Consider the following 144179-nt stretch of genomic DNA (forward strand, 5'->3'; position numbering starts at 1 on the left):
TAAGCTTTTTCTCTCTGTATTTTTTCAATGCCATGTGATCTGCCTTCTGTCCCTGCCAATTCTTGGGTTTATCTAGGGGTAAGGTTCGAGTTCCTAATTGCTGGATCCAATGGGCAGGTTTTGGTCTTTACTGCACTTGTGTTGGCCATTCCCTATTTCTTCAGTTATATCCTTGACAGAATTATCTTTCCTGGTTTTCCTCCTCCAGCTTTGCTTGTTCTTTCCTGGTCTTCACCCCTTAGTAAGCAGGTGTTCCCTGGGACTCATCTTGGCCCTTTCTTACTCTGGCACACAGTGGTTCCTTTGGTAATCTCAACTGCTGTGATAAGTACTCTAGTGTGTAGTCTTTTAATACTTTGGACTTCTTTAGATGTCTACAAGTGGAATTACTGGGAAGAGGAGACAAACATTTTTATGATTTTTTGAAAGGGCTGTCCAATTTACAGTGTCCATATAAATGATCAGAATTGCTTGCTTTCCATCCTAAGAATAACAAACTTGGAATAGGCAAAATAGGTAAAAACAAAGGAGTAGAGAATTCCAGAGTTCCAATTAAGAGGCAGGGCAGAGACAAAGTTATACTGAGCAGAAGCTTCAAGAGTGGAGATATGAGAACATACCTGGTTGTAGGCCTTGAATATTTGACAAGCAGTAAGCCACCCAGACACACTGAAGGATTCCAGCAGTTAAAGCACAGGATTTGAGGGGACAGGATGGAGCCAGCCGGAAACATGAACACCCACTATGTGATGGATCACTCCTGCTCTTCTCAAGAAGCTACATTTGGGCAGAAAATTACCAAGAATGGGAACTTTGTGAACCATATATGTGAAGTCTTGCAATCAATAAACTGCCTGATAAATGAAACTAAAAATGCCTGGTAGGTTCTGTAATTTCCCCGTAACACAGGACAAGGGGCCCAGGAAGTCCTGCTTACTTCCCAACTCTCCCATAAGAAATAAAACTAATGGAAAGCACCCTTATCTATTGGGTGACTGTTGTTCGCCTAAGCCCATTGGACTGGTATTCCTCCTGTCTGCACCGAAGGCCAGCCTTCCCCCAAAAAGAAAGCCCATCTTCTTCCCTTGGGTTGGGCTGAGTATCAGCAGAGTCAGCTATCAGGTAGTGTAGACTGGGCTGTAATCTGGGATGATAGCAATAAAAATCTGCACTGAATGTCTATTTGTGACCTGTGAGACCAAGGCTGTTTTGTGCTGTGGGTTGATCTCAAGGGGTGACACATTCCATTAATCTGACCTCCTGTCCTTAGGTATAAATTCCTGTTTTTAAACTTATGTCTCAATTCAAGTTCCCAAGTCAAATTCCCACCCCCAGATTACTTCCCTGGGTAGAATGTCTAAAAAGGGGAGTTATTGGATTAGGGGTGGACTCTAGAGATTCTATGGCCAGTTTTCATCCAAAACAGCTATACTGGTTTATACTCATCTTAGCTTTAGATAAGCAACCAAACTTTGTGTACTCTTGACCATACTGGTACATACACATATGCTACTTTATAAACAACGACATTCTATACTCTATTGTACAGCAGAGTGCTTAAGAGTAGACCAACAACCAGACCATAGTAGCTCTGGGTGTCAACTCAAGTGGAGTTGATAAAGATTATATTGGGAGAGAGATCCAAGATGGCCGACTAGCAGCAGCTCAGGATTGCAGCTCCCAGTGAAAGCACAGAGAGTGAGTGGATGCCACACTCCCAGACGAATTTTTGTTGCCCACGGACCAGGAGATTCCCAGCGGAGGTGCCCCACGGGTCGCCGGCGCGACTCTTGGCCAGCGCAGCTGTTTTGCTGGCGCTCCGGTGTGGCAGTTCTCAGTGTGGAGTATGCAGGACTGGGTGCCCTTTTAGTTGGCGTTCGGAGCTCCAGGAAGGCGGAGTCGCCCATTCAGCTGATTGAAAAGGGGACTGAAACAGGGAGCCCGACCAGGAGATTCCCAGGCAAAAAGGCACCACAAATCTCAACGCAGCTGTTTCAGCCAGCACGGTGGGTCGCCGCAAGGGAAATTATACACAGATTCTGGTGCCCTTCCAACAGGCGACTGGAACACCTGGGAGAGAATTGACCGTTCAACTAAAAAAAAAGGCTCTGAGACAGGGAGCCAGGTGATCAGGCTCAGCTGGCCCCACCCCCACAAAAAAATAGCAATTGGAAACGCTGAGGATTGAGAGTTTCACAGCAAGCACAGCTGAACCCGGGAAGGTCCAGCTCTGTGGGGGAGGGGCATTCACCGAAGGAAAACTAAGAAACAGAAAAAACTTCATCACCAACAAGCTAGAGGTCCACTCAGAGATCCAATCTGAAAGCCAGCAATTACAAAGACGACAGGTGGATAAATCCATAAAGATGGGAAGAAACCAGCACAAAAAGGCTGAAAACACCTGAAATCAGAATGTCTTTCCTCCTACAGGGGATCGCAGCTCCTCATCAGCAAGGGAACAAGGCCTGATGGAGAATGAGTGTGATGAATTGACAGAATCAGGCTTCAGAAGGTGGATAATAAGAAACTTCTGTGAGCTAAAAGAACATGTTCTAACCCAATGCAAAGAAACTAAGAACACTGAGAAAAGGTTTGACGAAATGCTACTTGTCAAACGACGATGTAGAGAGGAATATAAGTGAATTAATGGAGCTGAAAAACACAATACAAGAACTTCGTGAAGTATGCACAAGTCTTAACAGTCGAATTCATCAAGCAGAAGAAAGGATATCAGAGGTCGAAGACCAACTCAACGAAATAAAACGAGAAGACAAGATTAGAGAAAACAGGGTAAAAAGGAATGAGCAAAGTTTCCAAGAAATATGAGACTATGTGAAAAGACCTAATCTATGTTTGATAGGTGTACCTGAATGTGACGAAGAGAATGAATCCAAGCTGGAAAATGTTCTTTAGGATATTATCCAGGAACATTTTCCCAACCTAGCAAGACAGGACAATACTCAACTCCAGGTAATACAGAGAACACCACAAAGATATTCCTCAAGAAGAGCAACCCCAAGGCACATAATTGTTAGATTCACCAGGGTTGAAATGAAGGAGAAAATACTAAGGGCAGTCAGAGAGAAAGGTCAGGTTACCCACAAAGGGAAGCCTATCAGACTCACAGCAGATCTCTCAGCAGAAACCCTACAAGCCAGAAGAGAGTGGAGGCCAATATTCAATATCCTTAAAGAAAAGAATTTTCAACCCAGAATTTCATATCCAGCCAAACTAAGCTTCATAAGTGAAGGAAAAATAAAATTTTCTGTGAACAAGCAAGTACTCAGAGATTTCATCACCACCAGGCCTGCTTTACAAGAGCTTCTGAAAGAAGCACTACACATAGAAAGGAACAACCAGTATCAGCCATTCCAAAAACATACCAAAAGGTAAAGAGCATCACCGTAATGAAGAATCTACATCAATTAATGGGCAAAACAGTCAGCTAGCATTAAATGACAGTATTAAACTCACATATATCAATATTAATCCTAAATTTAAATGGACTAAATGCCCCAATCAAAAGACACAGACAGGGAAAATGGATAAAAAGCCAAAACCCATCAGTATGCTGCACCCAGACCCATCTCAACATGCAAGGATACACAAAGACTCAAAACAAAGGGATGGAGGAAGATTTACCAACCAAATGAAGAGCAAAAAAAAAAAAGGCAGGAGTTGCAATTCTTGTCTCTGATAAAATAGACTTTAAAGCAACAAAGACCAAAAGAGACAAAGAAGGACATTACATAATGGGAAAAGGATCAATGCAACAAGAAGAGCTAACTATCCTAAATATATATGCACCCAATACTGGAGCACCCAGATACATAAGACAAGTTCTTAATGACTCACAAAGAGACTTAGACTCCCACACAGTAATAGTGGGAGACTTTAACACCACATTGTCAGTAATAGATCAACGAGATAGAAAATTAACAAGGATATCCAGGACTTGAACTCAGACCTGGAACAAGTAAACTTAATAAACATTTACAGAACTCTCCACCCCAAATCCACAAAACATACATTCTTCTCAGTACTACATCACACCTACTCTAAAAGTGACTACATAATTGGAAGTAAATCACTCCTCAGCAATTGCATAGCATTTCACAGGTTTAAATGAAATACTGGTTGGCTGCTTGTTTGTTATTTTCCTCCCTTATTCTTACCTGTCTCCATTGTTAAGCACAATCATTGGCATAAAAGAGGTTTTTAATACCTATTTTTAGACTGCATTCTAGCCTGGGCAATAGACCAAGATTCTTGTTCTCTCTCCCTCTTTCTCTTTCTTTCATCCTTTTTTTCTTTCTTCTCTTTAAAAAAAAAAAATTATTATATTAAGTGACTTAATCTCTCTGAGCCTCAGTTTCCTAATCTATGAAATAGGTAGAACAAAAGTGCTTCTTTCATAGACTCAATTAAATGAACGAGTATATATAAAAGCTCTAAGAACAGCCTTACACTTACAAAGCACTGTTTCTATTTATTTATTTTTTTTTTTTGAAACAGGGTCTCAATCTGTCACCCAGGCTAGAGTGCAATAGTGCGATCTCGGCTCACTGTAACCTCCGCATCCCATGTTCAAGTGATTCTCCCACTTCAGTCTCCCACGTAGCTGGGACTGTGGGCATGCACCATCACACCTGGCTAATTTTCGTATTTTTGGTACAGACAGGGTTTCAACATATTGCCGTCTGGTCTTGAACTCCTGGGCTCAAGTTATTGTGCACCTCAGCCTCCCAAAATACTGGGATAACAGCTGTGAGCCACTGTGCCCAGCTCCTTTTCTGATTTCTGATTCCAACATATAAAATGGGTAAAACATGGATACTACTTATCGAACGCAGCCCAAAAGCTGTTTAAACAATAAAATGGAAATGGGTATGAAGCACGTCACATACTGAAAAACACCTAAAAAAAAATAAGGCAACATGAAAGAAAATAAGCCACAGATCTTAAATACAAAAACACCTCTTTAAACACCAGAAGAGACAAAAATTTGTGATGTTAAGAAGGGTAACTTATAAAAGTACAACTTACCAGTTTACATGAAAATGGTTTAATAAAAGTGTAACTTAAAAAGCTGGTAAAATTTATTGGCTAAGAACACATTTTTTTTTTCTAACCACAGCAAATATTATGCAGACACTTATCAGTGCAAAGTTTTTAATCCTTTATCATGTACTCTGAACCCTACAGACAATTAAATAGGCAACATGATACAATCAAAGGTTTCTTTGGCAGACATAATTATAAGTAATGATATGTTAAACTCAACTGCATATTACCCTTTAAACTTACCTGACTAAAGGCATCTGATCAAAAGACAAAAAGTGAACAATTTTAATAAGTAGTTGTGTTTATCAATAAGAGTCCACAAGGTAAAAGTGTAAAGATATCTTTTTGAAAATTTATACAAAACAAACCTTCCATGTTACTAAATCAACAAATATAATTACCTGGGTATACTTTTATTAGGGAAAAATGATGATACTGATAATTAAAAAGAGAAAGGGAAAATGAAAATGCACCTCACACCAGAATACCATAACAAAAGTTTTGTGGAAGCTGCATTTTATTTGAAAATCCACCCATTTTGCTAACATACATTTTAATATTGTAAACAAAAATAGAATCTGCAGAGACAATGCAACAAGAATGCTTAAACTCATGTACAGAATTGCTTTCCTACAATGAACTGTCCTTCTTAAGGCCCCTCTCAACCCGAATGTTAAGATGTATTTACAGAAAGCACCGATCAACAGTGCAGTTTAATTCACTTACTAAACTCTTGGCTAGACATTAACGATACTATTTCCCCTTATTTAAAAGGTACATGATTATAACATGGCACAAGCCAAATAAAAAGTTCAAGGACTTTGCCCCCCTTCCCTCCCCCTTGTAACACCTTCTAGAGTTTTAGTGAAAAGAAGGAAAGTCTTGAAGTGAAAGCAATTCCTCACATTCATTTTGGAAAGGCCCTAATGTCAAATGGAAAATAATGACATGCCAAGCACAAAGCAGTAAAGATCCTTCCCAATGCACTAATGCTGAATTTAAAATGTAGTGCTTTTCCTAGTCAGTGAACTGTTCCCTGGCAAAACCCTAGGCACAGAATTGACTATAAGGATTAATGCATTTATAATGCTTCCCTAAATCCCATAGAGACTGAGAATTCTCAAGAGATTCAGACCTATGGACTTGCCTTAAAATATTTAGTGCTCTGTATGTCAGCTGAGAAAAGCATTCTGAATCAGATTCATTCTTGTGGATAAAAATCAAACATACTGTGCACATCCATACTCATTTTCGTAAGGAGGTTTGATACAATATTAATGTTACGTAAAATTGATAATCATAAATAAATACAAATACTTAAGGAATGTCTACTGCAAACTGAATATAATTTTTTTTTAAAAAAAGAACAGTTAATTTCAGTTACTATTGCTGTATATTTGTGAGGACTGGAGAAAAGAAAGATAATGCATAATTAAGAATTTTAATTTTGATTCCCCCAAAAGAGTCCTGTTAAAATACAGTAAAGGACACAGTTCTTCTCTCCAGGCAGCTTTTCCAAATACAGATTTCACACTTTCCAAATAAGGGCTTTTCTTGATAGGTTACTGATTATGGGTATTAACAAGAGTTGAAAGAACTGAAGGGTTAGTCACCAAAAAGACAGATCTTAGTCTTAAATCATAGCAATTCTTGGCTTTATAAACTGTATTGATACGTTCTCCTATAAACTAGTCCCAATTTCCTTCATGGGCCTTCACTGAGTTACTTGTAGCATTCTAATGGAAGAAAAGAGTTTAAGAGACAGCAGTTTGGATTTTGCTGGAAGTAAGGATTTTGCTGCTTGAGCACTTGTCTTTTTGGAGTAATTCCATTCTCTTCCATCAAGTTACATAAACTGTATCTGAAAAAAAACAGGGGGATACGTTAATTCATTGTATTGTAGGATGTCTTCTCATAAATAAAAATGCTTTGTGGTCTTTAGCATTTAGCTGGCCCAGAAGTGTTCAAAACATGCTTATCACAAACCCTGCTTATAAAACAAAGTCAGTATTATCAACTTATGTGCCAGAGAGCTCAATATTTGATGCATATAAGGAATTCCAAATGTTTTTTATTGTGGTGGTAGTTTTTGAGACAAGAGTCTTGCTCTAACTGCCTAGGCTGGATTGCAGTGGCTTGATCAAAGCTCACTGGCTGGGCATGGCAGCTCATGCCTGTAATCCCAGCACTCTGGGAGGTTGAGGTGAGCAGATCACCTGAGGCTAGGAATTCAAGACAGGCCTGGCCAACATGGTGAAACCCCGTCTCTACCAAAAATACAGAAATGAGCCAGGTGTGGTGGCGGGTGACTGTAATCCCAGCTACTTGGGAAACTGAGGCAGGAGAATCACTTGAACTTGGGAGGTGGAGGTTGCAGTAAGCTGAGATCGTGCTACCACTACACCTGGCTAATTTTTTTGAGGGGAGGGGAAGCGGAGAGTAGAGACTGGGATCTCACCATATTGCCCAGGCTGGTCTTGTACTACTAGCTCCAAGTGATCCTCCTGCATCAGCCTCCCAGGGATTACAGGCATGAGCAACCATGTCCAGGCCAAATACTTAATTACTAAAAATTGAGGAGCAGCTTGTGGAGGAGGAGAAGAAAGATCAATGACCTATATTTCTATGACGAATTCAGAAAAATCTCTCCATAAGCACAAATACCACACGCTAAATCTCATTTGGGAAAGCAAAATTTGAATATTATTTCCAAATGATATACAATTAAAGGTAATAAAGGGAACAATAATATTATACTAAGTCGTTTTTATTAACATAAAAAAATCCAAAAGAGCCATAAAAAATACTTTTCAATAGGGTACCACTGTTCATTCAGATATTTCACCCACGATTTCCCTTAAACTGCCCAGTCAAAGATCTATTACTGAAGCAGATATGCTAATAAACTTGCCAAATCAGAAGACTATAAACTCCCAAAGATCTAGAAGGTATAACTAAACTGGAGGCTAGAGCCCCAAGAAGAACAAATTACACTGTCTTCCAGCAAACAGAGGCAGGGTGGATCATGTGCAGAAGGGCTTAAGTATTCACTTGCCCTTAATTAAAAAGCAAACTTTATCTGATCTCATCCATTTGTGAACAGTGGGTGAGATTACATTAAATAATTATGTTAAAGATATTTTCCAAAAGTTGTTTTTCCTTATGTCCTATCTTTTCATTTTGTACCTAAAGAACAGAGGAAGAGGAGGAAGAGAGGGAACCTAGAGTCCTTTAAAGAAATGAAAGAGAAGTGTGGATTATCCTTAGTGTTTGGTAATTCTTTTTAAGTATTTAAGTCCCCATCTCCCACAACAAGCAGCAATACCTAAAGTGATTTATAAGAAATCCTCCAAAGAGAGCTCTGCAAAAGGGTCCTTTCCTGAAGCTCTGTGAGGACTGTGACTGGAGGGACTGGATGCTGCCGACAGCTGGGGGGAAAGAAGACAGAGAGAGGGAAAGAAAAAAAGATCTCAGAATGACAGAACATGAAAGCAGAAAATGTATGAAAGAAGAAGTGGTTTTTGTTTTGTCATCTTTAATAAATATAAGGGCAGCTTTTGTAGAAAATGGATTGTTAAGACAAGTTTCAGTCACATGTCAAGTTAAAAGGTAAGCAATGGCATGTGTTTTTCAGAAAACAAACTCTTGCTTCTGAAATTTCAAAGGAATGAAGTCTTTTATCCAAAAAGCTTGATACCATGGTTAAGAATTTTGAGTGTATCGGGGGTGGGGTGTGGAGGATAGGGGAAGGAATACATAATTGCATTTTTTAAAATTGAGAGAACATAGTTTCCTGTGTCCAGGCTATCTGTCCAAAGCTGCGCAAACTCTGACCTCAGTCCAGACCAAACACATCTAGCTACAATATTCTTTCCTTTCTTTCTTTATAAGTGTAGAAAGTCCTGTCCTCAGTTCACACACTTTTTACAGAAAGTTGCTTCCTGCTCGTTTATGTGGAGACATTGCAACTGACACACATACTGTGGGAGGTGAAAGGGACCTTAGGTCACCTACTGTAACTGCCACATACTGCCCTGAATATGTGGAATACTTAAGATCTGTGATTCTGCTTTCTATTTGGATTTATTTACTTGATTCTTAGAATCTGCTCCTATTGTTTAATTTGAATATACTGTAAGGCAAGTAAACCACTGAACTCAGTGTGTATCTTTATTCTCCCAAATATATACTATTCCTTAAGAACAAAGAAGTTAATTTTTTTTTTTTAATTTTCTTTAGCTGAAAAGTCAGAATTTTTTTGTTTTGTTTTTTGTTTTATGAGACAGAATTTTGCTTTTGTTGCCCAGGCTGGAGTGCAATGGTGCGATCTCAGCTCACTGCAACCTCCGCCTCCCGGGTTCAAGCAATTCTCCTGTCTCAGCCTCCCAAGTAGCTGGGATTATAGGCATGCGCCACCATGCCCAGCTAATTTTGTATTTTTAGTAGAGACGGGAGTTTCTCCATGTTGGTCAGGCTGGTCTCAAACTTTCGACCTCAGGTGATCCACCCACCTCAGCCTCCCAAAGAGCTGAGATTACAGGCGTGAGCCACTGCGCCTGAAGATGTTAATTTTCATACATGTATCCCCTTCATTCAGCTGACATGAGCATTTCAAACCCAACATGAACCATTTTACTTTGGAACAAACTTTTAATTCCTTTTCTTCCTCTGTATAAGATTACAAAGCATGTAAGCACAGAACTATTAGAAAATGAGCTATCCTTTAGGGGATGTCCAAATGAGCAATAAAAGTTGACAAACTGGAAATAGTTTTAATTAATACTTCAACATTCAAATCCTATAGAAGATTTCTTTGCTGGTCCCAAGTGATTTCATTTCTTTCTACCTCTTTTGTTTTTCATTTTAAGGAAAAGCACTTATTCATTAGTTCATTTAGAGAATGAACAGCCAATGAGCTGCAGCAAATATTACATCACTAGTATATACAATTTGTTCTGGATGCCAAGATCCATTTATAGGCATCAGTTATACTCGTGGTTGAGTAATTTTCCTAATCCATATCTTGTTCCCAGAAACAAATGTTCAAAGACAATGGGAAGAGACAAATGGAAGGATGATGGAATCACGCAGGCAGCTACAGATGGGAGGACAGGGCAGCATGCCTGGGCTTGAGGTTTCAAATATCATCCATGAAGAGACAAATTAAGCTCTAACTATTGGAAAGATTCCCTCTCCTCACTCTTCAGTGCAACCACAGATGAACATTGAAACGCAGAATGATTTCAAGTAAAGTGAGGGAGTCCAACATCCACATTTATCTCCAAGATTAACTTGGTTTCTCTCCAAAGCAAATTTTCTTTCACCTAAAGTTAAAACAACAGTAATAGCAAATTCTATTTATCACAGATAGACTGCATCTAAAATCTGAAGTTTCCTATGACAGCCCCACACTGAAATACCTTCTTAAGTCACATATTTTCATGCGGGTAGCAGTCTGAACACCTGACCCAAAGTAAAATGCCCCTGAAGAATATAGAAGAGACAAATCTATTCTCAATAGGTGAGCATACTGCTAGACAAGCTCTAGAGGTTTATAAACAATGTTGAAAAGGATCATTTTCCCTTGGGAAAAAGAGCTGGTTTCTGACTAGAACTTCTAGTAGTCTCTTAAATTAGTAAAACACATACATACACATGTCTTAGGTCCATAAAACTGTAGCTAAACTAAAACATGATCGAGACCACCAATAAGAAAACAAGATGACATCCCTGGAATAAGTTTCTTATCATCAATATCCACAATAAGCAGATGAAATCATAGCCAGGGCTAGCTTGACTGCACAGCTCCAAGGAGTGGGACACCAGCAGCCCCTGACCATTCTACCCCTCCCTGACATCTATTCCAAAGCACAGACACACCATGCACCAGTGAGAAAGTAGTCACCTCAGAGAGTAAATAAGAAAAAGAAATGTGCTTCAGTAGCCCAATTACTGCTCAGGAAAATCAAGAACAAAATAGCATGAAGAGGCAATGGGATCTTGGTGGCTGAGAAGTGGAAGGATTTTAAAACTTTAAGAGCTGACTCGATTCTACTTATTACTGTGAGTAAATTAAAGAACATGATGTAGGGTTGCTAAGAAACATAAAAAGGCAAGGTTAAAGTATTAGAGGATAAAAAATTAAAAACACAAACCAGCAACCAAAAAATGGTCATTAACATTAATCACAAAATCACCAAATTTTACAAGTGAGCATACGTAATTTGTTGTTCTGGACACTAAGACAAATCATGATTGATCATTCCAGTTAAGCCCTACTCTTACAACACCAGGTATCTAGCAAAATAAAATTAAAACAAAACAAAAAAAACCAAAGACCCTTTACCTATTTACTTCAAATAACATTCTCTATCCCAAAATTCCCACAGAGCCAAACAAAATTGGTATAGCTATAAGTTTGTTCAAATCAAAATGACCTATATGTCACAACTGAAGATGTCTTAAAGTGGTCAGTCTTAGGGGTCCAATACATAGTCTTTTCTCATGTATAGAAAAATGAAATGAGAAGAGCAGCATATAAATAAAAATGCTAAAATCTGCAAGTAGTTGATGACAGTATCTCTTAAATTCCTTCTGTCCTTTTCCACTACTCTAATCAATCTTTAAGAAAAATATGACACAATGTTAGCAAAATCTTTGCTTTATATCCAGAGCAATGATTTTTTGGTTATAGAGTGTGTTTAATACAATCTATCGACAGTGTCTTGTTCAGTCACCCAGGTTGGAGTGCAGTGGTGCGGTCATGGGTCACTGAAGCCTCAATTTCCTGGGCTTAAGTGATCCTCCCATCTCAGCCTCGCAAGTAGCTGGGATTACAGGCAAGCACCACCATACCTGGCTTTTTAAATTTTTTTAAAGTAAAGATCTTGCAAAATTCTCCGGGCTGTTTCAAACTGACTTTAATAAAGGACAAACACACCTAGCTTAAAGAAGGTAAACAACAACAACAAAAAGTCTACTGAAAGACTAAATATCATAAAACAAAATTGGTTACTCCTTCATTTTACTCCTGTTAAGCACCAAACAAACAAACAAACAAACAAAATTCATGTCAGAACATGAAAACAGCAACAATTTTAGAAAGTCGGGCTAGCACAATTAAAAGCTTATGAGAGAATGGTTGAATATTTAGGAAAAAATCTGTGACATATCATTTGGCTGTACTTAAAATTCTTAAGAGAACCAACTATGCCACATCTTTACATTTGAATTTTTCAGTCATCCAAAAGCCTGGGTAGCAACTTAACAATGCTGTAGAGATTCATTTTGTTGCATTGGCAAAGTCAACATCTTAAGAGAAAAATGGATATACTCCCTTTGCCTGGAATGACAGTGCCAGGTTTTGTAGAAAGATGGATCTGAATCTAATCCTGACTCTCTTTTAAGATTAGGTTTAGAATACCAGGCCCAAAACCTGTATCCCCGCTTATGGTTGTCTTGAGAATTAAATGAACATAAGCAACCAGCATGTTGCCTGGCATATATTAAGTAACTTAAATGTTCATAGTTTCATCTTCCCTACTACCTAACATCAAATGTTCATCTACAGTTATAACAGGCCTAGCTTAAATGTCATTGCCTCTTTGTTGTTCTCGCTCTTCAGCTGTATGTCTTTCTTTTAAGGGCTCTCATTCTATCATCAACCAGTCACTTGTGTATCTGTCTTACATTCACCTTTAGGCTCCTCAGGTGCAGGAACCACTTTATCAGTCTCTTGTTCAACAACTAGCAGTCACTTACACATACACTGTCCGCATTCTAAAATGTGCTAAATTAAAATGCCTTTTGGTGACAAACAAGCTACATCTAAAAACAGTCTTGAAAGTGGGATGTACAAATAAATTATTACAACTGCCCTATTTAAAAAATTCCTATTTTTGCTGGGTAAGGTGGCTCATACCTGTAATCCCAGCACTTTGGGAGGCCGAGGCGGGCGGATCACGAGGTCAGGAGATTGAGACCATCCTGGCCAACATGGTGAAACCCAGTCTCTACTAAAAATACGAAAAAAATTAGCTGGGCATGGTGTCACATGCCTGCAGTCCCAGCTACTTGGGAGGCTGAGGAAGGAGAATTGCAGGAACCCAGGAGGTGGAGAGTGCAGTGAGCCAAGATCACGCCATTGCACTACAGCCTGGGTGACAGTAAGAGACTGTCTCAAAAAAAAAAAAAATCCGATTTTTTCATGTTTTTAATGTACCTCATATATTGCAGGTAGAAATATATGTAGGTAACCTATTAATACACACAATAATGCTACATGCTTGCTATGGTTTCGAGTGTTTGTTCTCTGCAAAACTCTTGTTTAAATTCAGCTGCCACTGTAAACAGTATTAAGAGTTAGGACTTTTAAGAAGTATTTAGGTTCTCAAGAGAGTGGGTTTGCCCCCTTTTGTTTTCTCTCTCTGCCTTTCTGCCTGTCATGTGATGCCTTCCACCATGTTATCATGCACCAAGAAAGCCCTTGACAAATGCCAGTACCTTGATACTAGACTTCTCAGCCTATAGAACTGTGAGCCAATAAATTTCTGTTCTTTATAAACTACCCAGTCTATGGTATTCTGTTACAGCAGCACAAACAGGCTAAGACAATGCTTCAAACACGTTTTCCTAATCCTGCTGTGTAATCAAAACATTTAGAGACCATGGTGCTACTAAAGAGGATTCCACAGAGACGCTGAGTCACAGAACAGTTAGGCTGTTTTGGGGTAACATTTAAAAGATGGCCAGACCATTAGTGGTACACTGAATCCAGTTGCTTAGGGATATAAATATACAGCATTGTATTTCATTTATTTATATTAAAGATAATGTTATTTCTCAGCTTCCTCTGTGAGACAGGGCTAAAAGACAAGATTTCTCTACTATACACATGCAGGGGTCTGTCCTTTGGGTTAAGTCTAGTACCACAAATAATTGCTTCTTGTATTTATGCTCAACAAAACCTCACCTTGGGTTTCTGCCGGTTAACAACATAACAAAGTTATGCCAACATTAACCTTGTCTTAGGAGATGCCACACAGTGACCTGCGAGCATTCCATTTTGGATGTATGTTGTATCCGAACCTCTCTAAAACTTTTTTTTTTCCTCCAGAGATAGCGTCTAGCTCTGTTGCCCAGGCTGGAGTACAGTGGTAATCGTTGTCAACTGCAGCCTCCAATTTCTGGGCTCAAGTGATCCTTCTACCTTAGCCTCTGAAAGTGTTGAGATTACAGGTGTGAGTCACTGTGCCCAACTGTCCTCTTAGAATTAGAGAATGAGGACAATTCAGGGAATAGGGACAATTTCTAAAAATAGGGCAACCTTTTAAAATTTTCTTAGTCAGTTTCAAATATTTTCATTTGATCCTTACAGCAAAATGATAAAGTACAAAAAGTAATACCACAATTTTACAAATAAGGAAAATAAGACTCAAAGTTACACAGAGAATTTGCCCTTAACACACGGTTAGTTGAGAAGTAAAGACTGTTGAATTGTGACCCCCCACCAAAAATGTGTTGAAGTCCTAACCCCAGGTGCCAATAAATTTGACCCTACTTGGAAATAGGGTCTTTATAGATGTAATCAAGTTAAAATGAGGTCATTGGAGTGGTCCTAACTTGATGATAAGTGTCCTTATAAGAGAGGCACATGGAGGTAGAGACACATAGAATACCATGTGACAGGTAGCAATTAAACGGCTATAGCTGCAAACTATGGAATGACTGGGGCTACCAAACGCTGGAAAAGCCGAAGCCTCCTCCTTTAGAAAACTCAGAGGGAGTATGGCTCTGCCGATTCCTTGATTTCTCCAAAAGTGATATAGAACAAATTTCTGTCACTTTAGGCTATTAAGTTTGTGGTACTTTGTTACAGCAGTCCTGGGAAACTATAACATAGACTCTAATGTAGGTCTGCTGGTTCCAAGGCTGGTGTTTTTTTTCCTCTCCAAACTCTGCTATCCCAGTTAATTTTAATTCAACTAGAATTTATGGCTATACTGAATTTACAGGAAAAAGTTAAAATGGGAGTAGAGACATAATTTTTTAAAGGAACTTTTCTGGTAAACGTGAGACAATACATTCCCATGCTTTCTGTAGACACAGTGCTGTACATGTCACTGATGTTCGTCATGAAGATTCTGCAGAACTTCACAGGCACCCAAGATTTTAAGAACACTTTCTGGTTTTCTTTAATAAGACAAGAAATGAGATTTCTACCTTTTCAAGAATATTCTCAGCAAAAACCAAGTAATAAGCAAGGTCTTGTCTAGTTAGCAATAGTGGTCAGCAGATGAGACTCCTAACATTTCTGTTCTGAATGATTCAGGTTTATACTGGGAGCTACAAAACTAGTTTTCACCTATGGTACCACATCCCAACCTCCAAAGAAACTTCCCTCATGGTATTCTGTAGCAGGCAAGGATGAATGAGCACAACACACTGCTGACAAGGCAAAAGGCCTTCCTCACAGAAATCCAGCTGGGCAGATCCGCTGACAAAAGAAGTACTGCCAATATGTACAATTAACACACCACAAAAGAAGAAAACAAACAAACAAACCCAAAAAACAAAACCAAAATGAAGCCTAAAAGCAGCCACTAGTTCTTAAATACAAGAAAGTAATTTAAAAGGCTATTTTTTTTCTAAGACTTAAATTATTAGACTATCTAAAGGCAACAGTGCTCCCATTTAGAAGGATAAAAAGCACTCACAACAAGCCATTGTTTCCTTTTAGACACTTAACTGATGTCAGACTTATTTAAAATTAGCCACTGCAAACAACAAAAAACAGCATCCACTTTGCATCTTTAACCATATCCTCCATAAACTAAACTGGCAGTTCTCCTTTTTAAAAAAGGCCTAATACTAGTCAAGAAACCAACAAAACTTGGCCAGGTCCAGTGGTTCATGCCTATAGTCCCAGCACTTTGGGAGGCCAACGTGGAAAGACTGCTTGAGGTCAGGAATTCAAGACCAGTCTGATGTACACTCTCTCTACAAAAAATTAAAAATTAGCCAGGAATGGTGGTGTGTGCTGGCAGTCTTAGCTACCCTGGAGGCTGAGGCTAAAGTGAGTCATGTTCTTGTCACTGCACTCCAGCCTGGGTGACAGAGTGAGAACCTATCTCAATAATAATAATAATAGTAATAATAAAACAAACAAAAACAACAAAAAAGAAACCAACAAAACCTTTAATATGCTTAATTTTAAAATTAAATGCCCAAAGGTAATACTCTATATTTTTCATATTGCTTTTGGGAAAATAGGTGGATTGATATGTGATCAGTGGGAGTTTTTCATATAAGGAAATAATAAGATAACAACAACCCTCCCCACCATCAAAGAGCTTCAAAAATACCTAAACTCCCATATAAGCATTCATTTAAGAAGTGTTACTTCATGCCACAATGACTTTCAAAAGAAAATTAAAACTAACTAGGTTAACTGTCTTCATGCTTAGTAACATAATAGCTGCATATTGCAACTATAGAATGAGTTTAGAACTACTGGTGAGCAAAGGAGATTTCAATTTATATAAACCACCAGTAAGAGAAAGCAGGAGTCCCCTTTCTCCCCAGGTTAATAAACAGACACACTAGCAATCTGTAGGAAGCAACCAAACAGTAAGGCCGGGAGGAAGCATGGAAGAGAAAACCAAAGGAAAACCACAAGGACCTAGAATTTTCCATGAAGTTAAACATCTAGGAAGATACACTAATGTAGAACAACATACTAAAGATAGCCATGTTAGGCATGAACATAAAGACATAATATCCATTTCTAAACAATAATTCCATGAAAATATCTAAAAATTACAGAAAAATTATCCAGTAAAAAAAAAAGGGAGAAAAGGGTATGTGTATAGGAATTCATAATTTCAAAGCTACAATGCAGTCTACTAAATTAAAGCCAAAATGACAATTTCCTGAAGAACTGAATCAAGTCTGAGCTAACAGCCATCTGCAAGGTGTTAGCTGCTTTCTCACAAACAAGCACTAATGCAGTGCTTAGAGTAACCCAGATAAAACGTACAACACACAACACACTGGAATGTCTCACTAAATGGAAACAAGATAAACGTATCTGAGAAGGCTAGGATTCTCTCAAAAATGTGAACTTGATTTAATAGTAATCAGGCAAGAGACCAAAACCTACAAATTATACCTTAGGTCAGTAACAGTTCTCAAAACAAACACTATAAGGAGCAAGGAAGAACTTTTGGGAATAGCTGTAGAACTGAGATTTGATTAAAATATTCTATTTTGATGGAATTTCATTTTTCATTTAAACTACCATTTACTTTACCCCATACAAAGAGATGGATGATTTCTGCCCTCAATGATTTTTGAATCCAATTGAAAAAAAGAGAACAAAACAATGAATGAACAATTAAAACATAATTCATTAAGAAAAATTATTTTGGTTTCAGCTAGCATTCTATGGACAAAATTAATCCAAGAGACACATTAAAGCATGAGAAAAACCTCATCCAATTCAAAGAAAAACAGTTTAATTCTTTTCTTTTTAAAAAATAAAGGTACAGGGTCTCACTATGTTGCCCAGGCTGGTCTCAAACTCCTGCACTTAAGTGATTCTCCTGCCTCAGCCTCCCAAAGTGCTAATATTATAGGCATGAACCACTGTACTCGGCCAACAATTTAATTTTTAATTATTAAAATTATTCAAGCATGAAGTTAAAGCTGTCCTCATTCCTCAGGTGAGCCTTCTAACGTTCTGGCTCACCATAACTATTAGCCAATAAATTAAACAAATTTTAAACACCACTGTAAGTTATTATAATGGTTACAAGTAACTGAAATGAGAGATGAAGGAGGGGCAGACTAAGTTATATGATGAAAAAGGTAAGCTTACAAGGTGATTCATTTATTTAACAAATAATATCCAAAAACCGTAAGTCAGGCACTGTTCTAGGAACTAGGACAGAGAAGTAAACATGCCACAGAGAAGCTTGCCTTCATGAATGAAGCTTATAGTTTAGTAAAGAAGTCCCTTGCGGGGCCGGGCGCGGTGGCTCACGCAGTCAAGAGATCGAGACCATCCTGGTCAACATGGTGAAACCCCGTCTCTACTAAAAATACAAAAAATTAGCTGGGCATGGTGGCGTGTGCCTGTAATCCCAGCTACTCAGGAGGCTGAGGCAGGAGAATTGCCTGAACCCAGGAGGCGGAGGTTGCGGTGAGCTGAGATCGCGCCATTGCACTCCAGCCTGGGGTAAAAAGGGCGAAACTCCGTCTAAAAAAAAAAAAAAAAAAAAAAAAAGTCCCTTGTTAGACTGGATTGATGCCAGATAATCACACGGTCTGTACGAAAAAATAATGCAAAATAAGGAAAAGAATTCCAGATCTCATGAGGATACAAAAGGGACAAGAGATGACTGAAGACTGGACAAAGAGTAAAGCCACTTTATGGCAGGTGAAGGACTTTTGGAAAAGAAAAATAACAGCAGAACACTGGATACTTAATGAGAATTGTAAAAGTATAGAATTGAAGAACTTTAATATTCTGTTAACTCATTATTACTCTTATAAATAAGGAGACTTCATGAGGTAGTTTTAAGATGGGTGGAAACCTATGAAAAGGCTTTAAATGTTCAGTTATATTTAGATTCATCTCCTCACGCTGGGTGTAGTGACTCACACCTGTAATCCCAATACTTTTGGAGGTCCAGGTGGGTGGATCACTTGAGGCCAGGAGTTTGAGATCAGCCTGGCCAACATGGTGAAACCCCACCTCTACTAAAAATACAAAAAAAAAAAAAAAAGTTAGCTGGCCACGGTGGTGTGTGCCTGTAATCCCAATTGCTGGGGAAGCTGAGGCGGGAGAATCACTTGAACACAGGAGGTGGAGGTTGCAGTGAGCCAACACTGCACCACTGCACTCCAGCCTGGGGGACACAGTGAGACTCTGTCACCCACACACAAAAAAAATTCACCTCCTTAAATGTTTGATTATGGAGACAGGTACTACAAATACTGCCTACAGGAGATTATTCCAGTATCTACAAAAAGGATTAAATCGAGGAGGCAGAGAACATGGGTGACTACAAGCATGAATAAAGAGGTTCTAAGATTGGGTGAAAGTTGTAGAATGCAAGGAGAAGGGTGGATCTAATTATAGCAGAGGAACAATTAGTGGGACTTTGTGATTAGATACATGGAGAACAAAGGAATTCAAAAAAGAATTAAAAGTAACATTAACAAATTTAAGATTCTGACTTTCAAATTACTCAGATGACTATGTAGAGAGACTAAAGCTTCTTTGAGCCATTTCACTGCTGCCTGATTTTATTTTTCTAGTTATCAATTTGCTTCATTTGCTTTTCCAGTAATACTTAAGTACTCATTCCAAATTTTATCTCTCAAATAGAAACTAATACCCTAATGTTCTCATTCACTTCTCTTCTGATAAAAAGTAATTAGGAAAACGTATTTCTGTCTCTGTTTCTTCTCATGCACAACGAAATTCTGGCACTTTCTGGTGTTTCTGTGAAAGGGTTATGTGGGTTTCAGAAGGCAACAGGACATAAAACCTAGGTTAAGAACAGATGCTGGCTGAGTGCGGTGGCTCACACCTGTAATCACAACACTTTAGGAGGCTGAGGTGGGTGCACTGCTAGAGCTCAGGAGTTCGAGAACACCCTGGGCAACACGGCAAAACTCCATCTCTACAGAAAATACAAAAATTAGCCAGGTGTGGTGGCACACACCTGTAATCTCAGCTACTCAGGAGGCCAAGGCAGGAGAATGGCTTCAATCTGGGAGGTGGAAGTTGCAGTGAGCTAAGATCATACCACTGTACTCCAGGGTGACAAGGAGAGACCCTGTCTCAAACAAAACAAAACAAGAGCAGATGCTAGGCAACCAGAAATCTTTTTTTTTTTTGAGATGAAGTTTTGCTCCTGTCGCCCAGTCTGGAGTGCAACGTGTGCGATCTTGGCTCAATGTAATCTCTGCCTCCTGGGTTCAAGCAATTCTCCTGCCTCAGTCTCCCGAGTAGCTAGGATTACAGGTGTGTGCCACCATGCCCAGCAAATTTTTGTATTTTTAGTAGAGACAGGGTTTTACCATGTTGACTGGGCTGAACTCCTGACCTCAGATGATCTACCCACCTGGGCCTCCCAAAGCGCTGGGATTACAGGTGTGAGTCATCGTGCCCAGCCAACAAGCAACTTTTTAAAGGTAGATTTTTGCCAACATTAAAAAAAAAAAAAAATCACATTTTTTTTTTTTTAAAAAGCAAAACTCATACACAATGTTTCCAGGTTGAAGGTATTACCCAAAATTGTAAAGGACATTCTTTACAACTATAGTAGTTACATCCTGAATGTATAAATGTGGTTTACAATCTAGCCGAAAAACCTAAGGAATCTGCAGAGTGTTCACTGCTGACAAAAGAAGATGGTGCTACTGTATTGGCCATTAAGGGCTCAGTCCCACGAGAAGACAGTGGTAAAAAAGAACACTGGACTAGGAATCTGAGACACCTGGGGATAAGTTGATTTCATCGCTTAATTAGTTGAAGAACCTTTCCAAGTCTGTTTTCTTTACCTATAAAATGTGACGGTGACAGAAGACCCATCCACCTTAAAGAATCAGGTAAAATAATGTACGTGAAAGTAACTGAAAATTGTCTGATAGTATCCAAGCTTATGGTAGCAGTATATTCTGACAAGAGTCAGCAAATCAAGATGCATTTTGGGTGAACGGTTTACGTATCAGGAAAAAAAATTTCTGAAGTCCAAGGTCTCTAGTAAGTCTTTAGCATGGACTATAGCTTAAAAAAAATTACTTAAATACATTTAGGTTTCTATCACTTAGTTTCTTATAGCAAAAAAAAATAATAATTTTTAAAGTAAATGATACATATCTGAAGTTAAATGTACAAAAAACCAAAGGACATGAAAAAGACATAACTGTATATCAAGAAAACATCTACAACAGACAGGGAAATCATCAATATACTTCTTTAAAGGTTATCAAGTTAAACCAGTAATCAGAATGCTGCTGGTAAAAAGTTCAGTAGTGGTTACTATAAATACTCAGTCTATTTTATAAAAATGAATGCATAAAAACTGACTTATAGAAGTAATGACTGTGTCAATTACCCTGACTCCAAGCTATTTTCAATTGTCACTGTAAATATTTAACTGATTAAAGAACAAGAAGACAGTCATTTTAACATGGATAAAGGGAGGTGACAAAAAAGAAAGGCATGTGGGTAAACGTATTAATTGCAACCAACATGAATTTTACCTCTTAAAACAGAACTAAATTCACTACCCACTCTCAGCCAACAGTTATCAATTTATTAAGAGATGTCATATTTTAAAAGGCTGAAATATGAAAGGATTGCCTATGCTTAACTAGTCTATGAAATACAGTCCACGGTTTCACTTTCTGTGGTTTCAGTTACCCAAAGTGAATCATGGTATGAATACAGGTAAGTAGAGGATAGTAAGACAGTTCAAGAGAGATAAAGGCAGAGATGGAGAGAGCAAGCATGTCTATGAGCAACAGCACACATTATCACAACTTTTATTACAGTATATTGTTACTGTTCTATTTTATTATTCATTATTACCTTACCGTGTTTAATTTATAAATTAACCTTTATCATAGTTATGTATATATAGCATATATATGGGTCAGTACTATCCCATTTTCAGGCATCCACTGTGGGTCTTGGAACATATCCCCCAAAGAGAAGAGGGGACTACTATGCATAGAGACTAGATTCAAATTGGATCAAATACACTAATTGTGGCAATGTAAGACTGTATGCTTTGGCAAATGTAATACATATGCTTTCAAGTGGAAGGGGAATAACAAGTCCATTAACCAAATGCTCATTCAAGTGTTTTCAAATAAGCATTAAACACATACAGTAACCAATCGGTTAGCATTAGAAACCATTTAAGAAAAGGAGGAGTGTTCTAACAATTGCATATAATTAACTATTTCTTAATGTCAAATAGTATGAGCAGAGCTGCAGGCAGAGAAGGATAAGCCATCCTATCACTTCACAAGAGCCTCATCCCAGAGTATGCCACCAGAGATGTGAATAACAAAGGAATATCCTATTTCTTCTAACTGTAACAGGTAAAACCTTAAAAATAAAAAAAAAATCAGATTATCCTAATGCAACAATAATGGGATAAAAAACAATGTATATTTATGGTTTATTTTTAGGAACTGGGAGAGAAAAGCCTTAGAAACAAGTAAAGAGGAAAGCTACTGGATTAAACAATCTAGTTTAGCATGACATTTCAAGCTTCTTGACTCCTCTTATTGGCTTGTTTTTGAACCCAATCCTCAGTGGTAGAAAGTTATCTAATGAAAAAATAATATCCAAAACTTTGTGGAGACTTGCCAAGAGTTTCCCAAACATCTCAAGCGCAACACAACCTGCTGTAGCATCATTCTATAGCCATTAGCCAAGAACTATAATGCTCCTGAGTTAATGGTTTTGAGGGGTTCACAAAGGATAGTACGCCAGAATCATGAAGAACAAGTAGGCTCCTTAATCTCAGAAAAATCATCCTCTGGATCCACCAACTATAAGTCATCAAGAATTTTCCATTTTTAGTATTTGCTATCTACTTATCCTTTCCCTCCAAATAATCAGTATTCCTAAAAGCTCTTAGATAAGAAAGATATGATGCAAGCAATATCTGTAATGAAGAAGAAAAGTGCTAGTAACTCGTTTCCCAAGTCGTATAAAAGGGTTTTTTTTAGTATCATATTGCTTCCAAATCAAGCACATTACCACAGTTACATGTAGTGTATAATACCTGTGCTCCTGATACAGGGCCAAAGGGGTTTGGTGGTCTCATGACAGGCTGGCTGTATATTAAGGTGGGCTGCGTCATTACAGGGACACTTCCCATTTGTGGAGGCTAAAAAATGAGAAATATCAAGTTAAAAGATACTGACTCCCATCTTCCTTATAAGTAAATAACAATGACAACAGGGATGACAGGTCCTAGTATCTCTGCTTGACTCAAAACATATTCCTCTGAATATAAGTAAGACTAATAGCTACAAACTTTCAAGAGTATTTTTTTTCCTTTTGGTGTGTAAAGTCTTTAACATGCTCATTTTAAAAATGTGGTAACAAAGCCTAACTTTTTCTATTCAATAAGTTGCAAAATTTAAACTTTACTGTAGTACAACACATAAAATAATTTAGACTCAGAGCCTTCTAAAATTTGCAAATTTGTCAGGTTTAGACATTAAGAAAACTTAAGACTTTGTCTTTGCTGCTAAGATATTTCAAAGTAAATTGCCTTTGTATAACAAATCAAGTTCTTATGCCATTATGCAAGTGATCACAAGTGAAGACAGTTGATTCTTTGAATAAGCCCGCTCCAGTTCTTCCATTTTATTTCACATAAGAATCAAGAAAGAGCTTAAATTACATAGCAGAGGTCAATTCCTTCTTGAGTAAATGAAAATAGAATCTCAACCAAATGTTTCTTTAAAAATTACCATTACAGGGTATAAAATTAACCTAGTAAATGACAATACCTAGTGTGAAAATAATACAGATACAGACTCATGTTTTAGTTAAATTGCAATGCTTTAAAATGTTTCCTTTAGAGAAGTTCTACTATCGTTTCAAGTAGACTACTATTTGTATATAGAGCTTCATTTTAAGTTTATGGACTGAGTTTCTCAGCAGACTTTTTTTTTTTTTTGAGATGGAGTCTCTTTCTGTCACCCAGGCTGGAGGGCAGTGGTGCGATCTTGGCTCACTGCAACCTCCGCCTTCCGGGTTGAGGTGATTCTCCTGCTTCAGCCTCCCTAGTAGCTGGGACTACAGGTGCGTGCCACCACGCCCAGTTAATTTTTGTATTTTTAGTCTCGAACTCCCAACCTCAGGTGATCCACCCACCTTGGCCTCCCGAATTGCTGGGATTACAGGCATAAACCACTGCGCCTGACCTCAGCAGACATTTTAATAAAATGACGTGTGGAAAAAAGCTGTGCAACTTTTCCACGTTATGAAAGGAGTTACTTCCATATCATATACATAGAAAAGTAACATAGCAGGCACAGTAGCAATACAAGGGACATAGCGTTGGCTTCTTCCAGGAAAAGTTCCTCAAATACATTATACCAGTGGTTTGAAACCACTAGCACCATTTGTTATCTAAGTGAGTCTCTATATACTGAGAGTTGGAAAAGTAAGGGCAATCTAACTGCACATTGTGGCATTTTGAAAGGCTAAAAGATTGTTTTTTGTAATGTAATAATTATTGTCATAGGAAAATTTCTCTAGCCTTATCAGACTAAATTTACCTCTATACAATTCAAGAATTAATCCCTCCCATGCCCTACAATATTAAGGTTATAAGACCTCACTGGTAGTTAACATACAGTCACAGCAACAAAGGCTTAGAATTAACATTAATGTTTGAAATATAAAATGGTCAGCCAAGTTACGAGGAGTATCCCAATAAACCAAGTAATAATATGAACATTAATGCATAAGATCTCTTGTATAATGATTATTCTAGAAATACTTATGAAACCAATGCTATGGTTCCACTGTGATAGGTATTAGGGCTAGGGGTATGAGGAGCACTAAATTCTTTTTTAGGTTAAATTCTAATAAAAGCATGTTAAATATGAATATATATATATATTTTTTTTTACAAAAGCTGTACCTGTGAAAATACTTACAATTCCATATCCTATCATGCCTGTTGGTGTAGTAGCAGGATAGGCCATTACGGGGGGTGCCTAACATAGTGAAAGGAAAAATAAACAAAAAAGTATAACTCGTGTGTCAACTGAGTTCAAGGAATTAGTAGCTGTAGTTCCACTAAAAAGAATTGCTAAGACAGCTGTGAGTAAGTGACACTTGTGATTATTAAGAACTGTCAATTAATGGTCAGTGAAAAAAAGTATCTCAAAATTAGCAGAAAAGCAGATTTATTAGAAGGGAAAATATACCAATTAGATACAGCAGTGATCTAAGATTTTATCATGCTTTTTACAGCTTTAAAAATCTTTAGATTTTCAAAAAGATCTTCAGTAGTTCTAAAATTTAAAGGTTATCACTATCATAAAAAATGTTTACCCAGATAAAGTATTATCAAATGTTTTCTTAGTTAGGTACCTGTTTTCTTTAGCATTCAAAGAAAAAAATGTAAAGATCTAAAATCAATTAATAACCTGATCTTCCAAAAAGTTACTTTCTAAGGACCTCACTCACTCTTTTCAAAGAACTCCAAAGGTTTCAAACTACTATTGAGTATGACTATTTCTATGAACCAGAGTTCTTAAACAGAGGATGCATGTTAGCTTTCTTTCTAATTTATTACAAAAATTGTTTAAGAGTAGCAATCAATTAGGTCAGTTTATCCTTTCATGTTTAAAAGAACCATCTACCAACCACTAAGATGTTTAAGTTGCCCTCTTCCTACCACTTTGATGATCTGTAAACATACAATTTGAGAACAGAATCATTTTAGATATAGTTGCTGTCTTAACAACATTTCCTGTGTTTCTCATAATGAAAACTGAAATTGAATACAGGTGAAAGACCAATAACACTGCTAAAACATAAAATAACTGAAATTATATGGCAATTTGAACATATGCATGGAGAAGTTAAATGAAGTATAACTTTTAAAAAATAACACTAAAGTGAATTGTTATGTTTAGCATTTGGGTGAGCGTGTAGGGCTTATTGGTCTCTCCCTACTTAAAAACCAAGATCTGCAAGAGCAGTAGACAAACTGCCAAGAATAGCAGAAGCCTGTAAGATTTCATGCAGTTGTTATTTTAAACATTACCACAATCAACATTTCCCTTCATTCAGAAGTCATCAAGTGCATAGTGGCAGCACAAGATACACACACAGACAACCAGCCATCTGGCAGCAAATGGCGGAATAGTAAGCAAGAAAAAAAATCGGTATTTCCCATGCCACCATCAGAATCAATTCTGCAACACACCCATGAAATCAGTAGATGCTAGGAAGAATTTCTGGCACATTGAAAATCTGAATGTGAAAACAAGTAATAGCTGAAAGGTTATGAGATTCTGCTACAGCAGTGGTTAATAGCATGCCAATTTATTGCAAAAAGGCTAGTTTTTGGTCACTTACGTATTGTGGAAAATGCATGCCATTCTGTTTTTCCCAGGGAGAACAATTACATAATGCAATAACACTGGATTAGAACAAGTACTTACACAACAGAAAATACACAGAGAGCATTTTAGTTCACATGTACATTCACTAACTACCTAAAATCCTTCTATTTCCAGAATCTAATGAAAGAACATCTATACTAAAACACTATCAAGGTTGACAAGGGAAAAGTAGTCTTTGGCCTCATTTCTTTATATAGAACACAGTCTATTGATTATAAGTATCATTAAAACATTCTATCAATAATGTCAACAGTGCAAAATTCTGGGCATCCCATACACAGGGTTGCATCAGATGTCTACCACAGGAAAAAAACAAGCACTAATTAAAAGAATTTGTAGTATAATACATATTTTAATAAAATTCCAATGAATTTGTGTTGAATTAAAAAAACACTGAAAAACCTTGACAGTGTTTAAGGATTAATACAAAGGTTAGAAATGTAAAGAAATGTCAAAAGCAGCAGTTTATCTTAAGTAGTGAATCACATTATCAGCCCCAAACATTAGCTATTAAAAACTCCATAAAATACATACAAATATTTTAGCAAAATCTTTAGAAGATGATACACATTACCATACATAATACAGCAAGATAAGGACTGCTGTCTTATCAACTTAAATACAAATTCTAAATGGCTACCTATTTTAGTAGTCAATCTTAAATGCTATCTATAAACTCCTAATATTGTACATAGATTAATACTAACAATATAAAACAAGAAAATATTCATTCTATTTTAATGTCAGCATTGGTATTTATATCATTTCTCACACATCATCAATGTCATAATTCACACACGAGAACATAAAATCCACTACTCTAAACTCCTATCATACCCTAGTCAGTGAAGTGTGTTATAGTGGGAAGAAGGCTGGATTCAGAGTCAAAGAGATGAATTTCAACTTAAATCTGCTTTTCAACTGCTTTGTACTTAGGGAAAAAAAAACCTCACAGAGCTTTATCTTTAAAAGTGGGGTGCTACCTGCTCCAATGCCCTCAAGAGAGCAACATTTACAGGTTTAAGATTGTGTGTGTAACAATCTAAACTATTTAAATGCAAAGTTTTAAAATTAGTGATGTTAGGCTGGGTGAGGTGGCTTATGCCTGTAATCCTAGCACTTTGGGAGCAAAGGCAGGTGGATCACTTGAGGTCAGCAGTTCAAGACCAGCCTGGCCAACAAGGTGAAACCCCATCTCTACTAAAAATACAAAAATTAGCTGGGCATGGTGATGGGTGCCTGTAATCCCAGCTATTCAGAAGGCTGAAGCAGGAGAATCATTTGAACCTGGGAGGTGGAGGTTGCAGTGAGCTGAGATCAAGCCACTGCACTGCAGCCTGCGCAACAGAGCAAGACTGCATCTCAAAAAAATTAATAAATACAAAATAACAAAATTAGTGATGGTAGTGAACACTATCTATAAAAAAAATTACTGCCTTAAAAAGGTAGCTAAATCACAATATTACTTTCCATTTATGAAGTCTGAAGCTATATGATAAAATGCACAATTTTTTACAAACATACTATTTTTAGCTCATTCGTACCAATTTTAACCTATCATTAACCCACAGAAAACAGGGCAGTGCTCTGCAAGTGGCTAACAGGACAATGGCAGCCTCTAACAGTAATAGCAAAGCTGTTAGTAATGTGTAGTCTGTGTAATTAAAACACAGCTACTAGCCTACTGTCTGAACAATGAATGTTTCAAACTTTTCCACGAGAAGCAGTTTTCTTCGACTGATGAAGATCTGTTGGATTAGTAAGACAGAAATTGGCCAAGGACAGAAGAATAGCCATAAAGTTATTCTGGGCCTACCACACCTTACTGTAATTAAACACATTACTAAAACCTCTTCATTATAAGATGCTAATCATTTCATTGGCAAATACAGTTAATCCTCATTATTCATGGATTTCATATCTGTAAATTCACCTACTTGATAAATTTTGTGACACCAAAAATCAATACTCCTGGTGCTTTCAAGGCCATTCATGCTCATTTGCAGAGTGGCAAAAATCTGATTCATCCAATACAGTTTACTTCCATCTGAGATAGAACAAAGGACACTCTGCCTTGGTCCAGCTCTCATACCAGACCAGAGGATAGAGAAGGGGGATGGAGAGTCCATCATACTGCAAGAAACTATGACTCTGAAGCCAGTTGGACAGGGCTAAAATTCCAACTCTGGCACCAGTTAATGCAACAGCTGTAGGCAAGTCATTTAATATTTCTGAACTTTATTTCCTCTATAGTAAAATAAATTAAAAAAGAATCTACTAGAACGAGGTTTTCTAAAATGATCATCTATGTGACATATGCATATATGTATGTATTTCCTGTAGAGAGGGTTCAGCATTCATTAATACAGTGTTTGGGGTGACTTTAACTACTTAACTGCCACAAATAATGAGAATCAACTGTATAAGTTATGTGACATATATATAATTGTCAAATATATAAATTATACAACAAAACCCAAGCAAGTATAGTTTCTTTACCACTAATGAAATGAGAAGATTTTGTATTTTAGACAAATAAATAAAAAATTTGAGGTCAGTAATACAGAGTAGTAATTAAGGACATATGTTCTATAGTTAGGCTGCCTAGGTTCTAAAAATCCAACCAATCATTTAAGATCTCTGTAATCCTGAGCATATTACTTAATAACTGTGCCTCCACTTCCTCATCTAGAAAACGGGGATAATAATAGTTACTAATACACGGGTTAACAGGAGGATTATCCAAAATAAAACTGCACTATCATTTACTGGAATGATGCCTGGCACAAAGTAACCCTTAAATACATGCTAGCCATTAAAATGTACCTGGCAAATACAGGCATCCAGCTTCCTTTAACAGAAGTACAAATTACTTATACTTCTAAAACTCAGTAATAATCTATTTATGCCTATCACTTTAAAAACATTTTCATGTTACATATTTAACTAAATTATTCGTGTGTTAGTGTATCAGGAGCTTTTTCAACTCACCATTGTTGCAGCATTCCAAGCCGTTGTTGGTGCAACCTTTGGTTGCCAGTTAGATCCTCCAGTTAACTTCTTTTCACCTGGCTGACTCCAATTTACATCACTTTAAATAAACATAAGTGAGAATATTAAAAGTCTCTAATTATAATGTTTCCTTAACTATATATTTCTAATTAACAGAGTATTTAAGATGCAGACTTGAGGCTGGGGGCAGTGCTCATGCCAGTAATCCCATCACTTTGGGAAGCCAAGGCAGCAGAGGTGAGGAGTTTGAGACCAGCCTGGGCAACATGGTGAAACTCCATCTCTACTAAAAATATAAGAATTAGCTGGGCATGGTGGCCTGTGCCTATAATCCCAGCTACTAGAGAGGCTGAAACAGAAGAACTGCTTGAACCCTGGGCAGTGGAGGTTGCAGTGAGCCAAGACTGCACCACTACACTCCAGCCTTCACACACACACACACAAAAGCAGACTTGACATCTCTATACATATTTTTAAGACAAAAGCCAAATCAACCTCTAAATGATACATGGAGAAAAAATGTGTACTGAAAACTCACTTTTTAGTGGTTCCATTTCCGATGCCAAGATCTAGAAAAGGAGAAAAAGAAAGCATTTTATAACACTAGACTCAGTTTAATAAAACACCATAAAAGAAGATTAAAGGATCCAAAGACTACTTACTACCCACAAGGTTGGCTAAAGATGAATCCAAGTCATCAGATACTAACTTGTTAGGCGGGAGTTTGGCAACAGGAAGACTCTGGTTCTGAGAGGCCACTGTTGGTTTGAGAAGTCCACCTAGTTCATCAAAGCCTTAAAGTTACAAACAGATGAAATAGAATTTGTAAGGAACTTATGATGCTATGGCTTTCTAAAGGAGGTATTTGCCTTTTCTCCTTGTTTGTTCACTGGAAAAATTATCCAAAAAATAGACATTAGTAAATGTCTTTAAGTGGAAAATGGAGAAATTCACCACTTCATAGTGAACTGACTGAGAAGGCTATATTTGTTTTGACAGAAATCATTTCTCTTACCTCATGAGGAAATTACATTAGGGTTAAAGGGGATAAGAGAGAAGTATTATAAAAGGGAAGAAAAGGAATATAATTCTCCTGCTTGCCCAGAAAAATTTTATGAAGACTCACTTATACCTAAAGCAATACAGGTTAAAAAATACCTCTCTGGAACTTTGAAAAGAGTTCCTTTTACATTAAGAAATAAGATTTAAAAGACCTTTTTTTCTTTTAAAGCAGAGAATGTAAGAGTGAACTACATCTAAGAAACTGCTAAATACTGTAATTGCATAAGCCCATCTAGTAAATGAGGACAATTCTTAAAAATGAAAATAAAATTCTTTAAGTTTTCCTCACCCAAGGATAAAAAATAAAAGAAAATCCAATCAAACGAACTCTCTATGGGACTCAATAGTATGATCTACGAATATTAGAGTCTGAAAAATAAAGTCACCAAAGATGACAGTTCACACAATGATTGGTCTATATTCCCAGGCAAGACAAACTAAAATCTAATGCATCAAAAAAGTATAATCATAAACCTACTAGTACACAGAAAAAGATAAATTCTTAATCCATATATATTCTTTATAAGTTTGAGTCTTACTTTTTAGAGGATAACTAATTATATGTCATAAAATTAAGAACATCTTAATATATTCTCTCTAAATAGCTAAAAGTTAATTACTAACCAAAATCAAAGGCCATCCCATGGTAAGAACAGAATTATGTGTCAAAGTTTTATAGGCACTTCAAATTAACAAGGTATGAATAAAAACACAAAGTAGAAACCTGGCTCTATAGATCTAGTCTATAAAGTTCTTTAAGACAAATGAACCCTAATAAGAATCATTCATAAAACAATACAAAGTTCCTGTACTCACAGGCCTGACATTTAATACATTCTGTTTATACACAGACTATTTAAATCAGTCAATTTCATATATTTAGATACAATAAGATTATCATTCCTTTCAGTAAAGGTAAAAATTGTATGTCTAAAAAGGCACAACATCTACACACAGTCACTAGCAACTTAGCATTCTACATAGCTAAATCTCTTTTTCTCTCTTACTTTGCTCTAGGAAAAACAAAATTTTCCCAGTGTCTAAATTGGTGCCAATAAAAGAATAATAACTAAACAGCTCCCTGAAGTTCTCATCTAGTGCTTGAGGGGATGGGGACAATTTCTTTGGCTACTCCAATTTAATGTACTTTAACATTTAAAAAGCATTATTTTTCCTTAAAAAGAATCAAAATTAGGACATTATAATATTTTAATAATTTTTTTCTTACCCCCAGAATCTACAATAACATTTGTAGATTTATTTCCAAACACAGATTCAAAGTCAACATTAAGGCCAGCTGAAGGGTGTGGCTGTGCAACTGGAGAAGGAGTGAATCCTGAGAAAACCAAAATGGAAAAAAGCCCAATTATTTAATAACTCTGCATTTATAGCTATTTAATAATGATGACAATAGCATGGAAAATGCAGTATATTCCCCAAACAAAAACAAAGCCAATTATTCAAGCAAAATGTTTTCTATATCACATTTTTTGTAGTGATTGGGTTTTCCCTAACAAAATCATCCTACTGACAAAACAAATGAGCAACTGACACTGAACTGCAAATATGCTTCATTACAGAAATCTTTTTTTATCCTTTACCTTAGTTTTGTATGCTGATAATCTTTAAAAAACTAAACACATCTAAAATAACAAGATTTTTCATGAAGCAAAATATATATGCAATGCAAGGGATCAGTGGGGAATACAGTAAGAATTCTGCGGTACTTAAAAAAAAAGTATGAAACTTTTCAGTAACCCCAAGATAAAAGTTTCTCTCCCTCCCACCTACCTATTTCCCATATTTCTCTCCATCCTTCCTTCAACAGTTAATCAAATGTTAAATAGCTTAAGTTCAGTGATGGGATTCTGAATGTTGCAACTCACTAATCCTTATGTCCACCTGTATCTATGTGCTTTTAGAACATCAGAGAAAAAAGATATGCCACTTTCAATTCCCAACCACCCTCTAACTTCAACTTATTACTTGCAACATAGGGCTGACAAGCATAAACTCAAGCATACTAATTAAGCTGACTCTACTCTGCAAAACAAAATCATAACAGACTTTATTCTTTCTTGCCTGTGTTACACCGATACTAGTGTTATTACAGACAATAAGCTCACGTTTTTAAGATAACCTATATTAGAAGGTTAACAACTACACCATTAAGGAGAAGTTAAACTTCTGGAGTCCTAAACTTAGGATCCCTCTCTTCCCCGCCTCTATTGTAGTCAGAATCTCACTTTGAATTCTTAATGTTTAACACCAGAATGTAAAGAAGTACAATGATGTCATGTTGTACTAGAAGAAAGACTGATCTCAAAGAAAACTGTAAAAAGTAGGACAAGATTTGGTGAGATGTCCAAGAAGGTCCTCAAAGACAGAAAAAGCCAGTAAACAATGATTATTAGCAATGACTGATACAAGCTGATACATATTAGTGATACCACTTTAAAGTAGCATTTTACATATCCTATAATGACTATTCTGTAGTGCACACATTTTTAGAGAATGTACCAGTTTGATCTTGCTACATAATCACTTAACCCTTAAACTAGTAGTACCTCAAAGACATTGGTCATACAATGGGAACATAAATACTATCAAAATATGAAATAATTCAGTATATAAATCTTGACTGTTCATCAAAAGGATCCGAGAATCCTAGACTTACCAATTTAATAATATTTTAAAGTGTGCAAGCTGTTTAAGAATTATGCCATCGGCTTACTGGTTGTTGTGATAACTCTACATAAAAAGCCAATGTTTCTACTCTAGACAAAAATCGATCATGCTTAATTATGTGCTCATGCTACCATCACAGTGTAAGTAGTACAGATAATGTTCTTTAAATCGTTCTGGTAACAATCTTGGCTATAATGTCACTAACCTTTAGATCATATATGGAACAACAATTTAAATTAGGCCAATATATCAAATTCCTATTTTCTCCTGCTACTTTGCCTCAGCTTTGTAGAAGACAGTTGATACAAAAGATAAACCTCTCCTTTATAGTCACATAGAAATGACTTCATTGCTTTCTGTAAAAAGAGGAGCCAACTACTAAGGTCCCTAGAGGTACCAATCAGTGAAATTACAACATTTTATACCTACAAGTATAAAAGGTTAGAAAGACTATAAAGTAATCCAGTGTATATCAAGTTTTAAAAGCCTCTTTAGGCAGAGGAAAAAAGTAAGAAAAAACAATTAATTGCAATAATCAGCTATTAATATTTGCTTAAAGTTATAAGGGAGGCAAGCAGTGTACTTCCAAATTAACAATCTTTTAAGTAATAAATGAATGCCTGAAACACATACACAGACAAGGTTAGAGATTCTACATCGTAATTTCAATACATATCAACTTTTTGTGAAAATATCAGGACTGCCAACTTTTAATTTCTAAAAGTTATTTAAAAGAAAAAGACCCAACTAGTATCACTATTCTAAAAGGGAAAGTTTACAGAAATACACACATACACACACAGCCGAGTGCACTAAAAAGAGCAGGCGCTGAGCTCTGAGTTAAGGTTTACTTTATATCACTACATTGTCCTGCCTACTCTTCCATTTCACCAAGGCCAAGTGAAAACTTTCTCACTAACCAGCACCAACCCCCAGTTTTACATTTAGAAACCACTGACCTGCAGGGTAAATCTCAAGAGGACAATAATAAATTAACTGAAAAGTACAAGATCAACAAGCTTTGGGGACAGAAAGGCAATCCAAACACCTTTTAAAACATTTGGTTGGACTGTTAATTGATTTTAACGGTGGTTTCACAATATAATTAGGCCTCATACTTTTTTTGTCAAATTAACTACTGCCGTTTATTAAACCCTACTAAACACTATGCAAGGGCTTTATAAACAAGCTATTATTTAAACCTCACATAAACCCTATGACATAGTTATTATTATCCCTGTTTTACAGATGAGAAAACAAAGAGCAATTACATAATTTACCCAAGGTCAAAGATTTAGTAAGTGTCAGAACCAAGACTTGAACCCCCATCTGTTTGATTCTAGAATCTATTAGGGGTTTTCAGTTTAATCCCAAGTATTTCACATAAAACAGTAAGTAGAAAAAAAGTTTTTATTATAGCTATAATAATTATTAATCAAAAACAACTCAAATTTTATGAACTTCTTGAGCTTTTCATCGCTATTAAACCAAAAATGTGAATAACCCTTGACAATTTTAAAATCCAAAAGCAACAAAGAAAAATCAATGTTTAAGATTTTAGTTGATGACTTCATAATAATTTAGGTAAGAAGTACATTCTAATTATGATGTGGTCCACATATACAATACTTTTAAATTCTTTAAATTTTCTGAGGGATGGGGTCTTGTATCTTGGCTAGTCTGGCCTCAAACTCCTGGCCTCAAGCTATCCTCCTGCCTCATCCTCCTAATTAGCTGGGATTATGGGCACCAGCTACTTCACCCATTTCCCAAGATGGTTTTTAAAAGTAGTCATTTTGATGATAGTTAAGTGCCACAAAAAATTCTGACAAGGCATACAAGGCAGGAAGGCAGGAAAGGAGGAAGGAAAGGGAGAAAAAGTGGGGAAGCGGGGAGGAAGGAATCAGGGAAGCAGCTAGGGAGGCAGGCAAGGAATAAAAGGAAGAAGAGAAAGTAGAAAAAAGAAAGAGAAGGAAGAGGAGGAACAGTTATGAGTGGGATAGGAAATTGAGAAAAATAAAAGATGAGGGAAGTCCAAGCACTTGGCATTCTTCAAATTACAACTTACAAAAAAAAAAAAAAAAACTCTATTAAGTATTTTTTAAAAAAAACTATTCTGTTTGTATAAATTAGAAAGAAACAACCCAATATTGTATCTTATTAGAAAAAGAATATTAGGCAGGTGGCTTTTTAGCCAACACTATCCTGTCCTCTAACGTGTGGTTGTACAGCTGAGAAAGCAAGCCTAGACACTTTCACAGACATTGACATATGCAGCATAGTTTTAAGACCACAACTCAGCCTCTTTGATTCACAGTTCAGTATTCTTGTAGCTCAATGAGGACAAACTACCTATTAAACTGATCATCATATCAGATAATGTCTTCCCTCTGGCAAGGTCAGAGGGTGTCTAGACACATAGCTTTTCTGATTTTTCTGAGTTACTCTTAACCGTATGGAATAAGGGTTGGCAACTTTGTATCAAAATGACATGAAGGAATTACTGTAATGAATTATCACACTTTGGGTATATATGTGGTTTAAGCTATTAGATTAGTCATATTTAACTAGAACACCTGACTTGGAATTTTGTCTAATCTCCTTCTACTATTAACTTGCTTTCTAGTTACTTCTTTCTTCTCTTCCTTCCTCTGACTCATATATATCTAAAAGAATATTTAGAATGTGGTCACATGATCTGTCGAGGGTATACTGATGACTTTCTGCATGCAGTTTTAATCAAATATTTAAATTCACATCACCTTAAGCTGTTTCTCTGAACTGAATAAAAGAAGTTTCATTGTCTTGGGGAGGTGGGGAACAGGGTTTAGCATCTTTCTCAGCAGAATTCAAAAACATTTTTTTCAGCTTCAGTACATACTTTAAAACTTACTATTCCCTATATAACCTCAGTGTGAAATTCTGCCTTTTTATGCTTTTTATACTTTAATTACAGGATATCCAAGTCAAGTTGCTCTTCTGCTTTACTATTTAAAATGAAACACATACTTCCTACTTTTCATTTATCTCTATGTTATCTATAAAGTGAAATCCTTCAGAATGGGATTACAAATATGTATAGATTTTGGACAATATAAAACTGACGTGCAACTGCTAAAAGAGAAAGAGAAGATTAAAGATAGTTGCTAAGAGTGATTAACCCCTCTCTCCCCCAAACACAAAGAGAAAAATATAAACACATATAAACATAAAAGTTTAAGAGATGTTACTTTTCAACCAGTTCTCCAAACTAAAACGGGAAGCTGCGTGTGACAGCCAGAGTATTGCACTATAACACAATAGAGAACAAAACACTAAAAAAGAAAGTTCAACATCAAGAGAAGTTTTCCTTCCTAAAAGTTTGTAAAAATAAAATTGGTATACTAGTGTCAATTTTAAAACCTCACTACATTATTGCTGGTTATTTTACTTTAGAATTCAATATTAAAATGTGAAGTAATTGTTGCAGTGCTTTTAAAGTAATTAATGGATACGTAAAATATAGTTAGGCAGTAAAAACAATGATTGGAAAAAAAGGTTAAATGGTACTTTACCAACAAACATTTCATGAGTAGGTGTCCTAGTAGTAAAAGTGGATACATCTGAAGAAATGGAAAGGTGAACATCACCACTACTTTTTGTGAGGAAAGGATTTAAGCTTGGAATGGCATCATCAACAGCATCTACAGTAGCAGAGAAAGGATCTGTGCAGTCCAAATGTATTACGGCAAAATGAAGAAAGGAAGTAAATAAATTAGTATTGTAATTAGTCAAAAGATGCAAAGTGAAAAGTAGTAGCTATATTACTGTTTATTAATCTTAAATATCTAAATTATCAAAAATAAAAAATATCGAATTATCAAGATGGAAGAATTGCATTTAACATATTTTAGAATGAATCCTTAGAAAAAAATCATTTGTTAACACCAGGAAGCCAATAGTCAGGTAGTTAAAAAAGAGAACAATAACCAAGATGTTTCTATAAAGAGCCACCCACTCTGCACCAATCTTCCCTGTTCTAGGTGAGTGCACTGGTCATGGCGGTATAGCTGTGTTTACTTGAATAATTGATATCAACAATTGGTATGTATGTCGTGAGTAAACTTCCAAAGAAAAAAAGAGGGTAATGACAAATCAGGGGTAAGAAGCTGTTTTTAGCATGTGTAGATAATTCCTGTATAGTTTCAAAGGTAGGAAGTAAAAAATAAAGATAAAGAAAAAAATCTAAGGATGGGGGAAAAGAATTTTAGATAATTAAGACTAGAGATGAAAGAATGCCCACTTAAAAAACTGAGAAAAGCTTTCAATGGCTATCTAAGAGCTGTAGAGTCTTTAAATGATTTGCTAAAGGAACAACAAAAGTATTGTTTCCCTACTAGAATGATATCAAATATGTACTATTATCAAATCCTTTATCTAAAGTTATTCTAGAACCAGATAATTATTGTACTGATACCTATTTCAAGATAATTATCATTCTAATGACTGAAATCTATTTTTCCTAACTTCTCAAGATTTAAAGAGTTAACTAAATGAGGAGAGAAAAATAAAAGCAGCAAAAATACAATATCTTAATTTTTTCTTTGTAACATAATTAAAAAGAAGACACTCTTGTAATTCTAAACAGTAGCCTCTTCTTGTCTATTCTAGTTTCATTCTTGACCTTCACTGAAATATGCAGTGGTACCTTCGTAGTACTAGGTACTTTATTTTACTCTTAAGATTGAATGATTGAACATTAAGAAGGCAACAGTGGCCTAAGAACCAGCTCATTTACTATATCATAATATAGGCACACTTCCTTTAAAGTCAACAAATTCAAGGCAAGCATTCTACAAACTCAAATACAACTGTTTGAAAAAGGAAAATATCAAGAAAATACTCAGGTTATGGGTTTAAAATTAACACATCTTTTTAATACAACTTTTTCTGTAACATAATAACTTTTCTATAACAGTTATGGAACATAAATTCACACTAAAAAAATTAAGTCCTACAAATCTATCAAAATACGCTGATTATACTAGTCAAACTCGAAATCTTTCCCATCATTCCACTCCCCAATAAATAAATAATCAGAAAATAATAATTCACAAATTAAAAAGTAGAAAATACTCAGTTATAAGAAGTTGAGTGGTGACCCTGTGGGTTTTTTGGTTTTGTTTTTTTTGAGAGTGGGTCTTGCTCTGTTGCCCAGGCTAGAGTGCAGTGGTACAATCATAGCTTATTGTAGCCTCCACCTCCTGGGCTTAAGTGATCCTCCTACCTCAGCTTCCCAAGTAGCTGGGACTACAGGCACATGCCACCACGCCTGGCTAATTTTTGTAGAGATGCTATGATACCCATGCTAGCCTTGAACCCCTGCCTGGACTCAAGTGATCCTCCCTCCTCAGCCTCCCAAAGTGCTGGGATTACAGGCATGAGCCACCAAGAACATTGGCTTTTAGTACTAAAATACATTGATGGCCACTCTAGCTCCTTCTTGCGTAAGAAAGGAGTTTCATTAAGCTTAGAGTTAACCAGTCAGAGGTTGAATGTTTTCTTTTTCTTTTTTTGAGACAGAGTCTCACTGTGTCACCCAGGCTGGAGTGCAATGGTGTGATGATCTCAGCTCACTGCAATCTTCGCCTCCTGGGTTCAAGCAGTTATCCTGCCTCCTGAGTAGCTGGGATTACAGGCGCACACCACTACATCTAGCTAACTGTTCTATTTTTAGTAGAGATAGGGTTTCACCATGTTGGCCAGGCTGGTCTTGAACTCCTGACCTCAGGTGATCAGCCTACCTCAGCCTCCCAAAGTGCTGGCATTACAAGCATGAGCCACCACACCTAGCCAAATGCTCTGTTTTTAAATACATGATATTAACAGTTGCATGGAGTTTTTAAAGTACCTTATATTTTGTCAGACAAGTGAAATATCTTTCATTTTTTCATGTCAAAAAAAAAAAACCACCACATTTCTACAACAGATCCATTGGTTTATGAGAAGACATGTTCAGGAAAGTTTACTAGTTATCTGCTGTTCTATCGACAGATACGGTTTTATCTAGCACCTAAGTTTCAATCACTTCCTATTACGTGAAACACCTTAAAGAATAATATTCAGAAATATGTGCAAGTACATTCATAATAAGATCAATCAGACAATAAGGAAAGCCAGTTCCTAACTGACAAAACATTACAAGTAATCTACAAGATGTTAATCTATTAATGGACATTATACTATAGTAATAAAAACCAATTCATTAAGATATAATAATAATGCTCTGGCTATTTCAAGTTAACCTACTAAACTGGCAATTCTAAATCCCTTATTTTTTTTTTTAGATAGGGTCTTGCTCTGTTACTGAGGCTGGAGTACAATGGCATGATCATAGTTTACTTTGGCCTTGACCCTTCTGGGCTCAAGCGATCCTCCCACTTCATCCTCCTGAGTGGCTGGGACCACAGGTGTATGGCAACATGTCTGGCTAATTTTCTGATTTTTTGTAGAGGCGAGGTCTCGCCATGTTGCCCAGGCTAGTCTCGAACTCCCTGCCTCAGCTCCCAAAGTGCTGGAATAACAAGTGTGAGCCACTGCACCCAGTCTAAAAATTTTTAAAATAATAGTTTTGTCCATTATTTTTTAGCATTATTCATTCAAGTTTAATTTTTGTTTTGTTTTGTTTTTTGTTTCTTTTAAAGACCGAGGCTTGCTCTGTTGCCCAGGCTGGAATGCAGGGCATGATCTTGGCTCAATGCAACCTCCACATCCCAGGTTCAAGCAACTCTCGTGCCTCAGTTTCCCAAGCAGCTGGGATTACAGGTACACACTACCACACCCGACTAATATTTACATTTTTAGTAGAGATGGAGTTGCACCATGTTGGCCAGGCTGGTCTCAAACTCCTGACCTTGAGTGATCTACCCATCTTGGCCTTCTAAAGTACTGGGATTACAGGCATGAGCCACCACACCTGGCCCAAAAACTTAATTTTATGCTACACTAGAGTCATTAAAAAATAATCCAAAAAAAGTTAAAATAAGGACTAAAATGGCACCACAGTCATATTATAGACTTTACATCCTAAACAACTGATACCTACATTCACACACAGTAAACTGATTTGTTCAAAAACATTTTTTTGGTAGAGACAAGGTCTTGCTATGTTGCCCAGGCTGGTCTCAAACTCCTGGGCTCAAGCAACCCTCCTGCATTGGTCTCCTAAAGTACTGCAATTATAGGTATGAGCCACTGGACCTGGCCAGATAATCAAATTTTTTCGTAAGTGTTGTATGTTTCATGCCAACTAAGAGAAAAGGAAATTAAACTTTAGAATGAATAATTCTATTACACCTAAACTAAAATTTGAAATCTTGCTTCAATTACTCAACAGTGTATCAAGCCGATAATACTGTATATTTTTAGATATAAAAATTCAAAGTTTGCCATAATTTAAAATTTTCAGGGTGAAGAAAACCTAGGTCTTCACAAATATTAGTATTCAATATTAGTATTCAATACCAACTGCTTGTTTAGACTCCAGAACATTTCTTGAAAAAGTAAAGGCTCATTAATAATACAATGAAGGCAACAAGAGAGCTTGTGTTCTCTCATTTTCCTTCCACCAAAAGGTGGAACCTTAAGACTCTCATATACACATATAAACTTTTCTTCCCTTTACCTCTACCTTATCATTAACCTATCTATAACTAAGAATGCGCATCATTTCTGTGGTGTTGACGGTAAGAACTAAATACTAGGTCTGTTAGTGGGCATTCATTTTTAGCTAATGAAAGCTAATAAAAGAATGGAATAAGATTTGGGGACTACAAAAAAATCATACTCCTGCTTTGTCATATACTATAAAAGCAGCATGACTTATAAAATGTTACATATTTAAGGGTTCAGGTAAATGGTTAACTTCAAAATACCTTAAGCATTTAATGCTATGATCGAAGCTTCTCATATATAAGATTTCTTTTCTTTCTTTCTTTTTTTATTTTTTATTTTTTTTATTTATTTTTTTGGAGACGGAGTTTCACTCTTATTACCCAGGCTGGAGTGCAATGGCGCGATCTCGGCTCACCGCAACCTCTGCCTCCCGGGTTCAGGCAATTCTCCTGCCTCAGCCTCCTGAGTAGCTGGGATTACAGGCACGCACTACCGTGCCCAGCTAAATTTTGTATTTTTAGTAGAGACGGGGTTTCACCATGTTGACCAGGATGGTCTCGATCTCTTGACCTCGTGATCCGCCCGCCTCGGCCTCCCAAAGTGCTGGGATTACAGGCGTGAGCCACCGTGCCCGGCCTCTTTTTTTATTTTTATTTTTTGAGACAGAGTCTTGCTCTGTCACCCAGGCTAGGGTGCAGTGGCACAAATCTTGGCTAACTACAACCCCCTCCTCCCAGGTTCAAGTGTTTCTTGTTCCTAGCCTTCCGAGAAGCTGGGATTATAGATGTGCACCACCATGTCTGGCAAATTTTTGCAGTTTTAGTAGAGACAGGGTTTTGCCATGTTGGCCAGGCTGGTCTCGAAGTCCTGGACTCGTGTGATCTGCCCGCCTCAGCTTCCCAAAAAGTGCTGGGATTAAAGACGGAAACCACCACACCTGGCCATATATAAGATTTCTTTATTTTAGTCTAATTTTAAGTTAGTTTAGTCTAACTTTAATTAAAAAAACAAATCTTAATCTGACTGTCATGTATATGAATACTGACTTGAATTAGAACATTCTTGGCTTCAGATACTCTTCAGCATCATGCAGAAGTCAAATCCTGAAGTTATCACCAACTCAGAAGCCAAATACCCTTATATGAAAGTCAAGACAGGATTGAATTCCGATAAGATCGAGGGACTTAATATAGGGGAAATTTTGACTGAAATAGCATTCAAAGCAAAAATAACCTAAAATAGAAAAGTAAAAATGATTAGATGTATTCCAATATATTGTAGTCTGTCACATAGAGACTTTGATGGAATAATGTCTTCTAACAGGACATAGAACAATTCTTACAGACTGAAATTACTTAGAATTGTTCTCCCACAGTACTACTCTATTTGCTTTCATCTATGACTTCAACAATTTCAAGTTAGAAACTTCAACTTATCATTTTTAGTTGTACATGGTGTCCAGACAAAACAATTAGGAATTAAAGTTCAGCTTCTTTAAAATGTTAAATACATTTTTATTAGGCCTTCTGTAAAATTTTTGGACTATTTAGAGAAACAACTCAGCCTTAGTTTTAAAAATACTACTACATTTTTTTTAAAAAAAGGAAATAAGCTGAAACTGCTTAAATGGTCATGTTAATTCTACTAACCCTTTCTAAAGTAATTCACAGTAAGACAAAAAATAAGCATATACGTTTGGCAGATTAAGAATCCAAACATAAGAACATACCATTAGGATATTAAGAAACCCCTTTCTTAATCTTAATTTGCTATCTACAGTTCATTCTGAAATAATTCTAAAATACTTATTGACTTTATTAATATTTTGTCATTTTTAGGAATTACTCTCAGATCTTAAGATTTAGCTAAATTAAACTAGCCTTCAGAGTCAATTAGTTTGTTAAATCAAGTTCAGGCTCACAAAATTAGCCTGAAATCTAGTGTTTTAGGGTTTCACTATTTGTTCTGTGCCCCACCTTGAAACAGAAAGAACTTGTCCAAAAGAGAAAGCGTCCACTTCGTCAACAAACATTCACAAACTACCTGTCAGAACAAACTACTGTAAAACCTGCCTTCACAGAGTTTACTTTCCAGGATATAGTACCTTAAAAAAAAAATTTAAAATGTTCTAAAATTCAAATCATTAAAATAAAATGAAAAAGCTTGCTTTGTTTATTGTAAAAATTTATTAGAATAATTAATTTATTTTGCTACAAGAGATAAGCCTATCACTTCAGAATTACTTGAGGGCAACAAACATTCCTATTGGTACAAGGAGAAAATTCTTTGACTAGCAAAATCTTCCAGGACTTAATTAAACAAACATTTAAAACATAAGCAGCATAAAGCTGGTCAAGACAATCCTGGTCACAACATAGTTCTCTGTGTGATAATACCATCTGAGTTTTATTAGAACTTTATCATATATTTCCCCAAAAGTTAAAAAAAAAATACTATACCAAAATTAAAATAACAACTATACATTTTCTGATTATGGAATAAAAAGTCAACATTAAAAGAATGATCTCATACTTAAAAATACACTTGGTCCTTCCTCTTACATTTAATCTTTATCAAATGTCATTTCATAATTTAATTGAACATAAATTCCAAAATTATTTATAATAAATGAACACACCTTCAAGGGATAAAATTGCTTTACTGTCATTTTATTTCTCAAGTTCTCATGTATCAAGTGTAATAAAAAACGACATAAATAAGTAAAACACCACAGAATGAGGAGCAGAGATGCATATAACATCTAAAATAGAATTCATAAATGCTTACCTCCCCATGTACTTGCTACCTGAGAAGCAGTTGACATAGAATGTACAGATGGGTGAAAAGTTGGCTGCTGCAAATCAAGCAGATCATTGGGCAGCTTTGACGTGCTAGAAAGATATTTTGGAAATATGTTTTATTTACTAGAAAAACCTTACTACTTTAGTGTCACCTCTTCCCCCCATCCCAGCCACTGCAGATAAAAACATTAAATACAAGGGGGAAAAGCCCCATTAATATAAACCTCAAAGGAGCAAGTTTCCCTCATAGAACAGCATATTTCTAAGAAGGCTTGAAAACACAATCTAATACCATATCTTAAGTTTATATAGGATTCAAACAACAGCAGCTCTTCTGAAAAGGATAAATGCCTTCCCCTGGAAAAAAACTAATTTCCTTATTAAAATGAACCTAAACAACAAGATTCTAAAATACAAAATATCATAGCAATTTAATATTTTTTTAACAAAAGTTTCTTCTTGCTTTTAATCTTCACAGAACTTGAATCACATTTGTAATAACAATATCACTACAAAGTAAAATACTCATTAACTTCAATTCCAGTGCCTCAGTATCCAAACTACATATCAATAATACAGGGGAAAATTTTTACATGCATTTATGGATACAGCCACCCCATCATACAACACACAATTTACATGATACATTTCTTTTTCTTTTTCTTTTTTTTGAGATGGAGTCTTGCTCTGTTGCCTAGGCTGGAGTGCAGTGGCATGATCTTGGCTCACTGCAACCTCTGCCTTCTGGGTTCAAGTAATTCTCCTGCCTTGGCCTCCTGAGTAGCTGGGACTACAGGCTCACGCCACCACGCCCAGCTAATTTTTATATTTTTATTAAAGAATGGGTTTCGCCATGTTGGCTGGGCTGGTCTCAAACTACTGACCTCAGGTGATCTGCCAGCCTCAGCCTCCCAGAGTGCTGGGATTACAGGCATGAGCCCCAGAGCCAGCTCTTTTTTTTTTTTTTTTTTTGTGAGACAGAGTCTCACTCTATTATCCATGCTGGAGTACAGTGATGCGATCTTGGCTTAAGGCAACCTCCACCTCTTGGGTTCAAGCAATTCTTGTGCCTTAGCCTCCCGAGTAGCTGGGATTACAGGCACATGCCACCATGCCAGGCTAATTTTTGTCCTTCAGTAGAGACAGGGTTTCACCATATTGCCCAGGCTGGCCTTGAACTCCTGACCTCAGATGATCCACCTGCCTCAGCCTCCCAAAGTGCTGGGATTACAGGCGTGAGCCACCATGTCTGGCTTACATAATATATTTCTGATCTCCAGACTTCTATGTGATTTTAATGAACAACTCAAAAAATGATCCCAGAGTGTCTACGAATTGAAACACAGCACAGAAATTTTTTTTTAAGAGATGGGGTCTTGAGGCTAGGTGTAGTGGAGGCCAAGGTGGGTGGACTGCTTGAGTGCCAAAGTTCAAGACTATCTTGGGCAAATGGCAAAAAAATACAAAAATTCACTGGGCGTTGTGAAGTGCACCTGTAGCCCCAACTACTCAGGAAGCTAAGGCAGGGGGAACACTTGAGCTCACGAGGTTAAGGCTGCAGTAAGCCGTGATTGTGCTGCTATACTTCAGCCTGGATGACAAAGCAAGACACTGTCTCAAAAGAGCGAAAGAGAATGAGAGACACACAAAGAGATGGGGTCTTGCTATGTTGCCCAGGCTAGCCTTGTACTCCTGGGCTCAGGACTTCCTCCTGCCTCAACCTCCTGAGTAGCTGGGACAACAGGCTCATGCCACCACACCCAGCTCCTAATTTTTAACTTATATATTCTCCAAAATATACTTTTTTATTTTAAAATTGATATACAATAATTGTACATATTTATGGGATACATATGATATTGTGATATATGCATATCATGCAATTATCAGGGTAATTAGGACATCTATCACACCTCAAACATTTATCACTTCTCTGTGTTGAGAACATTCCAAATCTCTTCTAGCTACTTTGATAGAGATAATAAAATTATTATTGTTAATTAGTAATTCTACTGTGCTATCAAACACGAGAACTTATTCCTTCTAACTGCATTTTTATAAAAAAGTTTTGAAGACATGTCTTTAGATGTAAAATAGTTTTGTAGACAGTAGATATAAATGCATCTAGTGCTTTGGGGAACATAAAGAATATACAATAAGAAGTCTGTAAATAGGCTGTAAGATTTCCCTTTAATTAGTATTAAATAGGTGAAAATTTTTAGTACGTAAGATAAGACATAGTGAAATTAGTTCTTTATCCAATAATTTGTTTCAGACTCAAACACTGAACAATCTTTCCACTTATTTCTCCTGGTACAGATTTATTTTCAAGGTCTCCAAGTTGAGAACTTGTCCCTTAATGGGGTCAATGTTACTTTACTGGGGATTAAAGAAGGTAGCATACAAGAACAAACAAATAATAAAGCTGAAAGAAAAACAAAGAACTAAATTCAGACCTACTAAGATTTTCGGGAGCAGGTAGCAACTGAGAATGCATAGAGCAAGCAGTTCAGGTAGTAAAACTTACACTGAGCTATTGAAGGAGTCAGTAGGCAGGAAGACAACCTTTTAAGGATGAGTTAATTAAAAAAACGGCAACAACTAAGTCAAAGGAAAAACCCACCACTCTCTACAGAACATGTGCTAATAATGCACTGTGCTAAAACTTAGTCATCTGGGAGCATCTTAGAAACAAAAATTCTTGGGTCCCAACCCCCACCTATTGAATCAGAACTCTGGGATTGGGACCCAGATAGCTGTGGTTTAATAACCTCTCCAAGTGTTTCTGATGTTAAAATTGAGAACCATGATCTCATTTGAAAACAAGGTTTCTCAGAAAAAGGTATGAAATAACAGCCAGGATTCAAACCAAAATCTGACTTTTAAACTACTTTAAGGCACTCTGAGGTAAAAGACAAAACAGATTTAGAAAATGCCAATTATTTTAGTTTGGCAATGTTATATTTCCACGTTAAGTAGCTTAAATTAAAGAACAAGATTATTAAAGTTAGTCTGGTAGCCTTCAATACCAAGAAACCTGGCAACTAAACTCTGTCACTGTGTTCTAGATTACAGAGTTTAAAACCAGGAAATAGGTGTGACAGACGTTTAATATCCAATGAAATGGTATTTTGAAATATATATCATACCCATGTGTCAAAGAGCTATAAAGGGTCTTGAAGCATTAGATGCCTCATAAATGTGTTTAATCATATTTTTTACACAATGAAAAGTTTGCCCAGAGATAACAGCTATATTCCAATTAGTATAAATCAGTGATTTAACTATCTTCCATTTCCTAAAAAATTAAAATATAAACTCTTACCACTTTATCTTTAGGTATTATACCAATACTACTATTTATTACCACCTCTTTGTGTGAACAGATTATAAAATCATAAATAAAAGTAAACCTGAAAAGTTCTGCAAAGTCTTTGAACCTAAATATTCAAAGGTAACCTTAACTTCTACTCCTACCTGTTAGAAGAACTAGGGGTAGAAAATATGTCAATGGCTGGTGCAGTCATTATCCCTCCTGCTGACGTGGATACAGGAGAGGCTGCAGTTGTTAAAGAGGTATGAGGTTTCTTTGCAAGTTCTTTTAGGCGCTGTTCCTGTTAAGAAAGAGAACTACCATAAGAATTCCAGAAACCAGATTTGTTTGTACAGCTTCTGAAAAAGCATTTCCTAATTTTGTTCTGATAGCAGATATTCAGTTTTCACTAATTCCATGTCAGCATGAAAAGTTAAACTGAGTTTCGTCCCATTAGGTATCTATGCAGTTAAGACTCTAAGTCTGTGCAGAGGCCCCATTTACCTTATCAACACTTGTACTCATTTTTACAAATAAGGAGAATGCACAAACTTACCTTTAAAGCTTTTAAACGTGCTTGTTCTTCCTCTAATGCTGCCTGCTTTTCCCTTTCATCCACTTTGGTCAGAGATAGACCAGTGCTTGCCAGGGAAGAGACTGCATTGGAAAGTGTAGTTGCCCTAGGATAATCGAACAGAGATAATTTGGCTTTCTGCTAAACACTTCACATTACAACCAGGTCATAAAATGGTCTGGCAACCTTGTCATGGATAGGCACTATAAATACAAACTTTATGTCTGGATTCAAACCCAGTACTTCAGATGAAATATCCTACCAAGGGATCTAGAGGATTATAGCAATTAGAAAAATGCTGACTTAGAAAACACTGCTTTTAGATTATGTGTCAGACTTTGGAAAGGGTTCACAATAGAGCAGGGGCACTTTGCCTCTTCCAAGCCCCAAGAGAGGAAACCAATACAATTAGGAAAGAGCCCACACAATCCCACAGAATCCCTGATGAGAAGAACTGTTAAGTTTCTCATAGGGAAAACCCTCTACTAACTTACAGCCTACATTTTGGCAGTGACACAGGAACACCAAAACATGCATAACAGTAATAAGTAACATAGGTCTAGGTACGTTTCACCTATAACAACATCCCCAGAGGACTTCAGGTTCCTTCAAAAGAAGACTGGTTTCAATATAGCCACCAGGCCATCTGGCATCTCCTTTCTATGCGCTGCCCTTTTGCCAAACTAGAATTTCCTTTTTAAATATACATGTACAATGCATCATCTCTCACTGGCAAACCACCTCCTTTCCCTTTTATCAAAAATGTATCCATACTATAAACCTCAACATTAACTTCCCAAATGTTAACTCTAGGCTAAATAAAACAAGTGGTAAAGAATTCTAACCTAAAGAACTACCTTGAGCTTTATTAATTTTCCTTTTACCACACACCAAACATCATTAATTTCTACTCTAAGCATTTAAAGTGGCAAACACTACCACTTAAATTTTATGTAAAATCAGTATTATAAATAAGCCATTAAAAAGAGACAACTCAGAAGACAAAGGAAGAGTAACAGAGTTGTGACAGAAATGCAAGAAAACCAATAGTTCTTATGATAAACATTTCAGGTAAACTGGTGCACCTGAACTACATGGCTCTTCTTTTTTTTTTTTTCATTATTTTCTCAAACAAATGAGACTTATCGTTTTGACTGCTACTTCTAAAATCCTACTAGAAAATTCAAAGTACAAATCAAAGATTAAAAATAAGTATTAAAATCTAATAATGGCATTTTCCTTTAAACATTATTTATATTTAAAAAAGAAAATTAAAAAAAAAAAAATTATTTATATTTTATTAATAAAAGACCGAAAGGTCTGAAACAACCATCAGAAAGTCTAAAAAGAACCAAAGGAAGGTTCTCACTATACAAATTCTTTCTTCATGCTGTTTGAAAAAAGCTTCATAAGAAAACATGAGAGTAACTCAAGTAATTTCTTAACCCAATGTAAAAATCCTGTTATCAGATTGACATGAAATGATTTGTGTTACTTTCAGTATGCTAGGTTAACTGGCTGTAGTTTGAGGAATTAGCTTAAAACATAATAAAGTGATTAAAATATAAAATATCAATAATCAACCCCATGAACTGGCATTAGAGATCACGAAATTTGATGTTAGGTATTCCAGGTTTGAGTCCCAGCATTGCTACTACATACTTCACAGTGCTATTGTGAGGGTTGAGCAAATTAATACAAAAGTATCTTGCAATTATAGGCAAGGCACGGTGGCTCATGCCTGTAACCCCAGCACATTGGGAGGCTGAGGCATGTGCATCACTTGAGTTCAGGGGTTAGAGACCAGCCTGGCCAACATGGTGAAACCCCGTCTCTAGTAAAAATACAAAAATCAGCCGGGCATGGTGGCATGCACTTGTAGTACCAGCTACTTGGGAGACCGAGGTGGGAGAATCACTTGAACCAGGGAAGCGGAAGTTGTAGTGAGCTGAGACTGTGCCATTGCACTCCAGCCTGAGCGACAGAGTGAGACTGTCTCAGAGAAAGAAAAAAATAAGTATCTTATAATTATAAAACACCATACAAAACAATGCATTATCGTCTTTAGGAGAAATCATAAACACAATTCTAAACCATGCAGTCATTGTCATTATCTTAACAGATGCTGACATTTACTGAAGGTCAGAAACTACTTCAAGAATTTGCATATATTAATCCATTTAATCCTGATACTAATTCTATGAGGTTGATATTATGATTAAACCCATTTTAAAGAAAATCAAATCAAGATAAAGAGAAATTAAATAGCCTGGAAATTGAGCTGGATTCATCTACTCCCTCAGGAAAATCACTCTTGCTCTTTTTCCTACAAAGAATAATGTACCTGCTTGCAGCTGTAGAATCTTTGATTTTCTTTCCTTCCAAGGAAGCTAAATGTTGTTCCAAAGCATCAAGAAGACTGCTGGGGGCCTACAATTGTACAAATATTAAAAATGTCATGATAATTAGGCCACTGGTCAAATTAAATCAAGTATTATCTAATCAGAGAGCAACAAAAATAAACACGTATGTTCTTCATGTACTAATAAACAGTAGAGTTTTAGCTACTTAATGAGAATGACAATTTTACTTTTATTATACAAACATGACCTAGTTGGAGATACTAAGAAACATTATCAAAAATGTAAGAACTGAAAACTATGTAAACATGAAACATTTTTTTAAAATTTGCAAGTACTTAAAATTTGCAAGTACTTAAAAGTATTTAAATTTTAAAGTAAAAACATACTCCTAAAAGCTAGACATACTACTGAGCATACAGAAGGTACTTAATAAGCACCTGCTGAACAACTGAAAGTGTGCAAACATGACTCTGGAAAAATTACTGATAAATGACACTGAACACGGGCTTCAGGGAAATGAAAATGAAAATCACAATGAGATACATCTTTTCACCTACTACAATGACTAAAGTTAAATATATTAGCAATATCAAACATTGTTGAGGATATGGAACAACTGGAACTCTCATACATCACTAGTGGGAGTTTACCACCTTGAAAATGGATTAGGTTGTTTTTCACAATGTTAAATACACACCTACCTTAATGACCCAATTCCATTCCCAACTACCCCAAAGAAAGAAAAATGTACCTCTGTAAGAAAAGACTTAATGTTTAATGTAGCTTTATTTACAATAGTCAAAAACTGCAAACAACCCAAAAGTCCATCATTTGGAAAATGGATAGACAAAACTGTGGTAAATACTATTCAGCAATAAAGAAGAATTAATGGTACATTCAAGAACATACGCAGATATTGAACAATATGATGAGCAAAAGAAGCCAGAATGCAAAAGTAAATACTTGTATGATTCCACTTATATTAAGTTTAAGAATCAACAAAATTATGCTATTAGAAATTAAAATAGTATTAGCACACTAGTTAGGCGGAAAGTAAAGTTATTTAAAAATTAAAAAAAAAATCAAAATAGTGATTATGGAGGTGGGTAAGAAGTGACTAAAAGGGGGCATAAAGATTGGGGAAATGGAATTTTCGTATCTTGAATGATGTGTTGGTTACACAAATGTTTATTTATCAAACTGCATTGAAATGAATATCTACCTTGTATTTTTTTTTAATGGAAGACTAATTTTAAACTCAGGCTACAGGTCAAATCTCAACTTAATATGAAGAAAGCAAAGAAAACCTTTTCAGGGTGCAGACTAAGAACTGTTCACTGTAAGTGAGGCAAATGCATCAGTAGCATTTACTTACTCTAAATATTCTACAGGATTTGAGATATAGTTTCTGGATTATAGGATCTAAAAATAGTTAGAAGAGGCAATACCTACTAATTTCTTATCATTTATGACTTTAATAACTTCTTTCATCTACTACATCCTCTATATACCAGGACATTAGCACAAGGGAGATACAGTAGAAAACCATGTGTAAAACCAAATACTACATGGGAAGATGAACTTCTTTGTTGAATTGAGAGTATACATGCACTTCCTACAGCCACAGCAAAAATGTTTGCTAATCAGCAGCAAAGCACTCTTTAAGAGTTTTCAGAAATGATAAGGAGGATTTTGATGATAGTGGTTAATACTTAAAAAGCTCTTCTCACACAACAGGTACTGTGTGATAGCTACCTTGTATGTTGTCACTGAATCTATGAAGACGACACTACAGGTATATCCATTTTACAGATAAACAACCTGAGACAGTGAAAATTAAGTAATCTGACCAAGATCACATATCTGATATACAACAGAAGCCAAGATAGAGAAAGTATCTCTGACTTTAAAGCCTACATAATTAACTACTATGCTACCAAATCCTAGACTGAAACTGTGGTCATATAAACTGTAGTTTATCTTTTTTCTGGAGTTTAAGCTGTGGCTTACAAATATTAAAATATTAAACTGCCAAGTTATGATGAGAAACCATTTCTAAAATCCCGTCTAAGTATATCCGGCTATTCTTCAAAAGTCAAATCCACATGACCAAGAGTGAAGAGGCTGGGGACCGTGGCTCACACCTGTAATCCCAGCACTTTGGGAGGCAGAGGTGGGATGACTGCTCAAGCCCAGTAATTTCAGACCAGCCTGGGGAATACAGGGAGACCCTGTCGCCACACAAAAAAACAAAACTAGCTGGGCATGATGGCATATGCCTGAGGTCCCAGCTATTAGGGAGGGTGAGGTGGAAGGATCGCTTGAGCCTGGGAGGTTGAGGCTGCAGTGACCCATGATTTTGCCAATGCACCCCAGCCTGGGTGACAGAGCAAAAGCCTACCTTTCCTCCCAACCTCCAAAACCCAAAGAGTGAAGAAAAGGGGTACTTTACACCTTAAAAGAACAATATATAATAACAAAAAGAGTAAATAATCTCAAATTCGCACTCTTCTGTATTACCACCATCTTCCCTAAAGTGTAAACAGCTCTGTTTTGTTCACTTTCGAAAATTTTCTGAATCACCAAAAGAATGCTTGGCAACACTTTGCTCAGAGACTATCAATATAGAGGAAAAGAGGGACAGAGGCTAACAAAACATTATCTAATTACAATACAATGAATATTAACATACACAGACACATGAAGACAGCATGTAAAGTCTACATCTAGCCTGAGGACAATGATTTTTAAATAAAACATAAGGGAAGCACGACAAATGGGGTGGGTAACAGGGAAATCTAAAGTTGCCAAATGATTTTATACTACATGTTATTCAAGCAATGACTTGTCTCATGTTCAACTCAGAATAATGTGCTTAATAAAGCTAACTTATTTCAAATGGACATATGCAGGATTCTTTATTTCCATATAGCCTATGACTAGATTTATTGCATACTCTTAGCCTTGACATTAGAAGGAAGAATCAGAACAAGTGAGTACAGAAAAACTCAGTAATAACCGTTAACAAGAAGGTGCTTAAAAGATGTCCTAGAGGCCAGGCAAAGTGGTTCATGCCTGTAATCCCAGCACTTTGGGAGGTCAAGGTGAGCGGGATCACCTGAGGTCAGGAGTTTGAGACCAGCCTGGCTAACATGGTGAAACTCCGTCTCTACTAAAAATACAAAAATTAGCTGGGCATGGTGGCTCACACCTGTAATCCCAGCTATTTGGGAGGCAGAAGCGGGAGAATCGCTTGAACCCAGGAGTGGGAGGTTGCCGTCAGCCAAGATCACGCCACTGCATTCCAGCTTGGACAAGAGCATACTAATCCATCTCAAAAAAAAAAAAGTCCTGGAAGAATTCAAAACAAAACAAGGTAAAACAGATGTCAACAGCTCAGAGAGTTGATGTGAGTGTTATAAGGATAGTTTATGCCAGGTGCTTTTGTTCTTAATACTGAGTAAAGAAAACACCGAGAATAAGCCAGAATAACCAGCAAGTATGAAGTTTTTTCCCTAGAAATTTTTTTTGATGATGATGATAAAGACGATATTAAAATAGTCAACATTAGTTGAGTGTGTTTAATGCTCTAAATTTTTTTTTTTTTTGGCATTAACTCATTTAATCCCCTGAATTAGTTACTGTATGAGGTAGGTACTACAATATCTTCATTTTACAGATGATGAAACTGAAGCACAGAGAATAACTTCCCCAAAGTCACAGGCCCAGCTAATGGCATGGCTGGGACTAAAATTTGGACATATCCCAAACCCTACTTTCTTAATTAATATTATGTTCTGAAGTTTATCCCTATTTACTACTCCCACCTGAGTCAAAAAGTCAAAGTGGAAGTTTAAAACAGAAAAAATAAATATTGTATAATTCTCTACTAGTAGTATAGTGAAAAATGTTTTTCTAAATACCATTTTCTAAGTTCAGGTTCCAACAATTTTTTTTTCCTTTTTTTCTTTTTAAAACGATGATGATAGGAAAGAGTGACTGAAGAGATTAAATAAATGGTATGACAGTGGGTAGGCCACAAATTTAAGTGGCAAGCAGCTCATTTTATATGATTATAATGTTAGAACAATCTTCAGGAATACATCAAAATGTTAAAATTGGTCAAAAATTGCAATGATCCCTTTGACAATAGGGGCTATATGTTACTTATTTTAATACTCTTCATACCAAGTACACAACAGATGTTTTAAAAGTATAGTTGATATTTTAACAATATAGTTACCTGTGAAAGATCTGGTATATCACCTCTGTCAATTCCAACTTGCTGCAAGAAGAAGAATTATATTTAATAATTATAATAAAGACGTTTTATAAATAAAATTTGCAAAAATGACATCATGGCTAGTACTGGTAATACTTTAAACAGACTTCTTAAGAATCAGAAAAAAATTTAATCTCCATAGATACTCAACATTTTCAATGGCTTAGATATTATTTGGTGGCTCTAAAAGTTCTAACGGTAGGGAAACTAGAGTTGGAAAGTCAACAAGTCTACTAAGTTACCGTCTCTATGTCTTCTGAACACCTATATAAGCTATCTTATCACAATCTGAAAACTCCCCTCTATTCTATGTGTAATATGATAAAAACACTAGGGTAAGAATGAGAAAGCCTGACCATGAACAAGTTCTTTGATGGAAAAAAAAAATTAAGAAACAAACCTGAAGACATCGACTTTGTTTTTCTCCATAAAACATGCTTTCCCTGGAAATCACCATAGGTAACACTTTAAAAAACTCATGTTCTGTCAGGTAGGCCAGGTTTACACAAATGTCAAATGATATCTAATGAGGATATAACTGTCTTCACAAAGCAACTCCGATACACTTTAATGATGCTAAGGCCCTAGGCAATTTCCAGCAAAAAGACAGAAACAGTTCCTGTGTACCCTAGCATCCAAATTAGAAAACAGTTTTCTGTCCTGTGGCTGTGTTTCATTTTCTAATCGGTCTCTCTTCCTTTTCTCGACCTCTTAGGGGCTGGTCTCAGAATGTTGTCAGTTGAAAATCTGATAAAGGCCAGGTGTGGTGGCTTACATCTGTAATTCCAGCACTTTGGGAGGCCAAGATGGGTGGATCCTGTTATCAGGAGATTAAGACCATCCTGGCTAATACGGTGAAACCTCATCTCTACTAAATATACAAATATTAGTTGGGCATGGTGGCACTGTAGTCCCAGCTACTCGGGAGGCTGAGGCGGGAGAATAGCTTGAACCTGGGAGGTGGACGTTGCAGTGAGCCGAGATTGAGCCACTACACTAGCCTGGGAGACAAAGCAAGACTCTTATCTCAACAACAACAACAAAAAAAGAAAATCTGGTATTAAATTAGCTATTAATCAGATGTTAATAGCTAATCAATGCCTGATCTATTTGTCCTCTTCAAACACATTTCAAGAGGTTACTCTTGCCTTCTTCCAGTAACTAAGGCATTCTAATGAAAGCCCAATGTCTCATAACAGAATATTTTAAGGCAAGGGACTCTAGATTTTTCTTAAATCATATGTAGACCAGGCCAGGTATGGTGGCTTATGCCTGTACACCTGGCTTATCCCAGCACTTTGGAAGGCTGAGGCGGGTTGATCACTTAAGGTCAGGAGTTCAAGACCAGCTGGAAAACATGGTGAAACCTCATCTCTAAAATTAGCTGGGTGTGGTGGCGGGCACCTGTAATCCCAGCTACCCAGGAGGCTGAGGCAGGAGAATCGCTTGAACCTGGGAGGCGGAGGTTGCAGCGAGACAAGATCATGCCACGGCACTCCAGCCTGGGTGACAGAGTAAGACTCTGTCTCAAAAAAAAAAAAAAAGTTTTTATGTAGCAGACAGTCTATTCCACCTCAGAATAAGTTAATAGCAAATCTGGAGTACAGAAAAGGGCTTAAAACTTAAGTTTGTAACTACAACTACCAAATGCAAAGAACGTAAGAGGCCAAGAGGGAAAGTCAACAAATTAAAACTTATTTAAAGAATTTACTGGTATCACAGTATAAACAACACTTTCTTCTCTATTTTAGTATGTGACTGACCCTTAAAAAACGGAAAGGATCTTTCTCCTTGAAAAATTTTTAAATCCAAGATAAATTTCAGTAGGCTTCATAAAACATCAATAACAAAGCTATTGTCTCATCATCCTGTTCTGTCCTACTGCATCTAATATAGAATAACATATCACCACAGTAATAAAGCCTAGAATCACTAACTTGCTAGTTCCAAAGTAACTACTTTGACATAACTGACCAAATTATCCTAGGAAGACATCTCTGGTGGAGACGGGTAGAGGCTGAAGAATGGGAGAACAAACACACAAACAAAAAAAACACCTTAAGAATGCCTCTGTGCGGCTAGCATGATAATGCCTGCCAGCATTACCACAAGTGCCTTTTGTGACAATTCCAGAAAAGTATTTTTAAGCATATCTGCAAAATTAGATTATCCTATTACCTACATTCATGGTTTTCATAATTAACAACAATAAACACACAAAATTCATTTCTGTCAGGGAACAAAAACTTTTATGATAGAGTCTTGCTCTATCGCCCAGACTAGAGTACAGTGGTACGATCTCAGCTCACTGCAATCTCCACCTCCTGGATTCAAGTGATTCTCCTGCCTCAGCCTCCTGAGTAGCTGGGACTGGAAGCCGCCACCATGCCCAGTTAATTTTTGTAACTTTAGTAGAGACAAGGTTTTGCCATGCTGGCCAGGCTTGTCTTGAACACCTGACCTCAGGTGATAACGCCCGTGTATGCCTCCCAAAGTGCTGGGATTACAGGTATGAGCCACCATGTCCGGCCAACAAAAACATTTTGAACTATGTGGCTCCAGCTATCTCACTGGAAAGAAACCTGCACTGACACTGGATATTTTCTATCAGATTTAACAGTAAACATTCTCAAATATATTGCTAATTCCAACCATAAAAATCTCTGCCACTATTGTATGTCACCTACTTAATTTTATAGAGAAGTAAACAATTTAAAAACAGGTAACTTTTCAATACTCACCATTGAATTAAATATACAGCATTTATTTTATTCACTATTTTATCATATTCATATCTTGGCACAGAATTCAATACAGCATAATACGATTAAATACTAAATTTAAGATATTTATTTTATTTGGATAGTAAGTGATGACTTCAAAATCCATACTTAGAGACAAAAAGGCAAGTTAGTAGACAGTCACTTAAAGACAGTTTACCTCTGCAACTTTGAGGAACTCTGAGATTCTTGTCATCCTAGTTAGGAACTTCTTATAGATGTCAAGACCTTCTTTGCATTGGTTCTTTTTCATATCAAAATATTTTTCTGACAAAATAAATGTAAACATTATTTTGTTCACATCAAAATGTAACACCCAAAAAGGAAAAAGAGTAGGTAATAGCTCCAAATAGGTTTCTCAAGGACGATACACACCCTACTAGAAAAATATCAGTATTAAGTTAGCTTAGGTATTTAAAGCAAACTAGAATGGAGGTGCTATTATATTAAAAAACAGAAACATTACTTGACACTATTCATATTCCTACTTTGTTTCAAAATGCTTTTCCTCACAATTACCTAGGTAATATTTGTGTGTTTACACGTATCACACTTTACCCCATTTAAAACAGCACTGACATCTATTTCCAATCTTCTGATAGTATATTATCTAAGAAAACAACTTTACCATGCCCAAATGTCACTCAGAAAGTTCATTTAAGCTTAATATATACATAGAAGTAAAGAGGTTAATTTATACTAATAATAGTATGAAAGACTATGCCTTCCAAAATTTTATAGAAAAACCTTTATTTTTCACTTGTGAAAAAAAAAGCCAAATTTCCCTATCCCTATGCATTAAAGCATCCCTAAGTCCATGTTACTTCAGACTATAAAAAATAGATTTAAATTGTTAAAAAAGTTCACTATGGAGTCGATTATGAGAAAATAGTATTTTTCTGGAACAAAAAATTTGTTTTTTTCCCCACCTTTTTTAATTGTCGTAAAATACATGTAACATAAAATTTCCCGTCTTTTTTTTTTTTTTGAAATGGAGTTTCACTCTTGTTGCCCAGGCTGGAGTACAATGGTACGATAACGGCTCACTGCAACCTCTGCATCCTGGGTTCAAGCAATTCTACTGCCTCAGCCTAAAACTTACTGTCTTTACCAACCAAAGTTTAAGGGCATTTTTATATTTTTAAAATTAATAAAATGGATAGAAAAAACATAGATATATCTAAAAAATAAAGTTTGGCTTGCTGAACATCCTGGGTATAAAAATAAGTAATCACTTGCATAAATAATCAGGTATAAAACTCTTTTCTCCAAATTAATTGTTATAATGAATGAATATATCACAATAAATTTTTAGACAGCTTTAAGTAACAACTCAGTCAATATTATTTACCCATATGACACAAGATAAGAAATAAAATGTTAGAAGGCTACAGCAGTATTTACCCAACAAATTAATAATTCCTTCATTGTATGCTGCAAACAGTCTAATGGCATCTTTGAACAGGAGCATGAAGGCAGCATTTATTACCCCATTTGTAAGTTCATTGCTATTAACCTGGGGAGAAATTGGAAAATAAAATTAGCTATTAGGTTTTAAATGACATTGACAAAAAGACTTCCTTCAAATTAAAACACAGTAAATTCAAGCAGTAAGCATGTTAATGAAAAAGACATTTATTTTCTCTAATACATATATAAAGAGCATAGTGCAGTAACTACCACATAAATGAACACTATTTATTATTATTATTAAATTAAATTTGCCGTAACCAAATAATTGTACTCATTTGACTAACAAGAATACTGGAAATATTTTCAGTTCTACCTCAAGGAATAAATCAAAAAGATAACCAAATTAATTCTAAGTTCTTTCTTAGCACATGAAAATTAACTCATGTTATTATATATATAGAAAAACTAAGCACAACATTGAATGGCAAACAAAAAACTGGTTAAAAAAAAAGATATTTGCAGACTAGCAAAGTTGATTTCCATTATATAGGAAGAATCCTAATAATAAATAAAATAAATGAAAGGCAATTTATAAAATAAAAGATACATATGGATAATAACATGAAAAGAAATACAACTTTACTTATCAGGTAAATTAAAATATAATAATCAAATCAAATTACTAAAATATCCTTTCCTGAACATCAGACTATATTACTCAGTGCCCATAACAATGAAAAAGAGCATGGTAGCTCATGTCTGTGGTCCCAGCACTTCGTGAGACTGAGGCAGGAGGATTGCTTGAGCCTGGGAGTTTGAGTCCAGCCTGGGCAACATAGCAAAACCTCGTCTCTGCAAAAAACTAAAACCAAGAAAAGGTAGCTGGGCACGGTGGTGTACCCATGTAGTCCCAGCTACTTAGGAGGCTGAGGTGGGAGGAATGCTTGCACCTAGGAGTTGGAGGCTGCAATGAGCTATGATCATGCCACTGCACTCCAGCCTGTGTGACAGAGAAAAACGCTGTCTCAAAAAACAAAGAGATGAAGAAGTAAATACAGACACCTGTTGACAAGTTATTGGCTCAACCCTTTTGGAGTATAAGTTAGCAATATTTATTAAAAATTTAAATGCTGATATTCTTTGAACCACCAAATTCTTTTTCTGGGTGTTAACCCTATTGAAATAGGTTTACAAACAGATACACAGAGAGAAAGAGAGAGACAGAGATGGGGGTGGGGGGGAGGGAGGGGGGAGAGAAAGGGGGAGACAGAGGGAAAGAGAGAATCAAGTGCAACTGTTTAGGATTAAAAAACAGAAAAACTAAACATCTATCAATAGGACGATCAGATAAATTGTTACATATAACAAAGTACAATACAAACATTGAAAAGAATAAGAGATTTTATACAAATACAACATATTAAGTAAGAAAAATATGCATAGTTCGACCCTGAACTTCTATACAAACCAAAATAATATTGAATAACTGCATCAATACCCCACGCCTTCTAGACCAGGGGTCAGCAAACTTTTTCTTTGTAAAGGGCCAGATGGTAAATATTTTAAACTTGGGCCATACAATCTCTGTCACAACTATTGAACTCTGCTGTTGTAACATAAAACAACCATAGATATTATGTAAACCAGTGAGCTTGAATGTGTTCCAACAATACTACTGAGAAAACTGAAGTTTGAATTTCATATAATTTCTATCTGTTACAAAATACTATTTATTTTCAACCATTTAAAAAATATACAAAAATGGGCAATGTGCTGTAGTTGGATAATCTGTTCTAGGCTATGAAATACCTGTAAGATTTACTGAATGTTTACTTAACACTTACTATGTGCTATACGTTAATAGGCAATGGGGATACAACAGAACAAAAGGAACCTAGTGCCTGCACCGAAGAAGCTTAAAGAATAGCAATTAAACAATTTAAAGGAAAAATCTATTTCGGCATGAAACTATCACAGTTCCATTCAGTAACATGAACTTACAATCTCGAAAACAAAATTTCAAAATAAAGAAATAAGAACAAAATGTTTTAAGATAGATGCCCCCCCACCCCCAAAAAAAGAACAGAGTTGAAAATGCAAACTTCTAACATATTATAAATAAATGACAAAGCTAGCAGCTTGGTTCAATTCATGGTCATTAAAACAAAAATTCCAGGGAACACAATGCCCTTGGGCAATAGCTACATAATAGGCTATTTTAAGTGCTATTTAAACTTCTTACTTCTGAATAATTGTCATGCTTTGAGTCCTATTAAATAGACAAAAGTAAAAGATTAAGTTGGCTATTCACTAAAAAAAAACCCCTGTGGCCGGGCGCGGTGGCTCACGCCTATAATCCCAGCACTTTAGGGGGCCGAGGCGGGTGGATCACGAGGTCAAGAGATCGAGACCATCCTGGTCAACATGGTGAAACCCCGTCTCTACTAAAAATACAAAAAATTAGCTGGGCATGGTGGTGCGTGCCTGTAATCCCAGCTACTCAGGATGCTGAAGCAGGAGAACTGCCTGAACCCAGGAGGCGGAGGTTGCGGCGAGCCTAGATCGCGCCATTGCACTCCAGCCTGGGTAACAAGAGCAAAACTCCGTCTCAAAAAAAAAAAAAAAAATCCCTGTACATTTTTAAATCTAAAAGCCATTATCAAATGAAAACAGATTTTCAGATTAATCCCTTTACCACTTTAGCTTATATATCTTAAAATTCCAGAGTTACAGAAGCACTTAAGAAATAAATCTTAAACAGTAATAAAAATCAAAAAGTAATTTGACTTGAGACTACTCTACAGAAAATCCTTAGCTACATAGGGTATCAGTATAAAAAACTAGAGTCTGTGAAAACTTAAAGATAAAAATTCTCATGAATTATAACGACCACATTTTTTAAAATCTTAAATTACAAAAGTATAATCAACTTACATTAAAATCAAGAAGCGCATCCATTTGATTCTGAATAATTGGTACAGTTTTTAGGAGTTTTTCTGTGTTCATTGTTCTCATAACTCCATCAGCCCTGTTATAAAAAAAAAAGAGAAATAAACAAATGAATCTGCAATTAAATCTACACTTCAAACTCTCCCTGGTTCTCTACTAAAACAGAGAACCAAGTTGCTATGAAATGTCACATATTTTTAAGTTATTATGGAACCTGAAAACTCAAGCAGAGATCATATAAAGAAAACCAAAAACAGGCAACACAGTATGTCCAATATCAAGGTACTCATTCAGAACTAAAAAGAAGAAGAAGACATAAAACACGAGCTGTAAAAACAAAAGTTTACATTATACAGCAAGGTCTATAGCACACTTTTCACATGAGGAAATGATCTGATCCTCAAAATCATTGGTGTGTAAAAAGCAGTTTTATCATTATTATTACAAATAAAATAATCATTTGCCTCAAGTCACTAAACAGTTAAACACTATGTAGCAGGGAGTTAAAAAGTCTTAAGAGTACTGCTTTGTTTAAAGTATTTTATTCGACCAGCCGCGGTGGCTCACACCTGTAATCCCAGCTCTTTGGGAGGTCGAGGCATATAGATCTCCTGAGGTCAGGAGTTCAAGACTAGCCTAATCAACATGGAGAAACCCCATCTCTACTAAAAATACAAAATGAGTGGGGCATTGTGGCGTATGCCTGTAATCCCAGCTACTCGGGAGGCTGAGGCAGGAAAATCGCTTGAACTCGGGAGGCGGTAGTTGCAGTGAGCCGAGATCACTCCATTGCTCTCCAGCCTGGGCAACAAGAGCAAAACTCTGTCTCAAAAAAAACCAAAAAAACAAAACAAAAGGAAATAAAAAATAAAGTATTTTATTTATGAATAAATTAAAAGCAATGGCTTTTAATTCAGAAAGTATAACTAAAACCACTTTATTACAAACTAAAGAACAATTTTATCATGTAATTCCAATCTATTAAACAAAGAGATACCTTCAGTGGACAGTCTTTAATAAAATATTGTTAAATATTTCCAAACAGATATTTCTAAAGATAGAAAAATATTAGCAGCACCAAAGAAACTAGAATTTTAGAAAACAGATTAAAAAAAAACACTACATGAAAGGTACTAGGGCTAATGTACACAACTAGTATTAAGAGCTTATTATATATCAGTATTACTCAGAGATTGCCATATCATTTTCAAATCCTCAAAGAAATTCTACTGATATTCTTGTTCCATTTTACAGATGATGAAGTTTCAGTGAGGGTATATGACTTGTCTAAGATCAGAGAACAAATCAGTAGTAGGGTCATTATGTAAACCCAGGTATATCAGACTCTGAAATAATGCCCTAACTTTTTCGCTGAGTAAAAAGGCATTTCCACAAATATGTCAGCTTTCCCCAATTTACAAATGACCTATACTTATAAATGGCTATTCTACCCTAAGATAAACCATGAACTACAACCTCAGATGCCAAAAAACAATTAAGCTATAAAAAGCAACAATAGTGCTTTGCAGGACACAACAAAGTTTAATCAACAAATACTGGACCGCCTTAAGTAGTCACCTGTTGACCAGCTTTGGCCTAACTCTCCCTAATGTGTTAACCTATGCATGCCTGTTTCCTCTGAAGTGCTAAACAGCATGAGCTGTAACAAGCTGCTGGAGCTTGGGATGAGGACACTAGCCCTTCTTTTGCAACTCTTCTTACGTAAGTAATTTTTTGACCTCTGGTTACTTCATCACAGAAGATTTGAACATTGGCTCAGTCTTTCGTGTCTTAACTTCCACATCTACGTGGACAACCAATCCAACATCTTGATGTCAAAAGCCCTGATGCTAACCTTACTGACCAGAAATCAAAGCATCCTATCCCTCACCCCTGAATGGGGAAGAAAACAAAAACAAAAAAGGTAAAATTCAGACACCTTATTCTGTGACAATTACCTTTTAACCTTTCAGCTGCTTTGGTCACATATCCCTGTGGTAAAAAGTATTTGACCTCATCAGAAATGTCAACGTTTCAACTCTACCAATATCCACATTGATCCTTTCTCATTTTTACTTTCTTCATCTAGTTTAGAATTCCACAGATCATTATTATAATCAGTCCCTTACAAATACCTTTAACTTTATTGTCCCTCTTTTCTTCCCTGCATTTCAATCATCTGGCAAACACACAATCCTGGCTGAGCAAACACCTAACTCATCCCTACCTGTACACACATACCTGAGTGCTGGTAAAGAAAAAGGTACAACTGGGCAAAACGGCAAAACTATGAATTCATGATCATCAACCTCAAATGGATACTCAACATTGCCAGCGATCCTCTTAGCCTTCTCTAATAAACTCCTCTCCTAAGTATCCTCAAATCCTATGCTTGTCTTCCTACATGAAACACATAAGCTCTTAGCTTGTAACTCCCAAAATATTTCATTCTGGAACAGAAAATAACAGAAAGAGATTGTCTGGTCTTCTTGCCACCCAAACTATGTTTCTATTTAAAAATGGTTGGCATCTACCTCATGTTTTTCCTACCATGGTAGATTTCAAACAAATCCAAGATTAAAATATAAAACACTGAATTCATAAATATATCTGATGAAAACATGATAATTAATTATTTTAGCTCACTCTGAGCTTGCCTGAAAGATAAAAACATAAAAATACATAACGATTTTGATCACCTAAGATTGTATTGCTTTTAACAATGGTTAAAAAAAAAAAAAAAAAAAACAGGGAAAAACGCTCATAACCTGTAACAATTTATTTTCCTAATACACAAAAAGTTCATTTGTTGAGTGTTGGTTATGTGCTAAGCATTACATACAATATCCCATTTAATTCTCACAACAATCCTGACAGAAAAGTACTAATTAAAACCTCATTTTGCGGATGAAATAACTCAGAGTTTAAGTAAGACCTTCCCAGTTTCACCACAGCATAATAGCATGGTAGAAGGGGATATAAGCATGCCAAGATGTTGATCCTTTTTAACTCTTTAGCCTCAAGTCGTCTCTTGTATAAATAGTTTGTGTGCCACCATATGAAAGAAGTTTAGCAAGCTGATGAATATGTAACAAAATATCCTTGGTCTTAGAAAATACTCACCGAAGTAGTAAAAGATATAAACTATAAAAGGCATCAGGTATGTAACCCACTCTCAAATAGTTCAGAAAAAAACGTGTGTGTGCACCTGTGTGAATATACACAGAGAAATGCAAATGTGGCAAAATGTTAAAAATTGGTGGTTCTGAGTAAAGTATACAGAAGTTCTTTCTAATATTCTTGCAACATTTCTGGAAGTGAAATTATTTCAAAATAACATTATTTTTTAAAAGTCAGTATGCTAGCTAAAGCATCTTATTGAAGTCCCTCATCTAACTGGTATGAAGCTAGAATTCAAACCTAGATTCATCTGACTGAAAAAGTTTGTGAGTTCTTACCACTATCCAACACAATGGAAAAGAGTGAAAAACCCAATAGAGAAGCTGGCAACGGACATCAAAAGACAATTAATAAAATAAGTATGGTATTTAGAAAGGAAGGAGGATGAGGGGGAAAGATTGCTTGAGCACAGGAGGTCAACACTGCAGTGAGCTGGGAAAGTGCCACTGTACTCCACCAGGCTGGGTGACAAAGGGAGACCCTGTCTCAAAAAGTGAAAATAAAAAATAAAAACAGGGCAAAGAGTTTGAAGAGGCATTTTTTCGAAAGACTACACACAAAGGGTCAACAGCACATAAAAACATGCTCAATATTATTAGTCATCAGGGAGATGCAAACTAAAAATCACAAGACACTACTTCACACCTATTAGGATGGCTATAATTAAAAAAAACAAAAAACAACCCAGAAAATAACAAGTATGGCCACAACAGCGAAAAACTGAAAGTGCCATACTTTGCTGGTGGGAATGTAAAATTGTTCAACTGCTTTGAAAAATGATTTGGCACGTCCTCAAAATGCTAAACATAAGAGTTACCACATGACGCAGCAATTCCACTTCTAGGTACGTATCTAAGAGAATTAAAAAGATAATCCACATAAAATCTAACATTCACAGCACCATTATTCCTAAGTCAAAAGTAGAAACTATTCAAATGGCCATCAGCTGGTGAACAGATAAACAAAATGCAGTATATGTCCATATGGTAAAATATTATCTGGCTAGAAAAAGGAATAAAGTACTGATATATAACATGGATGCTATAACGTGGACATATTAAGCCACAAAAAGTCCACATATTGTATAATTTCATTTCTATAAAATGTTCAGAATAGGTAAGCCCAGAGCCAGGATCTGTGGGAAGAGGGAATAGAAAATGAATGCTAATAGGTATAGGGTTTCTTTCCGGATGTGATAAAAATGTTCTGAAATTAGATAGTGGTGATGTTGAACAACTTTGTAAATACACTAAAAACTACTGAATTACACACTTAAAAAGAATACATTTTATTATGTGAATTATATCTCAATAAAGATGCTATAAAAAGAACTTAAAAACAAATCCTACCACAGAAAGTACCTGATACACCTCATCAAAGAAAAAAGAGGTTCATCTTTTAAAACTGGCTAAAATTTTGTAATTTATAATCTAATAACTCTTATGTTTTACCTTTTTAAAAATTCAAATCAATTAGATACCAAAAAAAGCTTAACTCACCCTCTCTTCACTTTTGTGAAATCAAATGCAACTTGTCTGTATGAAACTGCTTTTTCATTTAAATATCTACTATACCGCCTAATAAATGTAGACATGTCATATCCTGTAAAACAAAAAACAAATTAAAGTTTTTATAAATGATAAAATCCCAATACGCCTACAAAAACAAGTCATTGTAGCCAATGGCTATAATATCTTGATACCACAATTCAATTTAGTGATGTAAATTAAGCAGTTAATGAATAACACTGCCATTAAATTCTCTTAAAATTTTATATTTAAGTCAGGAATGTCCTATGCAGCTTTAAAAAAAAAAAAACCTCTTCCCTTAGAACTTCACTAAAATAAGAAGCTTTTTTTGTTTCTCTCAATATTCCTATTCTTTATTCATCAGGAAGTGGAAAAACATGTTCTCTTATACAACTTGATAATCTCACTACTCAAATTTAACATCCTATGGAACCACAATCCCATTCCTCAAATCAAGTAACTTTATATAATTTTTATACTACTGAAATCTTTAGCTGTATTTAGAACCATAACTTATATGTGCCAACCTTATAAAAAGTACAGAAAACTACTGCCTAATATAATAGAAGAAATGGCAATATGCAAGTTTAAGGTGAACAAAAACAATTATATGAATGTTTTCAATAAAACTTTCTAAATAAATACATAAATCATTTTAAGATTTTGTTTCATCATGACCCTGCTTTGAAAACTTCAGCAACATAACATCTAATCAATATTATTTTTTTTAAACACCAAACACTTTGTGTTTTAGTTATTGCCTGGCTTAAGGAAGTCTGTAATAATTTTTGCTCCTCAATGAAAAGTGGACCCATTTTATTTTAACTCATATTCATCTAACGAATTTAATTACTTGATGATCTTTGATACTTTTAAAATACCAAAACCACCCAAAATGTAAACTAACTGGATTTTAACATCATCAATTCATTTATTTAGCAAATATTTAGAGTGCCTATTAAGTATCAGTGGAGAAAAATCAGTGAACAAAATACAAAAAAGATTAATGCTTTCATATGGCTTCATACCGACTACTGTACAAGTGTTACATTCTCACATTCCTCAGCTCTTTGGTTCACATGGTTCTATCTACTAGACCCCATCATGAGAGGGCAAATACCTCTCCTCTTTCAAGGCTCAACCTCTCCTCTACATAAAAAGAATGAAATTCTTAAAACCTTATCACTGGAATTGCTTAATTTCCATCTTAAGAAAAGGAGAAATCAGCTGCTGATAAGACACAAAAAACCCACTTGGATATATGCATAAACTCTGCCTTTAAAGTTAAAATGAACTGAATGAAGGAGGAAGTGAAAATAAAGGGTGAGCAGACAGTTTCTTCCATGACTCTGAAAATAAAGATACTCCATTTTTATCTATAATATATACCTGGCTTCTCTGTTTAAGATTGCAAAGAGGCCAGGTGTGGTGGCTTATGCCTGTAATCCCAGCACTTTGGGAGGCTGAGGAGGATCGCTTTAGGCCAAGAGTTCAAGAACAGCCTGGTCAACAGAGCAAGAACCCATCCCTACAAAAAAATTAAAGAATAAAAAAATTAGCGAGGCATGCTGATGCACATCTGTAATTCCAGCTACTTGGGAGGCTGAAGGGAGGATTGTTTGAGCCAGGAGTTCAAAGCTGCAGTGAGTTATGATCATACCACTGTACCCAGCCTAGGTTACAGAGCAAGCCCGTCTCTTTCAGTCCAGCCTCAGCAACAGAACCATATTCTGTCTCAAAAAAAAAAAAAAAAAAAAATTCCAAGAGAGGGGGTCTACGGTTTTATTTTTTTTCCTTAGGTTAGAGCACTGTAACTCTTGTTAAAATATAATGCATTTTGTAAAACTGGGTCCTACGTATAGATTACTGGTCTTCTAGAATGTCTGGAAGATAGGCTATTAAATTAATTTTAAGCAATACTTCCACCTGCCAAAGAGAAACAAGTATTGGACTGAACAGCTCCAAACTCAAATACAGCCAGTCAACAAAAAAAAATAATAATAATTAATTAATTAATTAAAAATTCCACTAATCTTTTCTTTTTTTTAGACCTCCAGAACAACCACAGCTCAGGCCCTCATTAACTGAAACAGTTTTGGCATCTTCAAGATTTGGTCTACTCTGATCTAACTTGACTAAGCTATGATGCTTTCCTTATAACATATAATCCCCTCTCCTCTCCCTTCTCTACTGCATTATAAAATCCCAACTCTACAAAATTTTTTGTGCTTGAATTTGGCTCTGAACAGCTTCTTGAGGGGCTATGTGCCACTACATGTTCTCCAAAACCATTCATATATATTCTATTCATATTCATTTGCTCTATAAATCTTAAATATTCATAACCATGGGAACGACTTTCACATCCATGTACATCTGTGTATCTGTGCTTACTTTCACATCCATGTATTGTTCCTGTGCACTTGTGCTTAAGCCAACTCATCTTCTCAACCTTCTCTTGAAGCCCAGCACAAACCTCACAGTCTCTGAATACATTTCCCTGACTGAGCCTGCCTCACTGTTAAATATTCCCAACTCATTTGGCATATCCTTTGAAGTTCTCCCTGAAGCTGACATTCTATAATGCTAGAAGCCTAGTTATAGAACTAAGTAAAACAGATCCCATTAAGACAATGTGCATGGACAGCTATAACCACATTATGTCCATTTCAAGTTACTAAATAAAAAATAACACGTCAGGCGCGGTGGCTCACGCCTGTAATCCCAGCACTTTGGGAGGCCAAGGCAGGCAGACTACAGGGTAAAGAAATCCAGACCATCCTAGCCAACATGGTGAAACTCTGCCTCTACTAAACTACAAAAATTAGCTGGGCATAGTGGTGCACACCTGTAGTCCCAGTTACTTGGGAGGCTGAGGCAGGAGAATCGCTTGAACTTGGGAGGCGGAGGTTGCAGTGAGTCGAGATAGCACCACTGCACTCCAGCCTGGCAACACAGTAAGACTGTCAAAAAAAAAAAAAAAAAAAACTACAGCTATGTAGATATGAATGAACAATTCATCTCAGTAAATTATATTTGCCTTAGCTACTAAAACCTGTAATATTCCAACTGCATTTCTTGGAATGAAACACAAAATAATACAGTAACAATGAAAGCAAATATCTACACAGCACTTCTGTGTGTGTGTGTGTGTGTGTGTGTGTGTCAGAGTCTAGCTTTGCTGCCCAGGCTGGAGTCCTGTGGCATGATCCTGGCTCACTGCAACCTTCGCCTCCTGGGTTCAAGAGATTCTCCTGCCTCAGCCTCCTGAGTAGCTAGGATTACAGGCGTATATCACCAATCCCAGCTAATTTTTATATTTTCAGTAGAGACGGGGTTTCACCATGTTGGCCAGGCTGGTCTCAAACTCTTGACCTCAAGTGATCCACCTACCTCAGTCTCCAAAAGTGCTGGGATTACAGGCGTGAGTCACTGTGCCCAGCCTTATATGGCATTTCTTGTGTTCCAGGCACTGTTCTAAGCACTTTGTAGTAAGTAACTAATTAGGTTAAGTTCCACGTCAATATTATTGGGTAGGTACTATCATTATTACTGAATTCTACAGATGCAGAGGTGAAGTAACTTGCTCAAGTTTCTATAGCTGGTAAGTGGCAAAGATGAGATTCAAACCCAGACAGTCCAGCTCCAGAATTCATGCTCTCAAATAACTACGCTACACTAACTCTCAAAGTGCTCTGAGTATCTAGTAGGAAAATTAATATTAACCTTCAATTAAAAAAAAAGACAGTCTTTTCTTTCCTACAGCCTTCACTAAAATATAAGGTTTAAAGTAGCACATGTTCTAAAAGACAGAGTTCAACTTTAGAGTAAGTAATCATGTGGGTGTCATTCTTTTGATTTTCTATAATGAAAAAATTATCTTTACCTTGCAATCCACTTTTATCCAAAAAATTGCTTAAGTTAAACAACGTGTTTCTTGAAGCCAAATACTGAATAAAACGCTGGAAAAAAAAATAATTACATCGTATTAAGGTACTGCCATCTCACCAACTCTAATATGAAAATCTGGAGGAAAAGTTAAGGTTAATGCATTCCATTAAGCTTACATAGTTTAAATTTCTCATCCTTACTCCTCCCATTAACTAGTTACCAAATCTAAAAACATAATATATTTTTCACTAGCATGGGAGAATTTATTAAAGCCTAATGCCCACAGATACATTAGAATATTAAGTCAAAATAATAAAAGCAAATAGGCAGTGGAACCAGTAGTTTTCATTTTATTGCAGCATACTAAAACTATAGCTAATCATATTCAGGTGGCATCTGTATTTTAAATGGTCATCTGGTATACCAAAGTTTTTGCTTTTTAAAAAAACAAAACACTTCTAAACACACCAGAAAGCAATACATATCCTATTACCCACTGCCCAGATTAAACAAGTTCATATACTCACGTCAGATCTTATATAGCATCAAAACGTTATATACTCCATTGAAGACCCATGTCTTCAATTTCATTCCCTTCTCTCCCTCTTAAGAGGTGAGTACTTTTCTGAAATAGGCATATGTTACTTTCACACACGTTTTCACCATTTTACTAGATATACAAATATCTATAAACTATACAATTGTTTTCTATTTTTAACTTACACAAATATCATAGTGTACTTACTCTTTTGCAATGAGTTTTAACTCAACTTTTCCCTAAGAATTATCCCATTTAACATTTCATTTTAAATGATGTTCTCATATTCCAATGAGAACATCATTATGAATGCATTTCTTTATTATGGATATACCTTCTAATTTTCACTATTATTAACAAAGTTGTATTGACATCTTTGTTCTTGGTCTTCATGTGTAAGTATATGAGTTTCTAAGGATATATACTTAGGGATGAATTACTAGGCAAGTACCTATGTAAAAGTTCATCTTCTCCATACTGCCAAAATGCTCTCTAAAGTGCTTGCCACAGTACAAGACCTCAACTCTCCTTTACATACAGTCTCTAAACAGGTAAAGAAATGCCTTTCAACTTTACTTCATAGGACTCCTTTTCTTTCTTCTTTTTTTTAAATGCATGTAGAGGCTAATAATCAACTAGGATGTAAACCATCACCTCCAAAATCAGTCTTTCTTTTTTGAGACAGGGTCTCGCTTCATCGTACAGGTTGGAGTACAGTGGTGTGATCACAGGTTACTACAGCCTCCACCCTCCTGAGGTTCAAGCAATCCTCCCATCTCAGCACACAGCACCACCCACCATCCACCCCTCACCCTTGCTCCCAAGTGACTGGAACTACAGGCATGCACCACCATGTCCAGTTCATTTTTTTAAAAATTTTTTGTAGAGACAATGTCTTGCTATGTTGCCTAGCTGGTGTTGAACTCCTGGGCTCAAGCAATCCTCCCACCTGGCCCTCCCAAACTGTTAGGTTTACAGGTGTGAACCAATGTGCCCGGCCCTCAAATCAGTCTTGTTCAACTGAGATCACCCCAAACTAAACAAACCAGGATTTTGAAAACCAATTTGTAAACTGAAGACTCATATTTCACCATTATCCTAAAACAATGTTTCAAAAAGTTGTAAAAATATTGTAAGACAATATTAGACTCTATGATTTTAATAGATTTTGATAAGACTCTTCTTCACCTCTGCATTCTAAATTAATATAAATAATTTAGTCTACCAAGCCATTTCATTCATGATTTTAGAGATAATAAATCTAAGTTTTCCTTTTCATTTTATTAGTCCTTTCTACCTTCATCATATTTAGCTGCAAAGATGGCTTTAATCAAGTTTTAATTTTGTTTTCAACAGCATCTTAATGATATTCAAAATGGTATTAAATTGAGCACCATGCCAACAATCTGGCAAGTAATAAGGCTTCACAGGTTCCCATTTTAGGTCATAAGCGATAAGTTGGAATGCATTATCCTAAAACTTGATTTAAAGAATGGCAAAATACTGATCAAGGTGGAAGATGGGTGATTAGGTACATAAGCATTTGTTATACCATTCACTCTACTATCGTGTCTATTAGAAACTTTTCATAACAAAATGTTTAAAGAATATATTTCAGATTATTTTATCCAAAATGGTTTAAATACTTTACAATAAATCCATGCTTAGTTCAATACTTCTCTTTTCTAATTTCACCTACAAACTTTTAACTCTACCTTTTCATGTATTCATCACCTAATGACTTGTCATACTATAATAAGAGCATTGGTCAACTCTATTTACCCATGATTACTGAGGAAACTAAAGCTCCAGAAGTGACTTACCCAAGTCACCCAGTTGGTTAAGTGGACAATGGTACAGAAGTAGCTACCTGCTTGGTGTCAAGGGTCTATAACACAACACTCATGCAGCCTTAATCTTTTGAGATTTTTCTCTTGTGGCCAGGTTTCTCAACCTGAGCACTACTGACCCTGAATCAGATAATTCTTTGTTGTTGGGGACTGTTCTGTGCATTATTATTAGACGTTTCGAAGCAGTCTGGCCTTTACCTACCAGATACCAGTAGCAACCCCTTCAGTTGTGACAAATGTCCCCTAAGGGAAAAAAAAAATCATCCCCCTTCCCCACTGTTTGAGAACCACCGCTCCATGGTATTCTGATCACCACAGCATAGTGAAATCCTATGTACAGCCTCTAACAAATTAATGACACCTCCCAATGGGAACACCTGAAGGTTGTACAAACTAGCATAAAAAATGAGCAGAGCATGGAATTTGCTTTAACTACGTACAGGAAACTAAACATAAGTTTATCAAAAAAACACACTAAAATGCTATCTTTCTCCCTTTGTCAGTCAATTCTATGAAATGACTGTCAACTTTCTGTTTTGTCTTTTTTAACATTGTGCCTCTAGTACTATCAATTACCTTATTTACAGCCTCTGAAAGCCCTCACTGACACTGTTTTTCTGGCATCATGTATATTTGTGGCTTTTTTTTAAAATAAATTACATCAAATAAAGAAGAAGAAGAAAAGCACATACAAGCTTGGAATTCTTCAGAATAATCATAATCTTAACATACTCCTGCTAAAAGTAGAAACTATTAACCTAGTTAAGATGTTTCAAGCTACATTTAAGTTAGTATAGCCAAACATTTCTATTAGCTCTATAAACTGGTGTAAATAAATTAGAAAACAAATGAATAACATAAGTCCTAAAAACAGTCGTGTCTGTTGACTTAGTGATTACATTTCAGGTAACACTTGGGGGAAATCATTTTTAAAAATTAAAGACTACAAATAAAATCACTCGATGTGGTGGTATAACAATGAATCAGAAAACTAAATTTCCAGCAAAAAAAAATAGTTTAAAAATTGTGAACTATATAATCAATTACATAGTTATTAAAGATAAATATAAAAAATACACAGCATGGTGATGTCGATAGTATATAAAAAGCTAAAAAATAATATTTTATCTAAATTATGATTATAGCTATTTAAAAAATACAAATAGTTTTGGATAAGAACCAGAGGGAAGACTAAAATGTGTGAATAGTATGATGTGTTGGAATAATAAAGTTGTGGGTAAATTCCTGCTTTAATTTTGAACTTTAATAATGCTGTACTGGTAGCTGTCAAAAAATAGTTTCATAACTGAAAAGCCTAAAATAGCACGTGACGTCATGGACGTCAGAAAGTCATTATGTTCAGAGAACTAATATCAAGGATCAAAGTCCTTTCTCATCTCTAAGAGGGCTATTTGCCTGGGCTACATTTTTCTAAGGCATATAACAATGAAGATTTATCTACTTCCACTCAAATATTCTTGAAAAGCTCCTGTTAATACAATTTTACAAATAAGTTCATTGAGCTGAGAAAATTACAAGGTTAAGAACCAAAAAATTAGCTGCTAGGCTATCATGGAAAACAAGATGATTGTCTCAAAACAGAAAAAAGCTTATATATCTTATTTATTATCCTTTTAGGCAACAAAGGCTTCAGACACACCTCTCTGCTGAAGAAGCCACTCTTCAATCAGTCCCTCTCATCAAATGCCATCTTAGTCCTAAATATCACAGCTTTGAAGCAGGCAAAGTGCTTCCAATTACAACTATATGAGATCATACAAGAATCGGAAGCTGGATGCAATGGCTTACACCTGTAATCCCAGCACTTTGGGAGGCTAAGGTACAAGTATTAATTGAGCCCAGAGGTTCAAGACCAGCCTAAGCAAAGATGGAAAGACAGTATCTCTACAAAAAAATTTTAAAGTAAGCCAGGCATGGTGGCATACACCTGCAATCCCCAGCTACATGGGAGGCTGAGGTGGGAAGGGCCCTTGAGCTCAGGAATTTAAGGTAGCCTGGGCAACAAAGCAAGACTCTGTCCCCAAAAAAAAAAGAAAGAATCTAATTGGACTATAATAAAAGAACAAACGGATATAGACAAATATATGGTCTATAAACAAGACCAGCAAAAACCAGGGTTGCTTATGGAACCCATTTCTAGGCATTAATCTTTGCTTCTTGATCCATTATTGATGTCCTCTGTGCTCTGACCAACTTTTAGCTTTCTGTACCTCAAATTGCAGGGTCTATAATTATATTTCTGGCTAGGCACCTTGCCCTTTGTACCTGGAAGCTATTTCTGAAGTTTCAGTAAGAGAAGCTAGCAAATAATAAGTAATCACATCAGTCTACTTGTTCATTAAACATTCTGCTTACCTCATTTCCATACACCATCAAATGATGCGTTGTAATGAGAGATTTGAAGACCACCACCCAACTACTGTTAGTAGTTCTTTCAAATAAACTGTCTGCCAACTGTGGGATGTTCACATTCATCTCATTTGTGCACTGAATTAAGTCTGCAATAAAAAATTTTTAAATAATTAATTTCCTCTGTGGTTTTAATTTACTGTTAATACCAGATTTGCATATAAACCAGCAAAAGATTTAACACAAAATGGAGCAGTAATAGATAGTTTGGAGATGTTGTTAAAAATATCTCAATTAAGAGCAATCGAGACTACCATAATCTACCTAAGAAGCAGGGTACTAATCAGAATCACATAAATGATCAACAATATCAGAAAATAAATCAAACCCCTCAGGGTAAAATTCACTTTCAAGTACTTTAGTCATCTCAAAATAAATTGCTTCAAGGTTTTAAGGAACTTTCAGTTTCCTTACTACTTAAAAACCTTCCATTATAATACTGGTATTATTCATCTCTTTAAAATTAAATTTAACATTTTTCTTTAAATAAAGCTTAAAGAAATCATCCATATAGAAGAATGAACAACATGCAAACTACCTTTATGAACATCCACCCTAGAATGCTCTTTGCAACAGGAAGACAACAGGGCAGAGATTTGGTCTGTAATTGAGCTGGATCTCAGTCTGTTCATATAAAATATTTGTCTTACTTCTCTCCCTTTAGTTCTACTGAATTAGCTCAGATCAGCTGATAACTAGCTAACACTGAAAACAAAGCTGAAAAAAAGATTCTTAATAAAACTCATTTTCACCTACAATCTGTTTATGAGGTATTATTGGCAAAGTCGATGAAGAAAATATAGAATAGCCCAGGCACAGTGGCTCCTGCCTGTAATATCACCACTTTGGGAGGCCAAGGAGGGCAGATCACCTGAAGTCAGGAGTTCGAAACAAGCCTGGTCAACATGGTGAAATCCCATCTCTACTGATACCAAAAAAATTAGCTAGACATGGTGGTGAGCGCCAGTAATCCCAGCTACTCAGGAGACTGAGGCAGGATAATTGCTTGAACCCGGGAGGCAGAGGTTGTAGTGAGCTGACATCATGCCACTGCACTCCAGCCTGGGCGACAGTGAGACTCTGCCTCAATTAAAAAATGTAATAAATATAATACAATATAATATAGTCCAATTTAGATATAATAGAGGAGAAAATCAATGAGTTGTTTTACTTTTAAAATACATATAAAATGTAACATATAAATGTCTCAGCTATAACTTCAAAAAAAGGAAAAAAGTTATTCATAATTCATTAGTAATTTGTTCACTTTTAATCTTCAATGTATAATGATTAAATATGAATTCAAATGATCTAACTTGGCCTTGATTGCTAGCAAGGAATGACAATGTAACTACAAACATTTATTTATTTAAAATGTTTCCTTTAGTAGGTCCAATTATTACACAAGTTAACATTTGATAAACACATGCTTTTTAGATAAGCAGCTACCCTGGCCAATACTGCTTAAAGAACAAAGAACAAAACAGTCAAACAGAGTACCCATGGAACAACAGAATGACACAAAGCTTTCACAATTCAGACTATTTGCAACAAAAATCAAACAGTAAATCCAACTTGGATATGCATGCTTCAGCTTCTGAGAGTAAAAAACGGAATTTAATCTCTAGATCTTCACAGCTTTATAATTGGCCTATGGCACTGAACATATTATACTAGATTTCAGTTTCAACGATAGTATTTTAAACAAACACACACACACACAATTTAATACTATATAGTGCATGGTGTGTGTGTGTGTATATACATACTGTGTGTGTGTGTGTATATATATACACACATACACACTGTACTATATATAAAACATATGTGTATGCATACATACATTTATCTATATTATATTCCCATTGTGATCTTTCTTCTCCCCACTGCATCACTGTCATCTTCTTTGCAATGCCTCCTATATGCCAAGTACTCTTATCTCAGGTGTTTGGTACTGCTGTTCCTTTTGCCTGGAATTCTCTTCTCCTAGACACCTATGCTGCTTGCTCCCTTTACTTCCTTCCTATAGATATTTGCTCAAGTGTCACCATATTAGATGAACTTCCCTCAATATTTATGCAAAATAACAAAGCCTTGGGCATTCCCCTACCTCTAAACTCTCATTATCCCCCTTACTCTGCTTATTTCTCTCCAAAGCGTTTATTATCATTGAACTTATCATAATTTGTTTAATGTCTTTCTCTCTCAAAATGTTTTTAAGTTCCATGTGGGCAGGACTTTTTTGTTCTCAGCTCTATCCTCAAAGACCCAGAACAGTGCCTCAAATATAATGATCAGTCATATTTTTTAAGACATTCATTTTGGTATGCATATGGACACTCTTAACAGGACATTTTTTTTTTTAAAGCATCCAAAATTGTATCCTTACATACGCTAAATCAACATCTCACGACTATCTATACAACCTGCTATTCCCAAAAGGTTGACAACCAAAGCTGAGCCCAATACATGTGCAAAGTTTCAAATTTCAAATTAAAAGAGGATCTAACAAATCAAGGTTTTTACTATTAATACTTACTAAAAACTATAGTATGCTTTACTATTGATCACAGAAAAACTGGAGTTATTCTGAAGGATAACTCCAGAAGCTAAAAAAAGAAAAAAATACTTTACACACAATAAAACAGGAAAAATGAAGAATTCACATTGAGATTATGAATTTAGAATAGACCAAATGTAAAACCAAAGTTATACAAGTATTACCAGAGGGGCGCGGAGGATACTGAACAAAACTAGCAGTATATACTTTCCCATAGTACTTAGCCAGTCACTTTCTCCATGCAGTAATTTTTCATCTGTACAATGCTTCTAACATAATAGTACCCTGAAAATGCTTCCAAGTTTGAGCTCCAAATCAGGAAGGAAAATATTCTTCCCACCTGACTAACCAAAAGTAAACTGTCCCAAACAAAAGTGACTCTTATCCTGGGACTCTCAAAAGTTACTGCTTTTCCCACTCTCCATTCAGAAGATACTATTACTTAAAAAGCAAAAACTGTAACAATTTCCCTTGCCAACCAAAAAGTTACCAAAATGAGGACAGATCTTATATTTTCTTTTCATTATTTATCTCAAGAATATAAAAACTGAAGTACCTTCCTGAATATTCATTAACAATTTCTGAATTCCACACATACACATACAAAAAACCATAATTACCATATGGCAGGTAGGGTCTTTGCTTGAGGTATGAGTGAAAATTTATGAAGACTTCTAAAATTTAAGGAGATGAAGATAACAGGCCTAAAAATAGGCCTACCATGGAAATGAAAATCACTTTTCCATGTAGAGAAAGCAGAAAGAACCAATACCCATCGTATAAACATAAATGCTCTCACTTTATTATTTCATATGTCCTTCAGCAAACAATGACTTACATAGATAAAGCTGATGTTAATTGTATTTACATAGGCAAGGTCACAGGAGCTAAGTGACAGATTAATAACTAGAATTAAATTTTTGCAAAGGATAAGGATCCATTAAAACATACAGCAAGTGAATGCTCACCCAGCCAATTTAATACACGTTCTAAATCAAAAACCAATTAAAAACAAAAACAATAGAAAAATAGAAATGCAAAACACTATTTTTATATTCTGGGTAAGTCTTTTTTTTTTCTTTAACAAAGTACAAAAAATTTAGAAGCAACCAGTTACCAAATGGATTCATTAATGTTACAGTCATATTCCTAGAATAAGCCTTTACAGAGTCTTCGCACCAAGCAAAGTTCATCAACTTCAGCTTATACAGATTTCCCCAGGCCGACTTCATCAACTTCAGAAACTTAAATTAGGATACTCAGGGTTCATTTCTACAGCAAGTCAGGCAACCCAGTCAGTGGCACACACCATTAAAAAGCAGAGGTCTCAAGTTCCCATCTAAACAGGAACTCACTAGGCTACATCAAAACCACACTGACATCCAAGTACAATTTTCTAAAAAAGAAGCCTGGCTTAAACCAATAATAGTTTTTTTGTTTTTCATTTTGTTAATTAACACATCCCAATCATTTAGCCAAATACAGTAATATATATAAAATTTAGTAATCCCTTTCAAAAGGGCCATTTTGAAAGACATCTTTTTTTACAACTGCCCTCACAATTTTACAACCTAAGATTGATTTCTTCAGTCATCTAGAAATTTGGAGATACACTTAATTTCGAAGGCAAATTAACTGGTTAATCAAATTTTGATTCACTGATCCAATCTTTGTAATCTTTCCTTGGTGGGAGTAGAAACAAAAAGAATATTTACCAAGAAATACTAGAGGATAAGAAGTCTTTATATGAAGTATCAGAAAAATTTTTTTTCATGTAGCAAAATTAAGTATTTCAAAAGTATGCAAGTTGAAATCAGACATAAGCTAACTGAAGTTACACACAGGCATATTTGCCCTAGTCCTAAGTGTCAAATGTCTAGGAAACACAATGAAGAGTCTTACTTCTTAATCCAATTATTTGTGAAAGGGATCATAAAATATGGTCCAAATCAGGATTTTATCTGTAAAGTTTATGGGGTCTTCTGTGAGAAACACAATGTTGTATTTTTATATAATTTCCAGTAGAATTAACTCAAAACTATGCTCTTCAGACTGACTTACACCTTAATAAATCTAACAAACATATTAATTGGACTTTAGTAACTGGGGAAATACTCTTAAAGACAAACTATGGAATGCTCAGTATAATGACAGAGATTGACAAGATAATCAGATGCTTTTGTAACAATACTAATGAAGCTAAGGAACCTAATTCATAATCTACGTGGACATGTCCAAGAATAAAGAGTTAATCAAATGACACTACAGTCTGACCACGAAATACTATGAGGTCAACAAATGAAGGGTACAAAACTTAAAAGCTATCAGGAGAAAATGTTCACCACATATTAAGTCAAAAACCATAGTAAAGAAAAATACAAAGTATGACTCCATTTTTTAAAACTGTATGTGAGGGGATGAGCATCGTGGCTCATGCCGGTAATCCCAGTGCTCTGGGAGGCTGAGGTAAGATACCTGCTTGAGGCCAAGAGTTTGAGACCACCCTAAGCAACATAGGGAGATCCTGTCTCAACAACAACAAAAATAATTTTTTGTTGAGACAGGATCTCCTAAATTTTGTAAATTTTTTTGTTGAGATAGAATCTCCTAAATTTTTAAATTTTATTTATTTATTTATTTTGAGACGGAGTCTTGCTCTGTTGCCAGGCTGGAGTGCAGTGTCATAATTTTAGCTCACTGCAACCTCCGCCTTCCGTGTTCAAGCAATTCTCCTGCCTCAGCCTCCCAAGTAGCTGGGACAACAGGTGCACACTACCACATCCAGCTAATTTTTGTATTTTTAGTAGAAGTGGGGTTTCACTATGCTGGCCAGGATGGTATCGATCTCTTGACCTCATGATCTGCCCACCTCAGCCTCCCAAAGTGCTGCGATTACAGGCATGAGCCACTGCATCCAGCCAAAATTTTTTAAATTAGTGCTTGTAGTGGAGGCTGAGGCAGGAGGATAGTTTGAGCCCAGGAGTTTAAGGTTACAGTGAACTATGATTATGCCATTGCACTCCAACCTGGGCAACAGAGCAAGATACCGCCTAAAAAAAAAAGGTGTATATGTGTAATATTTTCTTATATATACTGTATTTGCCCAAATGTAGGGTGATGCATAAAGAATCAAACACTTCCAAAATGACTCAGCAACTAAGTCCTATATGAACAGTTAGTAAAAAAGAATTTATAAAGGAACTATAACACTGTTACTCCCATAAACTAATCTTAGTACCTCTCAATGTCCCATAGCACACAGCAATTCTGTATTGTAATTTATCCCACACCCTTATGAACATTATCATAATCAACAGCAGTAAGGAGAGCCACGACACATGCTTTATTTCCTCAAGGATCTGAGGAAGAGGTGGTACAAGAATAAGAGTTGCTAGGCCAGGCATGAATTCTCACGCCTGTAATCCAAACACTTTGGAAGGGTGAGGAGGGTACATCAGTGGAGGTAAGGAATTTGAGACCAGCCTGGCCAATATGGTGAAGCTCTGTCTCTACTAAATATACAAAAATTAGCCAGGTGTGGTGGCACATGTTTTATAATCCCAGCTACTTGGGAGGCTGAGGCAGGACAATTGCTTGAACCTGGGAGGTGGAGGTTAAAGGGAGCTGAGATTGCCACAGCCATAGCAATCCAGCCTGGGTGACAGAGTGAGACTCCATCACAAAAACATTTTTTTAAAAAAGAATAAGAGTTGCATGGTAAAGTAACTGAAAATTTGGCAGCCACTATGCCAGAAGAAGGTCAGTATTTTGAACACCAGTTCAATGGTAGATGAGCCTTAAGGAATCTCTAGACCCCACGCTCAAAGTAAGTCAAAGTCCTATCTTAACTTTCTTTAAAAAAAAAAAAGGCCAGGTGCAGTGGCTCATGCTTGTAATACAGTACACTGGGGGCCGAGAAGGGCAGATCACTTAAGGTAAGGAGTTTGAGACCAGTCTGGCCAACAAGGCGAAACCCCATCTCTACGAAAAATACAAAAATTAGCTGGTTGGTGACACACGTCTGTAATACCAACTACTTGGGAGGCTGAGGCAGGAGAATCATCTGAACGTGGGAGGCAGAGGTTGTAGTGAGCCAAGATCACCCCACTGCACTCTAGTCTAGGTAACAGAGTGAGAGAGAGTCCATCTCAAAAAAAGAAAAAGAAAAAGAAAAAAGCTGCAGTTGTAGGAAAAAAGCAGTGTATTAGCACAACTAGATATGCTATTTCTGCCACTGTGTTCTTAGCAACATGAATGGACTAAGATTCACACACGTAAAAATTAGAAAATATAGAGCGGGACATGGTGACATGCACTTGTAGTCCCAGCTACCTGGAAGGCTGACAGGAGGATTGCTTGAGCCCAGGAATTCAAAGATGTAATGTGTTATAATCATGCCTGTGAACAGCCACTGCACTCCAGCCTGGGCAACACAGTGAAACTCTGTGTCTTAAAAAAAGGCAACCCTCCCCCAACCAGAAATGTAAAAATAATTCTACCATTTGTAAAATTGCCATGTAAAATGAAAGCACTTCCCCCGCTAAAAACTATTCAACAAAAAAACCCCTATAAATCTTCACAAATTATCTCATTATCTCATCCGTTTATTTTAATGAAGTTCTTTCTGAAGAAGATAACCTGAAAAGACCTCCATCAATGTTAGTTTCAGGTGCTTATGAAGAAATAAAAAATGTAACATAGATGTAAGTATTCCTGGAAATATACATACCACATAATTGCATAACTGTGTTGGGTATCTTCAGAACACTTTACAAAGCAACAAAATAAAGTTATGTTGCAGAAATCAGAAATATACATGAGGAATGAAACAAACTGTCTTAGTGTACAAGAATGGATAGTGACAGCCTGTAAAACAATGTCTAAATTAAATTTAAATTTAAAAGGCCTTACACAAAAGGAAAGATGTTACAGAACTTTAAAAAGGGGACTCCAGATGACCAAAAAAACACAAAATATACAAGATATACATGAATGTAAAATGAGTCAAATGTTATGTGGTAAGGTATGTATGAGTGGGGAAAATAAACCACTATTTTAAAATCATAGATTACTTTTCTAATAATTACAAATTTATTTATGTATTTATTTTTATAAAAACGAGGTCTCCCTTTGTTGCCCAGGCTACTCTCGAACTCCTGGGCTCAAGGGATCCTCCTGTCCCAGCCTGCCCAAGTGCCGGGATTACTACAGGCGTAAGCCACTGCACTCAGCCAGATTACTTTTTATAGTAAACTTTCATATGTATTCTAACTACTGAGTTTCAATATTATAAGGCTGACTGCTTCATCTATATCCCTAACATTTATACATTTACAAAGGTAAAATAAATAAAACTTGAGGGGCTGTCTCATTGGGAAAATGTGGGCTTGCTTTATATTTGGGGTTACCTTACATTCAGGTATATACAGTATATGTGTATATATGTTTGTGTTTATATTTATATTCCAAAATGCTTAAAGTGAGACAAAGGATGGAGCCATACACTTTCAGAGTTATCCCTTTTGCTGGAAATGACCTGCATGCAATTCAAATCAACAACTGACTGATTTACCTACCGATGCCAAATACCGAGATACACAAAGCTGAAAGGACGCAAAATTGCTCCCCTACTAAACTGGGGTCTTTGGAGGTAAAGATACAGCCTCACAATACATTGTAGTGGTTGTAATCTATATGTACAGGATTCAGAGATAGCAAAAAGATCTAGTGATATTTTGGAGGGGAAAGCAAATTTGCCCTGGTTTCAATTTCATACTCTCTTAACTCATCATACCAGTTACAGCACCTTTCACACTTCATTACAATTACTAGCTCATATATCAGTCTCTGCCATGAGAGAGCTCACTAAAGGTATTATGTCTTCTTCCTTCTCATATTCCCAGCACCTAGCAGGATACATCTTAAATGTTTATTAAATTAATATTAATAAATGAAATGTAACTTAGAAGACACCTGTAGAAAGCAACAATATTCTATTAATCTAAGCTTTAGTGCAGCGATAATTTGGAAAAATAATAGCAATCTAGGGAGTAGCACTGCTTTCTCAAGTTTATACCACCCCATATTCCTCCTGCCAATAGAGTGAAATTTTGAACTGCCTCAATAAAAAGCCTCTACTTCAAGAACAGAACATAGAAGTTATTTTTAAAAAGACATTTTTCTAGCAGAGAAAGGACTCACATCCTTTTTATCTGTGGCAGAGGAAAGATGAGGAACTGAAAAGGGAATATGTAGAGAAGAAAGAATTCAGATAGAGCTGGGTACACAAAAAGCAAACCCCTAAGATATTATATATTAATATATGTCTGAAACTTAGCCTCTTAAGTCATGACTGAACCAAAGCCAAATTTACTGAATTGTCCAAACTTTAATTTTAAAAGTACAAACTGAATTGTTTTAAATGGAGTCATTATGTAATTGCCCTAAAATTTTTAGCAACACTCAAAACATATTTTTCAAATCACTCCAACCTACTGTCTCTTAAAATTATTTATTTGTCTCTTTACCTACTAATGTCATAAATAGAAAAACTCTTAGAACAAAAGTGGAAAGTTTAAGTCATGAAAATGCTCTACAGAAAAACATGAACTCTTGGAATACTCTCAGACTTCACTGCCACTGACCTGTATTTTCAAATGAGTTGTTCCTCCCCCCTCCTCTGATTATCAAAATGTTTTAAATTACTACGTAAGCCTTCGTAATATAAGAATATGCAAAGCTAGAGCTTTTCCTTGACATGCTGGTAAACTCCACATTCCTACCACTAGATGGCAAACTTACAGAGGAACAATAGGACAAGAACACACATGCATTCAGGCTCATCTGTAAACCGCATCCTTAAATCTGAGATCGTTTAGGATTGCATTCTAGAATTCTAAAGTGGTGATTTTTCAAACCTAGACAACTTAAGCCCATCCAGATTCCAAATAAGGATTACTGTAAGGGATGAAGGCAATCATATTTTGGTTAAAGTACCACCTCAAAGATTACTTCCATGTCAATTTTTAATTTATCAGAAATGAAAAATAAAAAGCTGTTTAATGAAATAAAAACTCATCACTTAATATAAGAATTGAAAATTTTATTTAAACTTAATAAGAAAACAAAAGTATTGCAGTGCTCCAACATGAAAAAATAACATATCCACGGTATAAATTACATTCTCTTCTCTGAAGATCCTAAGTTTCATAATGACAACCCCACCTATAGGAAAGAAAACATATTAAGTGTCAAGTAATTTAAGAGCAAATGCCAAAATTACAAACACCTTTTTGTATTACATGCTAAGAACTTACTAATAGTTTATTAGTCCAGTTAAATATAATCAGGACTCTCAAAAAAGCCATCTAGTATTGGATCAGAAATATACAAAAACCTCATTTCCTAAGCAAAATAAAAATCAACTAACAATACATCAGGAGTACTACTTAACTCCACCAATGCTGTGAACTCAAATGGTCCGGGGTGGGGGCAGAAAAATTCTCCTTTAATTCCAACAAGACTGGGAAAAAGAAACCAACGATTGAGAAGCTCTGCAAGTACAGATTAGAGTACTATAAAGGAAAAAAAAATTATCTGGAGAGGTTAAAGGAATTGGGACTAAGTCTGGAGAAAAGTATGTCATTAGTTAGGAATGACCAACAGTCCCGGTTTTGTGCTAGAACAGTCCTGGTTCACACCTGTTGTCCCAGTGTCCCATTCAGATAGCACATCCTTTCATTCTTAAAAGCAACCCAAGTTTGGATGACAAATTATATATCACCTTAGTTATAAGCACCCTAATAAAAGTTTACATGTAGCTAATAAATTAATATACTACCAGTAGCAGCTATTCACAGTATATCTGCATTTTCCCTTTAGGAGTGCTATATTCTGGTTCTTTCTCAGCCTCCTTAAAACATAAACATGCTTCTGCTCTGCTTACTTTGTCTTCTCACCGCCCTACCCATGATCATTTTTTAACAATCATCTCTGCTCCTTTTTCACCCTGGGAAATTCATCTAATTTCTTAACCTCAAGGAAAATCTGTATGCAATTAATTCACAAATAAGATCCGGGGAGTTAGAGACATTAGAATTTTTCACCTCTGTGTCCAAAAAATTTCACATTTAAAAAACAAGCACACAGTCTCAAGTATAACCTAAATGTCCCATTTTTGTTTTAATCAATAACACTCATTCTTAACTTTGTTAAATTCTCAGGAATCCTCTGTGTCTTTGTATCTTCCACAATGTGTGACACAGTGACTTACACATGTGTTCATATGACAGCATAAATATTTGTGGATTTGTAAGCGAAACCAAGACCCATTTCTTCACTCTTAAGATCCAGAAGACAGAAGTAAGGGTAACAGGGAAAAAAACCTTCCCTGTAGGTAGGTTAAAGTTATTCATTAATAGTCAAGCCCATATCTAAAAATTAAATAGGAATTCAGAAGATTTTTCATATCTTCTCTTAAAAATTTTTCAATTCTGCCCACTCACAGGGAATAATGGATTGCAGTTAGACTCTGCCAGTCTCCCTCACTCAGAAAACTCAAGTTCCGTTCCATGTTCCCAAAGCACTTAGAACAATGAGAATCTTTATATTCCACCTTCATGAAGTTTTGCAAACTTCTGTAAGAACAAATAGAAATCCCATTTATTCTAGTACTAACTGCATACTATAATATGCCAATAATGTCTTAGGAGTTAGAAATATACAATAGTGGACAAATTCCTATTATCATACTAATGGGAGGAAAGTAATCAATAAACAAATGAATAAATATATGTCAGATGGTGGTAAGTGCTAAGAATTTCTTAGTTCTTGGAAGGGATGGGGCTATGTGTTTGGGGGAGGTTGCTAGGAAGGAGCTCTGCATAAAATGACTTTTGAGAATTATGGCAACTGGGTGCGTCACCAATGGCCTGGAGGCCTGTGGAACTGACCATCGTGATCAACTACCACCTTCCACATAGTAAGCATGAAGGCCTCCCATTCATTCTATATCTCACATGTCTGCTTCACCCATGCTAAACCAAAGACACATCAAACAGGATCTTCTCTTGGTAATTTTGCAAAGCCTCTAGTTTTATGTATATAGTACTAAAGATGGTGGAAATCGCTTTTATTTATTTACACACTTCACAATTAAAATGATCTGTTCACTGTGAGTCAAAATTACACCAGCCATTCATTACACCCGCTTAAGTGACATGCTTAAGTGACATACCTGTGGCAAGCAAGCATCCAAAGACCCTGTAAGCCAGGGGTTCCCAACCCCCAGGCTATGGATGGTTACTGGTTCGTGACCTGTTAGGACCTGGGCCACACTGGCTGGTGAGCTAGCAAGCATTACTGCCTGAGCTCCATTCCTGTCAGATCAATGGGGGCATTAGATTCTCATAGGAGAGCAAACCCCATTGTGAATTGCACATGTAAGGAATCAAGGTTGTGCACTCTTTATGAGAATCTAATGACTGACGATATGAGGTGGAACAGTTTCATCCCCAAACCATCCCCCTACACACCCCCTTCCTGCCAGTCCGTGGAAAAACTGTCTTCCATGAAACCAGTCCCTGGTGCCAAAAAGGTTGGGGACTGCTGCTGTAAGCCACTGAATAACAAGTGAAAGCCATTTCTGAAAAATCCTTTTTCAAACTGCTGGAACCCAACTGCAGTAATGGCAGATGTAGCACCAAATAATAACCTATCTACATGGCTTTAAATTTTGAAATAATACTCAGTAAGTGGAAAATATGAGCAATTTTAATACATTATTAATATATCACTATAAAATAAAGCCATTAATAAATCATCATAAAATAAAACCAAAGTATTTTTCCTAGTAAGTTTAATCTGAAGCCCTTAAGTTTCTACAAGGAAAAATCAATAGGATTTAACAATATCTATCCTCACATACCTCATGATCATACAACTGTTCTTATAAGATTCCTAGCAAGGTACAGTGGTATGCACCTGTAGTAGTCTCAGCTTCTCAGGAGGATGAATTGGGAGGATCACTTCAGCCCAAGAGTTTGGGCTGTACTATGCAATGATGACACCTGTGAATAGCCACTGAACTCCAGACTAGGAAACATAGTGAGACCTTGTCTTGAAAATATTTTTTTAAAAAAGACTCCATTTAACCCACATCACCTATTTCTCAGCATTAAAAAGCCTGACAACTTCATTTCCTGAAAAATGCCTTTCTTAAAAGGAATTATAAAGTATCTTCTGTATATCTTTATATAGATCTATATTTAGATAATATCCCATATGTTTTCAAAACCACATTCTATCTATGAATGGATATATGAAGAATCTCCTGTATTTCTTCAAGAATGTATCCTTATCTTGGCTTGTGTGAGAAAGCAATATAAACTTTAGGTGGTCTAGACAAATAGGAAGGAAAATGTAATCACCTTTCTCCCATCATTCTACAGTACCAATCTTTCACCAGTTTTTTTTTTTTTTTTGCTATGATTGCAAAGGATCTTCAAACAAATCTTCTACCCAACGACTACTTTTCAAGTTAATCTATTCCTAAACTTGACAAACATTGGAGAACATTTAACCAGTTTTTTTCACTTTTATGTTAGATACCCTCCAGAGCGACTAGAATTGGAAGGTGTCTTGTTATTAGCTTTTTTTTTTTTTTTTTTTTTTTTCCCCTAAGACAGGGTCACTCTGTCGCCCAGGCTAGAGTGCAGTGGCATGATCTCGTCTCACTGCAGCCTCCACCTCTTAGGTTCAAGCAATTCTCCTGCCTCAGCCCCCTGAGTAGCTGGACTTACAGGCATGCACCACCACGCTGGGCTGATTTTTGTATTTTTAGCAGAGATAAGGTTTCACCATGTTGGCCAGGCTGGTCTTGAACTCCTGACCTCATGATCCACCCACCTTGGCTTCCCAAAGTGCTGGGATTACAGGTGTGAGCCACTGTGCTCCGCCATTTTTAGCTCTTTCTATAAGATGTTTCATTCAATTTCTCCCTATTAAAAATCTTCTGGCTCACATTTATTTGGTAGTCTGTCCTAAGTACTATTCATTTTCTATCTGGGCTTCAAATACTGATGATGAAGATTTTAATTTACCATCACTGAAGTTCTGCTCTAGACTCTTCTTCTGCTTCCATGCATGGTCCCATACATTTCCATGTGCTACGACTATACTATAACAGGACTAAGCAACATATCAGAATGAGCAGAAGAATCTAGGATCAAATTTGAGATTCATGGTTCACTGTGATTTCAGGCATTTAATTAGTCACTCAGTTTTCATTTCTACATTTAAAAAATAGGATTAATACTTAATTTTCACAACATTGTGGTTAAGTAAGGTGATAGGGTACTTCATAAGCTTTAAAGCACCATTACAAATACTTTTATTTTTTTATTACCATCACTTTGTATTTGTTTTCCCTAATTTTAGGAGATAATTCCTCTACCACCTTTCCCATACAGTATTATGAAAATACCTCAAACTCAATTACTTCTGCAAAACCTTCATTATCTAATGCCCTATTTCTTCATCAACTGGGAAGTGCTACCATAGATACTTGCACTAAATCTTAAGAGTGGTAAAATCGTTATAATGCACATATGATTTCTTCCTTTCTTTCTTTTTAAATAAAGACAGGGTCTTGCTCTGTCACCCAGACTGAAGTAGCTAGGACTACAGATGCATGCAACCACATACAGCTAATTTTTAAAATTTCTGTAGATATAAGGTCTCTGTATGTTTCCCAGGCAGGTCTCAAACTCCTGGCCTTAAGTGATCCTCCTGCTTCCGCCTCCCAAAGTGCTCAGATTACAGGCATGAGCCACCGTGCCTGGCCAAGATTTCTTTATAGATTACAAAATTCATTCATACCCTTAGTCTTCCAATTGTAACAACAGCCTTGTTACAAGGCAAGGAATGCTCTGTTATAGTTATCTCCGTTGTAAAGATTTAAATACTTGTCTAAAGTAGCACAAACTAGTGGCTGTGTTGGAACTATATTTTTCAAACAGTAACCTTTCTACTAGCGGGACAGATGAAGATACACATACACAACACATACAAACTCTCCCCCCATTTCCATGTGGTCTGAGTGAGACTTGTTATCACTTTCTCTAATTACTCTAAACTCCACACATGCTCACAAATTCAGTGTTGTGTTTAGTTCTCACAAATCTAATTCTAGCATATACGGTAGGCCACATCTTGTCTGGTTTAGTATATCCTCATTGGCATCATCATCTTCATTGTGGCTATAAAGAACTAAAGTTGACAGAATATGAGGAAAGAAACACAATATTCAACTCAAGTTCACAAACTTCAAAAGTTCTGGGCATTCTCCATCTCCAAATGACTCAAACTGCAAGCCTTAATTTATAAGCAAGTTTAAAGAAGTCAAGAATGTCAAAGAACAAACTAAAATAACTCACCAGATTTTAGATGAACAGGTCTTTTATGATTTTAATGAGAAAAACATAGGGCGATTTTCCAGTCATCTTTTGCCCTACAGATGTAATTACTATCAATTCTAAGTAATGGCAAAAGGGGCAAACTATGTTTAAAGGGGCCTCAAAATTTATAACACATTCTTGGTTAGTCATTAAGTTAGGAAAACATAACTCTGATGAAGAAAGTCAAAGAAAAATCAATTCTAGACTAAGTCTATAAGCCCAAGGATAGGAAGCAACTTATTAATAAGTTTCTCTCTTAAAAGGTTTCAGGCTGGGTGCGGTGGCTCACACCTGTAATATCAGCACTTTGGGAGGCTGAGGCGGGCAGATCAGCTGAGGTTAGGAGTTCAAGACCAGCATGGTCAACATGGTGAAACCCAATCTCTACTAAAATTACAAAAAATTAGCCAGGCATTGTGGCGGGCACCTGTAATCCCAGCTACTTGGGAGGCTGAGGCAGGAGAATCACTTGAACTTGGGAGGTGGAGGTTGCAGTGAGCTGATATAGCACCACTGCACTCTAGCCTGGGCAACGAAACTCTATCTCAAAAAAAAAAAAAGGTTTCCAATCTCCTGATAGAAAGAAATAGTTCTCTCCCTGCACTTGCACCTTCAGGCAGTCAAGGAGTATCTTAGTATCCCAAGCTGCTCTATAAATAGCTTTCTAACTTAGCTGCCAGTTGCAATTCTATAGCTAATTTTTAAGTTAGTAACTATGGCTGTTCTTCATTGTCACTCAGTTATGCCACGCACTGTTTCAGGGATGGGCTATAGAAACCACCTGAAGATAATGCCTTGATCCACTCTAGGTCAGCAAGTCAAAACAGTGTTTTGCAAGAATACGACAAACAAAAACGACAAATAACCAGATAAATACTCTATAAAGTCTAAGACCTTAAATTAATATCCAACACAAATTCCAAACCTAATAATGAATACACAAATACGTAGTTGTGTGAAGAAAAGTTACTAAAGCTAATGTTGAGAAAAGAAAAATAAAGAAATATTGCCTGCTAAACCCTAACTTCTCAGTCACTAAACAGCTGGTTTTACTTCAAAAAGGAAACGTACAAATGGGAATAAGGATAATGTGATTATATCTTACAATTCTGAAAACAGAGGCAAAGTGATCACATAAAGGAAAAACCAGAGGGCCAGGGGCGGTGGCTCACACCTGTAATCCCAGCATTTTGGAAGGCTGAGGCAGGGGGATCACATGATGCCAGGAGTTCAAGACCAGCCTCGCCAAAGTAGCAAAAGCCCGTCTCTACTAAAAATACAAAATTAGCTGGACATGGTGGTGCACACCTATAATCTCAGCAACTCGGGAGGCTGAGGCATGAGAATCGCTGGAACCCAGAAAACAGAGGTTGCAGTGAGCTGAGATCGCGCCACTGCAGTCTAGCCTGGGCAACAAAATAAGACTCTGTCTCAAAAAACAAACAAACCAGAACTTTACTCCAGTTCCATAACAAAAGATCAAATGAAACTATTCTGTAAACTTATTTTCTCTTGGATATTCAGTTTTAATAAACAAATTCATTGCAGAGAAACCCACTCCATTTTGTATATATCAATAAATCTTCACACCAACCTTATATATCAAAACCAGACAAATTCCCCCATGACAGCTCACCTGAAATAAAGTCAGTAACTGTAATTAGTGAAATTCATTTATTTCTTTTTCCTTTTTTTTTTTTTTTTTGAGATGATGGTGTCTCACTCATTCGCCCAGGCTGGAATGCAATGGTGTGATCTCAGGGTTTCATCATGTTGGCCAGGTTGGTCTTGAACTCCTGACCTCAGGTGATCCACCCACCTTGGCCTCCCAAACTGCAAGGGTTACAGGCATGAGCCACGGCCCCTGGCCTCTTTTCTAATCATCTAAGAGAAATGCTACCTTCCAAAATTCTGCCCCTCCCTTTCCAAACATGCAATCTGAAGACAGATGAACTTAGAGAAGTTAAAAAAAAAGTACCAACAACAATTAAAACTAGTTTCCTAGGTAAAACTACATATTGGACCCAATTAAAGGTTATTCTAAACTACATCAGGCCAGGAGCAGTGGCTCACATCTGTAATCCCAGCACTTTGGGAGGCCGAGGTAGGTGGATTACCTGAGGTCAGGAGTTCAAGACCAGCCCGACCAACATGGCAAAACCCTGTCTCTACTAAAAATATAAAAATTAGCCGGGCATGGTGTGAATGCCTGTAATCCCAGCTACTCGTGAGGCTGAGGCAGGATAACTGCTTGAATCCGGGAGGTAGAGGTTGCAGTGAGCCGAGACTGTGCCACTGCACTCCAGCCTGGGAGACAAAGTGAGACTCTGTCTCAAAAAACAAAAACGAACAAAAACAAAACAACTAAATCAATACGTTGCTTATTTAATTTCAAGTCACAAAAGGAAAAGAAAAAAAAAAGCCCAAAAAGAAAGTTCACCCTTTTTTGACAAATAATTCAAAACTAGATGGACATGGACTATAAGTAAAAGCAAACTTTTTTGGCTCTTAATGGGTTGTCACTGGTACATAAAAGGCTGTATGCCAAAAATGTGCAAGCAATTATATCCAGAAAAACTGATGCAGCCTTGACCTATTACAGAATTCTACTACTAAACAGATAAATGCAATTCCCCGTTCTACAAAACACACACACAGTATGCATGTAATTTAAGAAACAGTCCTTCCATTATGCAAATTAAATTAAGGATCCTGGCAACAATAATTATACTTATATTTCTGTGTTTCTAGAGAATTAAAATTAAGAGATGAAAATAAGGTGAAGCAATTATCCATAAATTCATCACTTAATAATTTTAGGATGATGTCACTATGGTAGAGCATATATGGTGATGGATTAGTGATGCTCCTTATACACCCTCAACTGATCCCCCAAAATGAACAACGGCCAACACATACAAGACAATTAGCTAGCATAGTCACTTAAGACTGTGATCTATACCACCATTATCACTCTTTTTCGCGTATCAGATTCATAAACCTGGCATGAACAGTCTGATCAAGTGAACCAACTAAAATCATATTTGAATATTTACAACATAAAGATTAATTCCCTTCAACAATGTTACATTTTTTTTAAATGAGTTCTTTTTTCTTTTTTTAAGAGACAAGGACTTGCTCTGTCACTGAGGCTTTAGTGCAGTGGCACAATCATGGTTCACTGCAGCCTCACACTCCTGAGTGCAAGTGATTTGCCCACTTCGGCCTCCTGAGTAGCTGGGACTACAGGCATGCACCATTGCATCTAGCTAATTTTTAAATTTTTGTAGAGACAAGGTCTCTACTATTCACATATTTTAAATAAGGGTAGAAACTCCCTTTCTTTTTTTACATTCAAGATACACACTGGAAAAAAAAAATAAGTTTTTATTATTATTTTATGTGATAGTGGTCTCGCTATGTTGTACAAGTTGGCCTCAAACCACTGGCCTCAAGAAATCCTCCCACCTCAGCTGCCTGAGGAGTTGAGACTACAGGGATGCAGCACCACACCCGGCTGACAATTCACTTTTTTGTTACCTACTTCCTCCTAAAACAAAAATCACATAAGACAATGCCACCTATTCCTACCAATGATAGTAAGATATGCAAATTCCAACTGTTTTTCAAATAATGATATCCCAGTAGGTGGGACAGAACACTCTGATGGAGAATGAAGCAAAGGCTCATAGAGAAACTGTCTCTGGTCTTCACTTCCAAAGGACCAAGCCTACAACAAAAAGCTAAAGGAACACAATTATAGCATTAGAGAATAGTAGAGAAAGAAGGCAATTTGGAAAATAAACTATTTTACTAACGGATTTTTATGAGGTCATATGGAGCTAGGGCCAGTACCTTATATTCCAGTTAGAGCTTATTCTTCTTGAAGCATATGGACAATTTATCTTAAGAAGTATAGGAAGTTGCACCAGGTATGACGGCTCACACCTGTAATCCCAGCACTTTGGAAGACTGAGGTGGGCGATCACCTCAAGAGTTCCAGACAAGCCTGGCCAACATCGTGAAACCCCATCTCTACTAAAAATACAAAAATCAGCTGGGCACGGTAGCGTGTGCCCAAAGTCCCAGCTGCTTGGGAGGCTGAGGCAGGAAAAATCACTTGAACCCGGACACTGGGCCACTGCACTCCAGCCTGGGTGACAGAGCGAGACTCCATCTCAAAAACAAATAAACAAACAGAAGAAGTATAAAGTTGACATCTCAAAATGCAACCTTACATATTTACAGAAATTATATTTCTCAAAGAAAAGCTCTCTTCTATCTGTATCTCATTCCGTATAAGTTTCCTGTGAGCTAAGAGGCTCTCCTTCAGATTGCCTGACCTCTAGCTGAGGTTCTTCACTGCCATCTAAATGTTAGATTTATGCTCTATGTCTTCTTTTTAATAGTGCTTTAGTTTAAGTGTCTGGAGGAGCCAATAAGACTATCTGATGAATAGGTCTGTATAAATATTGTGTTAATAATGCATGTCAATTACCCAAGACATAGAAAGGTTTTCTTAAAGGTTAGCTATTCTCCCCATTTTTTACGTTATATCCTAACTAAACCAACTGATAGCATTTGGCTCTGTGTCCCCACCCAAAACTCATCTTGAATTGTAATAATTCCCACATGAAGGATGGGACCAGGTGGAGATAATTCAATGATGTGGGTGGTTTCTCCCATGCTGTTCTCATGATAGTGAGTGAGTTCTCATGAAATCTGGTGGTTTTATAAGGGGCACTTCTCTCTCCTGCAGCCATGTGAAGAACCCATGTTTGCTTCCCCTTCTGCCATAATTGTAAGCTTCCTGAGGCCCCCGTGGCTATGCAGAATTGTGAGTCAATTAAACCTCTTTTCTTTATAAATTACCCAGTCTTGGGTGTTTCTTCACAGCAGCAAGAGAATGGACTAACTCCCCAATTTTTATCAGATTTTGTCAATCCCTGAAGAATGAAATGTTTCCTTTCTTTTTAAAATTTCTACCTTCAGATGAAAGTTAGATTTATATTTTTATAGAGAAGACTTCTTCAATGATTCCCGTGCAATCCAGAAACTGAGAAATCCCCCAAATCTCAGTAATTGCCCACCATTAATTGAGTCTATAATAAAGTTGATATAAAAAGCTTGAGGCAGCAAAATCTCATCCTCGGCTTCAAGATCAGCAAAACTCCTTGCCTTTCCTGTTTTCACACTGGCAGAAACTACAGATAAAGTGTAATTTTGAAAAACTGGCTCTAACTATGGTCCAACTTTACCTACAGTAGCCGAAAAGCTATATATAAAGGTCATATAATTAAGTCATTCTTCCGTCACAATCTAGCCTCAGAATTGCTCCAACTCTATTTCTCACTGCACCCAAACTGTCCCTCTCACAATCCGAAAGCACCCCATTTACAAACACATTTCTTTGTTCCTCACAATTTCAGCTTCCTGTCTACAAATGTTTGCTCATGCTCTTTCCACCACCTGACATGCCTAGTGCTCCTAATAATTTATCATTTAAGGTCCAGTTCTCTTCCCTTATCAAAAGCAGTATCTCCTCTGATTTTTAATGTCACTTGATCTGTACTTATCTCACATTGTTTGGCAATACAGCTATCTGCATATGTCATCTTCCCTACTAAACTGAGGACAGATTAGTGTTTTTGCACTAGGATTTCTCAATAATCTCAATGCAACCTCACTAGTGACACTTAACTAAATTTGGCCTAAAGCTGCTTCCATAAGCAGTGAACTGCACTTCAGTATGTTAAAACTGCAACCTAACTTGAGTATATTCTTGTAACAAGCAGCTAAGTTTTCAGTCAATCACAAGCTGCAAACTGCTCAGACATGTCCACATAAGGCAAACATGGACTTGTAACCAATCAGGCTATGTGTGGATGTCACTTATTTTTCTGTCTATAAATACTGACTATCCACATTGCTAGGTGGGGCTCTCTGAACCTTTTCTGCTTCAGGGTGCTGCCCAATTCATGAATTGTTTCTTTGCTGAAATTAACTGCTAAATTTAATTTGTCTAAAGTTTTCTTTTAACAAGACTCAATATTTGTAATGCTAATGAGCATATTAATTTCCATAAGATCAACAAAGTCCTTTTTTTTTTGAGATAGGGTTTCGCTGTCACCAAGGCAAGAATTGCTTGGCATGATCTCAGCTCACTGCAACTTCTGCCTCCCAGGCTCAAGTGATCCTCCCACCTCAGCCTTGGGACTACAGGTGTGTGCCACCATGCCCAGTGAATTTTTAAATTTTCGGTAGAGATGGGGTTTCACTATGTCATCCAGGCTGGTCTCAAACTCCTGGACTCAATCAATCTGCCCACCTTGGCCTCCCAAAGTGCTGAAATTACAGGCATGAGCCACCACACCCAGACAAGACTAACAATGTCTTGTTTGGTAGAGATGCAGCTTTTAAAATGCACACATGACAATATATCATTTTCAGATACATAAAAGTCACTAACTAAATCAAACAAGCCATCAAGATTCTTACTAACTTTAAACTGATTTAACAAATTGTTTTTATTCATACTATCACCCAGTAGGATAGTTTGTGTTTAAGTTCATTCATAAATTTGGAAGTCAAAAAAAGCTCAATCACCAGACAAACCCACAAAAGCCATAAATTCACAGTAAACTTGATTTTATTTATTTGGAAACCCAAACACTATATATAACAACAATCAGAGGTCCAACTTTGGGTGGTAAGGTATATTTAGCCCCCTGCACACATGCCAACAGAATCATGCATTCCTTCTTTCCTATCTTTCTCAACAATCCCACTACAAACTGTATGGGAAAAGGAAAAAAATACTTTGCTAGTTTCACGGCACTGGCATCTAAAGCCAGGAAAGCAGCTAATAATGAGAGAAAGGGAGGCTCTAAAATGAAGATGGAAGATGGCACTGAAGAGCCCAGAGTCTATCAAGAGAACTCCTGCTCCTTTAAGGGCTCCCTCTCCAGCCTCACATCCCCTTACTCCCATTAACACTTTGTATTCTACCACACACAACTATTCAAAGGTTTCCACAAACACACCATAATGTGCTTTTTTGCCTCCATGTCACTGCTTATGCTAATTTAGAAGAAACCTGTTACCTCTTCTGTGAAGTCTTTACTAACCTCCTTCAAAGTTAATTACTCTCTCCTACTTTGATCTTTATGTAAAAAGTATGATGCATTTATCTCAACATATTTCAATTATTAGCTTGCACATTTCACTATTAGACCTCATGCTCCTTTTTAAGGAAAGAATCAAGTGTCACTTCATTTTTTTTTTTTTTTTGAGACAAGAGTTTCACTCTTGTTGCCCAGGCTGGAGTGCAATAGCACAATCTTGGCTCACCCCAACCTCTGACTCCCAGGTTAATTCTCCTGCCTCAGCCTCCAGAGTAACTGGGATTACAGGCATGTACCACCATGTCCAGCAAATTTTGTATTTTTAGTATTGTATATTAGCTGGGATTACAGGCATGCACCACCATGTCTAGCAAACTGCTTGTTGGCCAGGTATGGTGGCTCGTGCCTATTTTCCCAGCACTGTGGGAGGCTGACATGGGTGGATCACCTGAGGTCAGGAGTTCAAGACCAGCCTGGCCAACATGCTGAAACCCCACCTCTGCTAAAATACAAAATTAGCCAGACAAGGTGGTGCATATCTGTAATCCCAGCTATTTGGGAGGCTGAGGCAGGAGAATTGCTTGAATCCAGGAGGTGGAGGTTTCAGCGAGCCTAGATCGCACCACTGCACTCCAGCCTGGGCAACAAGAGTGAAATTCCATTTCAAAAAATATATATATACTATAGAAACACAATGACACTATTCTGTGTGGACCAAAACAACTTATTGATAGTCACGCAACTATTTCTTACGTCTTCATATATCTAAAAGAATTATTTTGAGAACATTAAAACTATACACTGGATAAGATTAAGTGGTTCATCCAGCTGAAAGAATGTCTAACCCAAAATTTCATTTATCCATCAACGAACTATGCCCAGTCCCGGAGACTGCCATCAAGTAATGCTTTTATCATGCACAATTCCATCTCCACATTACACAGAGGTAGCAGAACTGCATTCCATGTCAACTTCAAAAGATTAAAAACTCAAATATCTTTGGATATAAAAGTTAACTCAAAATTGATCAATCCTAAATCTAAGAGATAAAATTTCTTTGTAAAACTCTTAGAAGGAAACAGGTGTAAATGTGCATAACCTTGAATTAGCTCATGATTTCTCAGATATGATATCAAAAGCACAATCAAAAAAACCAGAGGCTGGGCACCGTAGCTCACGTCTGCAAACCCAGCTTTTTGGGTGGTCGAGGCAGGTGAATCACTGGAAGTCAGGAGTTCGAGACCAGCCTGGTCAACATGGTAAAACCCAACTCTACTAAAAATACAAAAAACTTAGCCAGGCATGGTACCACACGCCTGTAGTCCCAGCTACTCGGGAGGCTGAGGTGGGACAGGTTGCTTGAACCCAGAAGGCGAAAGTTGCAGTAAGCCAAGATCCCACCACTGTACTCTAGCCTGGGTGACAGAACAAGACTCTGTCTCAAAAAAAAAAAAAAAAAAAAAAAATCCCAGAACAATTAGACTTCAAAATTTAAAACTTTTCTGCATTAAAAGACACTGTATCAAGAAAGTGACAAGACAAGCCACAGAATGGGGAAAAAAATCACAAATCATATAAAGATCTAATATGCAAAGTATGTACTTTCGAGATTGGTATTTTCCCTAAGATATACAAATGGCCAATAAGCACATAAAGAGATGCTAAGCAGCATTAACCATCAGGGAAATGGAAACCAAAATCACAATGACATAACACTTCACATCCAATAGAACGACTATTTTTTAAAAATCGAAAACCAAAAATCCTGAAAGTAACAAGTTTGGCAAGAAAGTAGATGAGAAATAGGAACCTTTATACATTGCTGATGGAAATATAAAATGGTGTCACTGCCATGGAAAACAGTTTGGTAGTTCCTCGAGAAGTTTAAACAGAATTACCATATGACCCAGCAATTTTACTTCTAGAAATATACCTAAGAGAACTGAAAATACGTTCACACAAAAACTTATATATGAATGTTCATAGCAGTATTATTCTTCATAACCCAAATGGCTAAACAACCCACCAAATAATGAAGGCATAAATGAAATGCGGGCTATCCATACAAGGGAGTATTATTCAGCTATAAAAATGAATAAAGTACTGATACATGCTACAAGGATAAACCTTTAAAACATTACAATTGAAAAAAGCCAGGTACAAAAGGCCACATATTGTATGATTCCATTAATATGAAATGTGCAGAAAAGAAAAATTCATAGAGAGAAAGTGGATTAGTGGTTGCAAGGGTTAGAGGAGAGCTTAGGAGTGACTGCTAACAGATAGGGGATTTCTTTCTTGGGTGATGGAAAATGTTCTAGAATTACGTAATGGTGATAGTTGCACACAACACTATGAACATACTAAATAACCACTGAATCGTCTACTTTAAAACTGAATTTTATGTTATGCAAATTATGTCTCAATTTTAAAACTGCAAAAAAATGTGTACTCTAAAATGGAAAAAAAAATTAAAAATCAAAAAAAAGGAAATTGTGTCTGTGTGTGTGTTTGTGTGTATGTACACACAGTTAGCCCTCCTATCAATGGGTTCCATTATCATGGATTCAACCAGGAATCAAAAACATGCCCCCAAAAAATGCATCTCTACTGAACATGTACAGACTTTTTCCCTTGTCACTCCCTAAACAATACAGTGTAACAACTGTTTACATAGCATTTATATTGTATTAGGTATTATAAGTAACCAAGAGATAATTTAAAGTATACAGAGGATGTACATAGGTTATATGTAAACGATGCCATTTTACATCAGGGATTTGAGCATCCTGGATCCAATCCCCTATGGATACTAAAGGACAACTGCGTATATTTATCATCTCACTTCAAAATATCCTCTTCATCTTAGCTTTAAATTAGTTAACTACCAATATTTCAAATTAGTCAATACAATACGAGTCAAATTTCTGCAAACAATTATTTGACGTATATCAAAAAGACTTGCCAATCCCTCTGCAGTGTGAATACCACCTTATTTACTTTTTGGTATATACTTAAATCACATTAAAATGTTTACATATAAGATGTATTTAAAACACAGTACACATTCATACTTCTTAAACATCCACAAGATAACTATTATCAGTACATAAAATTTTAAGTGCACACACATCCCCCCAAGACTCTTGTTCTCAGAGCTTATTGTCACATGAGACCTATAATCAGCAGAAATATATACATTAAAATATGACAACCAGGTATATCCTGTGAAGTCACTTGCAGGGTATACCTACAATCTTTAGTGAGGAAAAAAGTTTTGGAAAGTATGCCCAACTTCCTCAAGCACTACTTGGAAGAGCTGCCCCTTGATTAAGACTTGGGTCCCTAGGATGCTTTTATGTATGGCTATAAATACCAGCACCATTTCTCAAATCACTGCTAAAAATTCCATGTGTTCAGAGGAAACTTTCAGCAATTCCCACTGGCCCCTGGAATCAATTTACTGATTAAGTAATAATCTAGATTAAGAGATCCTATTTTTACCACCATCGCTACCACCACCCTAACCTGTGCCTCGTATCTCATACAGCTTCCTTCTAAAACAGACACTTTTCTTTTACATTTTGATATCATCTGTTACGTGCGCTTTATTCATCCTTTATTATATCAAAAATGATTCTACTGTAGTTACACTCTAGGAGGCACCTTTCACACAAAAAGGTATGATAGGCACCTTCTGGAGTTGTGCAAGGAAGCAGCTCTGATAAACACTTCAGATCTATTTCTAGTCCTCTCTTTAATTCTTAAAATTACATTCCTAATTTTAAGAATATGTCCTCAAAAATGTGCATTTTAATATAGTGTTCAAATGGAGCAGCTACAAAAATTCTGAAGGAACGTTTTGGAAGACACTACCTTGTATCTAAACAAAACACCTCTTAATGCCTCATGAGTTCCATGAAACAGTAATTTGTTACATTTTTATCAATGTTACTGACTCTATATATAAATTTGTAACCAGGCAATTTCCATAGTCACCATAAAAAATATCCTTAAATGACTACTGGAATAGATTTTTATGTCCATAAATTGTTCATGGAATAGTCTGAGCTACAAAGGGAGGTTACGTATAACCATTCAATATTTACTGAGCACCCATGGGGTTGTTGACTAGGCACTTGGAGAAGAGAGAGAGAACAATACAGAACACAGTTCCTATTCCACGGAGGAAATGAGCATAAACCCAATATACATAAAAGAAAGACAGCAACTACAATTTAACAATATTTGAAACTTAAAAATTGTAAGAATAATGTTGGACTGACAGGACCAAGTTATTCAGTGATGTTTTTATGAAAGAGGCTACTGTAAATGTGATTATTAATGGAAGCAAGGTAAAGAAAGTTTAGAAGAGGCCTGGCATGGTGGCTCACACCTACAATCCTAGAGCTTTGGGAAACCAAGGCCAGTAGTTTGAGACTAGCCTAGGCAAGAGCCCCTTTCTCTTTAGCAGGGCATGGTGGCACACACCTGTAGTCCTACCCACTCAGGAGGCTGAGGCCAGAGAATCCCTTGAGCCCAGGAGTTCAGAGTTACAGTAAGCCATGATCATGACACTACATTCCAGCTTGGGTGACAGAGCAAGACCCTGTCTCTAGTCCAAGGAATCACATGTGCAAAGGCTAATGATCTGGTAGTCAAGAACTTTTGGCACAAGTGATACCTAACCTGCCTGGCTTACAAAAAAAAAAAAAAAAAAATAGTTTTAACATTAAAAAAAAAATGAGGACAAATAATCAAGAGTTCCAATTAGCAACTAATTTGTAAGGCCTTTGGGAAAAAAATTTTAAGATATTAGTGTTAGACTTTTTTGCCCCAGGAGTTTCCTTTCCAAGTCATATTGAACACTCCTTCCAATCTACTTATGGACATAAAGTAGACATAGAGATTATGTCACATCTCTTGCTTGAAATCTTCCAAAAGTTGGGGCACTGCTACCTACAAAATCAAATCCAAAATGACTCTGAGAGTTCAAAGTATCTCTTAAATCTAGCTCCTCTTTTATGCTTTTGTCCCCTCTAATACATACTCATTCCTAAAGGTGCATTTTTTAGTCTCAGAACCTTTACGCTTTTAAAATTGAGGACCCCAAAGAGCTTTTATGTGGGAGTTCTCTATCAATATTTACTGTGTTAGAAACTGAAACTGAGAAATTTATCAACATTAATTCATTTGAGAAATAACTACATTTTCAAAAAAAAAAAAACCCCACAATTTAGAAGAGTGGCATTGTTTCACATCTTTGCAAAACTCTACTATGTGGCTTAATAGGAAATAGTTGAATTCCCATTATCTACTACTACATTCAATCTGTTGTATCACACATCATATAGCCTTTGGAAAACTCCACTGTACGGTGATGAAAGAATAAAAATACAAAAGGTAAATAATGTCTTAATATATGAAAATAGTTTTGAACTAAAAAACTTGCTGAAATGGTATTGGGGACCCCCAGAAGTCCACAGGCCACACCTTAAGAACCACTGCCAACAAACGAAAAAGGCAATACAATGCAGCAAAGATAGTCTTTTCAACAGATAGTACTGCACAACTAGATATCCACAGGCAAACAAATGAATCTGGAAACAGACATTACTCACAAAAATTAACTCAAAATTGATCACAGACCTAAATGTAAAATGCAAAATTGTAACACTCCCAGATGGTGACACAGAAGACAATCCAGATGACCTTGGGTTTGATTATGAGTTTTTAAATACAATGATGAAGGCATGACCCATGAAAGAAAGAACTGCTCAACTGGACTTCATTAAGATTAATGCTGTGTGAAAGGCATGGTCAAGAGAATGAAAAAGACAAAGCACAGACTGGGAGAAAATATTTGCAAAAGACACATTTGATAGCCAGAACCCATGGCTCACGCCTGTAATCCCAGCACTTTGGGAAGTTGAGGTGGGTGGATCACTTGAGGTCAGGAGTTCAAGACCAGCCTGGCTAACAGGTTGAAAACCCGTCTCTACTAAAAATACAAAAATTAGCCAGGCATGATGGTGGGTGCCTGTAAACCCAACTACTGGGGAGGCTGAGGCAGAAGAATTGCTTGTACCTGGGAGGCAGAGGTTGCAGTGAGCCAAGATGGCACCACTGCACTCCAGCCTGGGCGACAGAGTGAGACTTCATCTTAAAAAAAAAAGAGAAAAAAGATACAGTTGATAAAGAGCTGTTATTCAAACTATACCACTCTCAAATCACCATAGACAGAGAAAGTCATTTCTCTTCTGTTTTCTTCTTAGAATCACCATAGACATAGATGCCAAAATCCAAACAGTGATAATATCAAATGCTGGTGAGAATGTGAACACTAACTCCCATGTACTACTGGTAGGAATATAAAATGGTACAATCACTTTGAAAGACAGTTTAGAGGTTTCTTGAAAACTAAAGGTACTCTTACCATATGATCCGGCAACTGTGTTCCTTGGTATTTACCAACAAACTGAAAACATGTCCACACAAAAGACATGTACAAAGATGTTTACAACAGCTTTATTCACAACTGCCAAAACTAGAGAGCAACCAAGATGTCCTTCAGTAAGTAAGTGGACAAACAAACTCTGATACATCCAGATAATAGTCAAGTGCTAAAAATAAATAAAATAAATAAGTAAGCTGTCAAACCAGGAAAAGCCATTGAGGAAATCATAAATGCATATTACCACACGAAAAAAGAAAATCTGGAGACTACAGACTGTTTGATTCCAACTATGACATTCTTGAAAAGGCAAAACTATGGAGACAGTTAAAAAAATAGCAATTATCAGTGGTTGGGAGAAAGGAAGGATGACTAGGTGGAGCACAGAGTATTTCAGGGCAGATAAATATTGTATCGCTACAATAGTGGATATATGCCATACAACTGTACAAACTCATAGAATATACAAACTCCAAGAGTGAACCCTGGCCAGGCGCAGTGACTCATGCCTGTAATCCCAGCACTTCAGGAGGCTGAGGTGGGTGGATAGCCTGAGGTCAGGAGTTCGAGATCAACCTGGCTAACATGGTGAAACCCCATTTCTACCACAAATACAAAAAATTAGCCAGGCGTGATGGCGCACATCCTGTAATCCCAGTTACTCAGGAGGATGAGGCAGAAGAATCGCTTGAACCTAGGAGGCAGAGGTTGCAGTGAGCCGAGATCTCACCGTTGCACTCCAGCTTGGGCAACAAGAGCAAAACTCTGTCTCAAAAAAAAAAAAAAAAAAAAGATTCTCTTTTAAAGAAATAGCAGCTAACTGCCCAAAATGATTTTCCATAAAAAGAACCATATATACAATGAACATATAAAATTCTAAAAGGTCAAGTCCAAAATTTTGATCCTCTAGAGAAACTATAAAGCCGTTTAGGAACATACTAAGATAGAACACAAAGCAACGGAAATGCCACTTTGGCTATCCAAGGAACAGGAAGAGCAAATACTAAGCCTTTGCTTTGAAAATCTAAGGCTACTTCTTCCTGGTAGGGGCTCTAACCTCTTGTCAAGAAGCCTGTACAGTTTATTTTTCTTAATTACTTGATTTTAAGTCAGAAATCATGAAAATAACCATTTCAGAGCTGAAGAAAACAGAAGAGAAATGACTTTCTATGTCTATGGTGATTCTAAATGATCATGGCCAAATAAATTTATTTAAACGAAAGCAATTCTGATTAACAGATTTTTAAACAATTAATTTTTAAAACATCAAAGTAAATATTTCATGTCTCACATATGAAAGAAAAATGCCAAGAAGTGTTTCACTTCTCACCTGTCATAGTAACTTTCAATTCAAAGACACCTTTAAAAATTACTCCGATATATAAAATATGTAGTAAATATAAAAAGTATAGATGCCCAAAGGCTAATATTATTTCTTAAAACAGCAAATAAATCCATCAGTGAACAATAATTACAAAGCTATTTCAGAATTCATTTCCTAATTAAGAATGAGTGGCTACAAAAAACAGGTAAATATTAAGTTATCTTTAGAATTTCTCTTTTAAAATACATACTATTCAGAAACTTAACTAGATATATCTGGGAGGAAAAAGGATACATTTGTGAATTTTACTATGTGTCTCAGGCATTCTGTTCTGCCATGGTGACAGAAAAAAATAAATAAATAAAATGCCTCAGGCATTTGATATACGCAGTCAAATCTTACTCATTACTAATACCTTGATAACTCTATTACTATGTTTTGTATTGTAAAACTAAAAGTAAGGATAATGAAAAATGAAAATATAAATCATATGGTTAATTCTTATATGAAACCCAGACATTAATTACAAAATAACTGTCTTTTTAAAACAAGATCCTTTTGGAAAAAAAAAAAAAAAGTCCCAGTTACCTTACTTATAAATAAGAGACATCCTGGGACAGATCTTCTACTTTATTTCTTCCTTACAGACATCTTCTTAGAAATCACATCCTAGTTACCAGATCCTTCTTGACAATATGCAAAACTAAGCACCCATAAGATATTATTAACTGAGACATTAAAAACCATTTGTGCTTTAAACGAAATTAATTCAGGTACAGTTTTATATTTTATACACATTTTTAATGTAGTTATACAAACCACTAGCCCAAATACAAATTCCACCTTCTACATATGGAAAATATTCAAATCTTACTTTTTAAAAAATTATTTCCAACTTCTAGATTCAGTTCACAACATACCAATACCCATGCTGTATCTACCATAGAGACATGCTGATAAGAAATGCTTAATAAGAACTTGATCTTGACTTTGTTTTAGAAAAGATAAGGCAGTGGTTCAAATGAAATGTCCCTGTAAATTAACTGGGAAAAATATGAATTAAAAAACAGACATAGCAGGGCGCGGTGGCTCACGCCTGTATTCCCAGCACTTTGGGAGGCCGAGGCGGGTGGATCACAAGGTCAAGAGATCGAGACTATCCTGGTCAACATGGTGAAACCCCGTCTCTACTAAACATACAAAAAAAGCTGGGCACGGTGGCACGTGCCTGTAATCCCAGCTACTCAGGAGGCTGAGACAGGAGAATTGCCTGAACCCAGGAGGCGGAGGTTGCGGTGAGCCGAGATCGCGCCATTGCACTCCAGCCTGGGTAACAAGAGCCAAACTCCATCTTAAAAAAACAACAAAAAAACAACCAAAAAAAAACAGACATACAGTATACGGTGATTCACATCTATAATACCAGCACTTTAGGAGGCTCAGCTTGGGGGGAGGACCCTTGAGCCCAGGAGTTTGAGACCTGCCTGAGCAACAAATGGAGATCCTGTCTCTACAAAAATTAAAAATTACTTATGTGTGGTGGCAGCTGCCTGTGGTCTCAGCTACTCTGGAGGTGAGGTAGGACTGCCTGACCCAGGGAGGTCAAGGTTGCAGCGAGATGTGACTGCACCACTGCACTCCAGCCTGGACAACAGAGTGAGATCCATCTCATTTAAAAACAAAACAAACAAACAAACAAAAAACCAAAGCCGGGCACAGTGGCTCAAGCCTGTGATCCCAGCACTTTGGGAGGCTGAGGGAGGTAGATCACCCGAGGTTGGGAATTTGAGACCAGCCTGACCAACAAGGAAAAACCCCATCTCTATTAAAAATACAAAAATTAGCCGGGCGTGGTGGCACGTGCCTGTGGTCCCAGCTACTCGAGAGCCTGAGGTGGAAGAATCACTTGAACCCAGGAGGCAGAGGCTGCAGTGAACTGAGATTGCACCACTGCACTCCAGCCTGGTGACAGAGCAAGACTCCGTCTCAAAAAAAAAAAATTAGCCGGACATGGTGGCACATGCCTGTAATCCCAGCTACTCAGGAGGCTGAGACAGGAGAATCGGTTGAACCTGGGAGGCGGAGGTTGCAGTGAGCTGAGATCATGCCACTGCACTCCAGCCTGGGCAAGAAGAGTAAAACTCAAAACTCCTTTTTCAAAAAAAAGGGAGACATTATAGCCATTAGTATAAATATTATACTTCAGTGAAAGGTGTCAAAATATAAATGTCCACAGACAGTAAATTAAATAAGAATAAAGAAAATTAAGAGTTCATATCAAAAAATAGGATAAGGGCCAGGCATGCTGGCTTACACCTGTAATCCCAGCACTTTGGGAGGCTGAGGCAGGAGGATTACTTGAGCCCAGGAGTTCAAGACCAGCCTGGACCACACAGGGGGACCACCATCTCTACCAAAAAAAAAAAAAAAAAAAAAGTTTCTTTAAGTAGCCAGGCGTGGCATGGCGGCACATGCCTATAGTCCCAGCTACTTGGGAGGCTGAGATGGAAGGATCTCTTGAGCCTGAGGAGGATGAGGCTACAGTGAGCCATGATCCTGCCACTGCATACCAATGACAGAGGAAGACCCTGTATCAAAAAAAAAGGGGAACTAAGACTAAAGATTGTAAGATCAGATAAAAATAATTTTTATATCAAAAAGTTATAAATTAAAAATTGTGGGCTGGGCATGGTGGCTCACCTGTAATCCCAGCACTTTGGGAGGCTGAGGCGGCTGGATCACGATGTCAAGAGATCAAGACCATCCTGGCCAACATGGTGAAATCCGATCTTACTAAAAATACAAAAATTAGCTGGGCATGGTGGCATACACCAGTAGTCCCAGCTACTTGGGAGGTTGTAGGCAGGAGAATCCCTTGAACCCAGTAGGCAGAGGCTGCAGTGAGCCGAGATTGCGCCACTGTACTCCAGCCTGGCGACAGAGCAAGACGCCATCTCAAAAAAAAAAAAAAATCTGTTTTGTCTATACTGCAATCATTATAGTAAAGCATTCTGTACTGTCTAAATGGAATTAGAATCTACTTTCTATGCATATGAATTGCCCCCACCTCCAGCTGTGAGACAGGATTAAATGAGATGATGAGATAAGTGCCTGGAAAATTGAAGTCCTTCAAATATAAGGGCTCCTATTTTTCTACCTTGATTATGGCTACTAAAGGCCTAAATTAAGTGGAAGTCATGTTGAGTTTTACAAACATATTTCAAGTTTGACAACTCTTTCACACTAGGGATGCTAGTCAACACTATTATCCACTAACACCTACAGTATCAGCAAAGCAAAAATATCTATCTTCAATAAGTATGTAACATAGTATGAATTAAACCATAATTCATGGATTATAATAATCACTTCCTAATATGGACAGATCTTGGTGAGAAAGTGCACAGAAACCACCTCCACACTCTAAGGGCTTATAGGAAAAACAACAGTCCTAAGCATATATATTTTTTGTTAAATGCTGCCATTTTAAAATGAAATCATTTTCATTAGATTCATATAAATAAGCATCAGTTGCTAGAGGCATTAAAAAGTACACATAAACTAAGCTTTCACTATAAAGAAAAATTCCTAAAAGATGAAAAATCACAGGTCTCTGTACTGAAGCCTAAAGTTCATGATGTCAACACCATGAACTGCCTGTAGAAGCCTTTTTAATTTTCTCAAAGCATGTTCATGTGTGCAAGGAAGGTATTTGTTTAGTAAACCACTCACTGATCAGATTTTACCTAATATAAATGTATTTTATTAGTGAGAACTGATTACAGGACATTTTAAAGAACAGTGTAGGGAAAATAGTATCCTGTATTTTAAAACCTCATTGAAAAGAAATAGAGGCACATTAACTACACATATCTTTTTAAATCAAATACTGCCAGGTATATTCAAGTTCTGGAAAGGTGAGAGCTTATAAAAACAGAAGTGGTAGAGAAAAAGAACAAGAAATGCAAGATTATCTTCCAAACCTAATCCCAGTTAGTATCTGCAGTAGTGCCTATAACAAGATAAATTGCTAATAACATTTATGAAACCACATGGAAATACCAGTCTTCTAATCCTACCTATTCTCTCCTTTTCAGCAATCCATTAAAAGAACCACTGCTACATATGAAATAAGACACAATTTTATAAAAACTTTTTTTTTTTTTTTTTTTTTTTTTGAGACGGAGTTTCGCTCTTGATACCCAGGCTGGAGCGCAATGGCGCGATCTCGGCTCACCGCAACCTCCGCCTCCTGGGTTCAGGCAATTCTCCTGCCTCAGCCTCCTGAGTAGCTGGGATTACAGGCACGCGCCACCGTGCCCAGCTAATTTTTTGTATTAGTAGAGACGGGGTTTCACCATGTTGACCAGGATGGTCTCGATCTCCTGACCTCGTGATCCACCCGCCTCGGCCTCCCAAAGTGCTGGGATTACAGGCTTGAGCCACCGCGCCCGGCCTATAAAAACTTTTAAAAGCTTTATCGATTCCTATTTTGAATGAGGAAAGAGGAAAATAGTTCATACAGTCGCAAGTAGTTGCTTCATACTCCCACACCAAAAAATCCCAAAGAACAAAAAACTACTAACAAAAGAATTAACACAGTCTCAGGGCAAACTTTAAGATTTGGTAGGGCAAGCCAAGTAGTCATTTGAAGAGCCATAAACAGTAAAAACATCTACCACACATATCAGATAATCGAAAAATCACATTTGGCTTTACGATGCATTTTAAAAAGTTTTCTGTTTATAAGAGCGTTACCATTTAAATATATTGTCCATTCTCTAAGACAAGCAAGGACTGATAGTTTAAAAGAAGCCTGCATGCGTATCTGAAAGAATGAAACACTAATGTTTTTTATTTAAAACTTTTTTCCACAGTGGAGGAACAATCACAATGAATAATGGGCTTGTCTGTAGCAAAAACTTGTTCTAACAGCATTCATGAGCAAAGTAACTTGGAAGAATTTACATTTTGTACTTTTTTTAAAAAGTGCAAACTTTACGGCCAAAGTCCAAATGAGAAATCAAAACAGGCCTCCAGACAGTGAATTACCTTTCAGGGCATGTTCACTCTTGCTTCAAACAGTAAAGCAAAGTAATTTTCATGTATGATGAAAGTCAGTCAGACTAATGTGTCCAGCAGTCACTTAAAAAGGGAACTTACTTATTGTGACTATTTCCCTATTTTTCCCTGAAAAGTTTCAGGTCTAAGCTCCATTGGCTTGAGTGATCCAATGACCTTTGTATCCCGGGGTAAAAGAGCGCAAAGAAAAAAGGAAGATATTACAGGTGACTTCCAGGTTAGAAAAAAGTTGCGAGGAGTTAGCTCTACTAATTGTATCTAAGTTAGTGAATGGACGAATACTATGACGTGTAAGAGAAGCTAGTTCCTCAAAAGGTAACTGGCATAATTAAAACGTATCCAAACTCAAGCATCATCAAACATCACTTTACCGATGTTTTTTAAAAGATGTGTGTTATTTCTAAGTAAATTTATTAATCAATTTTGAGTTCCAACAGTCTATGCTTCACACTCGAGCTTCTGAATTCAAGCCGCCAGAGTTAACAGTTCCAGGAACTGATAGGAATATCAGCAAAAAGCCTTTTTCCATATCCCCATTTGAAAAGCTTGGGGAGCAGAGCTGACAGTCACAAACTAACCCCAGTCAAAAGTATGGGCACAATGATTAAATTCCACCAGAGGCAAATAAAAATCCCAACTTTCCGGAAAGCTTTCCCTATACCAAACTGAATCCTTTTACTTTCATTCCCACAAAGAAGGTAATTTGAGAGAAAAGTTGGGCAACTGGGTATGGTATTTAAAATAAAATGAGTCGAAGCAACTACACTGAAGTTACTAGAGAGAAGATGAAAGGTAACCCAAGCGCGGGAGGGAAGGTGGAAGAGAAAGCCGGGAAGGGATGGGGGAAGCAGCTAGCAGAGCAAAGGAAATGGATCACTTCAAGGGAGGCAGCCTGGAGGGATAACAGGGATCTGGGTGCAAGGCACCAGGCGTTTACGGAAACCCGAAGAAGGCTGATGAAGAAACAATGGGGCTGGGAGACTGGGAGCAAGCGGGAAGACGCTCAGGCGAGGGCGACGAGGCGGCACCGGACGGGTGGGACGGGAGAGCAGAAGGCTGCAGTGGAGACGGATAGGAGGTGAGAAGCCCGGTGGGGAGGCAAGTTGGTTGGGTAAGATGGGGTGTGGTAGCTCACCGGGCAGGGAGGCGAGGGTCCCCAGGGAATCGGGAGGGGAGTGGCTTGTCAGATTTTGAGACGGGGAACGGAGGCCGAGAAGGCAGGTGTGATGGAAGCAAAAGAACACAGCTCCACGGGCACAGGACCCGCCGAGCCAGAGAAGACGCAGCAAGGGGGAAGAGGCAGCAGAAGGGGGAAAAAAGAGTGGGAGAGAAGGACGCGGGTCGCGCGGGCGCCGGGGAGGGGGGCCGCGGTTGGCTTCACTCACAGTCCAGGTGCTTTTTCTTGGGCCCCATGATCTCGTGGGTCGTGGCCTTGCATACTGTCTTGGACACGGCGGAGCCGGTGACACTGTGCTGGGCGGCAGTGATTCGGTCCGTCAGGCTCTGGCCGGACATCTCTGCAGCTCCTCCACCACCCCTCCCGCTCAGCAGCTGGCGGGGACTGGGACCCCCAAGAGCCGGTGAGGGTCCCCCCCACCGCACCCCCTACCCCCACCGGCTCCTTCCTTGCCTGCCGGCCTGGGGCGGGGCTCAGGGCCGCGCGCTGCCACCCAGCCCAGAGAGAACCGGCTCGTGTCACCCACGGAGTCGGACAAGATGTCGGGCACTCCCTTGCCCCCGCCTCAGTTCAGCCCACCCCTTCCCTGGTCAGCTGGAGCCGGGCAGGGTAAGAGGGACAGGAAGCTGCAGGAAAATGGCGGCGCCAGGCTCCTCCTCGGAGCTTTCCGGGCAGCCCCAGGGTCACGTGACTCGGACCCCGCCCCTCCTCCCTTCTCCCGCCCCTTTCCCCTTCCCTTTCCTCTCCGACGCCCGCCCTCCCTCGCTCAGCGAGGGAAGAGCGGGGCGGTGCCCGCGCGTTACGTGATGGAACCCGCCAGGCCGGCGCAACAGGAGGCCCGCCCGAGGGGAGTGCGCAGCCAGCGCGTCACGTGACTCTCCCTGCCAACAGGTCGCCTGAGGCTCGGCCAGCGGGGGTCACAAACGGGGGGGCGGGGCGGGGGAAGAATGGCGAGGGCGACGTGCAGGGGGCGGGGCTGCAGGCTTCTCCCCTTGGTCCCCCCACCCCCAAGGGTGTCCTGGTGTCTGTGGTTGAAACTAACAGCTTGACAAAGAAGGTGCAGCTGTCTTCACAGCTTCCCCTGAGGTCGGGGGTGTTAGGGCTCTGGCTCCTTGAGCTTTCCCAGCAGAGTCAAGAATGTATTTCGAGACACCTTCCAAAGCCGCCCTCCCTGGCTTAAAGGAGAGGGTTCCAATCGGCCTATTTTCTGAAGAACTTACCAGCAGGCCTCTCTCTACTGTGGAACTGTTGAAGCTCTCCTTATTTACTTACCCCGGAAAGGTTTTTTTCCCCCCTTTCCTTGAGAGGCTTGGAAATGTCACCTGGTTTTGTTTATCTCTACTCCGAAAACCCGACACGTTGCTGCCAGTCTAAATTTAGATACTAGCTGGCCTGTATTCATTCTCTGGGGTGTGGAATAGGACAGGAAACACATAGCTTCACTGGAATTTGAAAAGGGAAGTAGTAGGATGATGTCAACAGCGATTAGCTTGACCCTACATGGCTGACTGCTGTGGTGATTAAAGGTCCAGACCATAGAAGGAAGTGAGAGGGGCGGTAAATGGAGAAGTCCCATTCAAACAGTCCAGACATCACTGCCTGCCATCTCCCCGGGTTTAGTCTTTCTTCCCTTTGGCCTCTTTTCTCTCATTGAGTGAGCCAGATTTCCATGGAAAGACCTTGACACTGCCCTGTGTACATTTTAGAAGAAGTATGACATCCTGAGAATCTATTCAATGAGACCCAGAACACATATTAAAAAGGCTTTTATATGTTATTAGGGCCTCTACGTTTAACCCAGGGCTAGGGATAAGTTGAAAAATCTCTATGAATGTTAAGTTACCATGATAGTCACAAGTAATCTTGCTAGTTTCAAATGAAATGCTAACATTCTCAAAGTCTGTGTACACCATCTGCCAGCCAAATCCAAAATACTGCACTTCAATCTGGTGACTCTCAAAAGATGCAAAGCTGATAGATATTTAACATTTTATGTATCATATCAGGAATTTTGTGGTCTCCCAATCCATTTTCCCCACACCCCCTCACCCCCCTTTTTTCCCCACTATGGCTGGTGAAATTCTGCAGCAACATGCTCTTGCCAAGAACACACAGTTCTTAAGCCCAGCAGGCTTCATCTTTGTCAAGCTAGCCTCCAATTTCACAAAACTATAATGACGTCCTTCAGTGTACTGCAATCCATCTGTGGTTTGGTGCCCAGTTTGCTGCCCCATGTCCATTGGGCAGTGGAATTACCCAATTCTCAAGACCTGTTATCAGCCATCATTGCTACTGGTCTATAGGTTCCACTGTATAAGTTACTGGTTAGCCTGAGCCTGTGCACTGGTAAACCCCAATCTGAGGTCAACACTAACATGGTCTAGCTATCAACAGCTAAATATTTTATCCTTAAGGAAAATGTCAGTCATTCCTAAGCACATAGCAGGAAAGTATTACACTATTACTTTTATCAAAAAGGTTCTTTCAAATCACTTTTATGACAATAATTGTTGACATGTTTACACTATTAACAAACTAGCTTCTGTTAGAAATATCAGTGTTTTTTTTTTCAAGTATACACAGGGAAGTTTCTAACTGTAAATAATCGGTAGTCATTGACGAGGTTTATGTGTAGTTGTGGATTGAAATATATGCAGAAATTTAGAGGAAGATGGGGAATTGTTCTAAAGACAGACATTACTGACCTGTTTTTTCTTAGATGCTTATGTTTTCTCTGTGTCAATTTCCTTGGTCTATTCAGGAAATATCTCACCTGGAGTTCCACAGATGCCAGCTTACTGTGGCCAAAACTGAACTTCTCTTGCCCTTGCCCAGTATTCTACATCTTTGATCCATACTGTTCCCTGTGTCTGTTAATGTCCTTACCACATACCCAGAAGCTCCCCTCAGAAAGCCATGGTTCAGAGTTCTCCTTCTGTCTTATTTCCCTCATCAAGCCTAATCTACTTGTTTCTCTCAAACACATCCTATCTCTAACCCCACTTCTGTTGCCTCAGTTCCAGCCTTTATAATCTCCGTTGTTGTACCTAGACTATTTTAGTAACTTCGTAGCTGATTGTCTCTTATACCCTGACCCTCCAATTCAGATCTCTCTGAACCTAATATGTGATTGTCTTTTCTTTGCATTAAAATCTTCCAGTAGCTCCCCCATCGCTACTCTAAAGGATGAAATTAAGGACTCTCAACGTGGCATACATGGTTCTTCATAATCTGGCCCCATTTTAGAAGTTTCTAAGTATGTAAATAATCAGTGTCCATCTTAGAGGTTTATGCATAGTTGTAAAATGAAATATATGGAGCAATTTAGAAGAAGATGGGGAATTAGAGCTAAGCATAGGCATTACTGACCTACTTTATCTTACTGCTTAAGTTTTCTCTGTGTCCGATTCCTCTGTGTATTCCAGAAATATCTTTACCTGAAGTTCCACAGATGCCAACTCACATGGCCACCTGTTGAAACTTGTCTCTTCCCATTTCTCTAAATTCCCCTACCTACCTACTACTTGTTGAGCCTCATCTCTTTTGATTCCTTTAAATGCATTCCAGCCAAAATCACACTACTTGACATACTTGGATGTCATGCTGTTTCACATCCCAATAAACAGTTACTGATTTCCTTTTGTTATTCATATATATCCTTCTGTTGTCTAATTATTATTGTGATTGACTAATTGCACTAACATGAGGGTACAGAGATACATCCATGCTAGTATTATGGTTGATGCATAGTAAATACACAATAGATGGTGGTTGAATGAGTACACTTTGAAATCACCAGTTTGGACACCCCATCACTCCAAACCTCTCATTTGATAAAATCTGCCCACTTTTTCACACATATAGCATGTCTACTGGGCTTGGAGGCATGAGCCTATGGTCATAGCTACTTGGGAGGCTGAAGCAGGAGGATCCCTTGAGCCCAGGAGTTTAAGGCTGCAGTGAGTTATGATCCTACCACTGCATTCCAGCCTGGGTGACAGAGTGAGACACTGTCTCTAAATATAAATAAAGCATGTCCATCCCATAATTATCTGTCTGTAGCATCATCCTTATTCAGTACTTTGTTAATTAATTTACTCTTTCAAAAAATATGTATTGAACTGTGTGTCAGGCACAGAGGTTCTAGATGCTGAACACTATTTACAGTGAACCCATCAGTTCTTTGGGAACTAGTCAGTTCTCAACTTTGATCACCAACTTGAAGGTCTCTTTGCTTTGATTATAAAGGAGCAGACCAAAAATAGAAGGAAAAAACTTGAATAACACATTTCCTAGGTATTTCCTATGCTCTCCCAACTAAAAGGTATGTTGTAGAGAGGCATAGGGTGTTGGGAGAAGGAGCAAGGTTTTTTTAATGCCTCCTATGTGCTAGAAAAATTACATTTTAAAAATTTAATACTCATAACAATAACTCCAAAAAGTATCATGCCCATCCAATACAAGAAAACAAACAAATCTTAGAAATTAAGTAACTTTCCAGAATACCACAGATACTAAGTGGCAGAAGCAAAATTTAAAAAATAATTCTCCTTCCAATACTGCCTACCCAATAGCCAGTACTTGAAGCAACTGCCAATATAGACTAAATTCTTTCAACAGATAGTTCTTGACTGCATGCTATGTGCCAGGCCTTTCTAGATACTAAGATAAAAATGTGCAAAACAAACAGGGCCTCTGTTCTTAATCTTAGTCTAAGTGGTAACTAAGGAGAAAGTAGGAAAAAGTATGCTGTACCTGAGGGACCTTGACAACATCTATGACTTAAGAAAGTGGCAGAGAAAAGGAATATGGAAGAGAAAATTGAGCAGAATGTTTACTTTTATTGTTATCCTTTATTATCTAAATTATAATCTTTTGATATTAAGTTACCTAAACTGATATGAACACATGGCAAACCCTTCCTCCCTCACCTTTCTATGTTTACACTTCCTGATGCTGCTAAATCAGTTAAAAATCATAACTTCGCATAACCTTAAAAAGTTAAGAACTTTTCTTTGTAGCTAAGTTCCCTTGCTAGAACCTCTAAACAAATAAAGTCATGTGCTGCATGACATTTCAGTCAACAACACACCACAAGTACAGTGGTGGTCCTATAAATTAAAATACCATATTTTTACTCTATCTTTTCTATGTTTAGATATATGCTTAGCTACCATTTTGTTGTAGTTGCTTACACTATTCAGTACAGTAATATGTGGTACAGGTTTGTAGCCCAGGAGCAACAGGCTATAATATATAATCGAGGCATGTAAGTAGGCTATACCGTTTAGGCTTGTGTAAGTGCACTCTGTGATGTTCGCAAACCAACAAAATTGCCTAATGACACGTTTCTCAGAACTTATCCCTGTTGTTAAGTGATGTATAACTGTATTCCACTTCCAACTTGGGAAGCTTATTCAGGCTCCCAGCATACGTATTTGTGACAGTAACAATCATATGTAACTTTGTTGATTACTTACCCTGTTCTAAGCATGTTACATGCATTATCTTAGTTACACCCTAAAACAACTTCATGACCTTAAGAGCCAGAGACAGCAAACTGTGTCCTTTTCCCCCTGAGCACATAGTTAGACCACATTTCCCAGCCTCCTTTGCAATTATTTGGGGTCTTGTGCCTGACTTCTGTCCCGGAGAATTTGGCAGAAATAATGAAAACCATTTAAGGCTTGACCCATAAGGCCTCAAAAACCTCCTACGCATGCTTCACATTCTCTTTCTTTCCCTGTTTACAGGCTGAATGAAGACTTTAAGGAATCTAGAGGAGGTCAAAACCACAAAATGGAAGAAGCCTGGAGTCACAGATAAATCCTTGGAGGAATGCTGCCCATGAGAACTACATGACCAGGAACACCTGTGTTATATTTTATTTGCTTTATTAAATTATACTGCTGGGCACGGTAGCTCATGCCTGTAATCCCAGCAATTTGGGAGGCCAAGGCGGGCAGATGATGATGTCAAGAGTTCGAGACCATCCTGGCCAACGTGGTGAAACTCCCATCTCTACTAAAAAAATACAAAAATTAGCTGGGGGTGGTGGCACACACCTGTAATCCCAGCTACTTGGGAGGCTGAGACAGGAGCATTGCCCAGGAGGCGGAGGTTGCAGTGAGCCGAGATCGCACCGCTGCACTCAAGCCTGGCGACAGAGTGAGACTGCATCACTCAAAAAAAAAAAAAAAAAAAACTTTCTAATTAGGTATGGTGCAGTGCCTCACAACTGTAATTCTGGCACTTTGGGAGGCCTCAGTGGTAGGATCACTTGAGGTCAAGAGTTCGAGACTGTCCTGGCCAACATGATGAAACCCCCATCTCTACTAAAAAAATACAAAAATTACATGGGGGTGGTAGTGTGCACCTGTAATCCCAGATACTTGGGAGGCTGAGACAGGAGAATTGCCTGGGAGGTGGAGGTTGCAGTGAGCGGAAATTGCACCACTGCACTCCAGCCTGGCAACAGAGTGAGACTCCACCGCTCAAAAAAAAAAAAAAAAAACAACACCTTTCTAATGAGGCATGGCACAGTGTCTTACAACTGTAATTCTGGCACTTTGGGAGGCCTCAGTAGTAGGATCACTTGAGTCCAAGAGTTCAAGACCAGCCTAGGCAACATAGTGAGACTCCTTCTCTACCAAAAATTTTAAAAATTAGCCGAGAGTGGTGGTGTGCAGCTGTGATCCCAGCTACTTGGGAGGCTGAAGCAGGAGGATTGCTTGGGCCCAGGAGCTCAAGGTTATAGTGAGCTATGATTGGGCCACCCCACTTCAGGTTGGGCAACAGAGTGATCCCCTGTCTCTCTCTCACACACACACACACACACACACGCACGCACGCACACACACAACCTCTCTAATTATGAAATATAATAAAATTAGGATACATGAGATGTTAACATACCTGGGGACCATTTTTCTCGGTAAACTAAGAGGCTGAATCAAATACAAATGTATTAGAACATGCAACACTGAACTAAAAGATCAGAAGCTTAATGCTAATGTTAATATTGGGATGAATTTTCACCAGTAGGTATCAGAAAAATGAAGGCGATTTATTAATTCATTTGAAGCAATGGAAGAGGCACTGGATTTGGAGTCAGACACATTAGGTCTTGAACTTAGGTTAAAAATTCTGGGCAAGTTATGCACTTTCTAATACATAATACAGGGATAATAGTAAATATCTTGCAGATTTCCCATCAGGATTAACCTCATGTATACAAAAAACTAGTACAATGCTTGACACACAGTTATCACTCATAAATAAGATCAGTCAACAAATATTTACCCAGGATTTGCTTAAGCAAAGCACTCTGCTACATTCTCAGGATACCAAGATGACTTAGACAAAATGCCAACACGGTATGTTAAGTACTATGATAGAGGTGTTGCATACAGTATTAAAAGAACAGACAAAAGGAACACTGAATTCTGCTTGGAGGAATCAATGAAGGTTTCCCAGAGACATAAATTGCCATGTACTTCTTTATATGTTTATCCTTTTGGCTTTGCATATTTATCCTCTTGACTATTTTATGCCCCCTCTTCTGGGTTAAGGTCCTTGATTGTTAATGAACACCTTTGTCCTTTACTCATGATATTCTCAAGACATTTGACAATTAACAGATATGGGACTAATTCTTCATACAACAGTAAGGTTGAACAAACACTACCCAAATTAAAGGGGAAAAAGACACTTGATTATATAAGGATGATCTAAATGGATTATGGCACATGCTTTCCTTGTTCAGTTTTGAAAACCTGGGACTATGGATTTCAAATGCCTTGTAAACTCTAATTATTTTTGTCTTACTGTCTGTCTGCATTGCAGTTACTAGATAGATGATCATCAGAGTCTTAAATGCTGCTGCACATCCATTGTTAAACTAGATAATTTACATATGATCATTCAATAAGAAGGTCAAAATAACTATCATGAAAAGCTCAATATGCTGTTGCAATTTATTAAATAACAATGCAGATCTGTACTGATCCATGTCCCAGGAAATAATGGTATTTCTTCCAGCTTGAGTTGAAGATGGGCTGAAAGAAAGGAGACTGAGAAATGAAGCAGGCCGGGTGCAGTGGCTCACGCCTGTAATCCCAGCACTTTGGGACGCCGAGGCGGATGAATCGCAAGGTCAAGAAACCCTTATTGTTCTAACGCCAACTTATTTAGAGAATACAAGGTAAACCACAGATAAACTGATTTAACTGTAACTCTGCACACACATATGTTCTAATAGCTCGACTAGTTAACACATTTAAACCAATCCTTGCACTGGCTACTAATGTCCACCATAAACCCCCCACCCCAGGATTAATACCAGTTTCCTCTCAAAACTTGTACGTAATACCTTTCCCTAACTTTCCCCTTTTGAGACATTACTAAAATTCTGTTATGGTGATACTTCTCCTTATTAGTAACTTTAATAAATCCAGATCTTCATAATCAACAGGTTTTCTCAAGATTTTTGAATGGAGATGGCAGGCTAAATTATGTCCCCTCCCTGCCAAAGATGGCAGGTCCTAATGCCTAAAACCTATGTATATATTTTACATGGTAAGGAAATGTTGGCCAGGCACGGTGGCTCACGCCTGTAATTCCAGCATTTTGGGAGGCCAAGGCAGGTGGATCACTTGAGGTCAGGAGTTCAAGACCAGCCTGGCCAACATGGTGAAACCTCATCTCTACTAAAAATACAAAAATTAGCCAAGTGTGGTAGTGCACACCTTAATCCCAGCTACTCAGGAGACTGAGGCAGGAGAATCCCTTGAACCTGGGAGGTGGGGGTTGCAGTGAGCTGAGATCGAGCCACTAAACTCCAGCTGGGTGACAGAGCAAGACTCCATCTCAAAAAAAAATAAATTAATTAAAAATGCAAAAATTAGCTGGGCATGGTGGTGCACATCTGTATTCCCAGCTACTTGGGAAGCTGAGGCATGAGAATTGCTTGAACCCGGGAGGTGGAAGTTGCAGTCAGCCATGATCATGCCATTGTACTCCAGCCTGGGCAACAAAGCAAGACTTCGTCTGGAAAAAAAAAGAAAGAAAGAAATGTGGGCCAGGCGTCTTGGCTCATGCCTGTAATCCAAGCACTTGGGAGGCCAAGGCGGGCAGATCACCTGAGGTTGGGAGTTCAAGACCAGCCTGACCAACATGGTGAAACCCCACCTTTTTTTATTTAAAAAAAAAAAAAAAAAAAAAGGAAAGAAATGTGGCAGATTTAATAAAGTTAAGGATGGGGAGATTATCCTGGATTATCGGGAGGACCAATGTAATCACAGGGTCCTTATAAGGAGAACACAGGCAATCAGAGAAAGGAGAAGGCTATATAATAACAGAAGTAGAGATAGTGATACAGCCTCAACCCAAGGAATGTCAGTCCATCTAGAACCTGAAAGAAACAGTAAATAGATTCCCTTTGGAAACTCTAGAAGAAATCATCCTTGTCCACATTTTATGTTTAGTCCCACTAGACTGATTTTAACTCCAGCATAAAAGAAGGTAACTTCTAGAGGTTAGAGGTCTAAAATCAGATTTAAAAAAATTCCATAGTGTTAAATCACTATTTTTGTGGTCATTTTGTTACAGCAACAAGAGGAAACTAATACAGGGAGCTTTGGCAGGAATTTGCAAAGTACATTCTTGTTGCTCTGTGGAGAATGGAATGTAAAATAAGAACAGAAGCGGAAAAAAAAAAAAGCTAGGAAGAAATTGCTGTAGACCAGAAGAGCAGTGATCGTGACTTAAAATAGGGTGGTAAGCATGGAAGTCAAAAGAAGTAGACAGGTTTAGATATATGTTGAATATAGAATCAACAGAATTTGCTGGTAGGTTGAACTGTAGGGAGTAGAATCTGAGGACAGTCACTCAAGTAAAGACTATGAAAGGACGACTCCTTGGATTTTGAACTGAATAACTGTGTGAATGGAGAATAAGGGCAGACGAAGTTGGAAGGAAGATAGCTTATATGCCACAATTAAAAAGAGTCTGGATATTGTCTTGAAGACAAGAAGAAGATTGAAAGATTCTAAGGACAGAAATGATATGGAGGACTAATGTACCTTTGTGGTACCTCTCATATTTGAAATTCATTTAGTCTTTTAAATGATTCCCTGAAACAGAAACCATTAGTTCATCTTGTTCTTTCTTCCTCTACCTGTATAATGCTTTGGTTGTTAGTTCATTTACAGCCTTGTTATGAGATATCAAGAAAGTTTTGGACAGCTAAATTTTACATTTTATGGTCTTCATTGGGCCTAATTCACAGCAGGATTACAGAAGATTAGAAAACAAAAAGCTCATCAAAATAGTTGAACTCCTTTATAATACCTAGCCCAAGAGCAAGATCAAAATAAAAGTAGCTGGTGGATAGAGTACTTGATGATAGTGGCATTAGAAATGAGAAGAAGGCTATTGATTCTAGAGGTAAAAATGCATAGGAATTGGCAAAAAGATTGGATGAAATAGATTAAGGAGAATGCAAACTTTAGGTTGATTCCGAGGTTTCTGGTTGTATCACGATGCTATTCACTGAAAAGGAGAAATCCTGTATCAGGGGAAGTTGGAAAGGTAGCAGGGAAAGAATGATGCATTCGGTTCAAACATACTGATTTTTTAAATTAATAAACTTATTTTGTTTTTAGAGAAGATTTAAATCCACAGCAAAACTGAGTGGAGAATACAGACAGTTCCCATATAGCTCCTGTTTCATCACATGCACAAACTTCCCCACTGTGGACATAACATGCTACAATAGTACATTTGTTGCAATCAGTGAACCTACATTGACACATCACTGCCACTCAAAGTGCATAGTTTACATTAGGATTCACTCTTGGAGTTGTACATTCCATGGGCTTTGACAAATGTATGATAACATGTATCCACCGTTATAGAATCATACAGAATAGTTTTACTGACCTAAAAATTCTCTGTGCTCTACTTACTCATCTCTCCCTTCCCCAACCTCTGGCAATCATTGATTTTTCACTGTCTCCATAGTTTTGCCCTTTCCAAAATATCATATAGTTGGAATCATACAGTATATCCCCTTTTAAGACTGGCTTCTTTTGCTTAGTAATATGCATATAAGATTCCGCAATGCCTTTTCCTCAATGGCTTGACAGCTCATTTCTTCTTAGCATTAAATAATATTTTGTTATCTAGATGTACCACAGTTTACTTATCCATTCACCCACTGAAGGACATCTTAGTTGCTTCCATCTATCTATCCATCTATGTCCTGGAGGCAAGAAGAAGATTGAAAGATTCTAAGGACAGAAATGATATGGAGGACTAATGTACCTCCATTTCTGTAACCTAATGATCTCTCAAAGGCTCCACCTTCTAATACCATCATTTCGGGGGTTAGGATTTGGGGGAGTGGATACAAATATTCATAGCACAGCAAACCTAATGTTTCTGTGTGGACATAAGTTTTCTCTTTTTTTGCTTAGTCGTGGAGGCTGGAGTGCAATGGCACAATCTGGGCTCACTGCAACCTCTGCCTCCTGGGTTCAAGCGATACTCCTGCCTCAGCCATAGGGTTGAATCTAAAAAGGTACCGCCATACCCAAGGTCAATTAAGTTTTCTCCTGTGTTATCATGTGTGACTGTTTTGTGTTTTACATTTAGGTTTGCTGTGCTATGAATGTTTGTATCCAGTCCCCCAAATCCTAACCCCCAAAATGATGGTATTAGAAGGTGGAGCCTTTGAGAGGTCATTAGGTTACTGTGGGTGTAACTCTCATTAATTGGATTAGTATCCTTATAAAAGGCCTCAGAGAAATCCCTTACTCCTGCCATGTGAAGGCAGAGTGAAAAGACAGTGATCTGTGAATCAAGAAATGGACTTTGACCAGACATCGAATCTGCCAGTGCCTTGATCTTTGATTTACCACTCTCTAGAACTGCAAGAAATAAATCTGTTATATATAAGCTACCCACTCTATGGTAGTTTGTTAGAGAATCCTAAATGGATTTAAGACAAGGTCTGGGTGGGCGTGGTGGCTCACACCTGTAATCCCAGAATTTTGGGAGGCTGAGGTGGGCGGATCACCTGAGGTTGGGAGTTCGAGACCAGTCTGACAAACATGGATAAACCCTGTCTCTACTAAAAACACAACATTAGCTGGGCATGGTGGTGCATGCCTGTAATCCCAGCTACTCTGGAGGCTGAGGTAGGAGAATCGCTTGAACCTGGGAGGTGGAGGTTGAGGTGAGCCGAAAAATAAATAAAAATAAGATCTATGATCCGTTTTTTTAATCCTTTATGCTGATTCTAGAATATGATCCATTTTGACTTAATTTTTGTGAAAAGTATAAGGTCTGTGACTAGATTCATTTTTTTGCATGTTGATGTCTAGTTGTTCCAGCAAAACTTGTTGAAAACACTATCTTTTCTCCATTGAATTGCCTTTGCTCCTTTGTCAAAAATCAGTTGACTGTGTTTATGTGGGCCTATTTCTGGGCTCTTGATTTTGTTCCATTAATCTCTTTGTCTATTCTTTCACCAATATCATGCTGTCTTGATTACCGTAGCTTTATAGCGAGTCTTGAAATCAGGTAGTATCAGTTTTATTTTGTTCTTCTCTTTCAATGTTGAGTTGGCTATTCTGGGTCTTTTGCCTTTCCATATAACCTTTACAATTAGTTTGTCAGTATCCACAAATAACATATTAGGATTTTGATTGGGATTTCATTGAATTGATAGATTAAGTTGGGAAGAACCAGCATCTTGACAACATTGAGTCTTCCTATCCATAAACACAGAATATTCCTCTATTTCTTTAGTTATTTAATTTATTGGTAGTCTTCCTCATATAGACCTTGTACATATTTTGTTAAATCTACACCTAAGTATTTTATATTTGGGGTGTACTATTGTAAACAGTAATGTGTTTTCAACTTCAAATTCTACTTGTTTATTGCTAATATATAGGAAAGTGGTTGACCTTTGTATATTAACATTGTATCCTGTAACCTTGCTATAATAGTTTATTAGTTTCAGGAGTTCATTTGGTTAATTTTTTGGATTTTCTACATAGATGATCATGTCATCTGTAAACAAAGCCAGTTCAATTTCTTCCTTCCTAACTGTATACCTTTTCTTTTCTTTTCTTTTTTTATTGCATTAGCTAGGACTTCTAGTACAATATTGAAAAGCAGTGGTGAGAGGACATCCTTGACTTGCTCATGATCTTACTGGGAAAGCTTTGAGTTTCTCACTGTTATGCATGAGGTTAGCTGTAGGATTGTTATAGATGTTCTTTACCAAGCTAAGGAAGTTCCTCTCTGTTCCTAGTCTCCTGAGAGTTTTTATCATGAATGGTGTTAGGTTTTATCAAATACTTTTTCTGTATCTGTTTATATGATAACATGAGCTTTCTTCTTTAACCTGTTGATGTGGTAGGTTACACTGATTGATTTTTGAATGCTGAACCAGCCTTGAAGACCTGGAATAAATCCCACTTGGTCATGGTTTATAATTTTTTATATATACTTTGATTCAATTTGCTAATTTTTTGAGGATTTTTGCATCTATATCATGAGAAATATTGGTCTGTCATTTCTCATGATGTTCATCTGGTTTTGGTATTAGGATTCTGTGGTCCTTGTAGAGGGAGTTAGAAAGTATTTTCTGGGCTTTTACCTTCCGAAGGAGATTGTAGAGAATTGGTATAATTTTTTTCCCTTAAATATGTGTTAGAATTCACCAGTGAACCCACCTTGGCCTGGTTCTTTCTGTATTCAGAAGGTTATTAATTATTTGTATCATTTTGTAAATACATTTAGGCCTATTCAGATGGTCTTTTTTTTTTTTTGTATAAGTTTTTGTACACTATGTCTTTCACAGTTTTTAAGTTACTCCATTTCATCTAGGTTACCACATTTGTGAGTATGGAGTTGTTCATAATGGTCGTTCCTTTTAATGTCCCTTCTTTCATCTCTGACATTGGTAAGTTGTGTCTTCTTCTTTCTTTCTTAGCCTGGTTAGAGATTTATTGATTTTATTGATCTTTTCAAATAATCAGCTTTTTTTTTTTAATTTTTCTCTATTAATTTCCTGTTTTCAATTTCATTGATTTTTGCTCTAATTCTTATTATTTTCTTCTGCTTACATTAGATTTAATTTGCTCTTATTTTTGTCATTCCCTAAGGTGGTAGCTTAGGTTATTGATTTTAGATCTTTCTTCTTTTCTAACATCTGCATGCAGTGCTATAAATTTCCCTCTAAGTACTCCCTTTACTGTAGCCCACAAATTTTGATGAATTATATTTTCATTTTCATGTAGCTTAAAATATTTTTAAAATTTCTATTAAGTTTTTTTGGACCCATGTGTTATTCAGAAGTGTATTGTTTAATATCCAACTATTTGGGATCTTCCCACTTTCTATTGATGATTTCTAGTTTAGTTCCATTTGACCTGGGAGCCAAATAAGACATTGTATAATTTTTATTCTTTTAAATTTGTTAAGGTGTATTTTATGGCCCAGAATGTGGTCCTTCTTGATGAATACTTTACATGACCTTGAGAAGGATATATAATGTTTTTGTTGGATAAAGTCATCTACAGATGTCAATTATATCCAGTTGAGTGATAGTGCTGAGTTCAACTATATCCTTACTGATTTCTGCCTGCTGGATCTGTTAATTCCTAATAGAAGAGTGTTACAGTCTCCAGCTACAATAGTAGATTCATGTATTTCTCCTTGTAGCTCTATCAATTTTTGTCTCATGTATTTTGATACTCTACTGTTAGGCACATATACATTAAGAATTGTTATGTCTTCTTGGAGTATTGACCCCTTAATCATTATATAATGTTCCTCTTTATCCCTGATAATTTCCTTGCTATGAATTTTTCTATGTCTGAAATTAATAATAGCTACTCCTATATTTTGATTAGTGTTAGCATAGTATATTTTTCTATGTCACTTCATTCTTAACATGTATATTTCTTTATATTTAAAATAGGTTTTTTGTAGACAGCATATAGTTTGAGATTGGTTTTTGATCCACTCTGACAAAGTGTGCTTATTTTTTGTTTGTTTGTTTGTTTCTTTGAGACAGTCTCACTCTTGCCCAGGCCGGAGTACACTGGTGCAATCATGGCTAACTGCAACCTCTGCCTCCTAAGTTCAAACGATTTTGGCCTCCTGAGTAGCTGGGATTACAGGTGTGCACCACCATGGCCTGGCTAATTTTTGTGTTTTTAGTAGAGACTGGGCATGTTGGCCAGGTCAATCTCCAACTCCTGGTTTCAAGCATTATGCTGGCCTCAGCCTCCCAAAGTGCTGAGATTATAGATGTGAGCCACCACACCTAGTCTGACAAGGTGTGCTTAGACCATAGACTAGTCTGACAAGGTATGCTTAGACCACTAATGTTTAAAGTAATTATTGATATAGTTGGGTTAATATCTACCATATTTGTTTTTGTGTTCCATTTATTGCCCTTATTCTTTGTTCCTATTTTTGTCTTCCACGTGTTTTCATCCTTTGTGGTTTCATTGAGTGTTTTATGTGAGTCTGTTTTCTGTCCTTTCTTAGCATATTGATTGATTATACTTGTTTTGTTTTGACTTTTGTAAGTGATTGCACTAGAGTTTGCTATATACATTTACAACTAATTCAAGTCTACTTTTAGATAACACTATACCACTTCACAGGTTGCACAAGTACCTTATAATAACAAAGTATTCGTAATTCTTCCCTCTTATCACTGATATTACTGCTGTCATTTATTTCACTAACCCATAAGTATACATAAGTATATGTATATAGTATGTATATATAGTCAAATACATTGTTTCTATTAATATTTTGAACAAAATATTACATTTAAAAAATTAGGAATAAGAAAAATAAAATTGATTCCCAGAGCTCTTCCTTTCTTTATGTAGATCCAAGTTTCTTACCGGTATCATTTTCCTTTTCTTGGAAGAATTTCTTTTAGTATTTCTTGCAGGGCGAGTCTACTGGCAGTGAATTACTTCCATTTTTGTTTGTCTGAGAAAGTCTTTATTTCTTCTTCACTTTTTTTTTTTTTTTTGAGGTGGAGTCTTGCTCTGTTGCCCAGGCTGGAGTGCAGTAGCATGATCTTGGCTCACTGCAACCCCCACCTCCCAGGTTCAAGCGATTCTCCTGCCTCAGCCTCCTGAGTAGCTGAGATTACAGGTGCCCACCACCATGTCTGGCTAATTTTTGTATTTTAGTAGAGACAGGTTTTCACCATGTTGACCAGGCTAGTCTTGAACTCCTGACCTCAGGTGATCCACCCGCCTCGGCCTTCCAAAATGTTGAGATTACAGGTGTGACCCACCACAGCCGGCCCTCTTCTTCACTTTTGAAGGATAATTTTGCAGGTTTTTTTTCTTTCAGCATTTTAAATATTTCAGTACACTTTATTCTTGTTTGTATGATTTCTGAGGTGAAGTCAGATGTAATTATAGGTAAGGTGTTTTTATCCTCTAGTTTCTTTCAAGATTTTTTCTTTATTTTTGATTTTCTGAAGTTTAAATAAATATGCTTAGTATAGTTTTGGTGGGTATTTATTTTGCTTAGTGTTCTCTGAGCTTCTTAGATGTGTGGCTTGGTGTCTGACATTAATTTAGAGAAATCCCAATCATTATTGCTTCAAATATTGCTTTAGTTCCTTTCTTTCTTCTCCTTCTCATATTTCCATTGTGTGTAAATTATACTTTTTGTAGTTGTCTCACAGTTCTTGGATTTCTGTTCTGGGTTTCTTTTTTCCAATTTTTTTTTTCTCTTTTCCTTTCATTTTTGAAAGTTTCTTGGTCACATCCTCAAGCTCAGAGATTCTTCCCTCAGCCCATTCTAGTCTACTAAAGCTCATCAATGGCATTTTTTATTTCTGTTAGTGTTCTTGATCTTAGCCTTTCTTTCTTTTTCTTAGAATTTCCATCTCTCTGCTTATATTTTCCATCTGTTCTTAAATGTTGTCTATTTTTTACATTAGAGCCCTTAACATATTAATCATATTTCTTTTAATTCCCAGTCTGATAATCCCATAATCCATGCCATATCTGAATCTGGTTCTGATGCTTAAGTTTCTTCAAACTGTTGTGTGGTTTTTATTTTATTTTATTTTATTTTGCCTTTTAGTGTGCTTTGTCTAGTACTATTTTGTTGGAATCTGGACCTAATGAACTAGGTAAAAGAAATCCCAGTAAATAGGCCTTTAGTGATAAGATTTGGGTAAAGTGGAAAGGTTTGGGGGGATGAAAAGCATTCTATAGTCCAATAATTTGATTCCAGTTTTTGTGAGCATGTGTATTTCCAGTCTTCCAGATAGGTTAGGCACTGATAGGTTAGCCCCTCACTAGGTTAGGCTCTTGTGGTATAATATAAAATATAATAATCTTGTGTATAATACAAAAATATATTTGATCTGTCCCTGTTTCCTGGCACAGAACTCCTAAAACCTTTGGAATTTCCCTTGGAATGATGGGAGTGCCTTTCTTATTCATAATGAGCCCCTTTCAATCATGTCTATGTTTACACAAATAAAGTGAGTTAGGGTGGGGCCCTTAGATGGCCTCAGGATAGGACTGGTCTCTAGAAAGAACACGTGATTAGAGGGTAAGAATTTTCAGCCCCACTCACCAGCCTCTGGGAAGGGAATGGGGGACATGGAGATTGAGCTCTATAAAAACTCTTCAACAATTAAATTCAGAGACCTTCTGAATTGGTAAATACATCCATGAATTGGAAGGGTGGTGCATTCTAATTCCACAGGAACTGAAGTTTCTGAGCTCAGCACCATTCCAGACCTTGCCCCGTGCGTTTCTTCTTTTTTTTTTTTTCTTTAGAAAAGCCTACAGCACCTGCCCCATGCGTTTCTTCATCTGGTTGTTCATTTGTGTCCTTTATAATAAACCAGTAAATGTAAGTAAAGTGCCTTCCTGAGTACTATGAGCCATTCTAGCCAATTATTGAACGTGAAGAGGGGCTCACGGGAGCTCCTTATTTATTTATTTATTTAGGCAGAGTCTTGCTCTGTTTCCTGGGCTGAAGTGCAGTGGAGCGATCTCAGCTCATTGCAACCCCCGCCTCCCAGAAGGAACCCCATATTTATAGCCAATCAGTCAGATGTATGAGTGTCCAGGGACTTCTGATTGGTATCATACATGGAGAAAGTCTTGAGAGACTGAGCCCTTAAACCTGTGGCGCCTGATGCTAACTCCAGGTAGTTAGTATCAGAATTGAACGGAATTGTTGGCATCCAGCTGGTATCCAGGGAATTGGAGAATTGGTTGCTGATGTTGGAAAAAAAAAAATCTACTCTGATAAAATAGTTTCCCTTGAGTATAGGCCTTGCTAAGAAAGAAATGCTGTATCATATTTAAACATGGTTCCTTTTCCCTTTCCCCTGCAAGAAGAATGAGGGATTTTTCTCCAGTATTCACTGTGAATACCTGGTTGAGATTCAAGAGGTAAAATGCACAAAAGTGGTGGGGCCTCCTAAAACAAAGTCCCCCTGGAGTTTATAACTCTAAGACTTGTCCACACTGAACCTTCAGCAATTTGTTAATTACAGTTTAGGTTTTCCTACCCTGGCACTGGCTCCTGCAGAGGTTTCTGATTGTGGGTTTCTGCTCTAGTAAATTGTGATTCCCTGTATCTGCCTGCCTGCCTTCAATTTTGGGGCAGCAGTTTGCCCTGTGACCTTGCTTTTTTGACAGACCTAAGGAATGTAGATTTTTCTGTTTGGGCTTTTTATTTGTTGTTAGGATGGAGTGGTGCCTTTTTTTTTTTATTGGAGTCTCACTCTGTTGTCCAGGCTCGAGTGCAGTGGCACAACCTCGGCTTACTGCAACCTCCTCTTCCCAGCGATTCTCCTGACTCAGCCGCCTAAGTAGCTGGCATTACAAGCATGTGCCACCACACCCAGCTATTTTTTGTATTTTTAGTAGAGACGAGGTTTGACCATGTTGGCCAGGCTGGTCTTGAACTCCTGACCCCAAGTGATCCACCCACCTCGGCCTCCCAAAGTGCTAGGATTACAGGTGTGAGCCACCATGCCCGGCGAGTGGTGATTTTTTTAAGCTACTTACATGCCAGAATAAAAACAGAAAGTCCTGGACACATTGATTTAGAGTTGTTCCTGAGATACCTGCATGGAACTGTCCAGTATGCCAAAGGGTATTGATGTGGCTTTCAGTAAGTTGGAAATCAGACCCAAGCACTGTGTGTAAGCAGTTGGTGAAATCATGGAATATGTGAAGTTAACCTGGGAGTGAACTAAAGACAGTCCTGGGTAATTCCAACATTAAAGGGGCAGCATACAATTTTGAATGAGCACCAAATATATAAAGTCACTTTCAGATAAAATTAAGTTTTCCCTGGCACCTTGTTATAGCTCATATAAATTTATCAAAGTTCATTACCTTTTACTCTTTTACACCCACACCTCCCACACCTCGTTTAACTAGAGCAATTATATTACATAATCTGCTCATCCTGGGGCAAATTTTAAGATGTAGACTTTTTAACAGTGGAATACAGTATTTCCAACTACCTTTTAAATAAGGTTCTATGCATTGTTCAATTCAAATCTTTTGTTTAAACATATCGCTTTAAAGCAAATCTATTTTATTCTAGTTGGCAAACTAGAGAAAGTTTTGAGTACTGAATGCTAAACCTCCAGAAGTAGGATTAAAATTTTAGATGCTTGAGGATGCCAGGAAGCAACAACATTTCTGCATGCTACAGTAGAATAAAGGCTGGAAGGACACATCTGCCAAACTTTATGTTATAATTAAGTCACTTTGTACTGACATAGCTTTAGTTTAGAAGAGAATGTTTGTGGGGATTTTTAATCAGATAAAAATAGGGCTGCTGTTTTCTCTATACCAATTAACATAGTTGACATTTAGCCAGATCTACCCTGGACACAGCAGGGGATGTACAGTTTGTCCTGGTTCTGTGGGAAATGGAAAATGCAGTACTTGGCACAAGAAAAATATGTGAACCCAAAAAAATGTTGTCAAATACAGCAAGTCAAATTAAGTAAATTGATTTACTGAAGGGCAGTCTATGCTTTCGAGAGAAAAAAGCAGGAAGAAAGCCTCTTTGGACTACTAAAAAGCTGAAGAGACCATGAGTTTAACTATTAATATATGTTAATAAATGAGCATATTTAGTTACAGTCATTTTTTTAGCATTTAAATATGCAATTCTATGATGAGTTTAAGAAAGGAACTGATAGTGGCTCATTCACAGCATATAAAGACGTCTTAAGGCCGGGCACTGTGGCTCATGCCTGTAATCCCAATACTTTGGGAAGCCAAGGCAGGCAAATCACTTGAGGTCAGGAGTTCAAGACCAGCCTGGCCAACATGGTGAAACCCTGTCTCTACTAACAATATAAAAATTAGCTAGGAGTGGTGGTGCACACCTGAAATCCCAGCTACTCAGGAGGCTGAGGCAAGAGAATCGCTTGAACCTGGGAGGAGGAGGTTGCAGTGAGCTGAGGTCGTGCCACAGCCCTCCAGCCTGGGCGACAGAGTAAGACTCCATCTTAAAAAAAGACATGTTAAAAATTCTTAGCACAGAAAGATCACTTACATGCTATCTAACCCAATTCCTTCACTTACAGATGAGGAAAACTGATACCAGTGATGTTAAATTACTTTCATCAAGTCACACTGATAGGTTGCCTTCTCAGAACCTCTGCCACACATCCTTCAGCTCATGCACTAAAAACTTTATGACAATATCAACAATATGGTAACATTTCAAATAACTACAATGCTTGAAGAATAGTTTATTCTCATTCATTTAAAATTCTGATTAATGTTTTGAAAGAAAAGTATTTTTATATTTATAGCTTCTTAAAAATGTATCTCAGGTGTGTTAACTCATAGTAGCACCTTTACAAGTAATAGGTTGAAAACATGAAATTGCTGACATTACCTACTTTTATAAACCACAAAAACAGCAAATTTCAACCAGGTGCAGTGACTCGAGCCTGTAATCCCAGCACTTTGAGAGACTGAGGTGGTTGGATAACCTGAGGTCAGGAGTTTGAGACCAGCCTGGCCAACATGGCAAAACCCTGTCTCTACTAAAAAACACAAAAATTAGCCGGGCATGGTGGTGGGTGCCTGTAATCTCAGCTACTGGGGAGGCTGAGTCAGGAAAATCACTTGAACCTGGGAAGTGGAGCTTCCAGTGAGCTGAGATCACACCACTGCACTTCAGCCTGGGTGACAAAGTGAGATTCTGTCACACACAAAAAAGAAAAAAAGGAAAATTTTGGGACTTGTATTAGCCTCCAAGATGGATTTCAGTGATCTTTATCTATTGGTATTCAAATCCTTGTATAGCCCATGCCCAAGATGAACAGGAATGACCTGTGCAACTAATAGAATATTGAGGAATTGAGGATGTTTGACTTCTGAGGCTAAGGTCATAAACAATATTGCAGTTTCCACTTTGCTCTTTCTTGGCTTACTCACTCTGGCAGGAATCAGCCACCAAGTTATGAGAACACTCAAACAGTCCAAGGGAAAGGTCCATGTGGTGAAGAACTCAGACCTCCCGCCAACAGCCTGCACTAACTTGCCAACCTGTGAACGAGCCATCTTGGAAGCAGATCTTCCCACACCACAGTAAAGCCTCCAGAAGCCCTGACCAACATCTTGATTGAAACTCATGAGGCACCCTGAACCAGAACAAACCAGCTAAGCTGTTCCCAAATTCCTGGCCTATGGAAACTATGTGAAATACTGTTTTTTGTTTGTTTTATAGAGACAGCGTCTCCCTATGTTGCCCAGGCTGAGTGCAGTGGCTATTCACAGGCACACAATCAGTACACTACAGCCTGGAATTCCTGGACTCAAGACATACTCCTGCCTCAGCCTCCCAAGTAGCTAGGACTACAGGCACATGCCACAGTGCCCACTGAGATGCTATTGTTTTAAGCCACTAAGTCTTGGGATAATAGGTAACAAATATGGAGCTTTTACAAATATGTATCTGGGCCAGGCACAGGGGCTTATGCCTGTAATCACAGCACCTTGGGAGGCCAAGGCAGAAGGATCTCATGAGTCTAGAAGTTTGAGACCAGTCTAAGCAACATAGCAAGACCCTATTTCTACAAAAATTAAAATGAAGTAATTAGTTGGGCATCGTGGTGTGTGCCTGTAGTTTTTGCTACTAGGAAGGCTGAGGGAGAGAGATCACTTGAGTGCCGGTGTTTGAAGTTGTAATGAGCCATGATCGTGCCACTGCATTCCAGCCTCGGAGAGAGACCTTGTCTTTAAAACAAATAAACCAACAAACAATCTATCTACACACACACACACACACACACACACACATAATATATATGTGTGTGTACATATATATATATGACTAGAGGCCAGACATAGTGGCTCATGCCTGTAATCCCAGTATTGGGAAACTGAGGAGGAGGATTATTAGAGCTCAGAAGTTTGAGAACAGCCTGAGCAACATAGTAAGACTCCATCTCTATGAAAAAAAAAATGAAAGAAAATATAAAATAAAATAAGATATAGGACTAGAAAGTATTAGGAAAATTTACAGCATTACTATGGGGGAGACAAAGGAATGGCATTTTGTTTGTTTTAAAATATAGTTTATAGTTTATGTGGTTTCCTTGGACCAATATGACCCTTCCTAAATGCATTCCAGAGATTATTATTTTGGGTCTCATTCCACTACCCTCTAAGAAACTCTCCCTGAAAGGTGACTGAAGTTCAAACCAATGTTTCTCTGCTTTGATCCTCAGTAAACTTGTTGGACTTCACAGTTCATTCTTTTAGTATCTAGTTTCTAATTATTTCAAGTAAGCATTGCTTTTCTCTTCAATTAGATCAATTAGATTGTAAAATTCCTGCATCTTTTAATTGTTTTAGATCTCTTCCCTTCAACATAGTTGTCTGCTGGGGGCACCTTACATGAGTATGATTACTCATTTATTGATTGACCAAATTAATAGAATCGCTTCTTAACATAGTTTTCCTCCTTGAAGATCATTTTATCTTAGAAATGATTCTTTATTTCAGAATGTAGCATAGATTTTCAACATGGACATTTTTCCCTCAAGAAAATCATACAGTACTTTAAAACACCCAAGTCTATCGTATAATCATCTTCGAGTTATTCATATTTAAGAAATGTACTGAATTTTTTGCTATCACTTTGTGACTTTCTCCAATTGTGAGGCTACCAATTTTAATTATATTATTTTATAATTGCCAAAATACAAGTTAGGCCAAAAACAGCTTGCTGTGGCAACTGTACATGGACTCTGTCCTAAAGGCCCACCCCTAACATTTGTAGTGGTGGCACCAGATGATACATAGTGGCCTATATATCATATGTCTAAATATTTGAAAGTCAATTATCAAACTATCAAACTTTTAGGGAAAAAAAGTATGTTCTATTCTTCTACCTTGACAAATTTTCTTCCTAGTTATTTCTTCTCTGAATTTCAGTTTCATGTTTTCTATTTCTATTTTGACCTTAACTTGTATTCATTCTCAAAGTCCTAGAAGATTTAAAAAAAAAAAAAAACCAAAGTGACTGTATTCAGAGTGTTCAAATAGATCTTTCATCAAAAATTGTAAAGTAAATTTGAAAACTGGAAAATTCTCATTATTTAATGTTTGAAGGGAATTTTTCTAAAGCATTCAATATAATCTCTCCTGATCATTTTGTAGTTCATGAGTGTGATGACTGGTGTTCATGCACATGTGTAAGATGTGCCACCCTTGAACCTTATTACAGCATTGGCACATGACCTGTTTGACATTGTTATAAGTAAAATGTTTGCTCCTCAGTACTGCCAGGAAAAATTAACATTCAGACAAAAAGTTCTCTCAGCAAGGCAATTTTACTTTCTGCAAAAAGGGTACTACTTGCTAGCAGTCTTGCCACAAGAGTACAATGAACAAAAGAAAGGCAGGCATATTTATTCCTTATGCATCGGGTTCTTACTGCTGTGTCCAATCTCCATTGGTTGGAGCTAGACTACACAATCTAAACTAAAACCTGATTGGCTAACAACTTAAAACTTTTCTAAATAGGTAAAGGCAATGGAGAACAAAGGAAAAGAGGAAGTTGCTTTCGAAAGGACTTAGAAAAGTAATAACATTCCTAAATAAGGAAGGGGCATAGGCTGCAAACTGGGACATGCCTGTGAGCATGTCTAGCACAAATATCTTGGTTAAAGTACAAGGACATAGAATGTACTTATTCCTTTATGTCTGACAGCTACATAGGATAGGCCTTAAGAAAGAGTTATTAGCAAAAAGCAAGAAGGCATTGAAGAAAGTTAGTCTTTGAAAGAAATTACTATTTCTAACATTTATTATTATTCTTTAACAAGAAGGGAAACATTGAGGAGGAACTTTTTACTTTTCACAGACACAAAATAAGAAACAAAAGAAAAATAATAAACTCTCTTAAAATTTCTAAAGAGAAAAACAAATTATAACCATTGCGTATCAACTTTTTTTCAGATTCATCATCTCTGTAAAGATCCAAATTTTAAATCAAAAAAACTAAATAAAAATGTTTAAAAAATTTATTTGCATATATTTAAATATCTTAATAAAAATAAAACCATTTTCAATGATCACATTCAATGCCCATTCAGTGGCCAATGTAAAGAAGTGGTATTACACTTCATGCATGTTATATATAACCTTTATGTACACACATTTGAGTAATATCAACTGTTTTATCTTAGAAAATGTTCCTCAGCCACCATATTTAATTATTGCAATAAAATATTAGTTCACAAGTAGTAAGGAAATACAAATTAAAACATGATGAAGGACAGGCGCAGTGGTTCACTCCTGTAATCCCAGCACTTTGGGAGGTTGAGGTTGGCAGATAGTGAGGTCAGGAGTTTGAGACCAGCCTGGCCAACATAGTGAAACCCTGTCTCTACTAAAAATACAAAAAATTAGCTGGGTGTGGTGGTGAGCACCTGTAATCCCAGCTACTCAGGAGGCTCAGGCAGGAGAATTGCTTGAACCCCAGAGGTGGAGGTTGCAGTGAGCCAAAATTGTGCCATTTCACTCCAGCCTGGGTGACAGTGCAAGACTCCATCTCAAAAAAAATACATACAAAAATTAGCTGGGTGTGGTGGCACAGGCCTGTTCCCAGCTACATGGGAGGCTGAGGCAGGAGAGTCACTTGAACTTGGGAGGCAGAGGTTGCGGTGACCCAAGACTGTGCTACTGCACTCCAGCCTGGGCAACAGAATGAGACTCTGTCTCAGAAAAAAAAAAAAAAAAAAAGAAAGAAAAGCAAGCAAATGGATGCTTTGTGTGCTGGAAAATGATACTACATTATGCAAAAATCTCTTGCACTCTTGCTAACTGAGAGGAAAGATCTGAAAAGTTAGTCTCTTCTCCTACCTAGGTGCTTCTGTTATCCACATTTTCCTAATAAATTGCTCATGTTCATCTCCAAATCTGATGGTGGTATAATTCAGAAGACATCACAGGATTTGGGCACAATTGCCTTTTCATTTAATGACATACGGTAAGAGATATAAAGAAGCATTTCCCTGGGCCTTAAATGCTGTTAAGCACAGGAGTGGATGTGTAAGATCACACTGTGTCAATGCTAAGAACCAGATCTTGAGCGTCAGAGGTGCCCATGTGTTATTTAATAAATTTATTTTTTGTGTTGTGATATGTAGGGCCTTCTAAAGCACAGGGCCTAAGACTAGGGCCACTTTGCCCAGGTAGCAGGGTTGTACTATTGTACCAAAAGTTAATCACCAGAAGTCAGAAAATTTATTCGAGTTTCATGTATGATTTACAGATTAAATTATTTTATTATATATATTTTTTTAATGGCAGGGTCTTGCTCTGTCACTTAGGCTGGAGTGCAGTGGTGTGATCTCAACTCACTGCAACCTCTGTCTCCCAGGTCCAAGTGATTCTCCTTCCTCAGGCTCCCGAGTATGAGGGATTACAGGCAGGCACCACCACACCCAGCTAATTTTTGTATTTTTAGTAGAGACAGGGTTTCACCCTATTGGCCAGACTGGTCTCGAACTCATGACCTCAAGTGATCTGCCCACTTGGCCTCCCAAAGTGCTGGGATTACAGGCTTGAGCCACCAAACCGAGCCCATATTAAATAATTAAGTTATTCATAGTGATCTCTTGATGAGAGTGCAGACTCTTGAGAAATGGTGATTGGGTTCACATCTCAACGTTGTCAGTTAGTTGTGTGACTTTGGGCAGTTTACTCAACTTCCTGTGCCTCAATTTCCTCAACTGTAAAACAGGGATTAAAAATAGTAATATCTTGGAGGATGGTTGCTATGCTTAAAATCCAGTCTTACTGAGGAAGGTGCTGAGAACAGGACATGGATCATAGCAAGTTCTATATATCTATTGCTCTTACTACATGTGCACTCTCCAAAGCATTCTGTAGAACCTAATCCACTCTTGGAAATAACACAATAATTAATGATAATTATAATAATTACAGTTTTTGAATACCTCCCATGTGCCAAGCACAGCATTTATATTATTTCATTTAATCCTCAGAATCCTGACAGGTAGGCATTATTCTCAATTCTCAGAGGAAGAAACTGAAATTAAGAAAGGTGAAGTCATCTGTTCAAAGGCATAGATAGTAAGTGACAGAGCTGAGCTTTAAATGGAAGTTTTCTGAATCCTAAACCTGTGCTCCTTCTACTTTGTTCTTGGTGAACAAAGTATGTCTCTTAATCCCAAATTCCTGGTTCTGCGATCATAGAATACAATGGTTCTGTTATTTGTAAAGATGAAAATTACAAATAATATGTAATCACCAAACTGAGCTCCTTAAAGGCAGAGATTGTTTCATTCTGCCCACCCCCCAGCACAATGCCTGAAGCACAGTAGATAAATAATATTTGTCCAAACAGTGATGACAAACTGTTTGGAGACAACAATATGCTAAGGAAATGAACAAATATGGAGACAACAATATGCTAAGGAAATGAACAAACTTTTTTTCTTTTTTTTTTGAGACATGGACTTGCTCTATCACCTGAGCTGGAGTACAGGGTGTAATCTGGAACTCCTGGGCTCAGGTGATTCTCCTGAAATTGTTCAATTTCACTACAGGCTGGGTGACAGGGAAGAATCTTGTCTGTTAAAAATAATGATCATCATCATTTTTAAAGTTCAGTTATACTTACACCCTCTGATGTTGCTTTGACATTTTTAACTATGACATATAGACCTTGACTCTCCCTTGAATCTTACTGAAATGAAGACCAGGTTATTCAATTTTCTTCTGGCTTTAACTATTATTCCCATGATCCTTGCTAGAAAACAAATTACAGGATATTTGGAGATATTTCCTTGTTTAGATTTGAATTGCCTGAGCTATTTTTTTTTTCTCAGAAAAATCTCATAGTACACACAGTTTCATACCAGCTTGGCACATGGTTATTTGGCCCATCTGCCATTTTAAATAACATTTAAATTTAGGTTTATATATTTTTAGGGATATGGTGGTGATGCTATACAGTTTTATTCCGAGAGTTTCAGTTCTTCAGGAGTTCCACAAGGAGCAACCTGCATGTGGTACTGAACAATGTCTTTAGATGCATTTTCTACCAAGATTTAGGGGAAAAATGAAACCTCCTCAAGTGTATCTCTCTTCTGCTTCACCAGAGAAGCAGCAGTTTATTTACACTTGAGTTCAGATTAGGAAAAAAGAGTGGGGGGGGCGGGGTTTCAAGCAAACTCATACAGCATAAGCTCAACTGCCTGGCAACTGCTAATCAAAATGGTGGTGGAAAGAGACTTGTGTAAGACACAATCTCAAATATCTACTTCCTCATCCTTTCTTAGTGATGAAAACTTTATTTTGGCTGGGTTTGTAGCCACTCAAAAAGAAAGGAAAAGAAAAGAATAAAAAACCCTTGCACTTAGGTATGTAGGTATGTGACAAAATTCTAATCAATGAGGTATCATTGAAATTGTTTTTTTTGAATTTCCAGGACGGCTCCTTAAAGGGAGATCATACAGACAGATCATCTCTGTCTCCTTCATTTGGGCTGGAAATAAAACATGATAGCTGAAGTGTGAGCAATGCTTCTGGGCTATTAGGTAGAAGCCATGTGGCAGAGCAATGGGGTAAGAGTCTGTGTGCATGATGACCATAGAACCGTTATACCAACTCTGGACAGCTTACTTCTAAACTTCATTTATGTAAGAGAGAAATGAATTTATATATTGTCTAAGGCACTTATTATTTGCTGTTTTCTGTATCTCTCATCTATACCCAATTCCAAGAAACAAAAGGATCCATGAGGATCTTCATATATTGTTCTATCTTGGAAAAAGTCAAAAAAAAAAGGATCTGACTTTATGATAGTCCTCACCCCAAATATTACTCTATTTCCACCTGGTCTATGAAAGCCAAAGACATCTGTACAGCCTCTTAAAAGAGAGGGAATTTGTCAATTAACTCTAGTTTATGAATATGGTAGCAATTTCTCAGATAATATGCTTATATTTTCCCAAGATGGACTAATTAAATATTCTGGGTTTTGTTCTATGAAATTAGTTTAAAAGATTTCTCTGTACTCAAAAAAATTAATTAACTGTTAATAACTCTTAATTGGTCCTTTAAGATCTCTAGAATCTTTTCCTAGAGTACCAAGTAAGGCAAACTAGCCAAATGTGACCTTTTTTTTTTTTTTGAGATGGTGTTTCACTCTTGTTGCCCAGGCTGGAGTGCAATGGTGTGATTTCGGTTCACTGCAACCTCCTAGGTTCAAGTGACTCTCCTGCTTCAGTCTCCTGAGTAGCTGGGATTACAGGCCCCCACTACCACACCCAGCTAATTTTTGTATTTTTAGTAGAGACAGGGTTTCAACATGTTGGTCAGGCTGATCTCAAACTCCTGACCTCAAGTGATCTGCCCACCTTAGTCTCCCAAAGTGTTGGGATTACAGGCGTGAGCCACTGCTCCCGACCCCAAATGTGAATTTAACCTTAAGCATCAAACTGTTTTATACATTACATTGAAAAGTTCCTCACAGCTGTTTCCCCAGGAAACCTAGTTTTCTTTTCAAATGTTCCCTCATTTTTGCATTCTAACCTCTAAAATGTTTCAATCTGTTATAATATATTGAGTCTTATAAGGTTATAAATTAATTCTTTTTAAGTTTGATTTTTACCCTAGAAAAGAGATTTTACATGATCGATCATAAATAATTAGTAGGGAGGTAGCCAAAAGTAGAGAATGGGAACATAAAATAAAATTAAAAAAAAAACTTCAACCCAGAAGAAAATTTATCTTTAAGTTTTCTTTCACATTAAACTTTTTGGCTAAGTAAATTCTTATAAGAAAAACCAAATGATTTTTAACCAGCAGGAACAAAAGCCTAGTAAAACCAAAAGACAGGTTTCCTTATGATCTAATAAGGTAATTTGTCTTCAAAATTAGCAAAGTGCTATTGCTAAAATAGCACTTAGGAGACAATGCTCAAATATTCTCCCAATGGGAATAATGTACATGATTCAGACTGTGGGCAATGACAGCATAGGGTGACTTATGGGAAATGTACACAATTGCCAAATCATATCCTTGGGCACCAGACTGTGTATGAATCTTCTACCCACTACCAATTAATGTCTCTAAGATATGTTGACAGACCTATTTGTCATGTCTCTTTAGTCTGCGGTGTGGTGTAATACAAAGAGCACTGGGTTGAAGGTCAGAAATGTTAGAGTCTAGTTCAGGTTCTAACACTTGTGGCATTGTGTATGTCACTTGATCTTGCCTGGTGTCAGTTTCCTCATCTGTAAATTGAGGTTAAATGATACCTACATTACTCGCTTTACATATCTGTTGTGAAGATCAAATGATATGTATTTATGGGTGCTTTACAAATTTTAAAATGTTAAATATTTGATTACTACAAGTTTTTTCACATATACCTTTGGCCCTACCTAGAAGTCCTCTCCCTCCCTTCCTTCCTTTTTTCCTTCCCTCCCTTCTTCCTTCCTTTATTCCTCTTTCCTTCCTTCCTTTTTTTCCCTCCCTCCCTCTTTTCCTTCCTTTCTTCCTTCCTTCCTTCATTTTCTTTCTCTCTCTCTTTCTCTCTCTCCTTCTTTTTTTTGAGATGGAGTCTCACTCTGTTGCCCAGGCTGGAGTGCAGTGGCATGATCTTGGCTCACTGCAACCTCCACCTCCCAGGTTCAAGCAATTCTTCTGCCTCAGCATCCTGAGTAGCTGAGGTTACAGGTGGGTGCCACCCTGCCCAGCTAATTTTTGTATTTTTTGTAGAGATGGGGTTTAGCTATGTTGCCCAGGCTGGTCTTTCTTTTCGTAGAGAGAGCACCTTGCTTATTTTGCCTAGGCTGGTCCAGAACTCCTGGCTTCAGGTGATCCTCCCGCCTTGTTCTTCCAAAATGTTTATTGCTTATTTGTTTTATTTGTTTTGTTTTGTTTGAGATGAAATCTCACTCTGTCACCCAGGCTGGAGTGCAATGGCGTGATCTTGGCTCACTGCAACCTCCAACTCCTGAGTTCAAGTGATTCTCTTGCCTCAGTCTCCAGAGTAGCTGAGATTACATGCATGTGCCAACACCCCAAACTATTTTTTTTGTATTTTTAGTAGAGATGGGGTTTCACCATGTTGGTTAGGCTGGTCTTGAACTCTTGACCTCAAGTGATCTACCACCCTCAGCTTTCCAGAATACTAGGATTATAGGCATGAGCCACTGCGCTCAGCCCAAAATGTTGAGTTTACAGATGTGAGCCACCAAGCCCAGCAACTTCTAACATTTCTTTTCCTCAAAATCTCTTTGAAAATTAGGAGCCAGTCTAGAAGGTCTTTCAGTGACCTCTCTCAAGAGCAAATCACAACCTTCTGAGCCTCTGTCTATATATGAGAAGTTGGAATAGATTAATAGGCCCAAATTTTATTTCAAAGCAGAACATTTTTTAATAAACTTACTCTGAAGATCAGCATGTGAAATGGACAGAAACAGGTTTGCTCTTGGTTGAGATGGTTGAAGCTGGAATGAGGATAATTCAGAGTCCTACCTAATTAGACTTCTTTCCCTCACTGTATTTCTAGCTCCCTTTTCAGCAGCCGCTGAGGCTCCTCACAACAAACCTCAGATCCTTCCCACTCTAACCTTCTACAGTGTTGATGGTATGATTCCAACCCTTATGTTTCTATCATTCTTCAAGCAAACTCTCTGTATTATAAAGCAGTAAAGAATATCTGTAAAATGTTATAGATGGACAGATGTCTTGGCCTCTCCAATGACTTAAATACCAGGTAGTCCATCATTCCATCATCTGAATCATTCTGAACTCTTGTTAGTCACCCAACAAATTTGTTGAAATGTAGCCAAGTCAATCAAGCCAGACAGGTACCAAATTTCTTGAGCTAAAAGATAACTTTAAAAAGTTATGTAAATTATCTCCAAGGTTCTCATGGAGTAGGAACTCTGCATGAAACTATAAAATATCAGATGGGCAATTCTCCAAGTTGTTCTCCACTAAATATACAGCAATACTGCAGGCTATTTGAATCTCTTTTAAGTAAGAATGACTCAGAGATTAAGAACCCATTTATAATAAAGGAAAAAATACAATGCCATTTCTCAATGGCCCAAACAAGAGAGATTGTTTTAGGAAGTTGGCTCCAGAATACACAGATCATATAATCACACGGTGTCAGAGCTGGAAATGATGTTAGACCATAACCAGTCCATTTTACAAATGACAAATATGAAGTTCAGAAAGAGTGTAAGTGAGCTGTCCAAGGCTAAGGATGCATTCAAGCTTCATTAAATAAGCATTAACTGAGTGCTATGTGCCAGGTGATAGATAGGAAGGCAAATAAAACATGATCTTTGTCCAGGTAGTGGAAGAAGACACATAAACAAGTGAATAATTGCAGTTATATTGTTGCAGCACTGGGACTCCAACCCTGTGTCTAAGTTCATAATCAAAGGTCTATCCCACCACCTTATACTGCCTCACAACTAAAAAGCTTGAGAAATTAGTAGTGGGGAGCCATGGTCAATATAGCCAGAAATATGTTAACGTCAACTAAGCCTTGGTCTTTGGGGTGCACAGGTACTTATCCACCTTTCTTGAGGACCTGTGAATAATAAAGAGGATTCTATTCTTATATGAAAGGAAATTCTCACAAAGATTCGCCAATACTTATGAAGACTTCTTAGAGTATTGAGGAAACCATGAATGGTAAATGCCTACAAAGAAAAGTAATTACAGTATGGTCTTTGCTCTGACTTTTGAAGAAGTTACCACCATGGTCAAAGTCATGAAAATTCTATTACCTACTGGCATACTTTTCAACCTACTTAAGTAAGAAAAGCACATTTTAATTAGCTGTATGTATGTTTCTTTTTCCTTAATGTATAAAATATTGAAGAAATACACAAATATTTCAAAGATCTGTACCATCATCCAAAAAGGACAACAAATGCGAAAGCCAAACAATAACCTGGGCAACATAGTGAGACCCTGTCCAACCTCACCCTCATCAGCTGTCCATTCAATAAAAAATGAGCAACTTTATGAACAGATATTATGCTTAGAAATTAATTACAATAGAATGAAAGTGTACACTCACATTTTTATGAAAAAATGCATCTATGCATAAAAGCAAGTTTGGAAGACTACACATTGAAACATTAAGAATAAAAGAAAACTTTAAGGAAAATATAAACAAATCCTTAACAGTTATATAGAATTTATACACAATAAAAGTAAAAGTAGCTGAGCTTGGTGATGTGTGCCTGCAGGCCCAGCTACTGCGGTGGCTGAGGCAGAAGGATTGGTTGGGCTCAGGAGTTCAAGTCTGTAGTGTAAGCCTGTGAATAGCCATCATACTCCAGCCTGGGCAGAATAGCCATCATACTCCAACCTGGGCAGAATGAGTAAGTGCTCATCTCAAAAAAGGAAAAGTAACCAGAATCTTTTATTTTAAACTCTTATATATAATTTTTGTAATTTCTAATGTCTCTGGAATGGGAAAAAAATACCCAAATCCAACCATTGAGAGTACAGTTGAGAATTGTTAGTGATCATGTTTAGACTTTTCATATAACTGGTAGTTCCAGACCCTCCGAAAACATTACATGTCAAATATTTAAGTTATGGAAATTATCATCAATGTTACTCACTGAATGTCAAATGAGAAGTAGTCACCAACAAGAATCTATAGTGTAGTTAATTAGATAAAATATTTATTCAATTGAACCAACATTTGAGTACCTTCCACATATATAGTTTTAGCCAGGAAAAAAAAATATAGAAATATACTAGCTAAAACAGAAAAAGATAATTTTAGTAGGAAACAACTAAGGAACAATGTGAAAGTAATTTATAAACAAATATATGGTGGTATA

The 144179-nt window shown here is 37.2% G+C and overlaps 1 protein-coding gene, 1 long non-coding RNA gene and 1 other non-coding gene across 15 annotated transcripts; 2 read left to right on the forward strand and 1 right to left on the reverse strand.

Moving 5' to 3' along the window:
- Positions 1-5549: 5549 nt before the first annotated feature.
- Positions 5550-111379, reverse strand: PICALM (phosphatidylinositol binding clathrin assembly protein). Of its 12 annotated transcripts, none has more exons than XM_012469489.3 (22): positions 110946-111156; positions 74508-74650; positions 69739-69814; positions 65823-65925; positions 61129-61222; positions 58186-58297; positions 56942-57048; positions 53963-54004; positions 49701-49786; positions 47339-47462; positions 46947-47083; positions 43456-43559; positions 36570-36719; positions 31556-31663; positions 29928-30044; positions 29804-29834; positions 29245-29344; positions 26207-26230; positions 24775-24834; positions 22881-22985; positions 8390-8492; positions 6308-6925 (listed from the first exon to the last, which is right to left on the reverse strand). In XM_012469489.3, the coding sequence occupies exons 1-21, from the start codon at positions 111073-111075 to the stop codon at positions 8400-8402; spliced, it is 2046 nt and encodes a 681-aa protein (XP_012324912.2). In that variant the 5' UTR covers positions 111076-111156; the 3' UTR covers positions 6308-6925; positions 8390-8399. The 12 variants fall into 12 exon arrangements, with proteins under 12 accessions (XP_012324924.1, XP_012324917.1, XP_012324926.1 ...); XM_012469487.3 differs by having other exon boundaries at positions 29928-30059; positions 110946-111153; XM_012469491.3 differs by lacking the exon at positions 26207-26230.
- Positions 110391-116658, forward strand: LOC135270128 (uncharacterized). Of its 2 annotated transcripts, none has more exons than XR_010338379.1 (2): positions 110391-110638; positions 116491-116658. It is a non-coding gene; the product is annotated as an uncharacterized LOC135270128 (long non-coding RNA). The 2 variants fall into 2 exon arrangements; XR_010338380.1 differs by lacking the exon at positions 110391-110638 and adding an exon at positions 111551-111628.
- Positions 116659-134460: 17802 nt separating this feature from the next.
- Positions 134461-134563, forward strand: LOC135270339 (small nucleolar RNA U13). The gene has a single exon (XR_010338498.1). It is a non-coding gene; the product is annotated as a small nucleolar RNA U13 (small nucleolar RNA).
- The last annotated feature ends 9616 nt before the right edge of the window (positions 134564-144179 follow it).

This window comes from Aotus nancymaae, unplaced genomic scaffold, assembly GCF_030222135.1.
Source record: "Aotus nancymaae isolate 86718 unplaced genomic scaffold, 86718_ANA_hifiasm-v0.15.2.pri h1tg000059l, whole genome shotgun sequence".
In the NCBI taxonomy this organism is placed as follows: Eukaryota; Metazoa; Chordata; class Mammalia; order Primates; family Aotidae; genus Aotus; species Aotus nancymaae.

Excerpts from the sequence above, each read along its gene's own strand:
- PICALM (XM_012469487.3), bottom strand. The coding sequence starts at position 111,075 with ATGTCCGGCCAGAGCCTGACGGACCGAATCACTGCCGCCCAGCACAGT. Across the intron at positions 49,787-53,962 it reads ATATACCAGATCTTTCACAG|GCCCCCAGCAGTCTTCTTGA; the intron begins GTAACTATATTG and ends GTACAATTGTAG. Across the intron at positions 22,986-24,774 it reads GCATGATAGGATATGGAATT|CCTCCACAAATGGGAAGTGT; the intron begins GTAAGTATTTTC and ends CTCATTTTTTAG.